A 144179-nucleotide genomic window follows, 5' to 3' on the forward strand; every position below is an offset into this window, starting at 1 on the left:
ATGAAAATTAACACTGAAGAAAATTAGACGACTGGCAAAGATTGGTTAGACCTTATACAGTACAGTGCATTATGCTAACCTGTGTTAGGCCCCTTTCAGATGGAGCGGATCCGTCCAAAGGGAAATCCATCTGCTTAGTGGAGGATCTCTCCACTGAGCAGGTGGATGTGACAGGTCCTTGTCCACTCTGCTATGCAGAGCGGACACGGACAAAGCCTGCATCTCCTCTATGGGGCCGTTGAATGGACAAATGGCAAACGTATCGCCATATGTCTATTTTTAGTGGATTTTATCGGATCGGATGCCCGGCGTGTGTCAGCAGACATGTCCGCTGACATCTGCCGCCTCATGGAGAACAATGGGTGCTACAATTGCGCCTGCCTGAAAAACGGACAGGCGGGCCCGATCTGTTCACTGGTGTGAAAAGGGCCTTACACATCATACTGCTGTGTTGAACTAACCTTTGGCGTCATCTCTAGCAGTTTCACAACAAACCATGTTTTAAAGTGTCAGTGATAAAAATTGTCCTTGTATCCCACCAACAGCCATCAATCAATATCAAATCTGTTCTGGAAAAGGGTAACCGGTGTCTGAAAGTTTTCATAAGATTGCTAGCTATAAGGAGGAAAAGTGCCTTTGGGGGGGAAAAAAAAAAAAGCCTAAGGCCCCTTTCACACATGCTGTCCGTTTTTCATCCATCCGTTGACGGATGAAAAACGGACATCAATGTATCTCTATGTAAAAACAAATGACAACGGATGATCATCAGTTAACATCCATTTTCATTTGCTTCCGTCAATGTCCGTTTTTTGAACAGATGAATGCCCTATTTTTCATCCGTCAAAAAAATGGATCGGACGAAAAACAGATGACAACGGATGAAAAACAGATGACAACAGATGAAAAACAGATGACAACGGATGAAAAACAGTTAACTGACGAAAAACGGATAACAACTGACGAAAAACGGATAACAACTGACGAAAAACAGATAACAACTGACGAAAAACAGATGACAACTGACGAAAAACGGATGAAAACTGATAACAACTGACGAAAAACGGATAACAACTGACGAAAAACGGATAACAACTGACGAAAAACGGATAACAACTGACGAAAAACGGATAACAACTGACGAAAAACGGATAACAACTGACGAAAAACGGATAACAACTGACGAAAAACGGATAACAACTGACGAAAAACGGATGAAAAACTGATACATTTTGACGTGACTGAACTGATGAACTGAACGGACCATATGTGTGAAAGGGGCCCAACAACAAACTTTCCATTTGCTTGTTCATTTTAGCAACATAAAAATACAAGAGACAAGTTAAAAACAGCCTAAGAAATGTTTTTTATTTCAGAAAATATACAAGAGTTCTCAGAAGTGGTTTGAAGCTCAGCATCTGTACATAATTGAATTAGTCCTTCTGTACACAATTCACAAAAGAAGCATTGACTTCACACAGCAGACATGAACAGGGACAGGGCATGAAGCAGGAATACCATCAGTCATTTGCTTCAAAATTGTAACGCTGACAATAGACGGGCAGAAGTCCCACTGAGAATAATGGACAGCCAGACTTCTCCCTGTCCTCAAACTCGCCAAAGCCCCGGGATCAGATGAGATATTTTACCAACTCACCAAAGTTTTTAACTGTACAGATAATGGAAAAAGTCTGGTTGTCTAAAATGGAGTTTCACTTGTACCACTATAAAATTAGAACAACTGAGGCACAAGACATTGTGTGGCTCATGTCCCACAGGAAAATGGTTAATCTTGTCCAAGAATAGAAATGAGTGATCCATAATTAGGAACCAGCTTCATATTTACAGTGACAAGGCATTATGGAGAGGAGAACCAGTGATTCCAAAAGTGAGAGATATCCAACTCTGTTGGTGCACAGCAGAGTTCCATCTTCATGTACAAAAATCCTTCCGTAAGATAGAATTCTAGCTATCCGTTCCAGATTCTAGAGGGAGTGCGTTCATGTAAACATCAGGAGGTGTATTTCTTTGGATTCTGGCTCCAGTGTGGAGAGGGAAGGGAGCCCACAGTTCACTCATTATCTTGAGCTCTGGGAATGAAGAGGTGTCCGTAATGCCAGGGACAATGGAAGCGGAGCAAGTTTATAAAAAAGGAGATCAGAATTGGGATTGTATTGAAGAGAAACAAACATTCCTCCAGGCCCGCATTACCCTTCCCTTAAAACTTCTGCACGAATTGTCACTGAACCATTGTGCAGTAATGCATGCAATTTTTATGCATATAAACCTAGGTACATATAATACAATCCTCAGTCAGTTGTTTGTCTTTTAGACATATTGACCTTTGTGTTAAAATCAACTGTTTTTTTACAGCAATTAGAAACGTTAGATACAGGATATATACACAAAAGGAATGGTTTCATAGCACATCGCTTCTTCAAGCTTATTTCCCATCTGAAGATGACTTTATATCTTTAATGTTGTAATCGTTTGCCACTGACACCGCGTTTTCCAGAGCACGGATAGCTGCAAGCAGCTTTACTATCTGCCGGATCTGGTCCCTGGGATAGGAAACAAAAATAGCCATATGTTAGGGACAAGAGAAAATCTTCTTTGAAAAGACGATCACTTCAGTGTTTTTATATTTTATACACACACACACACACACACACACACACGTCAGCTAGGTAAACTGCTCATTAAAGCAAATGGCCAAAAAGACTCAAGTGATTGCAACTCAATCTATAAATATGATCACCAAGTTCCCACTGTAGTTCAACCATACATTAGTACCGAGAAGATTTATGATCTAAGGGTGCTGGAACTGGTGGATGTACCATCTCAGAAATTGCTGATTCTGCATTAAAGTAAAACTAAAAGGCAACACGGGGGGGGGGATGAGATTTCCCTTCTCATCCTCTCTCATAACCAAAACAGAAAATGAGAGTAAAAAAAAAATAAATAATAAAAACAGCCAGTATTTAACAGTTGTTTGGGTGAAAACATCTAAGGCCCCGTTCACACTGGGGCGATCCGACTTCCCATTGAAGTCTATGACGGTCGCCCCAAAGAAGGTCCGGACCCTTTTTCTAAGTCGGAGCGACTTGTGTCGCTCCTATTAGAACGGGTCCGCAGCTTCCCTATGGAAGGCGACCTACGGCGACCAGGTCGCCCCAGTGTGAACGGGGACTTAAACCACCTCAATACCGCACCATAGCCGAAAGATGGCTACAGCGTGGCTCTCTTGTTCTGGGAGGGCATCCATGGACATCTGAGGTAGGCATTGGGCCCGCTCTGTGACTGCTGTGTCCTTTGACACTTTACCATGTGATCAGCTGTGTCTAATCACAGCTAATCACATGTAAACAAACTTGCCAGCTATCGGCATTCCTTTCCTAAAAGGCTGAGGAAAGGAGCGCCGATAACTAGCCAGGCTGACAGGGCACATTTACACTGATAATCAGGGCACTGATCATCAGTGCAGCCCCAACAGTGACAATCAGTGCAGCCCCAACAGTGACAATCAGTGCAGCCCCAACAGTGACAATCAGTGCAGCCCCAACAGTGACAATCAGTGCAGCCTTTCATTGCCACCCCCATCAACGACAAAGAAAAATTACTTATTTCCAAATTTTTTATAACACAAACTAATAAAAATGTATTTATTTTTTTTGGCAATATTTTAGTCTATTCTCATTTGTAAATAAATACTGCCAAAAGAAGGGGGTAAAAGTGGCCTGTATGGAAGTGGTTAAAGCCCTTTCGCACTATCAGTTTAAATCTGCTAAATGCACACAGCTGCATCATAACAAAAAGTCCCCTGCCAGCAGGTACAGAGTGGGACCCTTGCTCCCTGTGGGGATGCAGTGGTCTCTCTGCAGAAGTCCAACATACCCCCTTACAGGGTTAAACCTTCTTTGTAATCATTAAAGCCCATGCTCCCCACTGATTGAAGCGCACTAGCTCTGACTCAGCAGAGGGTGTGTGTTGGACCACTGCAGAAAGACCACTGCTTACTCAGAGAGAGTAAGGGTCCCACTCTGCAGAATGCTGGGACAGGAACACATTTTTCTACTGGCTGCTTTAGAAAGAAAACGAAGGACTTGCTTACATTTGTGGCAGCCCTTTCTGTCACTTAGAAAAGAAAATCTGTGATGGAGAAATTCATTGAAAAAAAATAAAAAATAATCCGGAAAAAAGTGCTGACTGAAATGCTACCTGTCCCTATCAAGCTTTAATAACCTTGTTATAGTAATAGATATTTACATATAAGTAGAATGAATAGACCAACATAATCACCTGGCATTTCGTTTCTCTACATCCGAGCAGCCCACATTCTGCCTGTAGATGATGCCGGAGAGATGTGTAAGATAGCGGGCAAAGTTCTCCAGCTGTGGAATTGTTTTGCCACCTTTGAGATTTGAAAACCACTGCTTAGGAAAACGAGCAATAACCTGTAAAAAGAAAAGTAAAAAAAACAAAAAACTTTTAAGTGGCTTATGCAGAACGGAATAAAAGCAACAGGGAAGAGCTGAAGACAGAAAGCATATTAATTATGGGGGAGTTATCTGTATAATCTTTCCCAGAAATGTAGGACACATCCCAAGGGGTTTAGAAAAGAGCGGAATGTGGGTTCCTCCATTTATTATGTAATTTGACCTCAGCTCAAAGCAATTTAAAGCAATATGTCAATTTTCCTGCATTACTTTCATGTGTTAGTTAACAGAAAACTCAATGGGTTCCATTTATCAGCATCTGAAAACACAACTCTTGGAGCCCTTAGTAAGCATACCTTGCTCTTATACGTATATTCTAAGAGGTTGTCATGCATATTGATTTTAACCTCCTCTTCACAGTATTATATCTTTCAAAGCATACTTTCAGCAAACAGCTATATATACAGTTGAAATACAAAAGACCTGAACAATTCATTCAGCCATTTCTGTTATCCAGGCAACAATTACTGAGAGCACAGCCAGTGTTAAGCAGCACAGGCTGGTCTAGGATCCAACCGCAGCCAGCAGCAGAGTGAGGAGATCGCCAAGTTCTGCCCGACCTTTTATCAGGAGAATATGAAATACTGCATTTGAACATTTAGCATTTTTAATGTTGTAAAGGCAAACCTTTTTTTTTATATATCTTAATGAATTCTATGCATTAAGATAAAAAGCCTTCTGTGTGTAGCAGCCTCCCTCAGCCCCCCTAATACTTACCTGTGCGCCCCTCTCTGTCCAGCGATGTCCACGAGTCCCTCGGCCATCCGGGACTCTCCCTCTTGATTCGCTGAGATGCTCCCGCTGCTGTCAAAGTCAGTGAGCCAATCAGGGGAGAGAGGGGGCGGTGCCAAATGGCAGCCTTGTGTCTGAATAGACACATGGAGCTGCAGCTCGGCTTGGGTGTCCCCATAGCAAGCTGTTTGCTGTGGGGGCACTCAATAGAAGGGAGGGGCCAGGAGCAGGAATGAGGGACCCAAGGAGGATCCAGGGTGCTCTGTGCAAAACCAACTGCACAGAGGTGGTAAGTATAACATGTTTGCTTTACAACAGACTTTACAATCACTTTAACTCCAGAAAGTAGTGATGCACCCAAATTTCGGCAGTGTGCCAAAAGAAAAAAATTGCCGATGATGTGTAGGTAATGGCTGCCAAAAACATCTGCGATTGTGTGTGCTTAAGAAGTATTTTCAATTGGTCATGTGACTCAAAAGCATCAAAAATGCAACAGGGAATTCTGACTTTACAACTCCTTTAAAACTTTGTTACTTATTTTACTAAAATTCTGATACAGTTCAGTTTCATAGCTTAAACTTTTACAAAGGCTCCCACTCAATCTACAGCCAGTTTATCTGCTGCATGCCTTCCTATCACAGGACAAGGAAAAGCTTTGAAAACTTGTTTATACAGGTTTTTTCCTATTGCTTTTATGAATTCTCATATTTGTAGAGCTGATAATTCTCTATTGTTGAATGAAAAACTAAATAAATGTAAAAACGAAACCAGTACAAAGTAGAAAACATTCTGATATTAAATGGAGACTGTTCAAACTAATTACACTAATATATATATATATATATATATATATATATTTATATATATATATAAATAAATAACAGAAAATAAAGGGTGACCCTGGCAAATCAAGATATAAGTACACTGCAGCCCCTATCTGGTAATGCTCCACTGTAATGTGTTCTGTGAGATTTGTTTGGAGAAGTGACAATCCTTAGAACTGAACCTGAGGCCCTGAGCAAGGCATGCATGTACTCCGGTATCTCACAGTGCATGGATGTCCAGGCACAGCATACAGTCCAATGCTGGGTGCTGAAGATCTGACAAGTTGGATGGCACCACCTATTAAAAGAGTGATATTCCTCACTGCACAACTCCCCTGCATAAAGAGAATCCGTTTCATAAATCAGTGTGATAATCACCACATAGCTGGTATTTTGAGACCACATGGGTTCCCTTAATAAAGGCACAGCTTGAACTCTGAACCACAGGAGATGCTGGATATTTGCATAAGACGCCTGAGATCCAACACACAACGGCCCTCTGCAAGGTACATAGAGCAAGCAGGTATTCGCTTTCAATATCTACTGAATGTTTGGCACTTTAAAGGGACAACTGGGTCACATTACCTGGCCGTGAACGTTTATGTAGGTGACAGATTGTGAGAAATGGATATAAATGCCTCTGTGTGTTCTGTGTACAGCTGCATAAAATGTGCTAACTATATGAATACAGGAAATAAATTTCCCCTATCCACATGTTGACACTGACAAACCTAACATTAGCAACTCATTGCCTTTCAGGAGATGCAGCAACTTTACTCAACATAATTAAAAAACCATTAAAAAGGCAGCAAAAGGTATAAATTAGAAACATTGCAAGTTGACAGTACAAGATATTCCCCTTGGACCAATGCCTTCTGACAGGTAATCCGTCTGCCAGTTTTCCACCCCGGGAATGTGTACGGCAGAGTGGACTGTAACAAACCATTCTGCCCACCTTGGAATGCCAGCTACCACCAGAGCCGCCAATCCCAGTTGACGCCTTGAGGGGAAATGCGTTGGATAGGAGAAGCCGCACCGTTATATCTCGCACACCGCACTGCAGGTGGCCGCAATCACCTGTTCCTAAAAGCGATATTCTTCTTTTACTATGCAAGTGTCCATTTTTAGTTTAATAAATGTTCTATTGGGGTAATGCACTATCGGCTCTTCCTCTCTCCTGTATGGAGTTTACTATTTAGTGCCTGTGAATCTTTCTTTATGGAGCAGCATTTATTGATACGAGAGAGCCTCTGTGAAACCTCCTGTGTTGATAGCAACATTTAACACAGAATCCTCCATCTCTGCAGTTCCATTGTGGTCCTTACTTGGGAATATATTCCAGGCTGTTATTTTGCAGCCATCTGGTAAGAGTCACATTCATTTATCATCACGTGGTGTCACACTGAGTGCTGGGACGACACTGTGGCTCGAGGGCCATCTCTTCAATGATTGGATGCATATTTATATGCCACTTTTTGGTGGATAGTTGGTAAGGAGCCATCTCACTGCAGTGTTTGGGTCACGTTGTGCCACATAAGATGTTATAACTGCTGAAGTCCTTGAAAGGATATCCACAATATCCGGTGTCACTTTCACTAATATTTTTATTGGACTCATTCACGTTATTCTATTTTAATATAACGCATGTCATCACCCTTCACTTTTGAAGTGTTGCACAGTAATTTATGTTTACCTATTTTTCAAAACATTTATTGGATGTGTTTATTTCCAATATTATTTATCATTGAGCGCACTAATTTAATTTTTTCACTCCATGTTTTTTCCAATAAGGTTTTGGAATCCTAGTTGCTGCCACTTTTCATTTAGGCCCCTTTCACACGGGCGCTCCATATGTCCGTATATCACCCCATCCGTTTGCGGGTGATATATGGACATAATGCATGGCAATGGCAATGGGATTGCGGATGTCAGCGGATGATCATCCGCTGACATCCGATTTGCGTCCTTTCAGTTCTGTTGCGTTTTTTGGAACGGAACAGAACCCTATTTTTTTTTCACTTTAAAAAACGGAAAGGATGCAAAATCGGATGTCAGCGGTGTCATCCGCAATCCCCATAGACATGCATTATGTCCGTATATCATCCGCAAACGGATGGGATGATATGCGGACATACGGACCGGATGACACAAGTGTCATCAGTGTCCATGAAAAAAAAAAAAGAAGAAAAGTGCCGGAGCGGATCGCAATACGGTCCGCTCCGTGTGAAAGAGGCCTTAGAGTCAGCGCACCCTTTTACATTATTTATATTCAGTATAAGTTATTCCCCTTGGTCCAACGCCTGCCGACAGGTAATCCGCCTGCCAGTTTTCCACCCCGGGAATGTGTATGGTGGAGAGGGCTGGAATGAACCATTCTGCCCACCTTAGAATGCCAGCTACCAGAACCCACGGCCGTGGCATTGTCCAACTGAATGCGCACTGGATATCCCTGAAAACGATCCATCCAATGTTCCAGGCACAGTCTGAGTTCCAAGACCTTGATCGGTTGTCTGGACACTGGAAGTGTCCAGATCCCCTGAGCGGAAATTTTGCAGAGAACTCCTCCGCAGCCGGACAGGCTGGCATCCGTGGTGACCACTGTCCAATACAAGGGGAGGAAGGATTTGCCCAGCTAGAGTGCCGGAGAACGAAGCCACCATATCAGGGGCGCTTTTGTTCCTTGGCTCAGCCGGATCCGATTGTCCAGAGACTGCGGAGTCCTGTCACATTTGGCCAGAATTTCCCTTTGCAGGGACCTTGTATGGAACTGTGCAAACGGAACCGCCTCAAAGGTAGACACCACCAGGCCAGCACCCTTATGCAAGTCCGGAGGGATGACCATCTGTTGAACAGCAGGAGACGAATTGCAGCCTACAGTTTCTGGAGTTTGTCCAGAGGAAGGAGCACACTGGCTAAGGCCGAGTCCAGAGTCAGATCCAGATAGTCCAGCTTTGTGGACTGAACCAGAGCAGACCTCTGAAAATTCAAAATCCAGCCTAACTTCCTTCTTCGTATGGTAATTTCCACCAGAGCAGTAGGAGACTCCGCTTGCAGATAGAGATCGTCCAAGTAGCCCAGTACTGTGATCCCCCATTGGCTTAACAAAGCTAGCACCGGGGCGAACACTTTTGTGAAGACCTGAGGAGCAGAGACGAGACCAAAGGGTAACGCCACAAACTGATAATACTCCTCTCCCACAGCAGTGCATCGATGGGGGGGGATCAGAAGGAAGATGTGCACCAAAGACTCTGAGTCACCAGGGGGACCCCACAAAAAAGTGTAACACACTGCTAATGGACACACCCACCGCTTCGGGAGCACCACTCGGTCGCCAGTAACCGAGCACCTTATCGATCCTCAGCAGAGAGGGAGAGGACCCCACCAGACTCCCCTCCCTGCAAAAACCAGACACCGCAACCACCAAGAGAATCAGCACTGTATGTGCGGCGATCAGGAAATAAAATGATCCAGGAGTCAGCACCAGGGGATGAGAAGAGGCTCCCACCCATGATATCACCGACAAGAGGGCTCCACTGTCATGGCCCCGCTATTTTCAATGGCAAACCACCGCAAAATGGCCGCCGGACTATACAAACATGGCCGCAGTGCATTGAGCACACAGGCTACAAGAAAATGGTGGCACCATGAGGCTCCCAAGGAGCCAGGAGAGATCCCTAGGCCTCAGAAAACGGCACAGTCAGGAAGAGGGGGCCCTGGCAGGAGCCCCCACCAGGTAAAGTCACCCCCCACCCACAGCTGTGCACCGTCCTGCCCCCATTGCCGGCACAGCACCCTGCCCCCCACCCCAGGAAGTGGACCAGGCCACCCCTGGGGGGGGGGGGGGGTCGATATGGCCGACAGGTACCACAAGACCGATGAGGGGGTGTCTGACGGGAAGGAAGAGAACCCAAGGGTCCGACCGTCCCATGGAGGGGCCCACGTCCACCCTCCACTATAGAACTCCGACTCCCTATGTTACAGAGATGAGGAGGGGGAAGGGTTCTATAATCCTAGTATACTTCCAGTTCTTGTGTGAGAATGCTGCTCCGTCACAGATACAGCAGTGAGGAAAGAAGGAAGCGCCCCCAGGGGAACACAAAGGAAAAAAAAAAGTCTGAAAAATTCTTTAACAGCAACATTTTTTAAAGAGACACCAAGTTTTATAGTACTTACGCTCTGGGCTTTCTTGATGCTGTCTTCTCCACTCTCGGTATTCTGGAATGCCATCAATATGTACCTGTTCAAAAGGCCGTCTATTGCCAGCTCCTGTAAACACCTGTTGGAAAGAACTCCATACCACTTCAGGAAGTTGCCAAGAAGCTGAAATAGCAATTAAGAATCATCAGCACAATAAAGAGATATATATATATATCACACACACACACACGGGGCACGCATTTGTCTGCACCAACACAGGGCACCTCAAGAAATACAAAATTTATGGATACTACATCCATGTGTTACACAATTTTTTTAAGGTTGCTCTCTACCACCAATCTGAAAGAGCACGCAAGCCTGCAGCTAGCTAACCGGTGGCAGGCCCTTGACTAGGGGTAGGAAGGGGGGTCTTACATTGAGCAATAAAGATTGGCTGTGATACACTTTTCCCAGCCTGCACTGCCTCTGGCCACCACTAGAGGGGGGAATCCACTTTAATCCAGCTGGCTGACCACACACAGGCAGATACGAATCTTGCATACATTTTGGTGCACTCTAAGGCTTCTTTCACACGGTCCGCCTCCGCAGGCGGATCCGTGTTGCTCAGCGGGGATCGATCCGCGATCCCCGCTGAGCCGGGCGGATGACAGCTCCGTCTCCGCTTGCAGAGCGGAGAGGGAGGTGTCTCAGCAACCGCTGCCCTCTATGGGGGATCGGAGGAGAGCGGACCGCTTGTCCGCTCTCATCAGATCCGCTCTGCTCCGATTACTGAACGGATGGAAAAATAGGGTTTCCATCCGTCCAGATTTCAGCACAGGATCGGATGCGGATGGCAGCGGGTGTCAGCGGAGGTGACCTCCGCTGACACCCGCTGCCCCATAGAGCTACATGGAGGATCCGATCAGATCCGCCTAAATAACTGACAGGCGGATCTGATCGGACCGCCCGTGTGAAAGAGCCTTAAGGGTTGCGGAGCAGTCTAGCAATTAGCAAATCCTTCTAGGATTCCGCCAGCTGTTCTAAGAGCTAGAACCTTAGTTTTAATCTCTCTTTCCACTGTCCACACACAATAAATGGTAGCTTGCCACCACCTAGCAGTTTGTCTGCTGACTGGTGTGCTAGACAACCACACACTCACAGATCTAGTCTGGCAGATCTGCTAGTTTACAATCTGCCAACACACAGTACAATTGCATACAGACCGACAATGAATTTAGACCGATCGTATAGACACTACAATGCGACAACCTCTCTAGGGATAGCAGTCCTAGCATAGTACACAGAAGTCCCTTATTAAAAGTAATTTGGTTCTGATAACGGCTGCAGAAAAACACCCACGATTTTACCGTGCTTGGTGTGATTTTCATAGGTCATGTGACTCAAAAAATGCATCAAAAACACAACACGAGTGCATTTTTGATGCATTCTTGCGTTTTAAATGCATTTCAATGGGGAGGTGCTGACCAAATACGCACCAAAAATGCAGCAAGTAGGATTTTTACACAACTTCAAAAAGGTGCCGATAATAGCCGGCAAATTCATATTTAAATTCATGATATTAAATTAAAAAGGCTAATACAATACAGTTATTTATAAAACTATATATATATTTTTAAAAACCATCAAATTCGCTTTTGACTAAGTGCATCCTGAATTTTCGGTTCCAGAATTTTATTATTTTTTTAAAATTTTTAACAATATCCCGAAAGTGGTCAGTGAATAAAATATATACAAAGAAAAAGAATTGCAAAAAATACAAAAAGGACATGCACAGCTGGCTGTTCGCTATGAAAATAAGGAATAGAAAAACTGTTTCCTATACCTCTTCATTTTTATATGAATGCTGCCAGACTCCTCTACTTTACCAACCAATCAGTGTCTGCTGCCCCTCTCTGCCAATCCCTACACTGGCTTCCGATTGCCCAGTGAATTAAATTCAAAATACTATTATCATACAAAGCCATTCACAACTCTGCCCGAGGTACATCACCAATCTTGTCTCCAAATATCACCCTAACCATCCTCTCAAGACCTCCTGCTCTCAAGCTCTCGTGTCCCCTCCCTCCCATCCTCTGGAACGCTCTACCTCAGTCTGTTCGACTATCTCCTACACTGGCTGCCTTTAGGAGATTCCTGAAAACTCATCTCTTCAGGGAAGCCCATCACACCTCTAACTGAACTTTTATCACTTACATCAGATCATTCTCTACAGTTATCACTTTTCACCCACTTGCCCCACTCTATTAGATTGCAAGCTCTTATGAGCAGGGCCCTCTTGACCCTCCTGTAATTTATTGCATTGAATTGTACTGTCTGCTTAGATTGTAAAGCGATGCAAAAACTGTATAATAATATTACTACAAAGCTAATTGAAAATTAAATAGTTTCAGCTGGACAGACCCTACAAATTTCTAAAAACCAAGGTGAAAAATGGAAGTATATTTTAATCATATATTTGGGAATTTAATCACAGAAAGAGCATAAAGTGACACTATTCTCAGGTTTAAAAAAAAAAAAGTTTTATTTTAGTATGTATCCGTAAAGTGGTTGTAACACAGAAACAGAGCGGAGGCTGCCAATTACAAACTGTGTGCTGGAGGTCCCTCTCTGGTCATTTTTTTACCTCAAGTCACAAAAATGACAGTCCACTGGATTGAAACAGTTACACACTATAAAGGGATATGCTCTATTCAGATTTCACGTTAGAGGTTTACAAAAACTTTGGGTTAAAAAAAAAAAAAAAACTAACTTTCTATTGCTTTCAGCTACCTCCAAATTTCTTTTTTTTTTAGCTGCTGTGATCGGACTTCCTGTTAGAGGGTGCCTATCTATGTCAGTTCTCTATGGTCTCTCTGTATTTAAGAACCTAGTCATCCTCTCTTCTCTCCCAAGATGAAATATGGACTATAGGATTTGAAGTGTACCTACAGCAGTGCACATGAATGCAACTAACATGCATTGCTCGTTTCAAAAAGAAGGGAGGGGGGGAAAAGGTGCAGGAGCTCACAGTGGAAGTTACAATAAGGTAGAAATACAAATCTAAATTAAAGCAGTTGTGCATGGCAGCCAGTTTCTATTTTTCATTGTGAAACTGAACAAGCTGAAGATAGAAGCTGGTTGTCATGCACAGATGCTCCAGACTACTCCGGTTTTGATAAATCCCCCCCCAGTAAGAAAAGATTTTATGTAAACGATTACAGGTCCATTTAGTAATGGATGTGTATGGATTATTTTTGGAGAAAGTATATCATTTAATGTTACTTTAAAGCACAATTTGACATTTTTGTTCTGCAGAGTTGGGAAGTTACATGTATCAATTTCTCACTACTGCCTGCATACTTTAGATTTTTCGCTAACTTCCTGTGCAGAAAAAAAAAAAATAAGGTTACCAACTGGGAAACATCAGTAAAAACCTTTTATTTATTGTAAAGGGTTATTGGAATGCTGACAGGTTTCTATTGTTGTTTGTATTTCTTCATTTTTGTAACGGTTTGTGTATATCTTTCAGCCTTGATGAAGGAGGAGATGCACATGTCTAATGCTGGCCATACACGTACAGAATTTCGGCCGTTTGCAGACTGAACGATTATTCTTCGGTCGAAAGCGAATTGGCCACTAACTTACAGAATAAACTCTTTTACATAATCGTTTTCATGATCATAATGATCGTTTGATAACATGCACAATAGGAGTCAGAATATTATTTTCGTTTCAATTTTACCATACACATAAAAACTTTCGTAGAAACGATAAAAGTTTTCGCTATGGATCCATTGACATTAGCCGGGCACACGATCTAAATCGTCGGTAAACTTGTGTTCACTAGCGGCCCGATTTTCGAAATTTCCTAAAACGACCATTTTCGGCCGAAATTCTGTGCGTGTATGGCCAGCATAAGACACAAGGTTTATTATTACATTAATAAACAATTAACTTCCTTAGCGTGCACATTTAGTGCCGGTTCACATTTGTGAGATTGCAGAGATCGCATGTAATTCGGAGCGCACTGCTCCAAAATTACATGCGATCTCATGTGCGGTGCGAATTTCAGCCATACAGTTTGTATGGCTGAAATTCGCACCACATCCGCAATAAACACGCACATGAGGCTTTTTTTCATCCGCAGCAGAATCAGATCGCATAGTGGTTCACACTAGTGCGATCCGATTCTGTGCGAACTTTCAGATCGCACTGCGATATGCGATCGCAACTGGGGGTGTTGTTAACTTTTAATTGACACCCCCTGCATATCGCATACGGCAATGTGAACTGCCAGAGGTGCGGATGCGATGCGGGATCAGGCTGCATATTTGCAGCGTTCCCGCATTGCACAAACGTGAACCGGAACTCACTCAAGTATTTGAGCTCTCTCTCAAATATACTCATTATGTCTCAAGTAAATAAGCCCCTTACTGCCGAGTTGAGCAGCCTTAGGTTATACCAAGACCAGTATATACAGGTGCATCTCATTGAATTAGAATAGCATCAAAAAGTTAATTTCAGTAATTCAATTCAAAAAGTGAAACTCCTTTTATAGATTAATTACACACAGAGTGATAGATTTCAAGCATTTTTATCTTTTAATTTTGAAGATTATGGCTTACAGCTAGTAATAACCCAAAAAACAGAGAAGCAAAAAAGCAGAGCTTCACCTTTTGGGAGGAGCTCAAGTTTATTCCAGGTATTGGTACTTTTGGCAGTGTGGGCAGGTGCCAAGTCCTGCTGGAAAATTAAATCGGCATCTCCAAAGCTGGTCAGCAGAGGGGAGCATGAAGTGCTCTAGAATTTCCTGGTAGAGGGCTGTTCTGACTTTGGACTTGATAAAAAACAGTGGACCAACACCAGCAGGTGACATGGCTCCCCAAATCATCACTGACTGTGGAAACTTCACATTGGACCTCATGTAATTCTGTGCCTCTCCACTCTTCCTCCAGACTCTGGAAAAAAAAAAAAAAGGACTTTGGACCACTGAGCAACAGTCCAGTCCTTTTTCTCCTTAGCCCAGGTAAGACGCTTCGGACGTTGTCTCTGGTTCAGAAGTGGCTTGACACAAGGAATGGGACAGTTGTAGGCCATGTCCTAGATAGGTGTGTGTGTGTGGTGGCTCTTGAAGCACTTACACCAGCCATAGTCCACTCCTTGTGAAACTCCCCCAGATTCTTCAATGGCCTTTGCTTCACAATCCTCTCAAGACTGCGGTTATCCCTGTTGCTTGTGCACCTTTTTCTACCACGCTTTTTCCTTCCACTCAACTATTAATTAATATGCTTAGATACAGTGCTCTGCAGAGCCAGCTTCTTTAGCAAAGACCTTTTCTGACTTACCCTCCTTGTGGAGGGAGTCAACGACTGTCTTCTGGACATCTGTCAAGTATTCAGTCTTCCCCATGATTGTTTGACCTACTGAACCTGACTGAGAGACCATTTATAGGCTCAGGAAACCTTTACAGGTGCTTTTACTTAATTAGATAATTTAGAGTGTGACACCATGAGTCTACAATATTGAACTTTTTCACAATATTCTAATTTTCTGAAATACTGAATTTTGGGTTTTCACTAGCTGTTAGCCATAATCATCAAAATTAAAAGAAAGAAATGCTTGAAATATATCTCTCTGTGTGTAATGATTCTATAGAATATGAGTTTCAATTTTTGAATTGGATTACTGAAACAAATGTACTTTTTGATGATATTCTAATTTTTTGAGATGCACACACACACACACGCACACATATAAATAAATAGATAGGTTGGAGTATTACTTAAAATTCACAGACATAATTAAATGTTATTACCTTCACAGATGACCAGAACTGGCGCTGAAAAAACACACATGGGCCCGAATTCTTATTCTCTATAACACTAAGAATAGAAGATTGGACAATGGTGAGAATACTACTTCTGTTGAAACATGAATACATTTGTACATCACAAAGGTAATGGACAGAGAATGGACATAAAGCAGAAAAGGGATGTATTATTTTAAACTTTAGAAAACACACAAAACGTTACATAACATTTAAAAGCAAGATTCATACATTTTAGGCCAAAGCAGCTGGAAAAGAATAAGGTCTTACTTTTTAGGATACAATGGCATAAAGACATCATCATCCAAAGTTCTTCTCATTCGTACTAACAAAGCTTTCAGTAGTGCCTGGAAAGGAACAAAGGATACATCATATACAGATTTGATTCTCAACACCAGCCTGTAACACCTCTGAAAAACTTTACAAATGTTTTTTTTATCAATTTACATAAATATTTCATTCATATCTGCAACAGACCGACCAATGTACCCCTTCAGTTTACGCTTCCCATCCACATAAGGACTGTCTGTGTATTAAAAAGGGTGCTAAAAATTCCTAATGGATAAGCAGTAGACAAGCCACTATTCCTAAACTCAATGGCAGGTAGGACTGTAGATGGAAAAGAGAATCACGTCCCGTGGTCAAAAAAAAAAAAAAAAAAAAAAAAAAAACAGAAAACAGAAAAGGGTCCAATGTAGATAAGAATATTTTAGGGTAACGGGTTAACTAGCCAATTGTATTTAAAGCGGCTCAATTCCCACCTGTTTAACGGAGGCCATCATGCTGACAACTCAGTCTACACTTCCAGAGGAGACAGAGCAGGCAGGTAGTGGCACTTTATTGCAGAAGAGATAGTGTATGTCTATTTTGCAATAAAAGCACCTTTAGACTACACAGGGTGTATGCATGAAGATCCAAAAGTTATACTAATCTGAACGCAGCATTATTGCATTTTTATTGGCTAATCCATACAGCCATGCAAAGCTCGGCAATCTGGAGCTGCATTCAGCTATGTAAAAAACAGAAAAATCTGCATCTGGAGAGTTATTTATGCTGTACTTAAGTACACATTTCTGCTAATGTTTAACCATTTCCCGCCTGCCCATAGTACATTTACTGCAAGTGGGTGGGGCATGGTTAGGCTGGATCACATACTTGCATATCATTCAGCCTGTTCCGGGTTAGGGGCTCGTGTGCAGGAGCCGCCTGTGTCCTATCAACCACCAATAGGGTACATTTGCACTATACGCATTTAAAAAATTAGCACAAACGTTACATACATGTAATCTTTGAACAAGATTTTACATAGGATTTTACTGCCTGAGGATCCTACATGACATCATATGCCCCTGTGCAAAGATCCCAATTCTGCAAAGCCAATATGGAGTAAATGAAGATCTGTCTTTCCTACACTTGCCAAATATATGTTGGGATGAGTAAGTCTTTGGTACAGATATCAGCCAATACTCTATGAAAAGGACTTAATGGAAGGGGCATGTTTCACAATACCATAGACTGCACATTGATGGACAGAAATACAGGCTATTATAAAACTCTTTGGCAAGTAAAACAGCTCCAATATATGCACTTCATATTGTGTAGTTTCTCATTTGCCTGGAGATCCAATTTAATATTTTTTTCACTTTTGTAAATCTGTATACTTTCATTTTTTTCCACTTTTTTTCAACTTTCCAGTCCAAACTTTTAGAAATAGAAAAAATGCTTACAGGTCAAGCAGGGTACAATTTGTCAAAACGAAAAAACAATCATAAATAAAATACTAAACAGCTACGCACAGAATCTAATCATAGTATTTCCATGGTGCAGGCACAGAGAGACTTGAGAACACCATTTGTTGTTTTATTATATCTATTTTACAGGGATCAGAAGCCTAATAAAAAATAATGAAGCTCTGGGTGAGCTCTATCCTACATAACATAGGCTATGTTTTTCCTGTGCTTCAATTCCCAATAGTAAGCTGGGGGAAAATAACGTTCTAGGGCTGCAGATTTATACCTCTGTGTTTTTATTGTCAGAATTTACAACGGTGGGGTATCCACGTATTAGCTTTTGCATCACGGCAGCCAGTCTATTCGTCTGTGTAGCGGAGAAAGGGTCCCACACGCTTTCAGCAATACCTGGGGGACAAATGACAAGACAGGACACAAAATAAGCAATGCTGAATAATTGCTATGTCCATTCATTATCAGTTATCGCTGTTTATTTATGAATGGAAAGAGGTTTCCATCTAGGAAAAGGTGTATATAACTACCATACAATGTTCTGCTGTCTCAATGACAGTGTAAATCAAAGCAACACATAAAATAAATACACCTGTTAGCTTTGGGAGAACAACTTTTTCCACCAAGGATGGCAATAGCGCAACGTCTGCATCCTCCTTGTCTGAGTCTTTCGCATCACAGCCATAGAAGAGTAAACACTCAAACCACATCATGCTTTCAAAGTCACAGCAATTGGGCTAAAAGAAAGGGAAAAGATGCACGTTAAGAAACTCGTCAACAACTTTAAAAGTTGCAAAAAAAATAAAAAAAAAAACACCTAAAAAGATAAAAACTTGCAACATTTTTTTTCTTCCTAGAAGGGTATTATTAATTTGCAATGGCCCAGCTCCTCCACTCCCTGCATAACTATTTATGCAGCTGTGGGGTGGCAGTAAAGAAGATTATAGAGCATAACTAGAGGGACAGTGCCGAATCTGCTTGGACTGCTATCATCACATCCAAGACAGTGACACCTTGCAGCAGTCTCAGGGCTGTTCGAAGTCTACAAAAAAAGAGAGGCTTTTACAAATCCATAACATGCCTAAAATATGTTTTGTTGAAATGGATAGTCTGGTGACTAACATCTTAACCTCCAGAAGATTTACCCCCCTTCATAACCAGGCCATTTTGTGTGATATGGCACTGCGTTACATTGACAATTGTACCCAATTGTGTGACACTGTACCCAAATAAAAATTTTCTTCCCACAAATAGAGCTTTTTTTTGGTGGCATTTGATCACCTCTGCGTTTTTTTTTTTTTTAACGCTATAAACATTTTTTACTACCTGCTATAAAATATATTAAAAATTAGAAAAAGAAAGAAAAACAAAAATTTCTTAATCAATTTAGGCCACTATGTATTCTGCTTCATATATTTGAAAAAAAAAAAAAAATCTTAATAAACGTATATGGATTGGTTTGCGCAAAGGTTTTAACGTTTACAAACTATGTTTTTTTTAATTTATTAGTAATGGCGGCGATTAACGACTTCTAGCGGGATTGCGATACTGTGGCGGACATTCTGACACTGACACTTTTTAGGAACCAGTACCACTAATACAGTGATCAATGCTAAAAATACGTACTGTCACTGTACTAATGACACTAACTGGGAAGCGAGGCGATCAATAAGTTAACTGCGTGCCTAATATGGGTTTTACTAAAATGTGGGAGGTGCTTTTACTAGGCAGAAATAAGAGTCCGTGGTACCCGCTGATCGGCTCCTGCGATGTGTAATCATTAACGCCCCCTACCCGGAAGAGCAGGATCAAGTATATACACGTGATCCTGCGAACAGCTGCCGCTCTTGTAGCAGTAAAGCTGCTATAAGGTGGTCGTTAAGTGGGTAAATAACTGAAGAATGCTAGAGATTTTGTAACAAAAGAAATCCAGGCGAGCAGTTAAAGTGATACTAAAGGTTCTTTTTTTTGTAATCATAAACATGTTATACTTACCTGCCCTGTGCAGTGGATTTGCACAGAGCAGCCCAGATCCTCCTCTTCTCAGGTCCCTCTTGGGTGCTCCTGGCCCCTCCCTAAGCATGGAATAAGGTAATAACCACGCTAATGGAAAGGAGAACAGCAGCAACTTCAAGTGTGACCACACCCTAAGCAAAATCTCTGTAATAAGTCGCGCTAACTTGAATGATGGAAAATAAAATCCAAGTTAGCGCGACTTATTACAGAGAGACCCTCCCTAAGCATGCCTTCTGATTACTCTGTAGCGTCCTACTTTAGCATAACTGCTTTCTCCAATATCTTCACTACTTCCAAGGTCAGCTCACTGTTTCCTGGACACAGCTTATAATGCTGAATCACTGTCCAATGTGAAGGCTGGAGATGGTGAGATAGTATAGCCGTCTTGCCAAACTAGGAAGATAAACAGCCTAATCAACTTCATGTGTCACCTGTCTGGCTGTGCAGTTTGGGACCTTTTATATTATATTAAAATAAAACAGCACTAAATAAAATTGGCTGTTCAGAATTACTTATGTTTGGCAGGTAAAAGAATAGATGTGCATTTTCCATGTGTATTTAGTGGTTTGCCTGGATGCTTCCTTGAAATTGTGCTTAGCTGAGAAAACCCCTCCCCCCGAAGACTCCTGGGATGAATTACATCATCATTTGCACTAGGCAAGAAAGTCCAAGTTATTACCCAATAACTCCCTTTCCAGGAATTCTCCAGGATGGTCACATAAGAGATAGGCTCCTCCTCTGGCAGGAAAAAAAAGGCCACCCACTGGCTGCCCCTCAGTCGTATAAAGAGGACCTGGACAGCAAAGACTAACAGCCTGATATAGCTAGTTAATTTTCCATTAGCAAGGGTGGGGGTCCACAGTCCTGGAGGATTCCTGGAAAGGGAGTTATCAGGTAATAACTTGGACTTTCCCCAAGTCATCCTTCAGGACGGTCACATGAGACCCTAATGACGCATACTTAGGGTGGGACTACCCGTTGCAGGACCTTGCGACCAAAAGGTCAGATCTTGGGCGGAGACCAGATCAATCCTGTAGTGTCTCACGAAAGTGGAGTCACTGGACAAGGTGGCTGCTCGGAAAATTTGCTCGATGGATGCCCCAGCCTTTTCCGCCCATAAAGACGTGAAAGAGCAAGTGGAGTGTGCCTTCCCACCTAGATGACTGGTCTGGATTTGGGTCGAGTAGGCTGTTTATTTCACCATATTGATCCATCTGGCTATAGAACTTTCAGATGCCGGCTTTTCCTTGTGAGTGCCTCTGAACAGTATGAAGAATGGATCGGGACGTGGAGGTAAGCATCCTTCAGGTCGAGGGTTATTAGAAAGGCCACCTCTGGAATTAAGGATCTTACTGAGAAGATGGATTCCATCTTGAATTTCCTGTATTGGCTCGAGGCCTTTCAGGTTTAGGATTAGCTACCGTTCTTCAGAGTCGGAGGAGGTCAGCTGTGGCTGAGGGACAGCTGGAGATCTCAGATTCTTCTCTCGAGTTGCACTCCTCGGTTTAGCGGACGAGGCTGATCTGAACTCTTGATTGTGCTAATGGATGCCTGAAGGGATTTTAGAGTGAATGTTACTTTCTTCTTGAAATCTAGGAGGTCTTTTGACAACGGCTTAGACTCCTCTCTTTGATAATCTTTTTTATGCATATATGGCACACAGCTTGTCGGCATCGGGGGGAATCTTTATGCCGCAAGTGCGGCAGTACTTTTTTTTTGTTTTGTCTGCCGCCTCTGCAGCTTCCTGGGTTTTGGCTGTGAGATAGAAAATCAGAGGGGAGGGTTTCATCTGACTTGTGCCCCCCACCCACCCCACCTGCTGCCCATAAAAGTGATTCCGTGGTGAATCCGCCGCCAGGACCACTTTGATCAGATTCCAGATCAGCTGCTGTGTAAAAAAAAAAAAAAAAAAAAAGCTAGCTGCTACCATAACCCCGGAATTGAACTTCAAAGTAGCGATGTAAATACACGGTGGGCGGGCCAGAAGTGATTAAAGTAGTGGACTACTTTTGGTGTGGTCCGGTGCAATTTCAGCCTATTCATACAAATGTTGATGGCACAGAAATGCAGTGCATTTCTGTGAGATTCATTGTGTGAACTGGCCCGTAAAATTGAGCATGTCCGTGAAATGCCAAAAAATACCCAAAACTGTCCATAGGTGACACATTAAAGCCTTGAGGGATCAACAATATTAATTGAATGCACGTTTTCAATTTACCTCCAAAGGGTTCCAAGTTAAAAGCTGAAGCCGTACAAGAGGAATTAAAAGTTTCGGTAAGCAAAGTCCAATATAAGCATCTTTATAGGAATTCTCATATTTATATCTCCAGGTTTCAAACTGTTCTTTAATACAGTCAATTGAGTAAAAAGTTTCCAGTGTATCTTCAAAAACTTTACTTGAATCTTTAAGAATGCGATCTAGAAAGAAGAAATAAGGGTTTAACAAAGGCTTTCCATTAAAAGGATACACACATAAATAGTGGGCATAGTGCTAGATGTGTCCCAAGATTTTTTAGTTTTCCCGTTTTGTATATCTGTGTAAACTTTGCCAGTTTTAGGCCCCTTTTACACTTATGGGCCCGTTCATTTCATCAGTTCAGTCACGTTTTTTTGTCATTCGTTTTTTCAGTCAGCATCAGTTTTTCATCCGATCAGTTTTTTTTTTTTTTTAACGGATGAAATATAATGCTTTTATCAATTCAAAAAAACGGATATTGACGGAAGCGGATGGCAAACGGATGTAAATGAATGATCATTCATTTACATCCATTTTTCCTTAGGAATGCATTGAGGTCCGTTTTTCATCTGTCAATGGATGGATGAAAAACAGACTAACAGGCAGCATGTGTGAAAGGGGCCTTACTCTGTTGATGTAACTGCTAAACCAAAAGTTGTGAATGATTATCCTGGACTATTTAGAGAGATGTGCGAATTATTATATTATTACTGCCATGATTTAAACAAATACTCTAAAAACTATAACCTTATGATTTATACACATTATTTGAACTTTATTTTCTGTGTATCCAATTGTCATGTACTTTTGCTGTATCCCTTGTATGTATACACTTATAAAAATATAAGCATTTGTTTTCTTAAATATATTGTGTAGGCATGCCACTTACATTAATGTAAATTAAAGTTTTCTATCACAATATGTAAAGATAATATAAACTTTCTTTAATATACCAGTGTCTCCTTCCCTACATTGCCCTACTAACATTGACCATGTAATGCAGGTATTATAAGGACCATCTATATTCCAGATGTTTATATTTCAGAGCATGCATTTATAGAACAGGCTGGAGAGACTACATAAGCAACAATGATTAGACCTTTGCAACAGCCATTTAGAGCAGAGTTCTGTATCAGAACAATCTTCTATTGCCCCTATAAAAGCTATTTGTGAGAACCTGAGATCGCCATATCCTCCTATTCTCTCCACAGTTAATTTACTTTAGTAAGCATGAAAAAGTGACCCTAGACTTGCATCGCCTGAGATTAGCTGACAGTGTAAGAAAGCAAAACTGAGACCAATTGCCTAAACCTAGCCTAGGATTTTTGGAATCGATGGGCCAGTGTTTTGCTTCTCCCAGTATTAATGCAAAGAAAAACAAAGACAAGTACCCTTCTCCATGTTGAAGTTAGTGATGTCAGTGGACGTCTCTTCATCATCACTAGAAAGACCTTCAAGGTGTTCGGCCATCTTGCCAATTACTTCCCGAGCTTGCCTCCGTCGTGCTCTAAAAACAGCAGCAAATGCTGGTTTAGGAACAAAGGCTACAAAAATGCCATGACTCAAAGATGTTCTAGATTTCATCATCTTTCATTTTGGTACTTGGAAGGGCTCAATATTTCTCAGACGTTAAAGTGATTGTAAATTCCCCCTTTTAAAAAAAATAAATAAAAATAAACACGTTATACTTACCTGCTCTGTGCAGTTGGTTTTGCACAGAGTGCCCAGATTCTCCTCTGCGCTCTTTGGCTCTCCTGGCCCATCCCTCTTTGAGTGCCCCCACAGCAAGGAGCTGACTCCTGATGTCAGACGTTACTGACGAAACGCGTAGGGTCACGGGATAACGTGGTACATCACTTCCGCCAGTTGGAACGCAATCGGCGTCCCTGCTTCCCGTCTCGAGCTCCAATCTCCTTACAAGCACTGTAAGTTTTTTAATTACTACTTGTTCAATAAATGCTTCATACTTCACCATGGAAACCTTTTGTTCTTGCTCCCCATAATATTGTGGATGCCCAGATGGAGTTTTCATCTGACCATTGGTTGAGGAGGCCCTCTCACTCGAATTAAGCAATATCTATACTTAAAAGTGGGCATTTTGGTCACTGGTTGTGGACAAGAAGTTTATCACAGCACACCTTTTGTGAAGAAGTTTGGAAGAATGGTTTAAGACCACTTTTGCATGCACAAATCACGTTGGTGATAAAGGACTTTTTCTTGAAAACAGGATCCGTCCAATTTTTTCTCATTCACAGCACTTTATTTTATTTATTCATATAAATATATTGTTAACATTATTATTCCGCTTTTTCAAGTGCTATTTGCACATTGCACTTTATGTCTGAATGTGTTTATCGCAGTCAACGCACAATTTACCTGCCCATGCTAGCGGCTATTTATTGGCACATATGCACGGATTGCACTTTATAGTTTGGTTTATGTTTATTATGGTTTATTAATTTTGTTACTATTAAAACGCGGTTTAAAAGACTCGATCAACTATCAGTTGACCGGTGCTCTTTGAAATTTCATCCATCTAGACCCCGTGGTTTTATAACAAGCAGCTTTATACATATGTTCTTATGCACTGATTATTTTTTTGTTCAAATATTCACTAATCGGTTGCACAGATAGTTGATATACAATTCATATATTTATATTCCATTTTTTAAATTGCTATGGGGGCACCCGAGCCAAATCACAGCTCTGTGTATCCATTCAGACACGGAGATGCAGTTCGGCCGACCCCCTCTCTCTCCTGATTGGCTAGCTGACTGACAGCAGCAGGAGCCAATGGCGCCGCTACTGTGACTTAGCCAATAAGGAGGAGAGTCCCGGACGGCTGAGACAGTTGTAGACATAGCTGGATCGAGATGGGGCTCAGGTAAGCTGAGGGGGGGACTGATGCACACAGAAGGTTTTTATCTTAATGCATAGAATGCATTAAGATAAAAATAAACCTGATTTTACAACCACTTTATCTTTTAAACACATTGTTGCAAGTGATGGAGCAAATCTGGTTTACAGCCTTCTGCTGGGTGGTGATGCATGAGTTATGTAAATTTCTTCTCCATTTACACCAAAAGCACAACCAAACCCAGATGCAACATTGCAGGTTATTAGTCCTTAGCTGTGGTGACTGCACTAGGTTCCATTTTTAGGAATATTTCTCTCATCCCTCGAGACACACTAGAATTCGTAAACATTTTGGGTTATGTTGCTACCCGCAGGAGGATTACACACTGGCTTCAATTTCTTGCTAGTGTTCTAGAACAGTGTTTCTCAACCTTGGTTCAGTCAAGGCACCCTTAAAATTAGACAGACAGTCTCGATGCCCCCCTTTCTTAAATGTAACATCCACACACGTAGGACACCCAATGTTAGAGGCGATTTATTCTTTCAAAGCAAATACACTTTTGCACACTAGTACTGACTAGTATTCCAATGTTTTTCTTCTCCCTCAATTTTTCTACAGTCAGCCAGCTAATGTTACGCCAATGCTGAAGGAGATGGGCAGAGGAGGGTCAAACAATGGTGCCGTGCAGGCGACCAACATCCTCCTTATCAGCCGAGGTCATTGGTTGTTAGGATGATGGTGCCTAGGTCATAATGGTGCATAATGAAAACCTGTGGCTTTGTATAACTAAAATAAATATATAAAAATGCACATTTTTTTTTTTTTTTTTTTTACTAACAAAAGAAATGTGCATTTATAATTTATTTATAAAAAGTGAGCTTATCCTTTAACCTGTTATTTCTTCTAACAACTTTGCTTCTTTAACCACTTCCGGACCGCCCACCGGGTTATGGCAGCAGCTAGCTTTTTTATTACACAGCAGGCTACCTGGAATCTAATAAAAGTAGTCCGCCACGGAATCACTTTTATGGGCAGCGGGAGAGGTGCCCCCCTCCTCCTGCCGCTTTCCGGTCGTTTTCCCTGCTTACCAGCGACATCAGTAGCGACGAAAACGATTTGACTTGGAGGGATGGACAGGAAGTAAAGGCAAGGATTGCCCCACTTTTTTGTCTTTGGTCTTATTGGTACAAGATAACTTTTAAGAGGACCTGTCAAGCTTATTTTTCTAATAAAAAGGGATGTTTACATTCCTTCTAATAGGAATAAAAGTGATCAAAACATTTTTTTTTTTTTTAAAAGGACAGTAAAAAAGGAGAATAAATAAGACAAAAAAAAAAAATTTAAAGTGCCCCATCCCTCCGAGCGCACGCAAACCAAAATATTTGGAGATTCCAAGTAATTTTCTAGCAAAAAATACAGATTTTTATCTTGTGAACAAATGTCAGAAATGGGCTTGGTCCTTAAGTGGGTAATTAAACTCGGGATGCTCATAGGGCGAGCCCTAAAGTGACCTTTGGGCAATGGGTTTGCTTGGGGTGCTTTCCATTCTTCAATCTGGTCTGTGCACCGTGGAGCGCTTTCCAGCCTCTGAAAACTCACTCGTGTTTGTAGTCGGTTCAGGCTGGGCACTTTTGGGAGCCCCCTCCAGCTTATTTACTTGCACATCAAACACTGTTCCCAAGTTCCCACTGTGAAAGGTTGATGCTCCAAGGGGCTGATCTCATTCCACTGGCTGTGGATAAAATGGAAGCCTCCTGATCACCTGGTAAACACTTTGCCTTAGTTTCCCCTGGTGGAGGTTTCAGACTCTCCTGAAACTGTATCGGACGTTGTTAAGGCATTTCTTTGAACTGTAGTCAGTCGCTAGTTCTAGTTGTTGGGCTGGGTAGCCTTTCTTGCTGCTTTGCTCACCCCTTAGCTGGACTGCTTTTGGACAAGTCAAATGTTCAAGAATTCTTGTGACCCCCTCCCCCCCCAAAGGACATGACAGAAAAGAGAATTTTTGTACTCACTATAAAATACTTTTAAGAAAAGTCCACTGAGGGACACAAGTGCCCCATTCTGTGTTTATGGTCATTGCTCTTATTACTGCTTTGCCAAGACACTGAAGCATGTTGGTTGTGGGAGAGGGTATATTCAGAGCTGGACTACATTTGTTTTTTTTGCCAGTGTTTAATCCTTTTGTAGGCAACAGTATACCCAAACATTCAACAATTCCTGTGACCATTAACAGACTCCAAGAAATATTTGTCTAAAAACTAAATTTTACTACCAATTACTGGAAATACCTGTTGATCTTGCAGAAATGCAGTGTCTTTGCTGCTTCCTGTGAGATGAACTGGACAGAAGGATTTAAGGCAGGCTACATCCACAGAAGATCTGATCAGTTAGATCTCCAAGATGTTTGGACCAACCACCTGCCGAGTTCCTTCAAAAACTGTGTGCAAGTGTACCGAGAAGAATTGATGCTGGTTTGAAGTCAAAGGGTGGTCACACCAAATATTGATTAGATTTTTTTTTCTATTCGTTCACTTTGCATTTTGTAAAATGATAAAAATTAACAATTAAAATATATAATTTTAAAAGAATTCTTGCTTTACAGCATTTCTTCACACCTGCCTAAAACTTTTGCCCAGTACTGTACATAAATAAAAAAAACCCACACACACACAGGGTGCGCAGCCTGTTTACCTTCGGGCTTCTCTCTCAGCTATCCTCCTCTGCTTTGCGTGTTCTTGGTAAGATGCTCGATCTCGCCCAAAAGAGTCGAGATTTGGTGCCATGACAGCTTTACCTGTGAATTCGTGTAACAGAAACTGCAAATCAGACAAGTTACTGGACATTTTGATTCATCAAGCACCAAAATTTGTCTAAGAAATATCTAGGTCAGAAAAACAAACCATGCTTAAAAATGTTCACAATTCTTTTTTTGACAGCTCACAGCATTTTACTGTGAAGTCCGGGATTCAAAACAAAGTTGTAAACAGATTTTGATGGTTTATAAATTATATTTTGCAGACATTTAATCAGAAAACATTTACAAATCTTACATGCCTCTCCAAAAGACAAAAATATCAACAGTTTCTACATAAAAAGAACCTGTCCTCAACTTAGAAAATCGAAGGTAGAATCACACAGAATAAAGATTACAAATGCAGTTCTCCTTGTAAGTAATTATATATTCTCCTGCAAGGTGTTGGAAATGAGAATTTATATTCCCATGAAAGGAGTACTAACCCCCCCCCCCCCTCCCTCCTTGCATGCAATAGCCCTCTCCTCTTCTGAGAGTGTCTTATAAGTCTTTGTAATGGTCCAAATCCCTACCCTTTCCCTAAATAACCTTTTATGTAGAAACCAGGGGAGGAGTGAACAGGAATATTATAGTGTCCATTGAGTGACAGCTCTGATTCTGCTGGGGCTGCTGACTTGACATCCAAAATGACGGAGCAGTCTTGTGCTTTTTGGATTTCTAAACGAGGAGGATTTTACAAGTGAATAACATGCCTACAATATGGTAACTCTTACTGAAGAGTGTAGATGGTCTGGTGACGGCTCTCCTAAGTGTAGATGCCAGTCTGCAGTTTAATTGTACGAAGTTAAAGTGGAACTTTACTCAGAACATTTGGATAAAGATAACGTTCTTTAGCAAGAAACATACATTCCACATTAATAATTATGCTACCAAAATAAGTGTAGGTTGTTGATTGCCACCAGTATTGCTCCCGTTTCTTCTTGCTAGAGGCTGCCATTTTTCTGAAGCCCAGAGCCCCTGAACAGCAGTAAATCCTTAGGCTGTCAGCAGATCGGACTCTACAGACTCAGCACAGGGCATAAAAAAAGACCAACTGAGTGTGTATTACTGGAAGGGTTTTAAACAGTATACACACTTATTTTTATTGTTTTACAAATAAAAAAAAAATTAAAAAAGGGGGCCAGCCTGAAGTGATCTAGTAGGACTTAATTTTCTGAGTCAAGTTCCACTGTGATATTGCACTGCACAACTTGGACTGGCTTTTAAATTGCATTACGTAGAACCTGTTCACATTATTGAAAGAAAGCAGAAACACCAACTACTTCCCACACTGAAAATATAAGTTCATCCATGATCTTAAACGGCGAAATATAACCACTGATCTAAATCTGAAGACTGCAATGCAAGCAACAGCATGAGAAAAAGAGAGAGGTGGCAAATGAAGAGGAAGAAGGAAGAGGGAGAAGAGGAAGAGGGAGAAGAGGAAGAAGGAAGAGGGAAGGAGGAAGGAAGAGGGAGAAGAGAAAGGGGGAGAAGAAGGAAGGGGGAGAAGAAGGAAGGGGGAGAAGAAGGAAGGGGGAGAAGAAGGAAGGAAGGGGAAGGGGGAGAAGAGGAAGGAAGGGGAAGGGGGAGAAGAGGAAGGAAGGGGAAGGGGGAGAAGAGGAAGGGGGAGAAGAGGAAGGAAGAGGAAGGGGGAGAAGAGGAAGGAAGAGGAAGGGGGAGAAGAGGAAGGAAGAGGAAGGGGGAGAAGAGGAAGGAAGAGGAAGGGGGAGAAGAGGAAGGAAGAGGAAGGGGGAGAAGAGGAAGGAAGAGGAAGGGGGAGAAGAGGAAGGAAGAGGAAGGGGGAGAAGAGGAAGGGGAAGGAAGAGGAAGGAAGAGGAAGGGGAAGGAAGAGGAAGGGGAAGGAAGAGGAAGGGGAAGGAAGAGGAAGGAAGAGGAAGGAAGAGGAAGGGGAAGAAGGGGAAGGAAGAGGAAGGGGAAGAAGGGGAAGAAAGGGGAAGGAAGAGGAAGGGGAAGGGGAAGAAGAGGAAGGAAGAGGAAGGGGAAGAAGAGGAAGGAAGAGGAAGGGGAAGGAAGAGGAAGGGGAAGAAGAGGAAGGAAGAGGAAGGGAAAGATGGGGAAGGAAGAGGAAGGGGAAGAAGAGGAAGGGGAAGGAGAGGAAGGGGAAGAAGAGGAAGGAGAGGAAGGGGAAGAAGGGGAAGAAGAGGAAGGAAGAGGAAGGGGAAGAAGAGGAAGGAAGAGGAAGGGGAAGAAGAGGAAGGGGAAGAAGAGGAAGGGGAAGAAGGGGAAGAAGAGGAAGGGGAAGAGGAGGAAGGGGAAGAGGAGGAAGGGGAAGAGGAGGAAGGGGAAGAGGAGGAAGGGGAAGAGGAGGAAGGGGAAGAGGGAAGAGGGAGAAGAGGAAGAGGGAAGAGGGAGAAGAGGAAGGGGGAAGAGGGAGAAGAGGAAGGGGGAAGAGGGAGAAGAGGAAGGGGGAAGAGGGAGAAGAGGAAGGGGGAAGAGGGAGAAGAGGAAGGGGGAAGAGGGAGAAGAGGAAGGGGGAAGAGGGAGAAGAGGAAGGGGGAAGAGGGAGAAGAGGAAGGGGGAAGAGGGAGAAGAGGAAGGGGAAGAGGGAGAAGAGGAAGGGGAAGAGGGAGAAGAGGAAGGAAGAAGAAAGAACACTGCAGAGCTCTAAACCACACAAATCATTAATACTCCTGAAAGAAAAGGGATTTTTCTCAACAAATTGAGATGATCTAAATTAGTAAAAACCTTTAAAAGCAAACATATGTAAATAATGGCATACCACTGTGAAGGAGGAATATGGTTTACAACTGCACAGCCTGCATGTGTCCCACTGATTAAAGTGTACAGGTCAAATCCCAATTCCCCAGCTGAAGTTTGTGGTGGTGCTAACACTTAGGCAGGCTAATGATGTCACGATATCCGACTCCGCAAATCGGAGGCAGCTTTGTATTCATTCACAGAATACAAAGCTATCCGTCAATGGCTGAGTATCAGACTGGCACTTTTTGCTCCACACGTGAGACAGGAAGGTCTCGTCATGCACCAGGAACACAGCGCTGTATAGTATAGCCTGAGCTATATAAAGGTTTTACAGCACATTCAGTGGCCAAACAGGTTAGTGAGGGAGTTTGTTTAGGCCAGCTTGGGCGGCACTATTTAAAAATAATACAAAAGCTGGAGATGAGCTTTAAAATGTACAAGTGTTTAGATACATTCAGAGTACATGGATGCAGAGAATTCTATTTTCTCAAAACATAGCGAACCTGAATGCATCTAAATGCAGATAAATGCACAGCATAAATAGCACCGTTTAAAATTACATTCATTTATAGGGTTTTTAAACGTCCTATAAACAAAATGTATGTCATTGCCCACTGTAATAAGTGTTTTTTTACATTTTCTCTATAGAACCTGTGGAACGCTTGCTAGTCATGTCAAGCTTCCATTAGACCACTTTTATCAAGAATAGGTTAATAGAAAATAACAGAAGCAATGTGGGATGTCCTGTATGATAAGGGGAGAAGGAGCTGGAGGTGATCTAATATCTTAATATGCTTTGAGCTTATTTCCAGGGACATCCAAATAAATATTCTGCAAGGGGAAAGAAGTGGGCAATGTTGAAGAGCAAAAAGGATAGAAGACGAGGAACTGGCACACAGAGTCTGGCTAAAAGCACACACATGGCAGACAGGAAAATTTCTCTCCAAGTCAGTAGACACCTCAGGATCCAGAAAGCGAATACTGTATGTCAAAAATATTACAATATAGAAGAAATGGCTGCACTCCAGATATCATCAAAATTCTGGTTTATTAACCGAACATCCCAGTGTGGCAAACAATACAGGTAGACGCGTTTCACACACTAGCAAGTGTGCTTCATCATGAATAAGCATTATGTGTTGTGTTACATTGTGTTATGTGCGTCATTCATATTCTCTGAAAAATGGCCAAGAAATCAAATTCTGCCAGGGTATGTAAACTTATGAGCACAACTGTATAACTTGTCCAGACACCCCCGTGGGTGGTCTTTCCTGACCAAGTAGATTATTCTCTATAAATAAGGCCAGTGCCAGGAATCTAAATAGGGCACACTCCGCTCACTGGTCTCCAGGACACTCAGATTATGGGCATTTTGCTGCTTTCATCAGACACCCCCAGCACAAGCACATCTCCAATGAACAGTGGATACGACCTTATCCTATTAGGTTTGTTACACAAGAACTACTGGCTGGGAATGTCTGCTGAGGTTGAAAATACAGTAAAACCTTGGATTGCGAGCATAATTCGTTCCGGAAACATGCTTGTAATCCAAAGCACTCTTATATCAAAGCAAATTTTCCCATAAGAAATAATGGAAAATCAGATGATTCGTTCCACAACCATTTATTAATAAATCCTTCAGTCTATAGTCCATATAAAAAGATTATAGCAATGTGATAGGTTGTGTAACCATAAAATATCCATCCACAAATAGCCGCTTCCACAAGGGGATTAGAAGCAAAATCCAGCAGGATATACAGAGTATCAAAGAGAAGAGAGGCGCCTCTAAGTGTAGCAATATGGTTCCATTTAATGAAGGTACAACATTTAGCAACTCACATGGTTGATGAATAAAACAGGCACATCTAAGTATGCAGGCATCCGAGGTAAAGCTGTCCACATAGACCATCTTCTGCAGCGCCAGCTGCCAGTCTGTAATCCTGACCGGGAAGACCAACCTGCATTAAAGCGATCTGAAAGCGAGAGGCAGCATGGAAGGGATGACGTAGATGGTGGTGCGGAGGATGGTCTATGTGGACAGCTTTACCCCGGATGCCTGCATACTTAGATGTGTCTGTTCCAATCATCAACCATGTGAGTTGCTAAATGTTGTACCTTCATGAAATGTAACCATATTGCTACACTTAGAGGCGCCTCTCTTCTCTTTTATACTCAGCTGTGACTTGAGGCTACTTGTATATCAAGACATCGCTTGTATATCAAGTCAAAATGTATTTGAAAATTTTGCTTGTCTTGCAAAGCGCTCTTAAACCAAGTTACTCTCAAACCAAGGTTTTACTGTACTTAAAGTATACCTAAAGGCAAAAACTTTTTTTTTTAGTGTTGGATAGAGAAGAGGGATTATAGCACCTGCCAGTTATTGCTTTCTGTGCCTCAGTTAAGGAGATTCACACTCTTTTTTGTCCTTTTTACCATTATAATTGAAAGTGAATGTAAAAGAAAATCCCAAAATGTTGGGTTGCCCCCAGAAAAGGAGTGGACATTTTCCAATGGGAACACTACTTTACTGTGTTACTGAACCCAGGGCCCTGCATTCACTATATCTGGTCTCCCACAGTACAGAGAACATGGAAATGCAATTATTTTAGCAAATACAGGTGCATCTCAAAAAAATTAGAATATCATGAAAAACTTAATTTCAGTGATTCAATTCAAAAATTAAACTCCCATTATATATAGACGCATTACACACAAAGTGATATATTTCAAGAATGTCTTGATTAATTATGGCTTACAGCTAGTGAAAACCCAAAATTCAGGATCTCAGAAAATTAAAATATTACATTAAACCAAAAAACAAAAAAAAAAGCATGTCCATGTACAGTATAGCAGGGCTCGACAAACCCCGGGCGCCAGGTCGCATTTGCGACTAGAATTAGCGACCTGGCGCCTGGGTGCCCTGCAGGAGGTGTCCTGTCCCTTTTGCGCCCCCACCTCCTCCCCGAGTGCACAGACTTCCGCGTCGTCCAAAAATTGAGGCCCCGGCTTTTCTGCCTTCTTCTGTGAGTGAGAGAGGCTTCCAATGGGGAACTGGCGCCCTCTTATGGTGGCCGGGAGTAATGACTTTCCACTGCCTGTTCTCAATGCAATGAGAGGGAAGTTTTTGCAGGCTTCCATCTCCCTATCCAGTTACCTCTGCTTAAAGGTAAGTGGACAGGGAGTGTGGTTATTAATTTATTTTTTAAATTATAATATAAAAAAAAAAATCTCTCTCGGTAGGTCACTAGCTTGTGAGCCAATAGCGGGCGAGCGCGCGCCCGCCCCGGCTCGTTCCCTAACAAGTCAGTGCGTGTGACCCGATGTCCGCTGGTCACTCACGATCGTTCGCAGGGAAGGGAGAAAGGCAGGCGGCTAATGTAAACAAAGCCGCCTGTCATTCTCCCCTGTGTAAAAATGGAGATCAGACGGTTCTACTATGTAGGACCGTTGATCTCTGTTTTTACACTAGTAGCCATGTCCAATCACAGTTAGAAACACGCCCCTAGGGACACACTTAACCCCTCCCTCTCCAATACAGTTAACTCCTTCCCTGCCAGTGTCATTTTGCAGTAACAGTGCATATGTATAGCACTGATTACTGTAGTAATGTCACTGGTAACCCCAAAAGTGTCAAAAATGTCAGTCAAGGGTCCGATCTGTCCGCCGCAATGTCGCAGTCCCGCAAAGAAAAAAAAAAAAAAAAAAATAAAAATCGCAGATCGCCGCCATTACTCGTTAAAAAAAAAAACCACCAAAAATTACAAAAATCTTTCCCTTTGTTAGTAAACGTGATAACTTTTGCGCAAACCAAAATACGCTTTTTGCGATTTTTTTTTACCAAACATATGTAGCATAAAACAAATTGGCCGAAAATGTTAAATTTTGGTTTTTTAATTTTTTTTGGGGGGAATTTCATATAAAAAAAATTTGAAAAATATTGTTATTTTTGCAAAATTGACGCTCTTTTTTTGTTTCTAGCGCATGATCAAAAAAAAAAAAATCGCACAGGTGATCAAATACCACCAAAAGAAAGCTCTGTTTGTGGGGAAAAAAAAGGACGTCAAATTTGTTTGGGTACAGCGTCGCACGACCGTGCAATTGTCCGTTAAAGTCACGCAGTGCCGAATCGCAAAATACCCCCAGGTCAGGAAGGGGGTAAAATCTTCCGGGGCTTAAGTGGTTAAGATGACCTGGGGGTGCCCAATGGATTCTCCTAATGCAGGGATTTCCTCTCACTTTCTGTTTTGGCTCTGAGACAGGAAATTAAGGTAAATCTCCCCAATGGGACACATATGGTAAAAATAAACTGACAGGGGTATAACCTTTCACTATCCAAAATGGGGGAGAAAAAAAAAAGTTTTGCCTATAGTTCTACTTTAAAGACATGAGCTGATGATCATCTCATGTCGAGAGGTAACTTTACTTGACTGCACGATTGACGGTTTAGAAGAAGAATAAACCTGGTACACACTTTACAATTTTCCAAAAATATACCCACTCCTATGTAGTTGTGAAATCTTACCTAAACAATCCATTCAATCTGCAGCCAGAGAGGCAGACCTCTACACTAGAGTATAAAACAAGGCTCAGCAAGAATTGTAGTGGCAGGCCAGCTTAAGGAGGAACTACTTAAGGTATTTAAAATGAACAATCCAATAACACAAAAGGCTTTCATTTAGTAACATAGTGGAGATAACAGTGATCTACACTTGCTGACACCAGTCAATCTGAAATCAAGTATTCTATTGCAATCGGTAAAGAAAACAGATCTGCAATTGCCCTCTAGTGGAAAATGTAGATAAGGGTTAGCTTTTGCAAATTCATTACATATTTCAAAGGCCAAATTTACCCAAACCGGATTTTGCTTGGTTAACAGCCACTTGTATCGCTCTAGAGATTGTATATCTGTACCAAGAATGGCAAATCATGTAGTTGTGCTCCTTTGATTTTTTTAATAATATGGATTAAAATGGCAATTTTACTTTTAGTGAAACTGTCCTTTATGGACCTCCAATGCCCTGCCTATTAATGGATTCTCTGTGGGGAAATATTTTACTGCAACCTAACCTCACACCGCTGGCTGAGATCAGAGTGCCAGATGCGGCCCTTTGCTCGATTTTATGGAGGCACTTGGGGCAAAGTTCCTCCCACTGACGCCAATGATGGGGCAAAATTCTTCCCCCTAATACCAAAGATGGGGCACTATTCTTCCCACTGACACCAATGATGGGACATTATTCCCCCCTCAGAGAGGACACTGTTTACTCCCACTCACACCGGGGCATTTTCTATTCCTGCTTGCCACAGACTAGCCCCCCTAAAGTTTGAAGGGAATTAAGCTAGCCCTTTGTATAGAAAGTTTGGAGACCCCTGCTACAGATGGATCTATACGTGTATGCCTGTACTTTACTTTGAGTATACTGGCCTCTCCACAGGAATGGAAGGGGGAGCACAAGGTACCTGCCTGGTGTACAGTCCCAGGACAGCACAGTGAAGATCACAGGTGCAGGGCAGCAGGTAAATACATACCCAAAAGGAAACCACTAAAGAAAGGGATCTATAAAAGGCTATTTACAGATTATACTCCCTGTTAAGGATTTGTGGCAGGGATAGAGACACCAACTACTGCAAGACAATTTCAACACTGGCATTTCAGAGATATAATTAAATTGGCAGTACTCCTATGCAACATTGACCACAAACCAATGGAATATTGATTTTGGGTGGCGCTGTCCTATAAAGTGTATTGACAGAATAATTATAATCTGACACGTGGACAAACAAGGAAAAGGATTGCACATGTACATTACAGTCCCTCCCACATGTCCACAAGGACACACTGCAACAATGATGAGCACCAATTTCACCACCTAAACCAGCTCTGAAATGGTTAAAGCACAGACATTGCAAGTGATTTACTAACGAGGTTGTTTAATGAATAATAAAAACCTTCAAGATGGACTGACTTGAATGGCTCGAAAACTCCGAAGATTCGTCTTTAATATCATCTTGTCGTCTTTGGACAAGGCGGGCAGCTCGCTGTTTGAACAGCTGGTGCATTGCCGTTTCAAGTTCGATAATCAGAGGCACCTGAAAAAATATAACAACATTCATAATATCCAGTCTTTGTGCATGCATCAGGGACAGGTTATTCCAAGCACTAAGAGGACTTCCCGAGAACAGTCTACTTTTCTCTTTCCAATCAACACGTCAAACACAAGAGAAATGCAGTCTGTAATGACTAAAAACAAAGTAAAATTCAAAATGTTTGATAGTACACAGGGCAATGTACATTAAACCATCCCCATCGCTGGATGTCAAAGAAAGAGAACCTTAACATCTGTTGCCATAAAACCCAGATATACAATCTCCCCTGAGAACAGAACTCTGGCCTTGGAAACCTCATCCTGAGACTTGACTTACCTGGTCTACCAGCAAGATTGTAGAAGTCTTTTATTCATTTTACTATCTCAATGGGCCTGTATCATAAAATAATGAAATATCCAAGACAGTTTTCTGCTGTACTACATGGAGAACATTGTTTCCAACTGCTTACAAAAAAGCATGTTGAAACAAGGTAGAAAGCTGAGCGGTGTCAGCTTTCGATGGAAACTGCAGATTTGCTCCAAATAAACTGAGCCAATACTCAAACCTATAGCGTAGAAAGATTACATATGTACAGCAATGCACTAAAGTAGTGGTCTCCAAACGGTTGCCTGGGGGCCAGATGCAGCCCTTTGTTTGCCTTTATTCAGCCTTTGGGTCACTGTTCCTACCACTGATACAAGAGACTATTTTGCAAACTCACATTAACAACGGGGCACCATTTCTCAGCAGGTTGATCAAAAAAAAAAAAAAAAAAGCAAAGCAATTTCTCCACCCACACAAGTGAAGTGGATAAAAGAATCTCCCCCGCTGAGACCTTTTACTTTGACAGCGGAGACACTTCGTTGTCAGAACACACTGATCAGCGGCTGCAGCTGACTGGTTGCTGACGCTAATCAATGAAAGTTTTAAAATATTCCTGGTCAACTTTTGTTGAACAGGGACAGCCACACATGTCAGCGTGAGGAAAGGAATGCTGATAACCGGCTTGTGTTTACATCGTGATCAACTGTGATTGGACAAAGCTGATCACTCGGTAAAGGGCTGCTGTGATTGGCCCTTTACTCCGATCTGTGATCAGCAATGTCCTAAGAACACAAAGATCACAGAACAAGCGCCATCCCAGGACTGGCTGGCCAAGCTGTAGCAGTCATTCTGCTATAATGTGGTCGGCAAGTGGTTAAAGAAGCTTTGAGTAGTGCTTGACATGTACTATAGCCTGTTAGCAGCTTGCTAAAAGTGAAAACACACCATTAAAGATCTGTGCTTACCATTCCCAAACTGGAGAGGAATGGTACTTTAATGGCTACAAGTTTGCTGAAAGCTTGGGAAATGCTGTGCAAAAGCTTGCTCTACACACAGTTCTCTTGCAAATTAAAACCTATACGTACGAGGCCTAAATATCTATGTATGATTATTGGGACCTGTAAGATTAGTTTGTGCACTTCTCTAAAACCGGAGGACAAGTATATATTATATATATATATATATATATATATATATATATATATATATATATATATATATATATAAATACATAAATTTAAACACCAGCTACCTGATTCTTGGATTTGTTCAGTCCTGACAAAAAAGATTGAATTAAGGCAAACAGTATATTAGGAACCAGATCTGCAGTTTCATTAGGCAGAATTAAATCCAGACTTATTCTGGACCTAATATAATCTATTCGTTGTAGTTACCAGACCAACTCCTATCAAAAGACTACCCCAATATTTAAACAAACAGAACACCATTTACTTTTTACATATCTACCCTACAGTAAGCAGTTATTTAATAATTATAAGACCTAAAAGGCACATGGAAGGTGTACACATGACCACGTGGAATATGTAGAAACCAAGAGATAAACCAGGAATATTTTTAAGGCCAATAAAAGGTCAAAACCCAAGACTAACTGCAGATACCTGGGCATTTAAAGAAAGAACTATATTAAAAATGTATGTGATAATGGGCTTCACAAAAGATAAAATTTTACTGCATCTGCAAAAGGTATGCAAAGTGGCATTTTTGAATAATAAAAAAACATACTTGGACTAAATTGGCATTGGATTCAAATGTGGAAAAAAAATTGGCAAAAAAGCACTGAGAAAACACAAACGCAATAGAAAAATTTTGATATAATGGGAGAAACAAAAAAAAAAAAAAAAAAGGAGGTCTGAAACATTAGAAGACTAAAAATGATTGCATTCTTACCTTTTCACGGAAACACTCAAGCAAGTCTTGGACATACCCTCGCATTTCTTGTAAGAACTGATACTGTTCAGAATTATCCCCAGAACACCCTTCTAATCGGCTAATTGCTTTATTGGAGTCTTGCCGGCTTTGCTCATGCTTCTCATACATTTCCAGATTTGCTTTGTGAGTCTCCTCCATTGCTCTGAGCCTGGTATAAAACATTACACGTGAGCAAATGATTATGGCTGTCCCTGTTTCTGCACAGAAAGTTTTCGTAACAATAGCTCCTAACTTTAAACCACACACCATTCCGGCATAAATTTTTTTTTTTTTTTCAAACCTTACACAACAAAGCACATTCCTGACAAGTAATACGGGTGTACAGAAAAGAGTGGGGTCTCTAAATATTAGCAGCCAGTGAGAATTAAAACCCACAAACACCTATATAAAGCTACAATCTCACTTTAGAACATTAGAGCAGAACGACTACCTAAAATGACATTCTATCAAGATATACCAGTCTTCCAAAAATGATGACACAAAAGCAAAGCTTTAAACCCCATAAAGCAAAATTCACCTTTCACTAAAAAGATAACATAATTGCTACACCAGTTGTTTTGTTTTTGCGCACATGCGCAGTGGGCAGTCGGGTGTGAAGCCGCAAGCAGCACAGCTGGACACCCACATTTAAGATGCTGGTCCGGGGAGCCGAGAGGCTAGAGAAGAACTGGCGAGGATGACGCTGGATTCCCTGGACTGTTAAGTGTCCTGTTATTTAAAGTCAGCAGCTACAGGTTTTGTAGCCTCTAAGTTTATTAGATTTACGTTTCCACCTTTCTATGCAGCTGCATTGATTCTACAAAAAATTGGCAAAAAAAAAAAAATTTAAAAAATGACAACCTAGCCACCTGGAAGTGCTCCATTGTTGGTGTACAGAATGCCTCACATATCTAATTTTATGGTCAGCTCACTATATTAACCTGAAGTTGCAGTGATACAAATCAGGATTTAGAAATGCCCTGTAGATTAATTTGTGGCGATATTCTTGCCAAGGCTCATCAACTTCTAAAAAAGATGCAGACGATAGTTTGTTCTTATAATTTGATTTGCTCAGGTGAATAAAAAAAAAAAAAAAAAAAACAGTGCTTTCCATTCAGAAATCAGGACATAAAACAGTTATTTCTTAACAGAGAATGGCATTAATCTGCAATGTTTGCTAACAATGCACATCGTTAACCTCTTTTTTTTGTTAATGAAAACTGGAGGTATACTTTAACATTTTCCAAAGCAAAGCAAGTCAAAATGTGTGCCCAAGGTTTACCAAATTGTACAGTGATAAAATGAACTGTTGCATGAAGGCTTAACCTTTTATACCTGTGGCCCTCTGTGAAACTCATTGTCATCTCTATTTTTGGTCCACAAGTCCTAGTGACACAGCCCTGGCCCAGAAAGCAACCTCAGTAGGCAAGCCATATGCTCAATTCTTGATTCCATCCGACTTCTTCGGTTCATTGCTGTTACACAAAAGCTTTACGGTTCCTGGTCCCATACAACAAAGGCCAGGGCAACTGAAAGCCTGCGGTAGTCCCCCAAAGGAAAGCTAGTCTGCCCTACCTGTCTTTAAGCTGGTTCTTTACCAAATCAATAGTAACAGGAGTCATCTCATTTTTGGGAGTTTTGAAAGAGACAGAATTATCTGGTTTTAGAGGTTTTGTTTCAGCAGATCCAAAAGCAGAATAGGAGTAAGGGACATTGTAGGATGAGCCATAGGGTATCCCTTGGTAAGTGCTTGGGTAGAATAAATTATTTGTCTCGGCAGGCTGGGGTGCTTGGACCTGAAAGAGAAGAGACAAAATTGGTAAAAATTAAGCAGTCATGGAAGGTCTTTTATTAAAAGTGTATCTAATTATATATTGCAGCTTAACAGTTCCTTCATCCTGGCGATTCTGAAAGTAACATACTTCCTGTTCTAGTTAAAGTAGAATTCCAGCTTTAGTTACTTTAAATAGTTTTTTTGGGCCAAGTTGTTCCGTCTGAGGCAACACCTTCCTGTCTTACACCAAGAACAAAACAGAGTCTGGCTGTGCAGCAATCAGCCATTTATAGGCAGCTTAGTATTCTCTGAATACAAAGCTTCCTCCGATTGGCTAAGGTTGAAAGGCCGGCAGATGACAACACGAGCTCTGCCAGTCAGAGGAAACTTTGCATTGATATAGAAAATATAAAGCTGAAAGAGAATGGCTGAGTGGCACTCAACCCGACTATTTTGTTCCAGGTGTGAGACAAGAAGGTCTCGTCTCACAGCTGGAACACAAGGCTACTGTATGTATCTGATATTTTATACAAAGCACCAAGCAAGGCCACATGTTTGTGTAGGAAATAGTGCATGTGGGCCACCTTGGCTCAAACAAACTATTTAAAGTGACAGTAAAGCTGGAGATCAGCTTTAAAATTGCTTTCTCCCCCCTCCTAACACCCATACTACCACAGCTGAAACAATGATGTCACCCATAGGCTACATGGTGAAACTGTTGTCAAAGATCCCTCCTCTACCCTGCAACCACTGTTGTCTGACACAGGGGAGCCGAGTTATGTGACTGGACCAGAGTGGGCTGAAAATACTGTAGGTAAGTATATACAACTTTTTGCACAGGTCAGTTAGTATAGATGTAAGGAGGGGGAGGAAGTACTTTTTAAGACTATTTTTTTGTGATTTTTGGTGCCTCAGGTCAGGTTTGGGACTTTATGGGCAGGAGTAAGTAGATTTTAAATCATTGGTAAAAAACAATTTATTAAAGACTAGTTAGGCTTCAGCAGAAATTCGACTTTATTGTTCTCTTACTGTATCTTTAGAGGAGCAGTTTAACTAATTTAGATAAAAGACCTTCAAAACATACAGATCAGTGTGGAACTGTTAGAACGATCAGATTTTACAGATTTACCCTCACTTCCTGTAATGTTAACAACCTTTTGCCAGAAAGAAAGTGTGAGGGACTCTTCCACAACAACAATGTTTTTTTATTATTTTTTCTTCCCAATTATAGGATGGGAGAATTAGAACCCCTGTAAGACTTGTCTGTCTGCAATTCTATTGCAGATTTTCCCTTACTTCTCGCCTTGTGAAATCACTGACAGGAAGGGAGAGTAAACTTCTCTAACAGAGCCCTTATCAAGACTGGTAAACCGCAACCACTTTAGCCAAAACTAAATAAACATCACCTTTTAGAACTGTGTAAATCATTTTGGTACAAATGGCAATATAATACCATAAGAAAATGCACACCTGTGGTATACTAATTCCTTTTCGTATCTGTTCCTGTTCCCAGCGACTGATTTCTTCATCTTGCTCCCCTGTTGCCAGAGCTTCATCATCGCTTCCCTCGATTCCTGCCACAGAGAAAACACAATTGTAGAAACTGCATTGTCTGAAATATGGGTCCAAACGGAGAAAAAAAAATGGTGCCAATATGGTGTAGGCTGTAGGGTATGAAGTGAACACCTTAATGAGGACCTCTAGCACTACATAACTTTCTTTAGATATACTGTAGTGGGGGTAGCACCCTGGCAGTAGCATACAAGTGACCAGGAGCACATATCTACAAAGGCTGCTGTAAAATAAATGCAAAACTCACACCTGCTACAAAGCTTCTTTTTATCCTGATACTGCCACACAGTAGTAGTTAGGGAATCAATAGTAAAAAGGGCAACTCCTATTAAAGTTACACTGTCCTTTAACAATCACCCTAAGGGGCTATTCACACCGTTTGGTCCTCCATTGTGCATTAAACACGCTTAATAAAGTGTGTTGCATTAGGGCAGCTCACTCATTTTGTTTTGGTTATCACAACTGACCAAAAATCATGCAAGCAGCATTCTCAGAGCCACATTGTAATGAACATCCGGCCAGAGAAGTGTGTTGGAATTCTATTCTGAATTAATGCAACTGCATTGCACCAACACATGTAACGTGTGTTACCACAACTTGATGGTGTGAGTTGGCCTTAATGCAATACAAGTGTGAATGTTGACAGAGATTTTAAAATAACAAAACTCTCTTTCCCATGCATCCAACAGCTTTCTAATGTCTATGGCTGGATTTACCCAGATAAGTAACACACAGGAACTGCTTGGTAGAAAGCTCCCATCACTTAGCACAACACACAACTTCAACTCTAAAAAGAACATGCTAACAGGGCTCACCAATTTCTTCAGCTATCTTCTGCCTTTGTGATTTTTCTCGTACGGAGAAAACGATCCGCCTCTTTTCATCATCATCTTCATCATCACTGGCATCATTCTCATCCTCACGCACCAACCTTTTACCACCATCCACATCCAAAGATGGAACATCCCCAAGTTCCCGAGCCATCTGTCTCTTCTTGCGAGCAGCATGGATAAAGGCTGCATCTGGGATCTCTCCTATAAAAAAAATCACATCAACGATTTTCCTCATTATGAAAAACTAGGGAGCGAAATAAAAACCTAACCTAAAAGAGTAATTCCAGGTATGGACGTCACCACCCCACCTCTGCCCCTCATCCAATCAGAGAACGCTTTGTATTTATTCAGAAAATGTTAAGCATTCTCTGACTGGTGCCTGTGCTAAGTGACAGTGTATCTCCTGGGTTCAGAATGCAGAACAACCACTCAGCACAGGATCTGGAAGCAAGTGAAGAACATTGGAATAGCAGTGTCTACTTCAGTGATTTCCAGCGGCATCAACCAGGTATGGTATCCAGACAGTTACACTGGTCCAAGATGAAGCAAAGTAACTATGTATAAATTATTCATACTTGGAATTTATCTTTAACAAATAAAAAAAATATTAAAATAAAAATTATCTATAAAATACAAAAATGTACAACAGACCTCATGAATTATATTTAACCACTTAAGGACAGCCCGCTGCAGATTTACTGCGGCAGGCAGCCCCTCCTGCGCAAACCGACGTAGCTGTACATCAGTCGCGCGCCTGCAGCTAGGGGGCGAGTGAGCGCCGCTGGCAGCTGGGACTCCGATGCACGGGGCTAGCGGCTCCGATTGCTGCCGGGCACCCACGATTATTCCCCGCTGAGAGAGGACAGTCAGCTGTTGTAAACACAGCTGACCGTTCTTCTCCCTTGAATGATCATAGAGCCCGTGATCCTTCTATATAGGATCACAGGTCTCTGTGATCATTTCAAAAGCCCAACCCCCATACAATACAGTTAGAAACACTCCCCTAGGCTTACATTTAACCCTTTGATCACCCACTGTTAACCCCTTCCCTGCCAGTGTCATTACAGTAACAGTGCATATTTTTAGCACTGATTACAGTAGTAATGTCACTGGTGCCCCCAAAGGTGTCAAAAATGTCAGTTAGGGGTCCGATCTGTCCACCGCAATGTCGCAGTCATGCTAAAAATTGCAGATCACCATTACTAGTAAAAATAAAAACACAATAAAAATTATATAAATCTTTTCCGTAGTAGACGCGATAACTTTTGCACAAACCAATCAAAATATGCTTATTGCAATTTTTTTTTACCAAAAATGTAGCAGAAAACAAATTGGCCTAAAATCTTAAAAAATTTTGATTTTTTTAGGAATGTTACAGTGCTTTGCGAAAGTATTCGGCCTCCTTGAACTTTGACCTTTTGCCACATTTCAGGCTTCAAAACAAAGATATAAAACTGTAATTTTTTGTGAAGAATCAACAAGTGGGACACAATCATGAAGTGGACCGAAATTTATTGGATATTTCAAACTTTAACAAATAAACTGAAAAATTGGGCGTGCAAAATTATTCAAAATTATTAAGTTAATACTTTGTAGCGCCATCTTTTGTTGCGATTACAGCTGTAAGTCGCTTGGGGTATGTCTCTATCAGTTTTACACATCGAGAGACTGAAATTTTTGCCCATTCCTCCTTGCAAAACAGCTCGAGCTCAGTGAGGTTGGATGGAGATTCTTGATTGGATTCAGGTCTGGACTTTGACTTGGCCATTCTAACACCTGGATATGTTTGTGAACCATTCCATTGTAGATTTTGCTTTATGTTTTGGATCATTGTCTTGTTGGAAGACAAATCTCCGTCCCAGTCTCAGGTCTTTTGCAGACTCCATCAGGTTTTCTTTCAGAATGGTCCTGTATTTGGCTCCATCCATCTTCCCATCAATTTTAACCATCTTCCCTGTCACCTGCTGAAGAAAAGCAGGCCCAAACCATGATGCTGCCACCACCATGTTTGACAGTGGGGATGGTGTGTTCAGGGTGATGAGCTGTGTTGCTTTTACGCCAAACATAACGTTTTGCATTGTTGCCAAAAAGTTCGATTTTGGTTTCATCTGACCAGAGCACCTTCTTCCACATGTTTGGTGTGTCTCCCAGGTGGCTTGTGGCAAACTTTAAATGACACTTTTTATGGATATCTTTAAGAAATGGCTTTCTTCTTGCCACTCTTCCATAAAGGCCAGATTTGTGCAGTATACGACTGATTGTTGTCCTATGGACAGAGTCTCCCACCTCAGCTGTAGATCTCTGCAGTTCATCCAGAGTGATCATGGGCCTCTTGGCTGCATCTCTGATCAGTCTTCTCCTTGTATGAGCTGAAAGTTTAGAGGGACGGCCAGGTCTTCGTAGATTTGCAGTGGTCTGGATACTCCTTCCATTTCAATATTATCGCTTGCACAGTGCTCCTTGGGATGTTTAAAGCGTGGGAAATATTTTTGTGTCCAAATCCGGCTTTAAACTTCTCCACAACAGTATCTCAGGCCTGCCTGGTGTGTTCCTTGTTCTTCATGATGCTCTCTGCGCTTTGAACGGACCTCTGAGACTATCACAGTGCAGGTGCATTTATACAGAGACTTGATTACACACAGGTGGATTCTATTTATCATCATTAGTCATTTAGGTCAACATTGGAACATTCAGAGATCCTCACTGAACTTCTGGACAGAGTTTGCTGCACTGAAAGTAAAGGGGCTGAATAATTTTGCACGCCCAATTTTTCAGTTTTTTTATTTGTTAAATTTTGAAATATCCAATAAATTTTGTTCCACTTCATGGATTGTGTCCCCCTTGTTGATTCTTCACAAAAAATTACAGTTTTATATCTTTATGTTTGAAGCCTGAAATGTGGCAAAAGGTTGCAAAGTTCAAGGGGCCGAATACTTTCGCAAGGCACTGTATATAGCAGAATGTGAAAAATATTGTTTTTTTTCAGAATTGTCGCTCATTTTTTGTTTATAGCGCAAAAAAAAAAAAAAAAAAAAAAAAAAATCGCAGAGGTGATCAAACACCACCAACAGAAAGCTCCATTTGTGGGAAAAAAAGGACATCAATTTTATTTAGGTACAGCATCGTACAATCCCGCAATTATCCGTTAAAATAACGCAATGCCAAATTGCAAAAAATGGCCTGGTCATTAAGGGGGCAAATCCTTCCGGTCCATAACTGGTTAAATATTATGAATTATTAAAAGAGAAAGGAAAAAAAAAAGGTTTTGCATGGTTTGCTTATTTGACAAGATAGAAAGAACAGGCCAAAATGTCAGACTCTGAATTTCCTATTGCCCCAATGTACAGTTGCACTACATTCACCAAACTCAGGATGACACATCAGTTGTCATAATAAGCGTAAGCTTTTTTTTTTATGCTAGTGGGGCACTGAAGAGGAAGACATGAACAAAGTTTTGCTGACTTTAGAACAGGATGAAAGCCTGGGTTGGACACAAGAACCAAATGAAAACACATGAAAATTCTCACTGAAATGGGAGTTGTGTTTTCAATATCAAAGATCATTAATCAAATACATCTGTAAACATATACTGACTTCGTACCTGGGCGCAGAACATTTAAAGATGACAGGGAGTTGGCAAATGAACCGGCTTTGGGTTTCTCCTCCTCTTTTTCACTTTCTACTTCCATTTCTTCCTCACCAAGATCACTACCAGTGTTCATATCTTCCAGGCCACCATCTTTAACAGCAACATTTCTTACAGGTTGATCTAAAAAAAGAAACAAAACTGAAACAATAAATATCTTTGTGCTCTGGCACACAGCTTGCCTCTATTCGCTCTCTTATATAGTCTGGAATTGAGGCTGGTATAATCTACAAAATTCAACACCTTCTGATAGTGCTGACATTGTCCCCGCACATCTCTCACCTTCCTAATGTCTTAGGCCCTTTCACACTGATCAGTATTTGATGCGCTTTTGGTGTTAAAAAAGTAGAACAAAAAAGAACTACAAATGTACCCTTTTAAATCCTATGGAAATCTTCACACCAATGCGCTATATGTGCGGTGCATTTTGAAAAGTCCTGAATGCTGTATGTTTGGTGCATGTTTAACCCTTAGTGCCGGTTCACACTAAGTCGCTCTGACTTAAGGGGCGACCTGTGAAGTCGCGTGCAGCGCGACTTGCACGGACTTCATAAAATGAATGTCTATGCAAGTTGCCTCCAGGTCGCCCCGAAGTAGTACAGGACCCTTTTTCTAAGTCGGAGGGACTTGTGTCGCTCCTATTAAAACAGCTCCTGTACTACACAATGGGATGGTGACGGACCACGACTTGTCACGCTAAAAAGTCGGATCAATGTGAATGCGGTCATATGGTGTCAGGTCTGTACATCCCTGACAGAGGGGGGGGGGTTTCACACACAATCCAGTAGCTGCAACCACTGGGAGTGTGTGTAAAACTAATAGGCAGACTCCTGCCTGTCAGGTGGATGCACTGACGCCCGATTACCTCCACACACCCCACAGTACCGGTGCCCCACCATGTATTCCTGGCTCGGGACCGTCATGGCGGGTGCGGTGGTTGGAGGGAAGGTAGAAAAGCGGACACACGTCCGCTCTCATCTCCTTTTTGGCGGTGACCCAGAAAGAACCGTATACGACTTCACTAGTGGCACTTTTCCACTGCAAGTACCGGCTCGGCTCTACTCGGCCCGGTTTGCTTTTCCACTGCTGGTACCGCATGGTACGGTGTTGGACCGCGTGGTACGGTTCGGTACGGTACGGTTTGCTTTTCCACTAAAGTAGTACTAAAGTTAAGTGGGTGGGATAACAACGATTCTCTGACCAATCAGTGGCTAGTAGTGACTGCATGCAAAGGATTGTGGGATATGGTACCGGGTATGGTACCTCTTGGAACCACAATCGAGGTGGTACTGTTTTTTGAGAGCCGTACCGTTCGGTTCCATGCAGTGGAAAAGCGTCGCTGTACCGAACCGTTCCTACACCGTACCATGCGGTACCATGCAGTGGAAAAGCACAAAAGCGAGCCGAACCGTTCAGTTCCATGCAGTGGAAAAGCGACATAGCTAGTATAGCCGTGAAGTCCCTCACCCCCACATACAAATGAACGCAAGCATACTACGAGTGCGATAGACATGTCAGTTTGCCGTGCACGCCAGAGTGAGAGCAATTATTCTAGCAGAAGACCTCTTCTGTAACGCTAAACGGATGACCTATAAGGGGAGCCTTTCAAGTGTCACCTATAGAAAATATAGGGTATTGAAGTTTGTCACCACGGGCGCACACAAATTTAAGGTTTGACATGTTGGATATCTATTGACTCATGCAGCCTTGCCTTTTATATTTTAAAATTAACTTGTGTATTTTTTACTGAAATTTTGCTTTCCTAGACCCTTGCTGTAATATCACATGACATAAAAAATTGGGACTACCATTATTTTATTTTCTAGGTGTAATCCTAAGGCCTAAAAAGATTTTTTCAACGTGTGCAAAAAATGGCTCTTGCAGCAAAAGGGTTAAAGAGCGCACCAAAAACGCATACTCCAATGAAATAAATGTAGAGGTTCTGCATGGCACATGAGAATGCGAGTACTGACATATATTCTGAAATTAATTGTTTCAAATAAACGATTATCGTGTTCGGCTCGGTTCACATTTATGCGATGCGGGAACGCTGCGAATATGCAGCGTGATCACGCATCGCATCTGCACATCTGGCAGTTCACACTGCCGTATGCGATACGCAGGGGGTGTCAATTAAATGCTAACGACACCCCCAGTTTGATCGCATATCGCAGGGCGATCTGACAGTTCGCACAGGATCGGATCGCACAAGTGTGAACCACTGTGCGATCCGATTCTGAGGCGGCTCAAAAAATGCCTCCTGTGCGAGTTTGCTGCGAATGCAGTGCGAATTCAGCCATACAAAGTGTATGGCTGAACTCGCATCCGCACATGAGATCGCATGTAATGAAGGAGCAGTGCGCTCCGAATTACATGCGATCAGCGCATCCGCAATAATGTGAACTGGCACTTATTGTTCTCATTCTGGGTTTATCCTGCTGGTGGCATTGGATAAGTACAAAGGAAGCGGATGCCAAGCATACGCCAAGCTTAGGATTGAGCATTAAAGTGGTGAGGGTCCTGCTGGCCCCAAGCTATCTGGTGAGTGCCCCCCTCTTATACAAGGTGGTGGAACGCATGACTTAAGTGGGGCACAGTAAAATAAGAAGAGCATGAATCACTAACAACATGTGGTGGAAAAAAGAAGTGGAATAGAAGATTTTTGCCTTTCATACATTTTTATCATCTCCAGGACTTTTATTATTATTATATAGGATTTATATAGCGCCGACAGTTTACGCAGCGCTTTACAACTTGATGGTAGACAGTACAAATACAATACACTTTAATACAATAGGAATCAGAGGACCTTGCTCGTTAGAGCTTACAATCTACTTTTATATTGTTTATTTCTGCAATTGACACTGGTTGCACGGATGTTAGTTTATGGTCATTTTCACTTAGGCTCCATTCACATATAGGCGTCTCAGATCGCGGGCAGAACCGCCGTGATTCTGCATCATTGCCAATTGCGGGATGCCCGTGCGTTTCCTGTAACTTACAATGGCACCCCAAACAAGGCGCGTCTGACGAATTGCGGAAAAATTGCGCAAACAGAATTGTGGGACGCCTGTCGCACAAAAAAAAAAAGTACAAGAACTTCTTTTGGGCGACAGGAGTCCCGCAATTCTAAATGCGCAATTTTACAGCGATTCATCGGGCAACAATTGCGGCAAAATTGCGCAGCGTTTGGGGTGCAATTGCAAGTCATGGGAATCACATGGGCGTCCTGCAATTTGCAATGATTCGGGATCGTGGGCAGATTTGCAGCGATTCTGCCCACCATCCGAGACACCTATATGTGACTGGGGCCCTACGCAATTGCATTTGAGCTAGCGTCAACTTATAAAAAAATATATTTTTTTCACATTTTTTTTTTTTTTTACATACTATTACCGGTGCAGTACAGCGTCATCATAACTGGTGTGGCGGTGATCAGGGAAACCGACAGGTGACAGCATGTATATTAAAAAAATAAATATAGGTTTTTTTTTTTTTTTATTATTTTTTTCATGCTGTGACGAGAGCTGTAGTGTTACCATAGTAACACTTTACTACTCTAGGCAGGTGATTAGAATATTTATTTATTTTAATTTTTTTACACACTAAGGGCTCTTTCACACGGAGCGGACCGCATTGCAATCCGCTCCGGCACTTTTTTTTTTCACGGAGCGGATGACACTTGTGTCATTCGCTCCGTATGTCCGCATATCATCCCATCCGTTTGCGGATGATATACAGACATAATGTAAGTATATGGGCATTGCGGATGTCAGCGGATGACACCGCTGACATCCGATTTTGCATCCGTTCCGTTTTTTTAAACGGAACAAAAATAGGGTTCGGTTCCGTTCCAAAAAACGGAACAGAACTGAAAGGAAGAAAATCGGATGTCAGCGGATGGTCATCTGCTGACATCCACAATCCCATTGACTTACATTATGTCCGCATATCACCCGCAAAAAAATAGGATGATTTGCGGACAAGCGGAACGCCCGTGTGTATAAGCCCTATGACTTTCACTGTCAAAGGCAACAACTTTTTTCTGAATAACACTTATCCTGTGTTTACTATTGTGATTAGCTGTGATTGGCCCTGTCTGTACAATGTGATCACTGTGACCAATTACAGGAGATCAACACAATTGTATACAATGAATGGCATGTATTGAAGCCATCCATTGTGAACAATTTGTACCATGTGATCGCTGTAACCAATCACAGCAGATCCCATGGTACTGGCAGGGGCGGTACACTGATCTGTCAGGTGACACTATGGGGCAGGCGAGGTGTGATCTATGAAACGTTAAAAAACCATACCCCGTGAAGAAACCATACCCCTCGTCACTTCCGGTCTGAAACAGCAGAGCAGCGCAGTAGTGCGCATGCTTAGAGCCCCGGATACGTAATTGAAGGAGAAAGAATTTGACAAGTGCGCATGCTCGGTGGGCATGAAAATATCACGGCACTGTTTCTAATGTTATACTTGCGGCGGGTACATTAAAACACTTCGGGTGCAACATAAATCATGTCCTCTCCTATCGCTGTAACTTCCCTCATCTCCGGTAATAAATATAAAAGCGGCGGCGGGTGTATGAGACGTAAATGTGACGGCGATCGCGGCTCCGTGATCCGCTTTTATATTTATTACCGGAGATGAGGGATGTTACAGCGATAGGAGAGGACACGATTTATGTTGCACCCGAAGTGTTTTAATGTACCCGCCGCAAGTTTAACTACCGTGAGAAATCCATACCCTCCGTAGCTGAACCGGAAGTGACGAGGGTATGGTTTTCTCACGGGTATGGTTTTTTCACGGAACAATCTAGGAAGGAAGTCCTATGACGTCCACTCAGAACAATGAATGTCCCGCCAGCCATCAAGGTGTTGAACTCTAATGGACAGTGTGTGAGATATATATATATATATTATATATAGTACGTGTATTGGGACACTCAGATACCACTTCTGAAAACAGAGGATCACACATGTGTATGAATTTCTTACCATCCAGTCCTGGGACATCTGACTTGGGCTTCGTTTTCTCCTGATCCTCTTTAAATTCCTTTTTAAGGAGTTTTACTATCTTCTTGCTGTGATTTGATTTTTTAATTTTAAAAACTTCTTCCTCTGTATAGTAAAAGATAACAAAAAAACAGAAAGGATCAGGAAGTACATTGGTATGGAAATAAGAACACATTACCCCATTTCCCTCCCCGACCCCAGTTCAAACCCCAATATACCGCATGTGTCACTCAAACACTTCGCCCACGGCACACCTGGGACTTGTAGTGCCTCGTGGGGGGGGGGGGGGGGGGGTGTCGACAACACTGGGACTTGTGCCTCATTGAGGGAAGGGGGAGAGCCTGGGACATGTAGCGCTTCATTGGGGGGAGGGGGAAGCCACACTGGGACTAGTCGTGCCTCATCTGGGGGGAGGAGTCAGCCACGCTGGGACGTGCAGTGCCTCATCAGGGGGAGGGGCCAGCCATGCTGGGATGTGTGGTGCCTCATCAGGGGGAGGGGCTAGCCATGCTGGGATGTGTAGTGCCTCATCAGGGGGGGAGGGGGGCAGCCATGCTGGGATGTGTAGTGCCTCATCGGGGGAGGGGGGCGGACATGCTGGGATGTGTAGTGCCTCTTCAGGGGGAGGGGCCAGCCATGCTGGGATGTGTAGTGCCTCTTCAGGGGGAGGGGCCAGCCATGCTGGGATGTGTAGTGCCTCATCAGGGGGGGAGGGGGGCAGCCATGCTGGGATGTGTAGTGCCTCATCAGGGGGAGGGGGGCAGCCATGCTGGGATGTGTGGTGCCTCATCAGGGGGGAGGGGCTAGCCGTGCTGGGATGTGTGGTGCCTCATCAGGGGGAAGGGGGCAGCCATGCTGGGATGTGTAGTGCCTCATCAGGGGGAGGGGCCATCCATGCTGGGATGTGTAGTGCCTCATCAGGGGGAGGGGCTAGCCGTGCTGGGATGTTTGGTGCCTCATCAGGGGGGGGAGGGGGGCAGCCATGCTGGGATGTGTAGTGTCTCATCAGGGGGAGGGGGGCAGCCATGCTGGGATGTGTAGTGCCTCTTCAGGGGGAGGGGCCATCCATGCTGGGATGTGTGGTGCCTCATCAGGGGGAGGGGCCATCCATGCTGGGATGTGTGGTGCCTCATCAGGGGGAGGGGCTAGCCGTGCTGGGATGTGTGGTGCCTCATCAGGGGGGGAGGGGGGCAGCCATGCTGGGATGTGTAGTGCCTCATCAGGGGGAGGGGGGCAGCCATGCTGGGATGTGTAGTGCCTCATCAGGGGGAGGGGTCAGGATTTGTATTGTCTCATTGGGGGGAGGGGCCAGCCATGCTGGGAATTGTAGTGCCTCTGCACTCATGCCCCGCCCATTGTATGTCAGTGATGGGGGAGGGGGGATCTCTGTCACCAGTGGTACTCCCAGTTGTGCAGTTCCCATAGCCGCCCATCCCCCACACTCACCCTCCTCTTCATCCTGGAAGCTGAGTAGTTTAGATTTGGGTCCTCTGGGCCTGGTGACCCCCTGCACGGCAGCGCCGCTGTCTGTCTGAGGGAGGATGGGGGGAGGAGGAGCGGCGGCGGGCGGCTCGCTGTGCTCCGAGGCCTCATGTTCCCTCTCCTCTTCCTCCGAGTCATTCCTCTTCCTCACATTCACCCTCCGAACCTTGCGAAACATGGCCGACCCGCCACACCAGACACCGCACCGAGCAACGCCGCGCCGAGCTCCGCACCACACACAGCGCGCTCACTGCACCGCTAACACCCACAGCGACCCCTACCGGGCGGCGGCCTCCAATGCACCGCGCTAACTACAACAGCGACCCCTACCGCACGGCGGCCTCCAATGCACCGCGCTCACTACACCACAGCGACGCCTATCATACCGCACTCATTAAACCACAGCAACCTCTAATACACAGAGCGCACTAAACCACTGCTGCTCACTGTGACCCCCTTCTGCACGGCGGCCTCCCATACACCGCGCTCTCTACACGACTGCTGCCCACAGCGACCCCTACTGTACGGCGGCCTTCAATGCAACATCTGTGTATGTGTGCTAATGAATGTGCTAGAGCGACACCTAGCGGCAAAGCCTGTTCATGACCGCCCTGAAATGAGGTATGGAATGATAGCGGCACCTAGCGGCTGCCAATGACCACGTTCACTCCGGTGTTACAGTAGATGCTCTGTAGGTATGGGACACTCGCAAATTGCGCATGCGCGTGAGACATACACTCTATCAGTATGCGTTTAATTTTCGTTCGTTTGCGACAGGGTGTTATGTTGTTATGGGACGCTCGCTCTCCAATAGCTTTTGCGCATTTAAAGAAAAACCACTTGCTCTTGAATAGCGAGTTTAAAGAATATATATACTAGCGATCGACCGATATCATTTTCATAATGCCAATACCGATATTTTGGTCATTGCATATCGGTATTGGCCGATATCTGCTGATACTTTCACACATGTAAAAAAACATTTTTTTTTTATTCTTTTTTTTTTTCTACAGGAACTCCTTGTGGAGGGATCTGGTGGTCTAAAAGACCCCAAACCCCTCCTCTGCACCGAAAAGCATTCAAAACGCCAGTTAGTTTTTTTAATTCGGCGCAGAGTACCCGGAAGTGATGTCATAACATCACTTCCGGAGACCCGGGTCTTCTCTTGGGCGGCAGCGGTGGAGGTAGGATGCCCGAGTCTTCCGGTGGGACGGGAGATCCAGGCGAGCCGCGGAAGGCGGCGGGAGGGGGGGGCGTCCCCCCTCCCGCTCCTTGTAATGACAGCTGAGCGGCTTCTCAGTCGCATCGGTTGTCATTACAAGACAGCCGACCGTCGGCTATGGATGCCGGTCCCGGGGTGATGCTTCTAGCTGCAGGCATCACTCTGGTACAGCACTTTCCCGAAATATCGGCAAATCAAAAGGCCGATTCCGATATATCGGGGAAAGTGCATATCGGCTCCCGATATATCGGTGTTGCCGATAATCAGTCGATCTCTAATATATACGTTGATATAGACCACTTACGAGTGGGCTTTATCGACAAAGCAGCGGATTTTCTTTAAATTCTGCTCCTAGCTGTGCATGCGCTATTAAAGAGGTTGTAAACCCATTAACATTTTTTTTTTTCAACCTGAAAGAGAAACACATAATGAGCTATTATGCTCATTATGAAATACTTACCGTGCCGCCCACTTACCTGTATGACGGGCGACATGTGCAGTCGCCCGTCTTCCAGGATCGCGGCATCCGGCCATCTGATTGGCCGGAGCCGTGGTGACGTCACTCCCGTGCACGCGCGCGGGAACCGACGGTCACGGCACTGGGCTCTGAAGGAAAGGCACCAGTGGCCGTTCCTTCAGAGCGCATGCGCCAGTGATGTCACTGGCTGCATGTAAGGTAAATATCTCCTAAACGGTACATGTTTAGGAGATTTTACAGTACCTATAGGTAAGCCTTATCATAGGCTTACCTATAGGTACAAGTTTCAGAGGAGGGTTTACTTCCTCTTTAACAGCGTTCACTATGGACAGAACGGGTATGGGATGCATACCGGAAGATTGTATGTCTCACGCGCATGCACAGTTTGCGAGCGTCCCATACCTGCAGAGCGACACTTATCTACATAACACCGGCGTTAAATTTTAACAGGCCTATAGCGTTAAAACGCGTTCACAACACACCACAAACGCTCTTGCCATTTAAAAAAAAAAAAGGAAGTGATGTAGAGGAAGCGGCCATCTCTGAGGCGTGCTGTGAGGTCAGGCCTTCTCTCTGTGGTACTTGTGGTGCCTCTAACATCAGAGCATGGATTCCTATACTATGGTTTGGCTGACGCTAGGCTTGCTGCAGGCAGTGCTGATTGTGGAGTGAATGGCCCAGCAGGAACGGAGGAGGGTGTTGCGTCAATACCAGAGGCGTCCAAGGGTCTCTTGGAGATCTACCATGGGGCAGTTTCCCACCTTGTACCAGGAATTGCGCACCCACCCTCCAAAGTTTTATATTTATGTCCGTATTTAGATCTCAACATTCCATGTCTTGCTGGAGATCCTCAGACCGTGGCTGGCGCACCCAAATCCAGTATGAGGGGGCGGAGTCTGCAGAGGAATGCCCCCTCCTCACACTGCGCTAAGTCCTCTTCCAATGGATTCTATAACCACTTCCAGTTCCAGAGGCCGTATATACTGTATACAGCAAGCAGTCATACCAGGATGATTTTTAAATCCTCCTTCTGGCCCTAGGGCCTCAAGCACACAGGACATTATAAAAACAGTAACGTTAGCTGTAGAAAGCTGTAGCTATAGAATAAGTTTTGCAGTAGTGTTTTTTTAGCGTTTGTATTTTTTAGCCTTTTTGTAGCAAAAACTCTACTCCCACAAACGCTTATGGCTCAAATAAGCTCTTAGACGCCAAATAGCCGCATTCTTCAGCTTTTGTTTTAGAGTTTTTTTCAGAGTTAGAGTGTTTTTATAGCTAAAAAATGACTCTTCAAATGCACTAGTTCTGGGTTTTTTTCCAGCCAAAAAACCTCCTACCAAAAAACGCAGATTTTTACGGGCTGCAGAAAAAAAATACCTGAAGCCAAAAACAGCAGCTGTAAAAAAATGTTATAACAAACTATGAAAACTGTTTTTTTTTTTTCAAAATTTTCAGTCTTTTTTTGTTTGTATAACAAAAATAAAAACCCCTGTAGTGATTAAGTACCACCAAAAGAAAGCTCTATTTGTGTGAAAAAGTTATAAAAATTAGGGATAGACCGATTATCAGCAAGGCCGATAGCACTTTCCCTGATATATTGGTATCGGTTCTGGAACTGGCCGATATTGCCAAGGTTTTTTTTTATGTCATTCTGCCTTCATTAGGCTGCCTCCCTCGCCTTGGACAGCCTTGTCTGGAGTCGGGACTAGTCTCGCGGGAGTGTATCACAGCCATACACCCACCCACAGCAGCCCAGTGCCAGCCAACCACCCACATCCACAGGCCCTGTACCAGCCAGCCACAGGCACTATACTAGCGAGCCAGCTAGCCACCCACAGGCCCTGTACCAGCCAGCCACCCACAGCCCCTGTGCCAGCCAGCCACCCACCACAGGGTGCCAGACAGCCAGCCACCCACCACAGGGTGCCAGACAGCCAGCCACCCACCACAGGGTGCCAGCCATTAAACATTAAACAAAAATTAACATGTTCAGTACCAGATTTGTCAAAAATTGTCTTAATTTTTCAAAACTTTAAATGTACAAAATATCGGCCCATATCGGCCGATACCGATACGTTGTGACAAAAATATCGGTATCGGTCCTGAAAAAACATATCGGTGTATCCCTAATAAAAATGTCATGTGGGTACAGCATTACATGACCGAGCAATTGTCATTCAAAGTGCGACAGCGCTGAAAATTAGCCTGGGCAGAAAGGGGGTTTAAGAGCCCATCTTTGGCTTTACAAAAACAGCATTATTCCGAAATGGTACACTAATAACACACACAGTCTTTGATTTCAACCAAATGTTTACAGTTCAAATTCGATGTAAAATTTGAGTTGAATTTCACTTCGAATTTTGACAGAGACAATTGAGTACTGTCCGTGATACTTTTTTTATTTGCACTAACATAATTACTTCGAATTTTGAAAATTTGAACTTATTTTGTTTCATTATTCGGAGAATTTGGAAACATTCATCTGTACTGTAATTCAGGGATTGGGATCCGAATCTCTGAATACCAAAAAATGTGTCCAGATATTTATTCGGAACAAAACAAACCTCACATGTCTAGAATGAAGGAAGAAGTGTACCCTGTCCGACAAAATGTGGGACCCTTGGATTAAATACCTTTCAGATGCCTTATGAGATGTACGTACTATAGTATATATAGGAGGGGCTATCCTATCTCCGTGGAAGCCCAATAGGGAGGATATGCGTCAGAGCGAAGGAGGAGTCGCGCCCTCAATCACAACAGCCGCGGCTTGCACTGCAGGTAGTCGCCGCTCTCCAGACAGAACTTGTATCTTCGTTTTTTCCTGGAAGTGCAATCTTTACTTTTCTAATAAATGTGATAAAAGGTAATGCACTATTAGTCTCTTCCCTCATTTTCATGGTGCACCTTATATGAGTGTCAGTCCGAGAGAAGAACCAGGAAACACCAGGAGTCCCTCATTTACGTATCCAGAGAGAGTCTACACTCATTACATGTTTGGAAACAGTGGGATCTGGTAAGCAGCTCCCCTCCCCCCCCCCCCCTCCCCTGTCACACACGAGGGTGGATTCCAACATAGCACTCCCTTTGGTTATCTACAGAGGTCCCTTTGGATTCATATTCTGTCTATCTGCCCTAAATCTACTTAAAGCTGGTAAGCGGTGAATTCACCAGGTGATGGGATTTTCACGTCACATTCGTTGATTTGTAGCAGCACTTGGTTTTCTCACGGCCACCAGTGATTATTTTTGGAATTTGCATGAACACTGGACTTCATTTGCACATTCATCTATTTAGCTTTTTTTCTGGTGGAGTTGTTCACGGAAAACACATTACTGTATATTGATTTGCAAGAGAAACCAGAGACTTTGTTCACTCACATTTTCAAATTGTTTGTACACTATTTTGTATGCATGATTGACATTGTTAATTTTATTGCAATTTAGTAGCGCACCAGACTTTTTTACACTATGTCACAGTACATGTTGGCATTCATGGTTCCCTCAATGAACTGTAGCTCCCCAGTGCCGGCAGCACTCATGCAGCCCCAGACCATGACACTCCCATCACCATGCTTTACTGTGGCAAGACACTTGTCTTTGTACTCCTCACCTGGTTGCCGCCACACGCCTGACACCATCTGAACCAAATAAGTTTGTCTTGATCTCATCAGACCACAGGACATGGCTCCAGTAATCCATGTCCTTAGTCTTCTTGTCTTCAGCAAACTGTTTGCGGGCTTTCTTGTGCATCATCTTTAGAAGAGGCTTCCTTCTGGGACGACAGCCATGCAGACCAATGTGATGCAGTGTGCGGCGTATGGTCTGAGCACTGACAGGCTAACCCCCCACCCCTTCAACCTCTGCAGCAATGCTGGCAGCACTCATATGTCTATTTCCCAAAGACAACCTCTGGATATGATGCTGAGCACGTGCACTCAACTGCTTTGGTCAACCATAATGAGGCCTGTTCTGAGGGGAACCTGGCCTGTTAAACCGCTGTGTGGTCTTGGCCACCGTGCTGCAGCTCAGTTTCAGGGTCTTGGCAATCTTCTTATAGCCTAGGCCATCTTTTTGTAGAGCAACAATTCTTTTTTTCAGATCCTCAGAGATTTCTTTGCCATTAGGTGCCATGTTGAACTTCCAGTGACCAGTATGAGAGAGTGAGAGCGATAACACCAAATTTAACACACCTGCTCCCCATTTAAACCTGAGACATTGTAACACAAGTCAGTAGAGATGGCCTTGTGGTTCGCCCAGTGGTCGGTTCGTGGCAAATGTTGCTTGTTCACTACCCGCCAAATTTGCGAACACATGGCGTCGTTCGCGGCGGCCATATTAGTTTACATTGGGGAGAACTTTGACCCATGACACAGCCGTCAGGTGGAACGGGACAGCCAATTGAAACATTCCAGCACATGGACAGTCCCCCTACCCTATAAATAGACCTGAGCTGTCAGCCATTTCACATTCCGCTTTCTGCCAGTGTAGGGAGAGGTCTGCTGTGCTCATGAGGGAGAGTTTGCTAGACACAAATAGCGCTGTGAATATCCACAAAAGTCCTTTTTAGGGCTGGTATTTCAGTATAGGTCTACTAGTATCTTTTGAGTTTAGGGATAGTTATCCAGTGGTTGCTTTAGGGGCAGTTAGTGATCGGCTGCAGTGACACAAATCGCTCTGTTAATGTCCACAAAGGTCCTTTTCAGGGCTGGTATTTCGGTATAGGTCCAGTCTCTCTTCAGTATAGGGACAGGTTATCCAGTCTGTGCTGTAGGGGCAGTTAGAGATCGTCATCTGAAGTGACGCAAATCGCTCTGTTAATGTTCACAAAAGTCATTTAAAGTGCTGCAATGTCGGTATAGGGTCTATTACAGTCTCTTTAGTATAGGGGCAGGTATCCAGTCGTTGCTGTAGGGGCAGTTAGAGATCGTCAGCAGTGACACAAATCGCTCTGTTAATGTCCACAAAAGTAATTTAAAGGGCTGCAAATTTTTGGTATTGCTGTGCAGTGCACTAAAAAGGGGGGGGGGGGTAATCCACAGTATAATATACTTTGTAGAAAGCATAGTATAGGGGATTAATAGTATGATTGTGCACTGTGCAGCATTGTGACAGGTGTGGTGGTGAGACTGAGCGTTTCTGCAGCAACACTACACACAGTGACAAAAGCACTTATAATGTATTATAACTGGTGTGAGAGACCAGTGGGGTGTTATTTAACAGTATCTTTTTCTAAGAGTGTATTTTAGTCCTGCAAAAATTTGGCCTCTTGCTGTGTAAACAGTGCTACACACAGTGACAACAGTTACTGGCCAATTATTTGTAGAACTGGTGTAATAAACCTGTGGCCCCCCAATACCACAGATTGAAGTGGGGTGTTATTTAACAGTATAATTTTATAAGAGTGTATTTTAATCCTGCAAAAATTTGGCCTCTTGCTGTGTAAACAGTGCTACACACAGTGACAACAGTTACTGGCCAATTATTTGTATAACTGGTGTGATAAACCTGTGGCCCCCCAATACCACAGATTGAAGTGAGGTGTTATTTAACAGTATACTTTTCTAAGATTGTATTTTAGTCCTGCAAAAATTTGGCCTTTTTCTGTGTAAACAGTGCTACACACAGTGACAACAGTTACTGGCCAATTATTTGTAGAACTGGCGGACTGACGGACCGGCAGATAGGGAGGAGAGGCAGGCAGAACTTGCATTGCACAAAAGGTACAAAGCAGACGGCAAATGTATCAGGAGCGAGCCATAAACCATGTACAGTCACATCTGGCGCTCCCAGGACGCCGCCACATGGCTCCGCAGTGTGGGCTTTTTTTAATGTGTCCGTTGCGGACACCAGTGTTGCCATCTGCAACCTTTGCAGTCAACGCATAAGTTGCGGTAAGCCCAACACTCACCTAGGGGCAACCGCCTTAAGAAGGCACCAGAAATCCCATCACCAAGCCCGGTGGGAGCAACACCGTCAGAACCCAAAAAGCCACACTCCATGCTCTCACTGTCCAGCCTCTTCTGTCTCCTCACAGTTGTCCAACACTCCACCTTCCATGATGCCGTCGTCATGTTGTTCTGGAAAAAGGCAGGCTTCTGTGGCTCAAATGTTGGAGCGTAAAAAAAAAAAGGTGTCCGACTACATAGGGTTAACGGCCGATGTGGACGCTCTGAGGAGTGATGAACCCCTGGACTACTGGGTGGGCAGGCTTGACCTCTGGCCAGAGCTTGCACAATTTGCAATGGAACTGTTGGCTTTACCCCCGTCCAGTGTCCTGTCCGAAAGGACGTTCAGCGCAGCAGGGGGGATTGTGACCAATAAGCGCACTCGCCTAGCTCATGACAGTGTAGATTACCTCACATTTATAAAAATGAATGAGGCATGGATCTCTGAGGAATTCAACACATGTGACCACCAGTAGACCATGTTTCATTGAAATTCCTCACCACAGGCCACAAATATCTGCCAGACCGCCATCCACCCACAACAATTCCTGGTCCTTGTCGTCGCTATATACAGCGGCATAAAAGGCATTTCATGTCCATTGAATGGCTAATTTTTGGGCCTATACAGGCCACCACTTACTGTTCTGTGTATTGTGAATGCCTACCTTACCTCTAGCCATCAAATACTACGTTCTTTGCTGTCAGTTCAACCCATGTGAGCTAATTTTTGGAGCCTATACAGGCCGGCACTTACTTCTGTATACTGTGTGAATGCCTAATGTACCTCTAGCCATCAAATACTACGTTCTTTGCTGTCAGTTCAACCCATGTGAGCTAATTTTTGGAGCCTATACAGGCCGGCACTTACTTCTGTATACTGTGTGAATGCCTAATGTACCTCTAGCCATCATATACTACGTTCTTTGCTGTCAATTCAACCCATGTGAGCTAATTTTTGCAGCCTATACAGTCTGACACTTACTTCTGTATACTGTGTGAATGCCTAATGTACCTCTAGCCATCAAATACTAAGTTCTTTGCTGTCAGTTAAACCCATGGAAGCTAATTTTTGCAGCCTATACAGGCTGACACTTACTTCTGTATACTGTGTGAATGCCTAATGTACCTCTAGCCATCATATACTACGTTCTTTGCTGTCAGTTAAACCCATGTGAGCTAATTTTTGGAGCCTATACAGGCCGACACTTACTTCTGTATACTGTGAACGCCTACTGTACCTCTAGCCATCAAAAACTAAGTTCTTTGCTGTCAAGTTAAACCCATGTGAGCTAATTTTCAAAGCCTACCCATATGTAAGAAAAATGTATTTCCAATATATTTAGAGAAAAAATATTTTGAAATATATTGAATATGGCCAAAATTGTAGCATTTCATAAATATTTCCAATATATTTGGGATAAAAATTTTATAAATATATTGAATATGGCCAAAATTGTAACATTTCAAATATATTTCCAATATATTTGGGAAAAATAAAAAATGTTTTTTTAAAATATATTTTTAATATATTTTTCTTCCATGTGGGTATACAGGCCCACACTTACTTCTGTATACTGTGAATGCCTAATGTACCTCTAGCCATCATATACTACGTTCTTTGCTGTCAGTTCAAACCATGTGAGCTAATTTTTGGGCCTATACAGGCCGACACTTACTTCTGTATACTGTGAACGCCTACTGTACCTCTTGCCTTTAAAAACTAAGTTCTTTGCTGTCAGTTAAACCCATGTGAGCTAATTTTTGGAGCCTATACAGGCCGACTCTTACTTCTGTATACTGTGAATGCCTACTGTACCTCTAGCCATCATATACTACGTTCTTTGCTGTCAGTTAAACCCATGTGAGCTAATTTTCGGAGCCTATACAGGCCGACACTTACTTCTATATACTGTGAACGCCTACTGTACCTCTAGCTATCATATACTACGTTCTTTGCTGTCAGTTCAAACCATGTGAGCTAATTTTTGGAGCCTATACAGGCCGACACTTACTTCTGTATACTGTGAACGCCTACTGTACCTCTAGCCATCAAAAACTAAGTTCTTTGCTGTCAGTTAAACCCATGGAAGCTAATTTTTGCAGCCTATACAGGCCGACACTTACTTCTGTATACTGTGTGAATGCCTAATGTACCTCTAGCCATCATATACTACGTTCTTTGCTGTCAGTTAAACCCATGTGAGCTCATTTTTGGAGCCTATACAGGCCGACACTTACTTCTGTATACTGTGAACGCCTACTGAACCTCTAGCCATCAAAAACTAAGTTCTTTGCTGTCAGTTCATACCATGTGAGCTAATTTTTGGAGCCTATACAGGCCGACACTTACTTCTGTATACTGTGTGAATGCCTATTGTACCTCTAGTCATCGAATACTAAGTTCTTTGCTGTCAGTTCCACCCATGAAAGCTAATTTTTGCAGCCTATACAGGCCAACACTTACTTCTGTATACTGTGTGAATGCCTAATGTACCTCTAGCCATCAAATACTAAGTTCTTTGCTGTCAGGTAAACCCATGTGGGCTAATTTTTGGGGCCTTTTATGGCCGAAACTTACTTCTGTATCATGTGAATGCCTAATGTACTTTCAGCCACAGAATACTACGTTTGTAGCTGTCAGTTAAATCCATGTGGGCTAATTTTTGGGGCCAGTACTGGCCGACACTTACTTCTGTTACCTGTGAATGCCTAATGTACCTTCAAACACAGAATACTACGTTCTTACCTGTCAGGTAAACGCATGTGGGCTAATTTTTGGGGCCTGGAATGGCCGACACTTCTTCTTTATCCTGTGAATGCCTAATTTTTCCGACTGGAAATTAAAAACAATGGGTCTATAAACGTTCCGCCAAATTGTGGAATGGATGCAGACCCATTTTACAGATGTGTGAATGGACTCTATATGTATTAGACATGTATTTACTGGCTGCTGTCAGTTCTGGCTGATTTATGAAAAAAAAAAAAATATATATTTTTTTGCTGTAAAAAAAATAAATAAAAAGTTAGGGCAACTTTTTCAATTGCAATACTTCTGTTATGACATTGTCCATGTGCTGGGACTATTTGTGCACAGCTAGTACGTCTTTTGTGGCTGCAAATATGAACTAAAGGTTTTTAAAGTTCGCCTCCCATTAAAGTCAATGGGGCCCGCTGCGAACTCGCGGTTCGCGGACTTTTGAGAAAATTTACGGCTGACGTTCGCGAACCACCCTGGCCGACGTTCGTCCATCACTACAAGTCGCATGACATCGGGGAGGGAGAATGGCTAATTGGGCTCAAGTGGTCTCTAAACTGCAGTCCTTTGCTTGCCCTTACTCGCCCCTTGGGGCACTATTCCTTCCTCTGACATTATCAATGGGGCACTATTCCTCTCACTGACACCAATGATGGATCATTATTCCTCCCACTGACAACAGTGACGGGGCACTATTCCTCTCACTGACACCAATGATGGGGCACTATTCCTCCCACTGATACCAGTGACAGGGCACTTTTCCTCCTATTGATATCAGTGATGGGCACTATTCCTCTCACTGACACCATTGATGGGGCACTATTCCTCTCACTGACACCATTGATGGGGCACAATTCCTCCCACTGATACCAGTAATGGGACACTATTCCTCTCACTGACACCATTGATGGGGCACTATTCCTCTCACTGACACCAATGATGGGGCACTATTCCTCCCACTGATACCAGTGATGGGGCACTATTCCTCTCACTGGCACCAGTGATGGGGCGCTATTCCTCCCACTGATACCAGTGAGGGGCACTATTTCTCCCACTGATACCAGTGAGGTGGCACAATTCCTCTCACTGACACCAATGATGGGGCACTATTCCTCCCACTGATTCCAGTGACGGGGCACTATTCCTCCCACTGATACCAGTGACAGGACACTATTCCTCTCACTGACACCAATGATGGGGCACTATTCCTCCCACTGATACCAATGACAGGACACTATTCCTCCCACTGACACCAATGACGGGGCACTATTCCTCCCACTGATACCAGTGATGGGGCAATATTACTTTCACTGATACCAGTGACGGGGCACTATTCCTCTCACTGACACCAATGATGGGGCACTATTCCTCTAACTGACACCAGTATCGAGGCACTATTACCCTCACTGATACCAGTGATGGGGCACTATTACTCTCACTGATACCAATGATGGGGTACTATTACTCCCACTGATACCAATCATGGGGCACTATTCCTCGCACTGATACCAGTGATGGGGCACTATTACTCTCACTGATACCAATGATAGGGCACTATTACTCCCACTGATACCAATCATGGGGCACTATTCCTCGCACTGATACCAGTGATGGGGCACTATTCCTCTCACTGACACCAGTGATGGGGCACTATTACTCTCACTGATACCAGTGACGGGGAACTATTCCTCTCACTGACACCAATGATGGGGCACTATTCCTCTCACTGACACCAAAGATGGGGCACTTTTCCTCCCACTGATACCAATGACGGGGCACTATTACTCTCACTGATACCAATGATGGGGCACTATTCCTCTCACTGACACCAATGATGGGGCACTTTTCCTCCCACTGATACCAGTGATGGGGCACTATTACTCTCACTGATACCAGTGATGGGGCACTATTCCTCTCACTGACACCAATGATGGGACACTATTCCTCTCACTGACACCAATGATGGGGCACTTTTCCTCCCACTGATACCAGTGATGGGGCACTTTTCCTCCCACTGATACCAGTGATGGGGCACTATTACTCTCACTGATACCAGTGATGGGGCACTATTCCTCTCACTGACACCAATGATGGGACACTATTCCTCTCACTGACACCAATGATGGGGCACTATTCCTCTCACTGACACCAATGATGGGGCACTTTTCCTCCCACTGATACCAGTGATGGGGCACTTTTCCTCCCACTGATACCAGTGATGGGGCACTATTACTCTCACTGATACCAGTGATGGGGCACTATTCCTCTCACTGACACCAATGATGGGACACTATTCCTCTCACTGACACCAATGATGGGGCACTATTACTCTCACTGATACCAGTGATGGGGCACTATTCCTCTTACTGACACCAGTAATGGGGCACTATTACTTTCACTGATACCAGTGATGGGGCACTATTCCTCTCACTGACACCTGTGATGGAGCACTATTCCTCTCACTGACACCAATGATGGGGCACTATTCCTCTCACTGATAAAAGCAAATGGACACTATTCCTCCCACTAACACCAGTGATGGGGCATTATTCCTCCCACTGATACCAATTATGGGGCACAATTCCTTCCACTGACACCAATGATGGGATAATGTTTCTGATGTCAGGACATTTTCTACTCCTATTTGCCACAGTCCGGCCCCTCTAAAGTCTGAAGGATAACAAGCTAGCCCTTTGTTTGGAAAGTTTGGAGACCCCTGCTGTAAACCATATGCTGTAATCAGTCCAATAAAGTGCTTCTCCAAATGTCTGTGCTTGCTGTTCTTTATTGTCTCCACAGCTGTGACCCACAACAACCAGAAAGTGCAGATCACACCACGCATGTGAGGTATCGCTGCCAACATCAGAGTCAGAGCAATAATTCTAGTGCCAGGGCTCACATTTTCCTCTAAACCTGTAACTTGTAAAGGCTTTCAAAATATTGCCTATGGACAATTTTAGGAGCCACCATTTTATTCCCCAGGGTCTCTGCTTTCAGAAAATGTATAATGTTTGGGGATTCTAAGTAAGGTTGCACTGATACCCTTTTTTTATCGGTGCGTACGAGTACCAATACTTTCAGTCAAGTACTCACCCAGTACTGATACTTTGCAGTGCAGTTTGCGTCCATACAAAATGAATGGGCTCAAATCGCACTGCAAAGAATTGCATACAGTTTCCCCACCGCTCCTGTGTAAACTCAGGCTTGTCATAGTGATTTAATCCTGGGATCACACAGGAGAGGTGCCAGAAACCAAATGTACTTCCGACAGGAATCGCACCGTGTTGCTGTTCGAATTGCATACAATTCTTTGCAGTGCGATTTGTACCTATTCATTTTGTATGGACACAAATCACACCGCAAAGTATTGGGTTTGGGTATCAGGAGCATTTTCATGAGTACTCGTGTAATACTCGTTATCTGTATTGGCGCATCCCTAGTTCTAAGTAATTTTCTCGTAAAAAAAAATGCTGAGTTTAACATTAAAGCACTGTTTCCAGTAGTGTGACTTGTCATGCGACTTTGGACACATAAATTTGCATGACAAGTTGCAGCCCATTAATCTCAATGGCACCCATTCCAATCTATGCGACTTAAAGTCACAGCAACTTTGAAAAGGTTCCTGCACCACTTTGATGCGATTTGAGTACCAGAGAGTGAGAACGGAGCTGTATGTTCAAAATTGCCCAGTAGGGATGTTGTTAACTAATTATATTTTTAGGTCTCATTTATATGTGTGCCTGTCATTGTTGATACTCTGAAAAGTGATCTGTGGTGAATCGCTTTTCAGAGACATTAGATAGGCATCTCAGAGGTGGTGTGTCACCTGCTAGACGCTTGTGTTAACAATTGAAAGCCTGCAGTACGTACATTATACACAGCTGCAGAGCAATTGTGATCCCATTCCCTTAATTAGGCTGTGGTAGCCAGCAATACTGTCTGCCAAATGCAATCTGTAGTATAAATTGTACTATGTGAAACAAAAGGAGTCAGTGCTCAATATAATCTGTGCACTCCTGATAGACTCGGGAGTGTCTCCACTGTGTAAGAAGGGCCGGTGTGGGTTCCTCTAGATGCTTCACTCAGGCAATATTCGATCAAGCCATAAAGAAATAGAGGAGCTTCATGGTGTAGTATGTATGTACCATATTTTAATAAGAAATGTAGCCACTTACATTCAGGTTATCACAGAACAGCATTCAGCAACGTCGCAGCCAGTTTACGTTCCGGCTGCGTTCCAAGGAACTGGAAGTGACGTAGGGCGTAGCACGGGTCCGACGCGTTTCGTCAGCGTATGACGTCATCAGGGAGCTCCTGAATATTGCCTGAGTGAAGCATCTAGAGGAACCCACACCGGTCCTTCTCACACAGTGAAGACACTCCCGAGTCTATCAGGAGAGCGGGGAGACGAGAGTCTGGTTGAATACCGGGACCTTCTTGAAAGCTACCACTTACCTATGCTAGACCCCAAGGGATCATCTGGTAAGTGAGTGGGGCATCTGGTGGTGGATTCCTCTTTTTTTTCCCTTATTTTGCATGGAGGATGCAATTTTTTCTGAACACTTAGCACTGCAATCACTTTGGTTTGTTTGCTGCACAGCACATGTGCACTTTCACGTTTAAGGACTATATTTTAGATTTAGACTCATTTATAGTTGCACAGTCACTTTATATTTATATTTGTCACTTGGGGCAACCCATAATTTATTAGTACTGTGGTGGTTTATATATTGAATTGCACAGATTATTTTGAGCGCCGTCTCCTTTTGTTTCACGTTTCACAAAACACGTTGTTTTTTGACTAGCAGCTCAATCTTTTAAATTTAATCTTTTCAGAAATAAATTTATTAATTGACACTTCACAGTCCTAGGCCCAATCACGTGAGTGACAACAGTCACCACACCCCCTTTTTGTCCATTAAATTGTACTATGCAGCACCACAGCCATGGCAATGTAAACTTACATGTATGCTGGTTATAACTTGCAGCTTTGGGGGTGTATAAAACCATGGTTCAACCACTGGATGTTACTGCCTACTGAAGGCAATGCTAAGGGTAATATTTACAACGTCACGATGCACAACATCAGAGCCAAGGCATATGTACACCCCTGTCCATTGCCTTTGCAGCTGAAGGGAGAGTGGTTTGGGGGGGGGGGGGGGGTGAAACGTGGCTCAGCCATGTTATTTTACCCTCTGCCCACTGCAAGTGTAGGCATGACAGAAGAAAGTTAGACATGCTAGGTTTTAGCTCATTTTACTATGGAGGAGATTTCCCTTCACTTCGCTTGCTCATCCATGTCTTTATTGACCTTGCTTTCTGCACTGGTGCGCAGTCATGCTGGGACAGCAAGGGGCCATCCCCAAATTGTTCCCACAAACCTGCGAGTATGAAATTGTCCAAAATGTCTTGGTATGCTGACGCCTTAAGAGTTCCCTTCACTGGAACTAAGGGGCCAAGCCCAACCCCTGAAAAACAACCCCACACCATAATCCCCCCTCCACCAAATGATTTGGACCAGTGCACAAAGCAAGGTCCATAAAGACATGGATGGGTGGAGGAACTTGACTGGTCTGCACAGAGTCCTGACCTCAACACAATAGAACACCTTTGGGATGAATTCGCGCAGACTGCGAGCCAGGCCTTCTCATCCAACATCAGTGCCTGACCTCAACAATGTGCTTCTGGAAGAATGGTTAAACATTCCCATAGACACACTCCTAAACCTTGTGGACAGCCTTCCCAGAAGAGTTGAAGCTGTTATAGCTGCAAAGGGTGGGCCAACCCAATATTGAACCCTACGGACTAAGACTGAGATGCCATTAAAGTTCATGTGTGTGTAAAGGCAGGCGTCCCAATACTTTTGGTAATATAGTTTTCATGTGCACCAAAAATACAGTATACAGGCATGTTAAATATGTGGGCCAAATTAGGAGTACACATTAAGGTTAATTTACAAAAGCTGGAGAGTGCAAAATCTGGTGCAGCTGTGCATGGTAGCCAATCGGCTTCTAACTTCAGCTTGTTCAGTGAAACTTTGACAATAAAACCTGGAAGCTGATTGGTTTCTATGCAGAGCCACACCAGATTTTGCACTCTTTAGTTTTAGTAGATCTACCCCATTATGTTTTCTGTGGGTCTCACCCTACTTAATTCTGAACAAAAAAAAAAAAGATGATGGCCCTTTAGAACAAGATTATAGTAAAAATTAGCAATTTGCAATATTCACTCCCAAGTAAAAGGGTCCATAACACATTTCCTGAAGTATTCAGCTGCTTAATTATGTAAGGAAGTGTAACAATTCAATAACAACCAGGGGCACAGTTATTTTTTTTATTCCTGAACCACTAAAGGGCACAGTAAGAGGCAGTGCTGTATTTTGGCCTAGGCCAACAAGGCCCAGGCCTAGGGCGGCACTTTGCAGGGGGGCAGCAAAGAAACTGCCCCCCTTCACCTGAGTCTCTATTGGCCACTGGTTGGTAGAGCCACCTCTCTCATTCCCCCCTCTCTCTCAACCCCCTCTCTCGCACTCTCATCCCCCCTCTCTCAACCCTCTTCTCTCTCTCTCTCTCATCCCCCCTCTCTCAACCCTCTTCTCTCTCTCTCTCATCCCCCCTCTCTCAACCCTCTTCTCTCTCTCTCTCTCATCCCCCCTCTCGCGCTCTCTCTCTCTCTCATCCCCCTCTCACTGTCTCTCTATCTCATCCCCCCTTTCTTGCTCTCTCATCCCCCCCTCTCTCTCAACCCCCCCCTCACCCACCCCCTCTCTCGTGAGATCTCAGGGGTTCATGCTGGGACTTGTAGTCCTTCAATTTTGGAGGGAGCCACAACCATTAAAAAATGAGTGGGGAAAAGTTACATAGGTGGGGGAGGGGGGGCGCCCAATTTTAGTCTTGCCTAGGGCAGCACAAAACCAAAATACACCACTGGTAAGAGGGCAATGCGTGGCCCACTTTGGCATGCCTTTAAGCGGAGTTCCGGCCTCAAAACATTTTTTTCTATAAAAATACCCCCGGGACAGTCAGGGCTAGTGCATTTCAGCAATGATAGCCTCTGAACTGTCCCCGGGTTCACTTACCTTTTAGAAGAAATATTCACCTTGAAAATGTCTTGTCCAGCACTGCCATCTCAGGTGTGGGCAGCTGAAGCCGGAGCGTCCTCTTCGGTGTCCTCTTCGGTGACGTCGGAGTCCCAGAATGCCCTGCACCGGCCCCGCTCGTCACTTCCGGTGCAGGGCAGCATCCCTGCACAGCTTCTGGCCATTCCCAAAAGCTGTTCAGCAGGGAATAACGCTACTGAACCGGAAGTGACGAGCAGAGCCAGTGCAAGCGCATTGACTCTTGGGAGCGATGACGTTCGGCTTCCAGGAGTCAATGCAAGCAGGAAGAGACGGCGTGGGCCGCGGCCGAAGAGGGAGGAAGAGGAAGGAAGGCAAGTATATTTTCTTTAATAACAAGGTAATTAAATAAAATAAAAAAAAATTGAAATTAGCCAATTCTTTTTCAGCGGCAGTACAGCAAGCGGATCGTGTAAAGTCGATTTTGAGGCCAGAACTCCGCTTTCAGAATAATCTCCCTTTCATTGACTTTTTCCTAAACTGGCCACTAGATGGCGTATGTATGAAAACTGTTATAGAATATGTTATCCTTATAGGCTCAATTCATAAAGCTAACACACCAGGATAAGAAACATTATTTTCGAAATGGCAGGATTTTTTTCCCAATGAGATTTCACAAATTACTCTGAAAAATAAGCTCCTTATCCATGTGTTAAAGCTTTGTAAATTCAACCAATTGTAAAGTAAAGCAAAATCTACAGAATCTAAGTGCCGGTTCACACATATGCGATGTTAGACATTGCATGTGATTCACACCGCACTGCTATGCAAATTACATACGATGTCTGTGCGTTGCAAATTCAGCCATACAGATTGTATGGCTGAATTTGCATCACATTTGAACCAAAGTCACACAGGACCCTTTTTTGGTCCGCACCAATGCGATCTGATTCATGTGTGAATTGACAGTTCGCACTGTGATATGCAAACTGATCTGGGGGTGTCGTTAACCTTGTATTGACACCCCCAGCGTTTCGCATATGCAAGTATGAACTGCCTGCGAGTTGAGTGCGATGCGGTGGATTCACGGGGTTCCCGCATCACATGTGTGTGAACCAGCACTAACATTTATTTAGCACTTTTCACATTTAGTGCCGGTTCACACTGGGGCGACCTGTGAGGCGACCTGGTCGCCTCACAGGTCGCCGCAGGTCGCCTCCCATAGGGAAGCTGCGGACCCGTTCTAATAGGAGCGACACAAGTCGCTCCGACCTAGAAAAAGGGTCCGGAGCTTCTTTGGGGCGACCAGGAGGCGACCGCCATAGACTTCAATGTTATGAAGTCCGTGGCGGCCGCTCCGAGGTCGCGGCGTGCTGCTCGCACCGCGATCTCGGAGGTCGCCCCTGCAAGTAGCGTCGCGGTAATGTGAACCGGCGCTTAGAGGACTATTACAATAACACAAGATAAATACAAAAAAAAATTATACTTTTATTTACAGTGAAATGCATTCATCCCTGTCCATCAGTAGATTAACGTCACAATGTAAATTGTGTCTGCTGTGGTGATCATATTAGACAAAGGCAAGTTTGGGAAGTGTTCGAAAACACTGGAGATGTTCTCCACGCTGTATGACTTTACCAGTGGAAGACCATTGAAGACAGATGTGTCCAGGTAAGAAATATGTAATTGTGACTGCTTGTCTCTGGAAGTGGGACAAGGTCCATCCTTGACCTTCTCATCAATGCAACTATAAATGATCACACTTTGCTCCGGCATAGCTTCTGTTTGCACCCTTAGGTGCCGGAGTCCCAGAATGGCCAGGTATTCAGTTGGCAGGACTGTAGTGCCGCAAAGTGAAAGTTTTAGGTTTTGCACAAAAGTGAAGTTCACCAGCTTGCCTAAAGTGGACGTATCGGAGAACCAGATGGTCAGGTTCCCACTGTAGCTCAGCCTAGATCCGGTCTTGTTCTTGGGGTGGACAGTCTTACAGCTGCACTCCAGGTTGGCCAGGTTGTAATCGCAGTTATGGATGTTGGAGGAGCAGCTGCAATTCCTGATGTTGTTATCTTTGGAAAATATCAGCGTGTGGTTCTGACTGAGCACGAGGCTTGAAATACTGCAGAGAGCCATAAAGCCTAGTAAAAAGAGGTGCTGAGTGTAGAAGGACATTGATATCCTAATACCAAATCTTCCAGACTTCAAGAAGCACAGCTTCATCCATCAGAGGCTGCACAAGACAAGAATTTATATCAGTTAGTGCAATGTAAAATATAGGGACATAGTCCTAAAAAACTCACAAATCCAGGCAGTCGTGTGCCTACACTAAAGTAATAGAGTAAGAAAGATTTACAGTCTACGCAGTGTATTTTACACCCATTTAAATTGTAACCAAAACTGAAAAATAAAAAAAAATTAATTTATTGTAGCTTACCAATCATCGGATGGGGTGATTGAATTTGTTTTCTTTTTTCAACCTTAACCTGGCGATCGGCAAGTAACCTTGTTTTAGAGTGGCTGTGTTCACTCCTCCACTAGATCCAGCAGTGGAGTAGAAATCTAGTCACCCTTTTGACAGCAGCATTTTAACCACTTAAGCCCCGGAAGATTTTACCCCCTTCCTGACCAGGGCCTATTTTGCGATTCGGCACTGCGTGAGTTTAACAGACAATTGCACAGTCGTGCGACACTGTACCCAAACGAAATTGACGTCCTTTTTTTTCCCCACAAACAGAGCTTTCTTTTGGCGGTATTTGATCACCTGTGCGATTTTGTGATCATGCGCTATAAACAAAAAAAGAGCATCAATTTTGCAAAAATAACAATATTTTTCACATTTTTTTTATATGAAATTCCCCCCAAAAAAAAGTAAAAATCAATATTTTTTAACATTTCTGGCCAATTTGTTTTATGCTACATATGTTTGGTAAAAAAAAATTGCAAAAAGCGTATTTTCATTGGTTTGCGCAAAAGTTATCGCGTTTACTAACAAAGGGAAAGATTTTTGTCATTTTTGTTGTTTTTTTTTTAACGAGTAATGGCGGCGATCTGCGATTTTTTATGCGGGACTGCGACATTGCGGCGGACAGATCGGACCCTTGACTGACATTTTTGACACTTTTGGGGTTACCAGTGACATTACTACAGTAATGATCAGTGCTATACATATGCACTGTTACTGTAAAAATTACACTGGCAGGGAAGGGGTTAACTTTATTGGGGAAGGAGGGGTTAAGTGTGTCCCTAGGGGCGTGTTTCTAACTGTGATTGGATGTGGCTTTACATGTAACAGCACAGATCAACGGTCCTACATAGCAGGACCGTATGATCTGTGCTTTTACACAGGGGAGAATGACAGACGGCTTTGTTTACATTAGCCGCCTGCCTTTCTCCCTTCACAGCGGACAATCGCGAGTGACCGGCGGACATCAAGTCCGTCGGTCACACGCACGGCGGTGTCCGTGAATGTGCCGGGCCGGGAGCGCGCCTCAGGGGGCGCGTGCTTGCCCCCTATTAGCTTACAGGCTAGTGATGTACCCATACGTTACTTTGCCTGGCCGGGGCTGACCGCCGCAGTATATGTGCTTGCGGCGGTCGGCAACTAGTTAAAGGAACAGGATCATTTTTTTTTTTTTTTTACAGTTACAACCACTGTAAGGGTAATTGTTAGGAACCAGTTAGCTGTTCAATGTTAGATTATTACAAAAATTCCAGCGCTGACACTGCAGTAATCACACTTGGTGAAAGTCCAAACTAACCAGTGGTGTTGCTGCTTGAAAAATGCTGATTCCAGCCTGAAAGTTTGCCAAAAGAGAGATGAGCAGCGCTATCAAAAAGTTAGTATTGTAGATGCTATAAGGAGAGCCCATAGGAAAAAGTCATGTTTATTATAGAGAACATTGATGAAGTAAAAGTTGTATATATATCTCAATCAATAAAAAAAACTATTCAAACCGGTATCCATCCGGATAAGGGGAGCCCCAGCCGAGCTGGGCATCCAGATGGTAGAGCCTGGGAGCAACGCCGGACCAGCCGGTTGATCAGTATGGAGCGCCTCCCTCCATGCAGAGCTGAGCGGAACAGAATTGACAAAACCCGAGATGACAAAACCGGAAGTGGAACCAGCTTGAACCGCATGAAGAAACAGGTTGCCGTGACGAAATGTTTCGCATGCGCTTTACGAATGCGCTTTGTCAAGCCCTTGCTATAAATTCTAGATGAACCTTCTGCACACTGCTTTACACCCTTTCCAACAAACTATGCAAAACAGAGATTTTTAGTTCACGCACATTGCAATACATGTTTAAAGCGGAGTTCCACCCTAAAATGATACTTACCTCCATCTTCTCGCTCCGGGTCACCTGAAAAACAAATGGATAATCGCAATTTTTTTTTTTTTTTTTTACTTACCTGGTTTAGAAGAAAATATACTCACCTTACTTATTCTTCCTCCCCTCGGCGGCCACGGCGATTCGTCACTTCCTGGCTTTGCAATGATTCCTGGGAGCTGAACGTCATCGCTCCCAGGAATCAATGCGCCTGCACCGGCCCCGACGTCAGTTCCGGTGCAGGCACCGTCATACCCTGCTAAACAGCTTCTGGGCATGCCCAGAAGCTGTGCAGTGATGACGCTGCGCCACCGGAAGTGACGGCGGGGCCGGCGCAGTGCATCATGGGACTGAAGAAGACGGAAGAGGACACAGAAGAGGATCGCGCTGGCTTCAAGCTGCCCACAGCTGAGATGGCAGCGCTGGACAATACATTTTCAAGGTAAGCATTTCTTCTTGCAGGTAAGTGCAACCCGGGACAGATCAGAGGCTATCCATTGTGGAATGCACTAGCCCTGACTGTCCCGGGGGTATTTTTATTAAAAGGGTGGAACTCCGCTTTAAGCTGGCCAACTGGGTCACCCTTTTTGGGTATGGGTGAGAGCAGGGCTGCATTTTCAATTTTGGCACCAGTAGGCTGGTCAGCACAGCAAACTTTTTTTTATAATTTTTCTTTCTTCCAACCCCACTCTATTTCCCTCAGACATGGGGTATGTACATAAATCCAGTGGTAGAATTGTGTGTATGCAATGTCCTTATAGCATGCTGTTGTCTTCTAAACTGCCCCGCTGCCAGGTGCTGGAAGGAGTGTTTCAGCATCTGGCAGTAGGACAGCTTGATGGTCAGAGGGTGTGAAGTTCACTTTCATTTTAGGCTTGCTTTCAATGCCAATATCCTGTACCAACAATTGGAAACAAGGCAGAAAAAGGCAGAATTACAATTGTCTTCCAGCTTTTCTATTTGACGTCAACTCCAAGTTCCCACAGGGCATGTGTTCTATAAACAACTTGTGCCGACATCCTAATTTATAACTTTGGAATTACACAACACACATCTGCAGATTACCAGGAACATTGCATACACTCCAGTGCTTCTCACAGTACATGAACGTGATTCTGTAGAACCTTAGTAGATCACACATGTAGCCCCCTTCTATACTATCCAACTTTCTGAGATGAGAAAAAAGGAGACCTATAGGCACAAAGTATTTAGACTAAGCACACCCCAAGTATGTGGACCAAGAGGAATTCATATGCAAAAAATGATTGGTTAAAGCGGTAGTATCCCGCTTTTTGACACTTTTACCTACAGGTAAGCCTATAATAAGGCTTACCTGTAGGTACAAATAATATCTCCTAAACCGGCATGGTTTAGGAGATATTTACAGTGCATGCAGCCGCTCGCGCGAGCGGCGCATGCGCTCTGAAGGTCCGGGGGACCTTCAATTAAGTTGCTGGGAGCTTGCCGGAAAAACCACTCCTGCGCGCATGCGCGGGAGTGACGTCATCGCGGCTCAGGCCAATCATCGCGCCGGAGCCGTCTCTTCCGGCCAATCAGCGTGCCGGAGCCGCCGAACCCGGAAGAGACGACGAGGGACCATGGCAGCGCCCGCAGCGATGTCCGGGGGTCCGTGTCGGGGCTTCGTTTTCAGGTAAGTTACACATAATGGGCTAGTATGCGTTGCATACTAGCTCATTATGCCTTTGTCTTGCAGGTTTTTTTTTTTTTTATTTTTTTTTTTATTGAGTTTACAACCGCTTTAAACTCACAGGTCCTTTTTTTAACACTACTTTTCCTTTATATTGAGTTTTCAGCATGCAACAATTTAAAGCTTAAATTAAAAGTTTATTGTGTAGTATAACATTTTTGTTGTCAAATATTTTTTAGAGCTGTATATGAAAGACCAAAATGAACAACAACTGAGGAGGAAAAAGGGACAATGGTATTAGGTTTCAAAAAAGGGCCAGCTGGGAGCCATGCTCACCCCTAGGACCTCTAGTTGGCAGTAAGCAGGAACCAAAAATGATCATGCTTTTGTCAACTGGTACTGCTGAACCTGACCTTTCTGTCTGAAAATACTAGCTGCCTGGCTGTCCTGCTGAATCGGTGGCTTTAGTGAAGTCTGGGACATTGACCAGAACTAGTCAATTGTTCTTACTCCTATTTAATCTGCATGCTAGACCTAGGTCATTGACTCAGAAAGCCCTGATAGGCTGATATTAATAAGGCAGTAACCTGTAGTGCACCCCTAAGGAGCCACAAATAAAGTTTGATCCCCCACTTCTGCATAGTCAGGCATACTGAATCTTCACAAGCACCCCAGAGTCAGAGAACAGTCCGTGACTGTTATGTACCTAGAGATGGAACCTGACATGAAGAGGAAGGCGATCTCTTACACCTCCAGCCTGGTAACCTTGATAAGGTAAACAGGAGGCACAGAAGCCTGGAGTGGCATGAACGCCCAGAAGTTCAGATGGTGAAGACTGCAGATGTGAGGTTTGTGCGTACTTGGATGCAGACTGGATCATGACACAGGGCAGCAGGTACTTGGCAGGCTGGCAGGTGGCAGACAACAGGTACTTGGCAGACTGGCAGGTCACAGGCAGCAGATACTTAGCAGGCTGGCAGGTCACAGGCAGCAGGCACTTGGCAGGAAGCTGTAGGAAAAGCTCAGCTGGACCCAAAGAGGCAACAATATCTCTCCTGCGCTCAAGTGGTATGTGGGAAGGTGAATCTTCTAGGCGGTTTTATGACACAAAAGAAGTGGTCTTGCTGCCCCCCTCAGGACCAAGGGTATCCAAAAGGCACTACAAGAAAACAACAAGAGAAGGGCGCACCGACCTTGTGCATTACCACTTAAAAGTTTATTAAAATCAAAGAAGGGTGGCATACAATATACTCACAAACATAGCATATGAACAAGCATATAGGAAATGGGCACCGCTCGCTTCCAGGACACTTCTCTATTGCTGGATAGCGTGATGGCGTCCTCAAAACCTGATGTGGCTTACGCGTTTCGAGGGAGGACCCTCTTCCTCAGAGCCAAAATCGCGATTTTTGGCTCTGAGGAAGAGGGTCCTCCCTCGAAACGCGTAAGCTACATCAGGTTTTGAGGACGCCATCACGCTATCCAGCAATAGAGAAGTGTCCTGGAAGCGAGCGGTGCCCATTTCCTATATGCTTGTTCATATGCTACGTTTGTGAGTATATTGTACGCCACCCTTCTTTGATTTTAATAAACTTTTAAGTGGTAATGCACAAGGTCGGTGCCCCCTTCTCTTGTTGTTTTCTTGTAGGACCCAAAGAGGCGTTGGCGCGCATGCGCAGGCACATTAGCGTGTGCACAAAGTGCGTGTGTGCATGCGTGCACGCATTGGCGTCAAACGGCCTATTTAAACTGAGCAATGACAGGAGCACATTGCTGAGTGGTCTTTAAGCTTGTTCCTGTTCACCTGTGCCCTGACCTGCTTCCTGTTTATCTGCGTTTGACTCGGCTTGTCCTCAACTCACATCTAGATTCCTGGCTGCCTACCTGTGACCACGGCCTGTGTTTTGACCCTGCTCCTGTCTCATGCCTTTGTACCTCGCTGCCCGACTGCGAACCGACTTTGGCTAGTAACCTGACACCGCTTCTGTCTCACGTTCCTGTACCTGCACCGCCCGGCTGTTGATGACCCCTTGGCTTGTGTTCCGGCTATGCTCCTGCCTTCTCATCCAGGATCACGGAGTTCCAGTTCCAGGTGACGGTACGGTGATCCACGGCCATCGGTTTTCTGTCAGTAACCTGACACCGCTTCTGTCTCACGTTCCTGTACCTGCACTGCCCGGCTGTTGATGACCCCTTGGCTTGTGTTCCGGCTATGCTCCTGCCTTCTCATCCAGGATCACGGAGTTCCAGTTCCAGGTGCCGGTACGGTGATCCACGGCCATCGGTTTTCTGTCAAGGCTCAGCTGGTGCCACCTGCTATACCGCCCCTCATGCCACTCTGTGCCCCACACCATCTGTCATCTCTACCAGGGGTGTTGGACAGGAGGTGCAAGAGAAGCCCCCTCTACAGCTCGATTTCCACCAGGTACTTGATAGAAGCAGACAGCAGATGTAAGGATGGCTGGACACACAGAAGGGTCAGGCAAGCAAGGTTGGTAACTAGAAGGCACATCAGGAACAGAGCAGTAGGCAGCAGAGGAGTCAGGTTCAGGCTGGAGTTGGCAACGGCAAACAGGCAGTAAAGAGGGATCAGGGTTGGTTCAGGCAGAGTGCAAGCGTAGTCAGATGGATCAGGACGGCAACAGAGTTTAAACACCAGGAACAGGTAGCAGGTAGCAGAATGCTGTGTAGACCATAATGCTAGGTCCTAGTGCAGCAGAGGTGTTAATATAGCCAACTTGGCGCCACTTGGTTTCGGGTGTGATGCACACACAGTGAACAGGATTTCTCTGTCCATGGGTTTGGCTAATATGTTTTCTCCGCCTGTGGATTTGGCTAACAGACATTCTCCGTTACATAGTTACATAGTAGTTGAGGTTGAATAAAGACAATAGTCCATCCAGTTCAACTCGTGTAGGTGCGTGTGGCCGTATTCATTTCCCATACCCCTGAATGTTTTGATCTTTGAGATGTATGCCCAAGAGTCTTTTAAAAGTAACCATACTCCCCACAGTTACTACCATTTGTGGTAGAGAGTTCCACAATCTTATAGCCCTTACTGTAAAAAAAAAAACCCTGCGTAGCCTTAAGTTAAATCACTTTCCTTCGTATCGCATTGTATGGCCTCGTGTCCTCTTACATTCCTTGCGACTGAATAGGTTTTTTTTCTATGCTGAGATCACCGTTGAGGTATTTGTAAATTGCTATCATGTCACCTCTCAGGCGTCTCTTCTCCAGGGAGAATAAATCAAGCACTTGTAAGCGCTCTTTATAATTAAGGTTTTCCAATCCCCTAATTAGTTTAGTTGCCCTTCTCTAGACTTTCTCAAGCTCCAACACATCCTTTCTGAGGACTGGCCAGTGTTTTATAAAGTGGTAGGATTATAGTTTTATCTCTGGAATATATCCCCTTCCTTATGCATGCTAATATTCTGACGGCTTTGGCAGCTGCAGCTTGACATTGCATGCTATTGCATAGTCTATCTTCTACTAAGACTCCCAGATCTTTCTCCATTTTTGATTACCCCAGAGGTTCCCCCCCTAAAGCGTATTTTGCGTTTATGTTTTTAGTCCCCAAATGCAATACCTTACACTTCTCCACATTAAACCTCATTTGCCTTGTAGTTGCCCACTCTGTTACTTTGTTTAGGTCATTCTGTAAGATTTCTACATCATAATCTGAAGTTATTGCCCTGCTTAACTATGTGCCTGGGCTTATTTCTTCTTGCCTGACAGTGAATTTGTTTATGTTATTTATTGATGGCTAATAACATGGATAGGGATGGGAGGTCATGGGATGCCCACTTGACTTCAGCAAAACTTCAACTTCAGGTACATCTACCTATATAAAGTCTATATACAGTGTCCTTCTCTTTCCTCCTGCACACACTTACTGCTTGCACCAGCTGAATCACTTTATGGTAGGGTTGGGCCAAACACCCCCCTGTTCGGTTTGCAGCAGAACTCCTGAACAGGGGAAATGTTCTAACCTGAACCGCGAACCCAAATGAAGTCTATGGGAGCCGAACAGGAAAAAATCAAAAGTTCTCTGAAGGCTTATATGCAAGTAATTGGCCATTAAAGGGATATGGGGGTCTGGGTACCTGGGGGGACACGCATCAATACATTATTGCCAGGTGTGCCAGAGGGGCTGAAACTGTTCTTGGGGTTGAGAGGCAGAGTACAGAACCAAATATACTCAAGCGGCTCCTTCAGGGGTAGCACTACAACTATTTATATGGTAAGCTCTGCCCCTTGCAACCCACTATTGGGCATTGGCCGAGGCCTCATAATATTCCAGGAAGCTCCTCCTAACTTCCACCCACTAGCTCTAGAACATTCTCCAATGTCCCTTAAACAGGGGGAGGCAGCAGCTGTCAGGATGAGTCATCCAGCCCTGACTCACTGAACCCTGACCCAGATTCCACAGCTCAGGCTTAGCCCTGAGCCTAACTAGATTTTCCTGCTCTAACACGTCCTACTCTACTTCTAGCACACTACTAGAGGGTGCTTTACACCTAACTAGTATTTATACATGGCACGGTCAACAATGGCAGCCTCTATACTCTCTTGGTGCAGGTTTTCCTTAACTGAAAGAAGAGCACAGGGGATTATGAGGCAGGATTCCAGGCCTACTGTGGGCTCCTTGTATACATACCCACCTAGGGCCTACCCTTTCAAAGACATAGCATTTCCTAATTTGGCAATGACATAACAGGGGCAGGGGATCCAACCATATACTCCCCTGTGCTGACTGACAGGAAATAAAAGTTGGACCCCTTTTTGCTCAAGACCAGTGAGGGATGCAGAGCCTGCTCTCTAGGATAGAGCTAGGCCTTTTCACAACTGGTAGCTGTGAAGTGAACAGGCCTTTGGGTCCCAAGACTTCTTCACCAGTTCATAAAAGACTGGATTGGTTTGCCTTGGATAAGCAGTGATCCATGGTGGTGACTATACTTCTCAATTTTCGTTAACTATAAAGAGGGACACTTTTTGGCACACAATATATAGGCAAAGGAAGTGCTCCTGCCATGGCCCCAGTTACATGAACAAAAAAGATCTAATATGGAGATAATAATTGGCTAAATTGTACAAGTGTTTTTTTTTTTTTAACCTCTATTTTTTCTTTACATTGGCTTCTCAAAATATAAAATGCAGTAATATTGAGGCTGGATAAAGAAGTTTAGTACAGCATAACACTTTTGGTAGTAAAATTTTACATTTTATATAGGGATGTACAAATCAGACCAAAAAAAGAGATAACTGGGGCTGCATGAGGGGCAGAGGGATTTGGTCTTAAAAGAGGGACAGTCCTTCCATATGTAGCAATATTTCCAGGCATTAGGCCTGAGGTGGGTCTGCCATTGTTACCGGAAACACTTCCAACACATTTAAGTTGAAAACCCAAGTGTGAGAACTGAGACAATGACTATTCCCGGCATCTTTGGTTTGTATTGTTTATTTTATAATGGGAATGGGAGAAGGGAATGAGTGGGATACTCCTCTGGCTCAACTAGGTTCAACTGGGACACTTTGTAGAAAAATGCCCATTAGCGCTGTCCTGACGCCAGCTGAATGCCAACCAACGCTTCCTGGCGCTTTAAATATTGTTCTGCTGAAAGTGCTGAAACTTCGATTTTAACTCCTTGGTTAACTCAGAAGATCCAGGACTGTAATGATCCTTGACTCTTGACACTCTATATAGTTCAAAAAGTCCTGTGTATGACTCCCTTCAGCCCTTCACTGAGGTAGCTCCTTGTAACTGCTTGTACTGCTGCAACTCTTAACACTGCACACTTAACTCTTCAGGGCCCCAACGCTGGTGCCCCCTCTACACTTCCAGGGTCCTTTCACTAGGCAACCCCCTTGACACTCCAGGGTCCTTTCACTAGGCAACCCCTTTTACACTTGCAGGCTCTAGGGTCCCTGGAACCTTCACTGGAGTGGTCCCCTCTACACTAGGCAGACCCCAGGGGCAGTTCACAGTACTCACGACCTTGGAAGGCTTTCCTAAAACGGAACCCCTCTTTCTCCACTGGTCCTCGGCACACCAGATCCTCTCTGAAGCTCAGCTCTCCCTTCTGGATTCTCAGGCAGCCACCCAAGACACCCGATCCTTCTGACAGGAGGAGAGACAGCCGTACTCTCCCTCCTGGGACTCTGCTTCCCGCCAAAGACGCTGCGTCATGCGTTCCCCTCAAACTTATACCCACTCCCAGAAACCTCTGCCGCAGAATCTGCCTTCTGGGGTAGATACAAGCCCGAATGGGCCACTGATTGGATTTCCTTCACTGCCCAATGAGAATCCACTCACAGAGCCAGTGGGAAGACTCCCCTCTCAGTAACCACACCTGGGAGACATGACAGTCCAGCTGAAATCATGGCCCTGTTGTTAGGCAGCCAAGGCCCATTATACCTTTACCTAGCACCAACCCGTAGGGTGCTACACATATGAGGGGCAGTTGGGAGTTATGATGATGATCACATTTCAACCAATCCATTCAGTGGCAGAACTATCAGGGTCGCAAAGGTCGCACTTGCGACTGAGGCCTGGTGTTCTGTCACTGCCGGGGGGCCCCAGCAAGTTTGCTGGCTGCCGGGCTATGAGCTGAGAGTGTCTCTCTCATACAGCCCAGAGCCTGTATTGAAAGTCCCCCCTCCCTGTGTGTGCACCACGGGAAGTGTGAAGCTAAGCAGCTGAATTTGATCATTCCGCTACTAGGCTTCACACTTCTCATGGTGTACACACAGCAGTGGGAGGGAGGAAGGAGGGGAAACTGTCAGTGCAGGCTCATGGCTGTATGAGAGAGACGCTCTCAGCTCAGAGTCCTGCTGACGAAGCACTGATAGGCGGCAGTGATAGGCGGCACTGATGTCACTGATAGGCGGCATTAATGAGCACTGATAGGCTGCTCTGATGGGCCCTGATAGGCTGCTCTGATGGGCCCTGATAGGCTGCTCTGATGGGCCCTGATAGGGCTGCACTGATCATCAGGGCACTGAGGATCAGTGCCCTAATTATCAGTGTAATCAATGTACTGACAGTTTTGCCGGTTAACGGCTCTCCTTTCCTCACACGGACACAGTGTGGGAGGAAAGGCCCGATCAGCTGATCACATGATAAAGGGCTGCTGTGATTGGCCCTTTACCATGATCTGTGATCAGCTGTGTCCAAAGGACTCAGCAGTCACAAAGCGCGTTGGGTGCATGCCCTAGGGAGCACACGGGAGGCAGGGTTCTGGGAGGATGTCCATGGAGCAGCCTATTAGCTGATCACATGGTAAAGGGCCACTGTGATTGGCCCTTTACCGTGATCTGTTATCAGCTGTGTCTGTGCAGCGTCCCACTCATGACACGTGGGAACTGCAAATGTATTATTTCTTTGTCATCGCTGTATTGCATGTCATTTTGCATTTGACACCTGTTTAATCCCTGTTCATAGGCTGGTCAAGTGTGCTTCATACTTCCCACCACAAGATGGGGTTAGCACCACTTTGGGATATCTATCCCAGCTCAGGTTTATCTGTGGTCAAGTGTTCAGTTCAGGAAGTGAGTGTACAGAGGAGAATGTGAAGGTGACAGAAGGTCAGTCCAGAGAAGGGACAAATTGGAACTACTTAAATCAAAGGGTAAAAGCCACCAAACGGCAGCAAAGACCTTTGAGAATAAAGGTGAAGGATTTCTTAGCCACTGGCAATCTCACCAAATTTTCACTGGATTCAAAAGGTACCAGAAGCCAAATCACTTACAAGTAAGCATTATACTGAACCACAGCCTGAGTAAAGACCTACCAAAACCTATTAACAGTGGATCAGCAGAATTCCTCTATTTACCCAGAGACTGTATTCTATCTGGATGTTTATGCTGCAATCAAAACCAGTCACAGTAAAAGTTGTGAGTTGTATCCTACCACTGTCTACCTCATTCTTCACTATTGCTATTACAACTGGTTGTACCACCATTAACGGTACTGGCGTCACGACAAATACCACCAAGGGACCCAGCCACCACAAGCACTCTAAACACCCCTGTCATCACGGGCACCTCAACCACCATCTTGGCTGGCGATTCCCTATCACAGAGCGTGCCCCGGAGGATTTCGTGCTGTCTTCCTCTTCACTGTGCGACCAGCCCAGGGAGGCTTTCTGCTAACCGTGAGTAAACCAATGAACTGTATTATTGCTGTCTCTCATCGGCCCACCGTGCACCTCACGTGTCGCCCCTGCGGTTCTGGCTCGTCGCATAAAAATTTGGCGTCACGAACAGGATATTAACCCCTGCGCCTTATCTAAAAGACTGTCGCATCAGAATAAGCCCCTTTGCTTAATTGAGAGACTGTTTACTTATTGCACACTGTGTGGGGCCACAGAACTGTTTAAACTGTTTCAAAGTCGCATGGAAGTGTTATCCCAGTTATCAGCATAAAAATCGCAGCATCCAAAGAGAGGAAATCAGACATTTGTGTGTCAACAAAACTGCTTGCTGTATTTGAATTGACTGTTTCTATTCACTTAAAATGGCTGCCGGAGGCCTTCATGTTTAAAAATTTCTGCGCCATCATTGTGGATAAGTTAGTGACACCCCCTGAAGAGCGGGAAAGTTTGGTGCCACCCATTTATGCAAAATTGTCCGGCCAGCCCGCCTTACCTTTTGCTGTGTCAATCCTGGGAGGTGAGTGTGACAAGTGCACGCCCCAGAAGTCGCCAGACTTCGCATGCGAGCAAAAGAAGAGAAAATAATCGCATTGCTTGCCGTCCGAGCAGTAATCGCAACCTGTCAGCTGCCTCTACTAACTATAAGGAGCACTAATAGCAGGAACTTTGCCAGAGACCCAAAATCAACTTTGTTGCAGCATTGTATTCAGCTGGAATAAAATTCTTAAAGGGCCATACACCCGCAAGGCAGCGGTCGCCCATAGCAACGCCGTACAAAAAGTGTCTAAAAACGCATTTGACTTACCTAACTATAATTCACCTGCTGTCACCATGTCTGTGCAGGGAGATGACGTGCAGCCTGACCTCAGCGGACCCCCTGCATCAGCCACAGTCGGTCCCAGCGCAATACCAACCGCTGCAGCACCAAGCTTAATGCCTTTAACCATGCCTTATTATTTTGGGGCCCCCTGGTTCCCACGATATTCTGGAGAAATTCATACTTTAAGGGACTTTAAAGAAAAAATTCTTGCTGTGTTCAGATTGTACCCTGTATCCTCAGAGCAACAGATGGAGATTCTTCTTGCGCAATTGGAAGGAGCTGCGCTCAGAGAAGTGAAATCTTGGCCGAGCTCAGAGAGAAAGACCATGGAGCAGATTTTTGAACGTCTCTACACCACCTTTGAACCCAGAACCGTGTCAGAGGTCAAGATGAGGTTCTTCAGCAAGAAACAGCAATCTGGTGAGTCACTCAGAGACTTTGCATTATCTTTGCAGGAAGCCCTTAGAGCTGTTGTCCAAGTAGACCCCCGTGAGGCAGAGAATCAGGACAAAACCCTGAAAGAACAATTTATTGAAGGCGTCAATACAGACAATCTAAAGAGCCAACTAAGAATGTTAGCCGCCCAACATCCAAGAGCTACCTTCTTAGATTTCAAAGAACTAGCTATCAGCATACTGGGAAAAAGCCCACCAACAGAACCTGTTAGATCTTTTGAAGTGCCTGTATCACAGCTGGTTACCCCTGTAAAGTCTTTACCTATAGTCAGTCAGGCAACCCAAGCTCCAGTTCCTGACGCAGTTGCTGCCTTGACCGAGCAAGTCCATTTCCTGACTAAAAGTCTGGAGAAAGTCCACCAAAAGTTGGAACAATGGGAGAAACCATTAATGCTAGAGGATGAGAAACCTGTGTCCAGAAGACTCTTCCCCTCTAATTATAGAGAGACTTATTCCAGAAATTCTGGCGGACGCCCCCCTGACCGCACTAGTACCCCTAAGCGGCCAATCTGCACGTACTGTCACAAACCAGGCCATACAGAAGCAACCTGCTGGCAGTTAAACAGGGAAACCCCCGAGGCCAAGGACCACCCCTCGGGAGGTAAACCAATAGGTCCAGAAGATCCCCACTGGTTGCCAAGATACGTTGGATCCCGTCCAGAAGTGGCACTTCAAATAAATGGAGTTCCTTTTATTGCCCTAGTTGACACCGGATCCCAAGTCACCACTATCCAACAAGCAGCCTTTGAAAAATACTGGGATCAAAATCAGCTTACCCAGCCTCCAGAATCCTGGCTGAGTCTCATAGCCAGTAATGGCAAACCCGTACTAGTCCATGGTTATTGGGAACCTACCATTCAAGTAGGAGGAACTACACTACCTCGACAAGGCCTTATTGTGGTACGAGTCAGAGACAATAACAACAACCCACCAATTGTCCTAGGAATGAATGTCCTCAGGAACTGTTATGTTGAGATGCTAGAAGCCTTGCACCAGTTAGTGCCTACTGCCTCTCCTGATTCTAAGAAGGTGATCCAACAAACCATCCGTGTACTAAATGTGCAACAGAGATTCACCAACGAAAAAGGAGAAATTTGCTGTGCCCGCATCCGGGATAAGCAACCTGTGATCCTCAAACCCAACACCGAAACTCTCTTGTGGTGCCGAGCCGTAGTCGGAATTCAAGGTCAAGACTACCAAGCCCTGGTAGAGCCAGTTGTTTTGGAAGACTATCCTCTAGTTAGAGCTGCAAGAAGCCTAGTAACCGTCTCTGAAGGTAAAGTGCCTATACGACTCCTAAACTTGAGTGATAGCAGTGTAACACTAACAAAACACCGTCCTATTGCACAGCTAATCCAAGTCACTTTTCAAGATGTCATCAGTGTGGCTACAGCTACCACAGAGCAAATTACCAAGAGCCAGAACCCACAGGACCAAAATGTAAACACATCCTGGTGGAAAGAACTTCATGTGGGAGATGCTTCCACACCAGCAAACCAAATTGAGGGAGTACCAAAAATTGTGAAGGAGCTTCACTGTGCCTTCAGTAAGCATTCCACAGACTATGGAGAAGTGGATATCATCAAGCACTCCATCCCTACAGGTTCACACCCACCGATCAAGGAAAGATATCGGCCTATACCACCAACTATGTACCAATCCGTAAAGCAAATGATCCAAGAGATGAAGGACTCCAATGTCATTAGAGACAGCCATAGTCCATGGGCTGCACCTCTAGTCCTTGTCCGTAAAAAGGATGGTAACATCAGATTCTGTGTGGATTACAGAAAAATTAACCAAATCACCCACAAGGATGCTTACCCTTTACCACGCATAGAGGAATCTTTGACAGCTTTAGGATCTTCAGCCTACTTCTCTACCCTTGATTTAACCAGTGGATACTGGCAAGTACCAATGGCACCTGAAGATCGTGAGAAGACTGCATTTACCACTCCTATGGGCCTATTTGAGTTCAACTGCATGCCTTTTGGACTTTGCAATGCGCCCGGAACTTTTCAAAGATTAATGGAACGTTGTTTAGGACACAAAAATTTTGAAACCGTCCTGTTGTACTTAGACGATGTCATCATCTACTCCAAATCTTATGAAGATCACTTGAAACATTTGGCCGAAGTTTTTCAAGTCCTCATTAAACATGGACTCAAAGTCAAACCATCTAAGTGCTATCTACTGAAGTCAGAAGTCAAATACTTAGGGCATATTGTAAGCTCTGAAGGTGTTAAACCGGATCCAGAGAAGATAGCCGCAGTTCGAAATTGGCCTACTCCTACTACAGTGAAAGAAGTGAGGAGTTTTCTCAGTTTCGCAGGATACTACAGACGCTTTATTCCTCATTTTGCCCAAATTGCGGGGCCAATACTAGAACTTCTGAGAGGACATCCTAAGAGGTACCAAAAGTCTCCAATACCAGTTGAATGGAACACAGAAAGAGAAATTGCCTTCCAGCTCCTGAAGAAGAAGTTAACAGAACCACCAATCCTAGGCTATCCAGATTACCAGCAGCCATTTCATCTTTACACAGATGCTAGTAAGAAAGGTCTGGGAGCTGTCCTGTCGCAAGTACAAGAAGGTAAAGAAAGAGTTATTTCCTACGCTAGTAGATCTCTTAGAGGTACTGAAAGAAACGACCAAAACTATAGTTCTTTCAAATTGGAATTCCTCGCACTCGTGTGGGCTGTTACAGAAAAATTTAAAGATTACCTTGCCGCAACACCATTTGTGGCCTTCACAGATAACAACCCGCTAGCACATCTTAATACCGCTAAGTTGGGAGCATTGGAACAAAGATGGGCCTCACGCCTAGCTAACTACGATTTCACCATAAAATACAGAACAGGAAAAGCAAATGAAAATGCGGATGCATTATCCCGTCTGCCTACCCAAGAAGACCCTACTACACAGGAAGATGTTTGGGAAGAGGTAGAAATGCCAGCTTTTTACAAAAATTTTGCCCAACAAGACATTATCACCATCAAAGGAAGAAAAGTTCTTAACCTTCAACAACAAGTGGATCCAAGATCCCAAGTGGACAAAGAAAGGTGGATCAAGCTGCAAAATGAAAGCAGAGTGTTGGGAGAACTGCAAGATTTCTTCACCAGCGGAAGAACACCTGAAAGAATTCGCAGAAGAAATGCTGATCCAGAATTGTCAAAACTTTGGAGACACAGAAAACATCTCTTCCTACAGAAGGGCCTACTATTAAGAAGAACTTTAGACCCAATTTCCTGGGATCGTCTATACCAAATCTTAATACCACGCCGAGATGCAAGAATCATTCTTGAAATGTACCATGACCAATCGGGACACTTTGGCGTGCAGAAGACAGAAGCCACCATCCGTAGAAGATTCTACTGGATTGGGATGAGAGGAGACATTGAACAGTGGTGTCGAGAATGTTCCACCTGTGCTGTTGGAAGAAATGAAAAACATGACCAAAAAGCACCCTTACATCCCATTGTAAGCCGAACACCGCTAGAAATAGTTGCAATTGACCATGTGAAGCTGGAACCAAGTCGCTCAGGTTACACATACGCCATGACCATCATTGATCATTATACCAAATTTGTTGTAGCCGTACCTGTCAAGGACTTGACCGCTAAGACAACTGCAGATGCCTTCTGGAAACATTTCCTATTGCCATATGGATGCCCAGAAAAAATCCTTACAGATCAGGGATCTGCCTTTGAGTCGCAACTCTTCAAAGAACTGTGTACACTTCACAATTGCCAGAAAATCAGGACCACAGCCTACCACCCCCAAGGGAATGGACTTTGTGAGAAAATGAACCAAACTTTAATTGAGATGTTAAGAGCAGTACCACCTGCTACAAGAAGTGATTGGCCTACTCTATTGCCTCAATTGATGTACACCTACAATAACACCATTCACTGTTCTACAGGGTATACACCTTACTATCTCATGTTTGGCCGACAAGGTAAACTACCTGCTGACCATACTTTGGGCGTACAAGTGCCTGATGCAATCAACCCTCTACCAAAGACTGATTGGGTGAGTGAGCACCAAAGACGTCTAATTGATGCACAAGAAATTGTTCAACATCGCATGGAACATGCTCATGAAAAGCAACAAAGAGATTATAACCAATCTGCCAAAGCCGAACCTCTCAAAATTGCTGACCATGTGTGGTTAAAAAACGACCATCGCACCAGCAAGTTAGATAGCAAATGGGAGAGAGAACCGTACACCATTACAGCTATTCTCAATCCAGAGACTCATACTTATGAGATCACCAAAGAAAACAAATCACGTGTAGTACATCGCAATCGCCTTAAGTTATGTCTCAAGGAAAGTACTCAAGAAGAAACTCTTCAAGAAGAAACTGTCCAAGAGGAAACTCAATCCATGGAACCAGAGCCTACAAAATCATCTGATTCAGAGAATCCACTACAGTCTTTTGGAAAAGCATTATTAGACTCTGATCCTTTACAATGGTTCCTTACACCATGGCTCAATATCTTCGTGCCTGCCAAGACCAATACAACCGCACTTCAACCAGAAGAGCTATCTCAAGAAGTGTCTATGACAGCTCAAGAGACACCAAGTTCCCTTGAAACAAGGCCTGTAGAAACTCAGCCGCTACGAAGATCTGGCAGGACTACAAGAGGACAACCACCTGTCCGTTTTAAGGATTTCCTACACCAGCAGCCATGAAGACAACTACCAACCCTGCTATCTCATCGTTAAATGCATCCTTACATCGTCTGAAGTTCCAGAGTGAGAAGAAGACGTACTTGTGATGTCATGTTCATTTCCTTTAAAGGACTTTTTAAAAGGACTACTTACCTACTGTTTTGCAACGTTCAAGCCTGCACCCGGAGATAGACTTTCACGTACCTGAGCCTCCGTGATATTCTTCTGTTGACGTTTTCCTGTGCCCAAGGAACGGACTCATACCCTGTGAGCCTCCTGAGATGTTATTTTTGTTTTGTTTTTCCTTTTTCATCTCATCATGGACTATTCTGGTTTTGCCATACATCACCAGTCTTCAGAGGAAAAACTACACCCCTTTTTGTCACCTTTTGACACATTTCGTTGTTGCCTGAGATATGTTTGCCTAACCCATTTTACTTGCAGATACAAGAAATACAAGATTTGGGTTATGTTGTTATTTCCTATGCATGCATGCTTTTCCCTTTCTCTTATATCTTACAGGAAGACACAACATCGAGTCAAAAATGTGTCGAGGTCGACACACGTTTTACCATGGGGGTATGCAGCGTCCCACTCATGACACGTGGGAACTGCAAATGTATTATTTCTTTGTCATCGCTGTATTGCATGTCATTTTGCATTTGACACCTGTTTAATCCCTGTTCATAGGCTGGTCAAGTGTGCTTCATACTTCCCACCACAAGATGGGGTTAGCACCACTTTGGGATATCTATCCCAGCTCAGGTTTATCTGTGGTCAAGTGTTCAGTTCAGGAAGTGAGTGTACAGAGGAGAATGTGAAGGTGACAGAAGGTCAGTCCAGAGAAGGGACAAATTGGAACTACTTAAATCAAAGGGTAAAAGCCACCAAACGGCAGCAAAGACCTTTGAGAATAAAGGTGAAGGATTTCTTAGCCACTGGCAATCTCACCAAATTTTCACTGGATTCAAAAGGTACCAGAAGCCAAATCACTTACAAGTAAGCATTATACTGAACCACAGCCTGAGTAAAGACCTACCAAAACCTATTAACAGTGGATCAGCAGAATTCCTCTATTTACCCAGAGACTGTATTCTATCTGGATGTTTATGCTGCAATCAAAACCAGTCACAGTAAAAGTTGTGAGTTGTATCCTACCACTGTCTACCTCATTCTTCACTATTGCTATTACAACTGGTTGTACCACCATTAACGGTACTGGCGTCACGACAAATACCACCAAGGGACCCAGCCACCACAAGCACTCTAAACACCCCTGTCATCACGGGCACCTCAACCACCATCTTGGCTGGCGATTCCCTATCACAGAGCGTGCCCCGGAGGATTTCGTGCTGTCTTCCTCTTCACTGTGCGACCAGCCCAGGGAGGCTTTCTGCTAACCGTGAGTAAACCAATGAACTGTATTATTGCTGTCTCTCATCGGCCCACCGTGCACCTCACGTGTCGCCCCTGCGGTTCTGGCTCGTCGCATCTGAAGGACTCAGCAGTCACAGAGCATGCTGGACACATGCCCCAGGGGGGCACACGGGAGGCAGGGTTCTTGGAGGATTTCCATGAACACCCACTCAGGAGGTAGCCTAGGGCTCAGATGGAAAGGGGTGGGGTCAGGGGGGCCCTTCATAGTTTCTTGCACTGGGCCCTGAAGGTTCTAACTACACCTCTGAATACACTCATCCCTAAAAGGTCCTTTAGCACCCATGTCAAAAAGGCCAAGGTGTGCTTCCCCATAAGCTCTGAACCACTTAATTGACACAGGTTGCAAGCCCTGTCAGGTTGCAAGCCTCTACCACCTACCCCTTGATCTGGCCGGCCTATCCTTAACATTACACTTATATTAGCACAATGCACCATAATGCAGTGAAAAATGTAAACACTAATGGGGAGTAGTGACTTCTAGATTACATTGATGTCTAATTCCTAGCTAGGTTTGGAATCCTTTAAATGAGGACCCTGCAAAAGGCTTGATTTCCTGTTACAGGTCAGACATTTATAGAACATTTTTTCTTTCAAATAGTGTGTTCTAAAACAAAAAAATGGGTTCTGTTAAATGGCACTCGCATTATTTGTTTAGGACTGAATTTTAGGTTTTTCCTGGAATTTTCCTTTCATGAGAAAAGGAAAGAAGCTTGTATAAAATATTTGCTGCCAGTATAAGATTTCGGCTGGGTCCACAGCTGATGTTTTTCATTATACACAGAATGCAGAGTGTGGAGAAGTGAAACTGGACATAATCCTCTCTAATCAAGATTCAAGGGATATACAATGCATGGTTATAAGAGAGGAAGGAGCCATCATAGGGGGACTACAATCCCCAGCAAGTCCTTCCAACTCTTACAGGGAGCCTTGAGTCTTCAGCTTGGCTGCCCACATCTGGAAGGGTAGCTTGGCAAAGCTTTCTACACTGTATTAGCTGGATGGCATTAGCGGCAGTGCATAACAGTGTTAAATCAGTGGTGTAAACACTTACCAGCTCTGGACATTTCTCATCAGTTCAGGTTACACTGCGGACGTACGCATTCCGCACACTCGAATCGCATTCTGTTTCTGAGCGCTTCCTCATTTTTGCTCTCTGTTTTATTTCGGCAATATAGTTTTTTTTTCTGATCTATCTTTGGTTCGTCTGCCACGCAGCAACACCAGTAGCAGGAAATGGATCGCAGACGTTTTTGGCTAACTGTCTTGAGTTAGTTAAAGGAGCAATGACATTCTACTAATTTAATATGTCTGTGCAAATACCTAAAAGAGATCTGGGGAAGGAGATTCCAGGGTTTGGAATATATACAAAGAGATAATCCTAAAGTGGAGCCCCAGCCAAGTAGCTACCATGCTAAAATACATGTATGCCTGCCAAAGTATTTGGCAGGCATTCTTGTTATTTGCACACTTCTTCTGCATAACCAGCAGGGTGACACCATTTTTATCTACGGCAGCTTTACAGCTTCCTGTGTCACCTGCCTGCTCATTTAACTATGATTGTGCCTTCACATATCAGTCCATAACAATATATGGGAGCCCCTTGCCATAATAAAAGCCAGCCAGTGCGTTCATTGAAATATCCAAAGCGTAATTACACCATCATGAAGTTTCAAAGCTTGAACGCGTTTCACATCATGGGTGGAGCTTAGTGCACTTGGGATTGGAGGATACTAGGGATATTGATCCTGCTGTGGAACTTGTCAGCTTTTAACACAGCTATGATTGAGCCTTGTTGCCCTACCGAGGTCAGAAGCAGAGCCTTATGGGAATTATATGTCAACAATGGTCAAAACTGAACTTGAGGCAAATATTAAAAAAATCCAGGATTACAATTATGTAAATGGTAAAAAAATTAAATATAAGGCCTTGTGTACACTGGATGTTTTCTACGGCTGATTCTAGGGGCGTCTGACATTTTTCTTTCCTGCCTCTAAACGCCCCTCTATGTTAGTCTATGTGTCCATGCACGCATAGGGGTTGATTTACTAAAGGCAAATAAACTGTGCGCTTTGCAAAATGCCGCTGCACTCTGCAAGAGCGGTTGGTCCAGAGCTCAGTAAATGAGCAGAAGCTCATCCAATCATGTGCAAGCAAAAATGTTGTTTTTTTTTTTTATATTCCTTGCACCTGATTGGGTATTCTTTGCAAAGGGAATATTTACCTTATTTACTAAGCTCTGGAGCAACTGCTTTTGCAGAGTGCATCATCACTTTACAAAGTGCACAGTCTTTTTGCCTTAAAGCGGAGTTCCACCTAAAAAAAAAAAAGACATAAAAATACCCCCGGGACAGTCAGGACTAGTACATTCCACAATGGCTAGCCTCTGATCTGTCCCGGGTTGCACTTACCTGCAAGAAGAAATACTTACCTTGAAAATGTATTGTCCAGCGCTGCCATCTCAGGTGTGGGCAGCTGAAGCCAGCGCGATCCTCTTCTGCGTCCTCTTCCGTCTTCTTCAGTCCCACGATGCACTGCACCGGCCCCGCCGTCACTTCCGGGGCTGCAGCGTCATCCCTGCACAGCTTCTGGGCATGCCCAGAATCTGTTTAGCAGGGTATGACTGCGCCTGCACCGGAACTGACGTCGGGGCCGGTGCATTGATTCCTGGGAGCGATGGCGTTCAGCTCCCAGGAATCATTGCAAGCCAGGAAATGACAACTCACCGTGGCCGCCGAGGGGAGGAAGAGGAAGTAAGGTAAGTATATTTTCTTCTAATCCAAGGTAAGTAAAAATAAAAAAAAAATGCGATTATCCATTTCTTTTTAAGGTGACCCGGAGCGAGAAGATGGACAAAAGTGTAATCTTAGGGTGGAACTCCACTTTAACCACTTTACCACTAGAGCATTTTGCTGTCTTACGTCTGGGCCACTTTTTGCGATTCGGCGCTGTTAGAGTTTAACTGACAATTGCGCGGTCATGCGACGCCGTACCCAAACGAAATTTATGTCCTTTTTTTCCCACAAACAGAGCTTTCTTGTGGTGGTATTTGATCACCTGTGCGATTTTTACTTTTTGCGCTATAAACAAAAAAAGAGCATTTATTTTGAAAAAATTCCCCCGAAAAAAGATGTAAAAACCAATTTTTTTTAAATTTTTGGCCAATTTGTTTTCTGCTACCTATGTTTGGTAAAAAAAAAATCGCAATAAGGGTATTTTGATTAGTTTGCGCAAAAGTTATTGCATTTACTAACTAAGGGAAAGATTTCTGTCATTTTTGGTGTTTTTTTTTAACAAGTAATGGCGGCGATCTGCGATTTTTTTTGTGGGACTGCGACATTCTGGCAGACAGATCGGACCCTTGACTGACATTTTTTACACTTTTGGGGGTACCAGTGACATTACTGCAGTAATCAGTGCTATATATATGCACTGTTACTGTAAAAATGACACTGGCAGGGAAGGGGTTAATTTTATTGGAGAGGGAGGGGTTAATGTATGCCTGGTGCTTACTAACGTGTGGGGGGGAAGGGGGTTGTGTGAGCCAGGGACAGATCGGATGTTCAGCTATGCTGAACAGTCCGATCTGTCACTCCCTGTCACTTAGGAGATCCGCCCGCTCTGTTTACACAGGCGCGCGGATCTCCAAACTGGATTCCCAGACGATCGGGGCAGAGCAGCGGCGATCGCCGCCGCTCCTCCCCTGGCCCGACTCCCGCTGTGAATAAAAACAGCGGGAGCGCGCCTCCGGCGGCGCGCGAGCGCCGCCTACAGGGGAGGAGTCTAGCGACGTAGGTCTACGTCGCTAGACGATAACGAGCCACTGTGCCGCAGTAGCAGCACAGTGGCTAGTGGGAAAGAGGTTAAGTAAATAAACCCCTATGTGTGCATGCATCGGGGCACTTCAAGTGCATTTGCTCTAGATCTGAGGGGAAACTCTGACGATTTCTGTCATCCAATCATGTGCAAGCAAAAGTGCTGTTTTTTATTTTCCCTGCACAAGATTGGGTATTCTTTGCAAAGTGAAGCTTTACCTCATTTACTAAGCTCTGGAGCAACTGCACTTGCACTGCACAGTATAATTCCCTTTAGTAAATCAACTACATAAGCAGCGTTTAGTGGCAGAAAAAAAAACCCTCAGCCAGTGCGTCCAGGAGCAGCAAAAGCTGCTAAATGTGCCTAAACGCTGGTGCTTGAGCAATAATTCAATTCAATGGGCAGAAAAAAATGATTTATTCTGCCCATTGAAATGAATTACTGCCCAAGAGCTTGATGCCTGTAAAAGCTCCTAAAAGCTTGTAAAAGCTATAGACACTTTTACAAGTCTCAGGCATTTTTTTCTGAAAAAACACTGCTGGATTCTAGGAGAGTTAAAAATGTCCTGTGTGCATGAGGCCTAATTTATATAAAAATCCCTATTAGACTTGATTTTGTGAGTACTATATGGAGGATCTAAGACTGGGAAATGGAGGGGCACTACTTGGGAACAACCAGGTGCCCTGCATTCACTGCTCTATGAATATGCTGACAAGAGAGATGCGCTTATCAGTCTTTTGCTCAGTGGCGGCTCCATGGGCTGGGGGGAACGGCAGACGGACCACACCAGTTCGCACACCATACCCCCCCCCCCCCCCCCGGGTCGCCGGCTCACTCACCATGTGGAGGGCGGGCAGGAAGGCAGCAGCGGTGGCGGTGGCCACTGTGGCTTCTCATCAGTCTCCTGCGTTTCCTCCCTCCTCCTTGGCCAATGGCATGGCTTCTTCTTTCGGCCAATCGGGAAACGGGTCTCAGGACCGCTTCCTGATTGGCCAGAAGGAGGATCTGTGTGACAATAGTGAATATTCATTTGCTATTGTCACGCAACTGGGTGGGCTCGGGGCGCAGAACTCTGCGCCCCGAGCCCACCCTTTTTTGAATCCTATTAGAACCTCTGGCTCTAATCATGTGTTTAAAAAAAACCCCCATTGGAATCCATGCGTCCGGTGCCCTGCATGTAGATTAGGGGGCTGGATGCATGGATAGGGTGATGGCACCCCTGCGCCCCCAATGGACAGGCCACCACTGCTTTTGCTGCTCCCTTGCTGTCCAATCACAGGCTGGGGTTGGGAAGCTTGTAGGTGGAGCCTATTTTAGGTACCTTGTATTGGGAGCAAATACTTGAACACAGTATATAGTGAACAGATGGCTCTACATATATCGGCACAGTCTGTTGGCAGTACAGATAAACTGGCCTTTAGCACTAGTATAAACAACCCAGAGAATATACAGACTCAGTATTTTACAGGAAATATTACCAGTGGATGCCTCCTGTTATCTGGGGTAGTGTTCCTTCTTGGCAAAGGCCGTAGAGGTTTATGCAGTCTGTATTGGCTCCATGCCTCCATACTGTTTATCAGAGAGTACAAAGTGAAGAAGGAGCCTTCCCTGAGCTATTCCTACTCATCTGGTACCTTACATTGTGCAAAGCACTGTCCACCATAAGCATCTTCCTCTCCCTCCAACACACTCACCAGAAGCACGCCAAAATGATATGGGATCCCTTATTTAAAAGGTTCCTTTACCCAAGATGTCTGCCAAAGTCTCTTAAATGTTCAGTACCCTATCAAGCTTTTTTCCTCCAGCAAGACTCTGTACAGGAATCACTAAGAGATCAAGTCCCTTAGACTCCCATTGCCGTGCAAAAATGGCATGAAGCTACCTACAGGGGCGGAAAGGCTAATTGCACCTGCCTACAAGCTGACCTAGCCACGTGGCCTAACTGCAGTAGAGAAAAGTCTACACTGGGTGTACAGGAATGCAAATTCTTTTGCAAGTAAAAGCGATCCCATATACACTATAATACCAAAAGTATTGGGACGCCTGCCTTTACACGCACATGAACATTAATGCCATCCCAATCTTAGTCCATAGGGTTCAATATTGAGTTGGTCCACCCTTTGCATCTATAACAGCTTCAACTCTTCTGGGAAGGCTGTCCACAAGGTTTAGGAATGTATCTATGGGAATGTTTGACCATTTTTCCAGAAGCGCATATGTGAGGTCAGGCACTGATGTTGCAGAGAAGGTCTGGCTCATAGTCTCCACTCTAATACATCCCAAAGGTGTTCTATCGGGTTGAGGTCAGGACTCTGTACAGACCAGTCAAGTTCCTCCACCCTAAACTCGCTCACCTATGTCTTTATGGACCTTGCTTCGTGCACTGATGTGCAGTCATGTTGGAACAGGAAGGGGTCACCCCCAAACTGTTCCCACAAAGTTGGGAGCATGAAATTGTCCAAAATGTCTTGGTATGCTGACGCATTAAACCGGAGCTCCAGCCCCCCCTCCCCCACCAAAAAAATTAAAAGTTAGCAGCTACAAATACTGTAGCTGCTGACTTTTAATATTAGGACACTTACCTGTCCAGGGATCCCACGATGTACACACCCCAGCCGATTTTTCAATCGACTCTCAGTGCTGCCACCGCCATTCCTTGCTGCGCTTTGTGAAAGGCCCGGCAGCGGGGGAAGGAGAAGGGGGGACAAACTGTCAAAAACAGGTATCCCCTCACCACTTCCCCCTGAAAGGTGCAAAATGTGGCAGCAGTAGGGGGGGGGGGGAGCAAACAAGCAGAGCTTTTTCTTTTTGGTGGAGCTCCACTTTAAGAGTTCCCTTCACTGGGACTAAGGGACCAGGCCCAATCCCTGAAAAACAACCCCACACCAAAACCCCCCTTCAACAAATGATTTGTACCAGTGCCACAAAGCAAGGTCCATAAAGACATGGATGAGGGTGTCAAAGTCCTGACCTCAATCCGATAAAACACCTTTGGGATGAATTAGTCCAACATCTCGTCCAACATTAGTGACTGACCTCACAAATGCGCTTTTGAAAGAATAGTCAAATATTCCCATAGACACACTCCTAAACCTTGTGGACAGCCTTCCCAGAAGAGTTGAAGCTGTTATAGCTGCAAAGGGTGGGCCAACCCAATATTAAACCCTACAGACTAATGCCTCATACACACGCAACGATTATCGGCCGACTTTTGTCCAGTGTTGTTGTGTTGTTTAAAAAGTGCTCTAGACTGCACACAAATTTTCTCAGCCAACAAAAACCAACTTCAGAAGTTGCTGGCTTACTTTCCGTGTGTTTTTTCTTCTCTGAGCATGCCCAGTCTTGCTCATCAGATTTTTGTCTGCCGAAATCTGTACTGACTGACGGAAAATCGGCCGTTGTGTTGACGGCCAACAAAAATTTTATAGCCTGCACACCAGATTTTATTCGGCCGAAAAGTCGGTGTCGGTTGTCGAAAGCATCATACTAACAAGCCGAAAATCGGCCGATCAGACGTTGGCCGAAAATTCACGGCCAACTAACGATGCGTGTGTACGAGGCATAAGACTGGGATGCCATTAAAGATCATGTGTGTGTAAAGGCAGGTGTCCCCATACTTTTGGTAATATAGTGTATGTATTTAGTTGTTTGACTGGATTTCAGCTTTGGGGCTCTAGAGAGAACATAAACTTGTACTATAGAACATCTTCGAACCCCTTTTGTTTTTGACAGGACGCCCATTTATTTTGCCCCTTTTCCCTGCCTTCTGAGTGACATTTGCAGCTTGTGTTGATTTCCTTTCTGGCCTCAGAAAACAGCAATAGAGAAAGTCGTCTTTATAGCTGAGCCATAAGAAGGATTTAAAGATTAATCTCCTTAGTTACTCGGAGGGAAACCTCAGCGGGGAATCCAAACATAAAGGTAATTAACAACTTAATTCAGTGGCGGGAGGACAATCCCCCCTGTGTTGGGCCGTTTGTTCCGCTCATTCTCCTGAAACAGATATTGCAATGTAAATAGAGATGTATCGGCGTGAACAGCAGCAAGATAAAAAAAAAAAAAACTGTGGAAATGGGAAATATTCCAATAAAGCATTTAAGCCAAGGTATATAATCTAGTCTATAAATTCTAAAAGCTACTGCATGATGAAGCAATAACTGTTCTGTGTTTAAAGTATGTACACATTTTTGTGCATGTTGAAAAAAAAAAAAAAAATGAGTCTTGGTACATTTGTTAGTTCTACTGCGTTCAGTGGTAAACCAGAGTGAAGTACATTTAATGCCGGTTCACACATGCGATGCGAGAACCCTGCGAATCCACTTCGGGTTCCCGCATCGCACTCAACTCGCAGGCAGTTCACACTGCCATATGCGAATCGCTGGGGGTGTCAATACAAGGTTAACGACACCCCCAGATCAGTTTGCATATCGCAGTGTGAACTGTCAGTTCAGGCAGGAATCGGATCGCATAGGTGTGAAAACCCAAGCGATCAGATTCTGGTGCGGACCAAAAAAAAGGGTCCTTCGCGATTTTGGACCGAATGCGATGCAAATTCAGCCATACAATCTGTATGGCTGAATTTGCAACGCACAGACATCGCATGTGATTTGCAGAGCAGTGTGTTGCGAATCACATGCAATGTCTGACTTCGCATATGTGTGAACCGGGACTTAAAGCAGACCTTCACAATACATTTGCACCTGGCACCATCCCCTACCCTCTCCCAAAATTATGTTTTATGTGCTGCAGCGCCCCCTAGTATTCTTGCGTAGATGAGGATGAGGTTGTTCTCTGCGCATGCAATAAGATGCTGAAGGAATGCAGTCTCTGGATCTTGGCTTGTCCATATATGGCATGTCTATGCATGTGCGAGAAATCCCCTGCGCATGCGCATATGTGCTGCAAGTCTCTGCTGGATCCCAAAGGCCAGGCAGTATCCTTCAGCACATCTGCACATTTGCTGTTTAAAGCGGAGCTTTACCCAAAAGTGGAAGCTTCGCCTTATCTTTTTGACCCCCCCCCCTCCAGTGCCACACTTGGCACCTTTCAGGAGGGGGGGGGGGTGGGTGCCTGTTTTTGACAGGTACCTGTCCCCACTTCCGGGAGACCTTCCCGCAGCGAGATCACTTGGATGTTTGGCCCCCCCTCCATCCCCCCGTTACCGGACCATTCAGAAAAAGCATGCGCAGTAGAGACCAGCTGTGAGGCTGCAAGGCTTCGCTGCCAGTTTCCCTTAGAAGCAATGGCGGCGGCAGCACCCGAGAGCCAATGTAAAAATTGTCTAGGGTGCTGACATCACAGGCTCCCTGGACAGGTAAGTGTCCTAATATTAAAAGTCAGCAGCTACAGTATTTTTTAGCTGCTGACTTTTAATTTTTCTGAAGGAGGCTGGACTTCCTTTTCAAAGATTGCAACCCTGGAGAGGGGGAATGGGACCATCCGATGAAGGTGACCGAAGTTCCTTTTAAAGCCCAACTCAATTTAAAGTGGTTGTAAAGGCTGAAGTTTTTTTTTACCTTTGTGTATTTTATAGATGAAGGTAAAAAACCTTCTGTTTGCTGCTCCCCCCACAGCCCCCCCGATCCTGATACAGCAATTTGCACAAGAGCCTCGGCTATCCCAGGACTTCCTCTTCTCATTCGCTGAGACACCAGCAGGAGCCTTCGGCCTCAAACACAGCCAGTGAGCCAATGATGGAATAGCAGAGGGCAGGGCCTTTGTGTCTTATAGATGGATAGAGCAGAGCTCCGGAGCGAGCATGCACCAGTGCTCCCAGAGCAATTGGCTTGCTAATGGGGCACTGACTAAGGGGAGGAGCCAGGAGCGCCGAGAAGATCTGGACTGCTCTTTCCAAAACCACTGCACAAAACAGGTAAGTATAACATGTTTTTTTTTTTTTTTTTTTTTTTAAAGACGAACCCGTAATACTATTTTAATCACCTAACTATGTTCCAGATAAATCAAAACAAAAGGTTCAATGTCTTGAAAGGTTCAAAGCAGCCACAGCAAAAAAAGCCTTTCCCCTGCCAGCAGCTGCAGAGAAGGCCCCCTGGCCTCCATGTCAGGCCTAAAGCTCTGCAATCAGCAAAGTTCATGCTCCTGATTGGAGAGCTCACTGTGCAGGGGGCATGTCATACTCCTGCAAAAAAAGTCTGCTTCCACACAGCTGTAGCACCTTCCTAGTTAGGATGCTAAGTACATTTAGATTTTGGTTCCTTCCGTAGTCATTGTAGTGATTGTTTGCTCTGGTCTGTTCAGGGTTTCACAAGCTGGGAGTTTGATGACTTCCCCCTGCCTTTAGAAGAAGTCTCTAGAGTCTAAGGAGCGAAAATTCAAATAACCAGCCTGACTATTGGTCAGGGCTTAGTCAATCCCTTGGGAGGTGTGCCCAGTTAGTGGCTGGGGAAGTTAATAAATAGTCTGAAGACCAGCAAGAAAAGTATCCCCCATGGAATTTATATATGTACATTTTATTAATTTGTATAATAATCATTTACCTTTTATGAATATACTTTATTTTGTTTGGCTGCAACAAAGCCCCATGGGAGATACTTTTATTTCTAGGTACTATTTAGGAAAGAGCAGCCCTCAACTCATATATCACTCACTGCCAGTGGCGGGTGGTCATAGGGGACGCCTCCCCCCCTATCCATGCGTCTGGCCCCCTAATCTACATGTGGGGCGCCGGACGCATGGAGTTCAATGGTGCTTTTTTTTTTTTTAGCCATGTGATTAGAGCCAGAGGCTCTCGCAGGCTAAAAAAAAGGGTGGGCTCGGGGCGCAGAGCAGTGCACCCCGAGCCCACCCAATTGTGTGACAATAGCGAATAAAAATTCGATATTGTCACACGGATCTTCCTCCTTTCCAATCAAGAAGCAGGTTTTGAGACCCGTTTCCCGATTGGCTGAAAGGAGAAGCCATGCCATTGGGCATGGAGGAGAAGGGAGGAGACGCAGAAGACAGGGAAGAAGCCGAAACTGCCTCCGTCTGCTGCTGCATCCAGGCACGGTGAGTGAGCGGGAGGGGGGGGGGGGTGGGGGGGTGTTCCTGCCTGTCCTCTCCTCTCTCGCTGTGGTCTGGGAGGGGGGATGATGTGTGACCTGTTGTGGTCCGGGGGGGGGGGGTATGGTGTGGTCGGTCTGCCGCCCCCCCCCGGCCCATGGAACACCAGCCGCCACTGCTCACTGCATACAATAGTCGGAAGCCCTGGAGAGATTGTCTTCCCAAGCAAGGAGAGGTTTCCGGCCTTAGAGGAGACTGTTGACCCTTTAAAGGCAAGCCTTGGATTGTGAAAAGGAAAAATATAACTGCGCTTAATGACACTAAAGAAAATAAATTAATAAATAAAAGCTGCAACTATACAGTGAGATAACACCCAAGCAAACAGAAATACCAAAAATAGTTGCGCTATAAAACGCACTGAAAAATTGTGTAAAGTGATAAACACAAAACTTGTAAAAAAGTGATATATAAACAACAACGGTAAACCTGCTATTTAGGAACACAGGTCACTGTGTTGATATTACAAGCCCACTTCCCCCCCCCCACAGTTAGAAAACGCCCCCTAGACTCACACTTAATCCTTTAATCGCCTCTGGGTTAACCCCTTCCCTGCCAGTGTCATTATTACAGTAACAGTGCATATTTTTAGCACTGATTACTGTAGTAATGTCACTGGTCCCCCCAAAAGTGTAAAAAATGTCAGTTAGGTGTCCGATCTGTCCACCGCAATGTTGCACTCCCGCTAAAAATTGCTGATCGCCGCCATTACTAGTAATAAATAAATAAATAAAAATGACATAAATCTTTCCCCTAGTTTGTAAATGCGATAACTTTTGCGCAAACCAATCAAAATACGCTTATTGGGATTTTTTTTTACCAAAAATATGTAGCAGAATACAAATTTGCCTAGAATGATGAAAACATTTGATTTTTTCATTTTTTTTTTTGGGGAATGTTATATAGCAGAAAGGGAAAAATATATATATATTTTTTTTTTCAGAATTGTTGCTCTTTTTTTGTTTTTAGCACAAAAAAATAAAAATCGCAAAGGTGATCAAATACCACCAAAAGAAAGCTCTATTAGTGGAAAAAAAGGATATCAATCTTATTTGGGTTCAGTGTCGCACAACCGCGCAACTGTCAGTTAAAGTAACGCAGTGCCGAATCGCAAATGGCCTGGTCATTAAGGGGGTAAAATCTTCCGGTCCAGAAGTGGTTAATTATTACATATAATCTCTGTGGAACACCATCTTGAACATCTCTCCATCCTTCCAGCCCTCAGAGTAACCTTAATTCACCCCTCCAATCTCTCAGGACACTGGCAGGCTCCCATGTTATTTTAAACATTAGATAATCCAGGCAACCCTTTCCAGACCACCCAAAAAAAAAAAAAAAAAAAATAAAAAGTCAGCAAATTAATCTGTAAATCTACAGATTATATAATTTTACTCAGGATCAAAGCTAAAACTGATTCTGTGGCCTACAAAGCAAATAGCGCAATACCGGTTTGGACCATGGATGAATGATGTCTGATTGGTGAACAGTAAAACAGAGGTTAATGCTCTGAGCAGGAGGTGAAAAAAGATTCCAGTACGTCTCTCCCATTTATCATTAATGGTTTCGTGTCAACACACAGACACACACAGGCATTAATGGGAGTGCATAGCATTAGATATTGTAAATGTCAGTTTGGTTACATTTTCTAGGTAATCTGTGTTTATTTTGTGAATATTGTTCGCACTCTGGCCCCGAGTGTGCTGAAAGATCCACCTGTGAAGATCAGTAAATTCTTTGAAAATTCTGCACTCAGCTGTTTTGATATTGGCCAGGTCTTATCAGAACACAAGCTGTTGGCTAATTTGTTCCTCCAGAGATATTTTGATGGGCAGCCAGTTCAAAAACCAACATTACATAATTGGTTTGTATATTTATTTTTGTAAACTTATTTGCTTTTTATCCTGGTAATACTGCAAACTGGGAATAGCACGATGAAACATTTTGTATATGTGTGAAAAACATTTTTTTTTTTTTGCTAGAAAATTACTTGGAACCCCCAAATAATATATATATATATATATATATATATATATATATATATATATATATATATATATATATATATATATATAATTTTTTTTTCTTTTTTAAAGTAGACGCCCTAGAGAATAAATTGGTGGGTTTTGCAATTTCTTATGTCACATGATATTTGTGCAGTGGTTTTGCAAAGGCAATTTTTTGGGAAAAAAATACACTTTATAAAAAGTTTTTTAATGCACTAAAACACAATACATGACCCAATTTTTTTTGTAAACTATCAAAGATGATGTCACATTGAGTAAATAGATACCAAGCATGTCATGCTTTAAAATTCTCCACGCCGCGCAACAGGGAAAAACTACGTACATTTTAATATCCATAGGCGACGTTTTAAAAGCCTTTGCACAGGTGTCAAACACAAGGCCCGCGGGCCGAATGCGGCCCCCCTCAGGCAATTTCATGTGGCCCTCGCACCTCTCCTGCAGGTGCTGCACCCCCCTTGTCTCTGCCCCACCTTGTCTCAGTAGTCAGCAGAAGAGAGGACAGAACTCCTTTGCCAGATCCTGCACTCCTCTGTGCAGCTTCAGAAAGGCTTGTCTTTGCCCCCCCCCCTTTTTCCAGGCAGTCCACAGCAGAGAGGAGGGTAGAACTCCTACAGATCCTGCACCTCTCTGTGCAGCCGCAACAGCGCCTTGCCCCGGCCTCCTCAGGTCTAAGCATTTAGCAGACTCTGAAAGCTGACTCCAGCCCTCCTCTGGTTCATCTCCAGATCCTGCACTTTTTTCCCAGATCCACCCGCATCTTCTTCCTGGCAGCAGTACAAGGTAAGGGGGTGCATTGTGATGTAAGGAAGGGTGGGTGACTCTTGGCTTCTGATGGTGGGGGGGGCCCTTGACATCTCATGTCAGGGTGTAAGGGGGCGTGGGTTGCTCTGGACATCTAATCTTACAGATATAATCATGTTGTAAAGCACTGCGCAAACTGTTGGCGCTATATAAATTCTGTATAATAATAATAATAACCGGCCCTTTGAGGGCAACCATAATGCTGATGTGGCCCGCGATGAAATTGAGTTTGACACCCCTGCCAGGTTACCACTTTATATCTACAGAAGAGGTCTAGTGCTAGAATTCCTGCCCACAATCTGACGTTTGCGGTAAAACCTCACATGTGTGGGGCAATCACTGTTTTCGTGTGTGTGAGACCGATGCTCGCATTCGCCTTGGCGTGCTATCATGGGGGGGACATTACTTTTTTTTTTAATAAATTTATTTTGTTTTTTTATTTTTACACTGTTGCTTTCATTTTTTTTTTTTTTTGTAATTTTTCTTGCTGTCACAAGGCATGTGACAAGCACTCTTTATGGAGGGATCTGGGGTCAATAAGACCCCATATCCCTCCTTTGCACTTGAAAGCATTCAAAACGGCATTTTGAATACTTTCGATTTTCAAAAAATGGCGCCGTGGACAGCCAGGTAAAGCGGAATCACTTCTGGGTTACCATAGTGGATACCAGATTAAAGCCGATTCCAGTTTTGTGTGGGTCTCTGGCCAGCTGGTGTATGTGCCAACTGGTAGCTTGGGTCTCCCAGTGAGACAGTCCCTTCCCCGTTTTTCTCTTGGTGTCAGGAAAACTTGTAGAAGTGACTCGTGCTGATAGCAGAGAAACAAAGCAGCAGACAGAAACTACACTTAGTGCTCCTAAAGGGATTCTAAAGGTAGAAGGTTTTTTATCTTAATGCATTCTAAGATAAAAAAAAACCTTCTACGTGCAGCAGCCCCCCTCAGCCCCCCTAATACTTACCTAAGCCCCATCTTGATCCAGCGATGTTGCACAAGTGCCTCAGCTGTCCGGGACTCTCCATCCTCATTGGATGAGACTCAGCGGCGGCCGCTATTGGCTCCTGCTCATGTCAATCAAAGTCAGTGAGCCAATGAGGAGAGAGAGAGAGGGGAGGCGGGGCCGAGTCACGGCTTCATGTCTGAATGGACACAGGGAGCTGTGACTCAGCTCGGTTGCCCCCATAGCAAGCTGCTTGCTGTGGGGGCACCCGGCAGGAGGGAGAGGCCAGGAGCACAGAAGAGGGAACCCGAGAAGAGGATCTGGGATTCTCTGTGCAAAACCAACTGCACTGAGGAAGTAAGTAAAAAAAATAGACTTTACAATCATTTTAATTGAGACACACGCAGATTTACTGCTATAGGTGGTTTTGCACAGAGCAGCCCAGATCCTCCTCTTCTCGGGTCCCTCGCCGGCACTCCTGGCCCCTCCTCCCCGCCAAGTGCCCCCACTGCAAGCAGCTTGCTTTAGGGGCACGCGAGCCGAGTCACTGCTCTGTGTGTCCATTCAGACATGGAGCCGTGACCCAGCCTCGCCCCCCTCTCTCTCCTCATTGGCTTGCTAACTTTGATTGACAGCAGCGGGAGCCAATGACGCCACACTGCCATCTCAGCCAATGAGGAGGGAGAGTCCTGGACAGCAGAAACAGTAGTCAGCGTTGATAGAGGATACCCCACCGGCAGCTATTTTATTCAGCTGTCACTTTTTTGCCCCCTGGCTGCCCTTGTAAACCAGCCCTTAAGCTGGCCATGGACGATTTGAAACTCTGGTGGTTCAGCAGGAATGGGCTGAATTTAAGTGGGCCAGTTCACACCACATGCAGTCCAGTGCATTTTTTTCTGCATCAAAAGCGCATGGAAAGTAGGTTATATGGTTTCCAATGGCATAGGTCACACCAGAGCGGTCAGTTCCATAAAAAAAAAAAAAAATAGAACATTCTGCATTTCCTGCACTGGTCTGTCCTGGAATACGGCAAAATACATAAAAAATGCACTGGAATGCACCGGAAAGCATAAAAAATGGGCAGGACCCCAGTATAGCGAAAAAATAAAAACCAGGAAAAAAGAAGAAAAAAGCATCCAGAGACGCATCAAAAACACAAAAAAAAACACGCATGTTGAACTGCATCCAGAATTGACCTGTAGTGCGTTTTTGTGATGTGAACAAGCCCTCAATCCATCAATGGAAATACTGGTTGTACTGGTATCAATTGACTTCAGTACAACCAGCATGTCGGGTTTTTTTTCATATGATCACTGCTGCTGGCTATAGCCGCCAACAGTGATCATTGCATTCTGATGGCGGGGAAACCTCCTGCTGTCAGAACACAATAGCATTGCAGGGGCATTTTCCCCATCAGCACTGACTGTATTAATGGGGGAATCAAGTGATTGTTCTTATCCTTTAGCCTGGAAAGAAAATTGCATAATGTACGGCCAGCCTCACTCTTCCCCACTCTATCAAAAAATAAATACATGTACAAATATTGTCTTTACATACACTTTCATGTACAACAGATATCAAATACAGGCTTATCAGTAAATAAAAAAAAATAAATAAAAAAAAAATAAACTATTTGTAAGGTAAGTGCCTAGTTGATCAATCACCCACACATATATTGATCTTTTTACAAAACCAGAAAGTTATAGAGGCACTCACAATCCTTGGAGCAGAGATAAATCAAAGCAACAGCATTTTATTAGGTATATATAAATATTATGTGTGTTTGTATACACACACACACACACATATACATATATATATATATATATATATATATATATATATATATATATATATACATACTATAACCCCCCCAAAAAAAAAATAATAATAATACTACTAATATATATATGTATGTATGTATCTATCTATCTATCTATATATACACACATGTATATATCTATATATATATATATATATATATATATATATATATATATATGTATATATATATATATATATATATATAGATATACTTTATATCTACATCTATCTATCTATATATATATATATATATATATTTTTTTTTTTTTTTTTTAGTGCATATTATGTTTGTGTTTATATACACACACACATACATAATATAAACAAACAAACAAAAAAAGATTATGTATGTGTATAAGTTTTCTTGTGAGCATTCTCTTTGGTAGTCTATGGCATAATACATTTCTCTAATTTTTGTATTCTTCCTGCATATATGATACAGATAGGTAGAGCCATGTACCAGGGACTGTGGGGGAGGGTTGCAGTTCTCAGATAAGTCTGTGGTCAGGATATATATATATATATATATATATATATATATATATATATATATATATATATATATAAATAAATATGTATATATATATATATGTATACCTAATAAAATGCTGTTGCTTTGATTTACCTCTGCTCCAAGTTTTGGGTATATATATATATATTTATTTATTTATTTTGTTTATATTATGTGTGTCTATATACACACACATACATAATATAAAAAAAAATATATATATATATATATATATATATATATATATATATATATATATATATGTATATATAATATATGTGTGTGTGTAGACATACACACACACACACACACATATATATATAATATAAACGGAAAAAAATATAAATAAATAAATAAATATATAATGTATACATATATTTCAAAAGGCAATGGTCCAGTTTTCTTGTGAGAATTCTATTTGGCAGTCTGTGGCATACTGAAATTTCTCTAATCTTTCTATTTTTCCTGCATATATGATATAGATAGGTATAGCCATGTACTAGTATACATACCCTGTGCAGGGACTGTGGGGTGGGTTGCAGTCCTCAGATAAGTCTGTGGTCAGGTTATCAGGAGCTGTGTGAAGAGCTGGCTCTCTGCATTCATCTGGCCCCACATCCCAGACTGTGCCAGCTTAATGAGCCCACAGTTCATGGGGAATGGGCTGTGCTGCTGATTAGCCAGGCGTACCTTCCAATGCTCTCTTTGATAAATGCCTGTGTTTAGATTTCATATGTACTTTGCATTCCAGTGAATCACTCCCTTTCGGGAAAGTTTACCAATCTCAGAAATGCCTTTCTGACAAATTACCTTGGGAGTTTAATTATTACTAGAGCTTCACGCAGGGCTGTCTCGTCCAGCAAAAATCACAGCCATGGTGCTTCCAACAAAAAAACTTTTTAATATAATTTTATTACAATCTATGAACTGGTACGCTGCAATATAATAAATATTTGCTTTTGGGTTTAATAATATTGCTTTAAGCTAGGTTCACACTTATGCGATGCAGGAAATGCAGCGAATCCTGTGTGTTGCCCACATCGCATTGCAATTGCATGGCGTCCATGCATGCGATCTGGGGCAGATGTTATCTTAACAACACCCTGAAACAAATTGCAAAACGCAGAATCTATACAGATGTTGGGGGTGGGGGTTTTGCACCATTTTGGTGCGAATGCGATGTGATTTGTATGGCTGAAATCGCAACACACAGACATCGCATGTGATGTGAACAGGAATGCGGTGCGATTCCTGTGCAAATCACATGCGATGTCTGCATCACACCAGTGTGAACCTCGCCTGAAGCTGCTTACTGTTTAAAGTTTCTAATTGTCCAAGCTTGTAAATGGCCTTCAAGGTCACACTCTGACCGACAGATCTGAGCTTACAGCCAAATACTACTCTGTAAATAATCAACTATTATTCCTTGGACCTTCTCATTTCATGTGTGTAGCGCTTTCCTCTAAGGAGCCGCTGGAATTTTGGGCCCCCTATTCTTGCACAGCCAGGCAACATTCATATTCCAACTTTCACACTGAGCCTGTGTTCACACTGCTGTGATGCAGACACCACATGTAATTCGCACAGGAATCGCAGCACATCACATGTGATGTCTCTGGGGTGTGATTTGAGCTATGGATTTGTATGACTCAAATTGCACCGCATTCGCACCAAGCTGGTGCAGGACCCTTTTTTCTGTCCGCACCAAAATCAGAACGCATGGGTGTTCACCTACCCATTTTTTTTCAAACTGATTACGAGGTGACGTTAACTTAACATACACTCCACAATCGGTACGCATGGACGGGTTGCGATTTAGATGTGGTGCTGAACCTGCAAAGAATTTGCTGTGAATTTGCACCTCATTTAGTGTGAACCTAGGCTGGGTCAGGTATCAGTCCATGGGCTTGTTTTTGTGGTTTTATTGAGGGAATACAACTTGGATGGGCATGAGGGAAAATTAGATTTCCAACTTGACTTGTTAGAACAACTTGAGGACAAACTTTCTTCCCTATGTGCAAAAAAATGCAGATCCTGGACTGTACTCCCTTTGGAGTGAGGACAGTCTCCCATGAATCAGTAGCAAAAGTTCCTCTTTTAGGAGCTCTATGTCCCTTTGGTGAACTTAGCACAGTCCCAAACTTACAGGAGCTCTATGTCCCCTGGATCAAGTCCATCCTACCGAATGGGCATGCTGGGAAGTTGCCCAGGGGCCCCACTTTTCCCGGGGGGCCCAACCTGCCCAGTGACCCAGCCCCAGCCAAGCATTAGTCCCAATTCCCGTGTGCTTCCCGCCGGCGAACTTAGCAGTTGGCAATCGCCTGTCGGCCCTGTGCTGCTGTCAGGCCACTTGGGCAGTGGAGGGGGAGACCACAACTGCAGGAATGCCTGTCTGCCTCCACGGGAAAGGGGAACAAACAGGACAGTCAAGTCTGACTCCTGTCCATGTGTGTGTTCACTGAACCCAGCTGCCGAACTTGGAAGCTGTCATTAGCCTGGCACTGCTGTACCAATAAATATTGCCTTATCGATAATTTTCATTTTTATTTTCGTTGGTGATTGTGTAGGCAGGGCCCCAGTGCACTGCATTGCCCGGTGCCCTATAATGCTCTTAAGATGGCGCTGCCCTGAATGCAACTCTCAAAGTCCCAACACTTGAAAATACCAGCCCTCCTGGTCGGCTTGAAAAGTGTCCCAGAGCAAGGGATTTAAGTTAGCTTTGACACTGTCCCTGTGAAAGTATGCTTGATATTAAATCTGGCAGCCTTCTCCCTTGTAGGCCCTTGGGGTGTAGAGGTACTCGCACTGTCCCTTGAATTCTGCAGCCTTGGATAAGACTGCTGTTTAGGCCTCCTGCTAGACAGATCTTCCCATGCTAGACTGAATGAAAATGAAGGGTAGTGGAGATCCCTCTCTTTAGCTTCCTCTAGATCTTTAGTTCCAGCCTGGAGGCAGAGCCCCCCCAGCCCCAGGGTCCCCTCCCAGGCCTTACGATATCTAGCCTCAGCATTCCATCTTCCACCTGACGAAACAACCACCCCAACTGGCCAGGCTCTTTAATATTTATGGGCTTGTCTGACCACCCTCTGCGTGGCTTCCTGCCTAGGAATTGGTCAAACTCCCATAAATATTTAGATCCTTGCCTCTGCACCTCCGCCCACTAGCTTCTAGAAGTTTATATGGACCTCCAGAACCAGCAAAAAGATGTGCATTTATTCTTTTTTTTTAATTGTGAACGTATCCTTTAAAGGGTTTGTAGAGGCAGAAGGTTTTTTTTTATCTTAATGCATTCTATGCATTAAAATAAAAAAATAAAAAACCTTCTGTGTGCAGCAGCCACCCTCAGCCTCCACCTAATACTTACCTGAGCTCATCTTTATCCAGAAATGTTGCAGGAGTCTCTGAGCTGCCCTGGACTCCCTTCCTCATTGACTGAGACAGCAGCATGGCGCGAATGGCTCCCGCTGCTGTCAATCAAATCAGTCAGCCAATCAGGAGAGAGGGGGAGGGACCGAGTCACAGTGAACTGGTTTCCATAAAGCGTATTTCCACTTCTGCAGTCAGCTTTGTTGTTCTCATTTTAACAGGAAAAAAAATGTTTTTAATATTTCTTACCATTAAGATGTTTCTCTGAAGGAGGTGTCATGGCTGACTGCAAAGTTTTTTGAACAATGTTAAGCCTGTCCCAGGTCTGTCCTTACAATGAAAGAAGCCCAGCCTCTACACATTTTAAACCTTTGTTAGGACGGCAGAGGTTTATTTTACTAAAGCTGAAGACTGCAAACTCTGGTGTGCTCTGCATAGAAAACAATCAGCTTTTTTTTTTTTGGTCAAAGTGGTATTAAACTCATTTTTTCACTTGTATCCACAGGAAAGCCTATAATAGGGCTTACCTGTAGGAACAGTGAATATCTCCTAAACATGCACCGTTTAGGGGATGTTTATACTGCATGCAGCCAGTGATGTCACAGCGCATTTGTTCTAAAGGTCCGGCCGTTACTGTGCCAGAACTTCAGATTGAATTTACACTTGTAAGGGCGAGGATTGGGATACATTGTGGAAAGGGATGGATTATTCTGGGCAGGGATGGGGATACATTGTGGAAAGGGATGGATTATTCTGGGCAGGGATGGGGATACATTGTGGAAAGGGATGGATAATTCTGGGCAGGGATGGGGATACATTGTGGAAAGGGATGGATTATTCTGGGCAGGGATGGGGATATGTAGTATGGTAAGCAACGGGTTAAGTTGCTGTCTGCAAAATGTTACAATTATGTATATGTCTGGGAGCTGGGTGTGGCTGAAGTTAGTTGCATGCTGATGTGCAGTGAATAAAGAAGCAACCTGTACAAGCCTGTCTGTGTTAATACACTACATTTTGGCGACGAGGATGGCTAGCTTTCTGGATTTACCGGCTATCGGACCGTTTGATGTGTCTGGAGACCACACTAGTCTCTCACAGCGCTGGGACAAGTGGAAGAAGGGATTTCAGCTCTATGTTATAGCCACAGGAGTGACTGCACCTGCTCAGAAGAGAGCCATGCTGCTGCATCTAGCTGGACCTCAAGTTCAGGACATTTTTGAAACCCTGGGAGCAACAGGGGAAGATTCAGACTATGAGACAGCCATGAATAGACTGAGTGAGTACTTTGAGCCAAAGAAAAATATTCCCTATGAAAGATATAAGTTTAGACAGGCTGTGCAAGAACTGGGAGAAACCACAGACAGTTATGTGACTAGGCTGAAATATCTGGCAAAGTCTTGTGATTTTGGGACTGTAACTGAGGAGATAATCAGAGATCAGGTCATAGAGAAATGCACATCTGTGCACCTCAGGAGGAGATTATTGAGAGAACCTAGTCTCACACTTACTAGTCTGCAGGAGATTGCAAGAGCCATTGAACTGTCTGAGCTCCAGGCTCTGCATATTGAAACCAAGAACACTGCATCTGTCAATACAGTCTCCAAACCTACCTATAATAATAGGAATATCTAGAGTAGGAAAGAGAGTTTTCCAAAGAGGACTTTACATATCACCTGCAATAAATGTGGCAGGGCGGGACACACAAGTCAGGACTGCACTGTGGTACAGAATAAAATGTGCTATGCTTGTGGAAAGACAGGTCATTTTGCAGCTGTGTGTAGAAGTACAACCAGAGATAACAAAACCAAAGGACAATCTGCACAAGTAAATGTTATAGCTGAGGATAAAGAGAGTGCTCCTGACTGTGAATTTATATTCTCCCTGTGTTCTCTGCAAGCCGGGACATTAACCATTAAGATTGGAAATACAGATGTGTCAGTGTTGATTGACTCTGGAGCTACATGCAATGTTATGGACTTGGCTTCTTGGCACAGTCTTAATGGCAGAGAAAATCACCTTAAATTGTGTAACACCACTAAACAGATTTATACTTATGGCTCCAGTACACCACTGCAACTTAAAGGCAAATTTTATACCTCTGTTCAAACACATGAGACTGGTCCTCCTTTGCAGACCGAATTCTATGTTGTAGATGGCACAGGGTCGCCTCTGCTTGGTCGTCAAACTGCAATGGCACTAGGGGTGTTACAGATTGGCCGTGATGTAGGCAGCGCAAGAGTGAATATGGTGTCTCCTGCTATTTCTGCATTGAAAGAGGAATTTAAAGATTGCTTCTCTGGGTTTGGAAAATTAAAGGATTTTCAGTTGGAGCTTCACATTGATCCACATGTAAAGCCTATTGCACAGCCAGTACGCAGACTTCCTTATAGCCTGAGATCACCTGTTGAGCACAAACTGGCAGAGCTGCTAGACCTTGACATTATTGAACCTGTGGAAGGGCCCACTCCGTGGGTATCGCCGTTAGTTGTTGTACCAAAGGGCACAGATATTCGGATTTGTGTGGACATGAGATGTGCTAACCAAGCTGTGCAGAGAGAGAGACATCCAATTCCCACTATTGAAGATGTTCTACATGCAATGAATGGGGCAAGTGTCTTCAGTAAACTGGATTTGAAATGGGGTTATCATCAGATTGAATTGACCCCAGCATCTAGAGTCATCACTACATTTGCAAGCCATAAAGGTCTTTTTAGATACAAGAGGTTGATGTTTGGCGTATCGTCCGCACCGGAGGCCTATCAACATGTGATTCAGCAAGTGCTACATGGTTGTGAAGGCACGCATAACATTTCTGATGATATAATTGTGTGGGGAACAAACACACAGGAGCACGATGAACGTCTCCGTGCAGTGCTAAATCGCTTGAAGGAGAAAGGGTTAACATTAAATGAGAAGAAATGCACATTTCAAATGAATAAAATGACTTTTATGGGCTATGTGCTGTCTGACAGGGGCATTGGTCCGGAGGACTGTAAAATTAAAGCTGTGTCTGATGCCAGAAATCCTGAAAACCCTGCAGAAGTATGCAGTTTTCTTGGGCTAGTGAATTACTGTGCCAAGTTTATTCCAGATATGGCGACTGTCAGTGAACCTTTGAGAGTGTTGACTCGCAAAGCAGTCCCTTGGAAGTGGGGCTTTTTGGAACAAGGTGCATTTGATGAACTTAAGAGACGGCTGACTTGCGCCACAACTTTGACTTATTTCAATCCTACTGCACACACCCAAGTTATTGTCGATGCTAGCCCTGTGGGGTTAGGCGCCATCTTGGTTCAGAGACAATGCACAGGCGATTACAGGCCTATTCAGTATGCAAGCAGATCCCTCACTGATGTAGAGAGACGTTATTCTCAGACCGAGAAAGAAGCTTTGGCTGTTGTTTGGGGATGTGAAAGGTTTCACACCTATCTCTACGGCCTTGATTTTGAAATCATCACAGACCACAAGCCTCTGGAAGTGATATATTCGCCACGCTCAAAACCATCCGCCAGAATTGAGAGATGGGTTCTCAGATTGTTACCATATCTCTTTACAGTGCGGTACAGACCTGGACCGACTAATGTGGCAGATGCACTTTCCAGATTGCCTCAGTCTTCTGCACCTGTTCATAACCTGGCAGAAGAGTACATTCGTTTTGTGGCTACTAACGCCATGCCTCAGGCATTGACACTGCGGGAGGTTAAAGAATTGTCATCTATGGATCCGGAAATTGCTCGGTTGAGAAAATGTGTAAGACAAGGGGTTTGGGTGGATTGTGACCCAAGCTATCACAGAATCAAACAAGAGCTGAGTATTGCAGGACAACTAGTTCTACGTGGCAATCGTATTGTGATGCCTAAAGACTTACGGAAACGTACATTACATTTAGCCCATGAGGGCCATCAAGGCATTGTACGCACCAAACAAAGATTACGTGAGAAAGTCTGGTGGCCAGGAATTGACAAGGATGTGGAACGTTTGGTTTCTTCATGTCGAGCATGTCAGTTGGTGGGCAGCAAACCTAAATCAGAACCAGAAACTCACACTGTTCTACCTGAGGGACCATGGGAAGATTTAGCCATTGATCTGTGCGACATTCCATCTGGACACCATCTTTTAGTTGTTGTGGACTATTATTCAAGGTGGCAAGAGGTGGTAGTTCTCACTAAAGCTACATCATCAACTGTAATTGAGGGGTTGGAGAGCATTTTTGCATCTCATAGGTTGCCTAAACGGATTGTGAGTGATAATGGTGCCCAATTTACTTCTCAGGAATTTCAGGATTATCTGAAATCAAATGCTATTGAACATCATCGTACAACTCCATACTGGCCACAGGCTAACGGGGAAGTGGAACGCCAGAATCGAACCTTGCTGAAAGCTTTGCGGATTGCTCATTTAGAGAGAAGAGACTGGAAAAAGGAACTGTGGCGTTTTCTTTTGGCTTATCGCACAACTCCGCATACTGTCACTGGCGTTAGTCCTGCGGAACTTCTTTGTGGTCGCAAATTCAGGACAAAATTGCCAGACATTGGGGGTCCTCCTACAAGTCAGAAACCTTTTCGGCATATTGATGAGGAAAGGAAGATCCGGGCTGAACAGTATGCAAACCACCGCCGCCATTGTCAACCTAGTGGCCTTCAACAGGGTGATAAGGTGTTGCTTCAAAGTGATCGGTTTAACAAACTGGCTCCGTCCTTTGAACCTGAGCCTTATGTTGTAAAGGAGAAAAGAGGTACTCAAGTGGTTTTAGAGGATTTAGATGGACACACAAAAGTGCGTAATTCCTCATTTGTGAAGAAATTTATTGAGCCAGAAGGTCAAGTATCGGAAGATGGCGAACAGGCAAAGAGTAGTGATGATACTGCCAGTGATCCAGACTTCAATCCACAACCATCCACATCGGAATGGCCAAGAGAAAAACGAGCAACAAATCCACCGGCCTACTTTAAGGACTATGTGTATAGTCAGGAGTTTATAGTTTAAATTTTTAGTTGTTCATCCATGCATTTTGTTAATCTTATTAATACGTTGTGCATGTTATGTTTTATTCAAAGAGAGGAGGGAATGTAGTATGGTAAGCAACGGGTTAAGTTGCTGTCTGCAAAATGTTACAATTATGTATATGTCTGGGAGCTGGGTGTGGCTGAAGTTAGTTGCATGCTGATGTGCAGTGAATAAAGAAGCAACCTGTACAAGCCTGTCTGTGTTAATACACTACAGGATACATTGTGGAAAGGGATGGATAATTCTGGGCAGGGATGGGGATACATTGTGGAAAGGGATGGATTATTCTGGGCAGGGATGGGGATACATTGTGGAAAGGGATGGATAATTCTGGGCAGGGATGGGGATACATTGTGGAAAGGGATGGATAATTCTGTGCAGGGATGGGGATTCATTGTGGAAAGGGATGGATTATTCTGGGCAGGGATGGGGATACATTGTGGGAAGGGATGGATAATTCTGGGCAGGGATGGGGATACATTGTGGAAAGGGATGGATTATTCTGTGCAGGGATGGGGATACATTGTGGAAAGGGATGGATAATTCTGGGCAGGGATGGGGATACATTGTGGGAAGGGATGGATAATTCTGGGCAGGGATGGGGATACATTGTGGAAAGGGATGGATTATTCTGGGCAGGGATGGGGATACATCGTGGAAAGGGATGGATAATTCTGGGCAGGGATGGGGATACATTGTGGAAAGGGATGGATTATTCTGGGCAGGGATGGGGATACATCGTGGAAAGGGATGGATTATTCTGGGCAGGGATGGGGATACATTGTGGAAAGGGATGGATAATTCTGTGCAGGGATGGGGATACATTGTGGAAAGGGATGGATTATTCTGGGCAGGGATGGGGATACATTGTGGGAAGGGATGGATAATTCTGTGCAGGGATGGGGATACATTGTGGGAAGGGATGGATAATTCTGTGCAGGGATGGGGATACATCGTGGAAAGGGATGGATTATTCTGTGCAGGGATGGGGATACATTGTGGAAAGGGATGGATAATTCTGGGCAGGGATGGGGATACATTGTGGAAAGGGATGGATTATTCTGGGCAGGGATGGGGATACATTGTGGAGAGGGATGGATAATTCTGTGCAGGGATGGGGATACATTGTGGAAAGGGATGGATTATTCTGTGCAGGGATGGGGATACATTGTGGAAAGGGATGGATAATTCTGGGCAGGGATGGGGATACATTGTGGGAAGGGATGGATAATTCTGGGCAGGGATGGGGATACATTGTGGAAAGGGATGGATTATTCTGGGCAGGGATGGGGATACATTGTGGAAAGGGATGGATTATTCTGGGCAGGGATGGGGATACATTGTGGAAAGGGATGGATTATTCTGGGCAGGGATGGGGATACATTGTGGAAAGGGATGGATAATTCTGGGCAGGGATGGGGATACATTGTGGAAAGGGATGGATAATTCTGGGCAGGGATGGGGATACATTGTGGAAAGGGATGGATTATTCTGGGCAGGGATGGGGATACATTGTGGAAAGGGATGGATTATTCTGGGCAGGGATGGGGATACATTGTGGAAAGGGATGGATAATTCTGGGCAGGGATGGGGATACATTGTGGAAAGGGATGGATTATTCTGTGCAGGGATGGGGATACATTGTGGAAAGGGATGGATTATTCTGTGCAGGGATGGGGATACATTGTGGAAAGGGATGGATAATTCTGTGCAGGGATGGGGATACATTGTGGAAAGGGATGGATAATTCTAGGCAGGGATGGGGATACATTGTGGAATGGGATGGATTATTCTGGGCAGGGATGGGGATACATTGTGGAAAGGGATGGATTATTCTGGGCAGGGATGGGGATACATTGTGGAAAGGGATGGATTATTCTGGGCAGGGATGGGGATACATTGTGGAAAGGGATGGATAATTCTGGGCAGGGATGGGGATACATTGTGGAAAGGGATGGATTATTCTGGGCAGGGATGGGGATACATTGTGGAAAGGGATGGATTATTCTGGGCAGGGATGGGGATACATTGTGGAAAGGGATGGATTATTCTGGGCAGGGATGGGGATACATTGTGGAAAGGGATGGATTATTCTGGGCAGGGATGGGGATACATCGTGGAAAGGGATGGATAATTCTGTGCAGTGATGGGGAATAATACTCTTTTCATTTTCATATATTAGGGTTTAAGAGTGTTAAAATAAAAGTGGGTGCACCAAAGGACTCGGTGGGCAGATTTGGTGGGAGGGCCAATGGGCGGGCCATGGGGAATGTTGGTGGTCAGGCCCCGGGTGGCCCAGGCCTAAAGATTTGTAAGAGGCCCCAAGATTTCTGATGGCTGCCCTGCTGGTGGCCGGGTTTAAACCTTCGACGTTCTCCCCCCCCCCCCCCTCCGTACACCGGCAGTGATAATCTTCCAGTACTGCTGGGGTTAACACAGCCACTGGGCCTGTCATAGACACTTGTCAAGAGTGCCAATTATGCCGCCCTCCCTCTTCCATTCATGAAAGCGGTATTACAGCTTTAATCAATGAAAAGCACTTGATTAGGGTATGACCGATGCCCACTCCTGATCTTAGCATAAACCACCCCTTTTCTAATCCTTCTAAACAAATGATACTGACAACGACTTTGGATAAAATTGTGGCCTGTTAGGCCATTTTATTAACAACCAATTTAAAACATTGTAAACAGTAAACCATAAATACTCCAGTACACATAAGAGAATCAGGGGTTGTTGGTCTTGGGAGGCACCAAAATCCAATTCAAAAATGGTATCAGTATCCAAAAAACCCAACGGTCCCCAGCCGCGAGACACCAGCTCAGGAACAAACACATTTTCCACTGATACCTTTTGTTAACACATCCCGGTTAAACCCCTCTTAACCGGGATACCCTATAGGGCTCCATACCGTAGATGGGTCACCCTATGCACTGACCAAAAAACCTGTTACCGCCTCCAAAGACCCCCAACCGCCACAGACAACAACAGTACCCCAAGAACCCCAACTCCAAATCCGAATCGACATCCACCACGGACACCTTCCGAAATCCCAAACTCAAAGGGCGGGAGGGCGGGGATTCCTCCTTCTTCCTCTGCTGCTCCAACGATTCTGCTTGACCTGGAAAGAGCCCCACCCCATGCAGCCACACTGAGCCCCCACCCCTACCTGGCCTAATCCAATCCTCTTCCTGCACCACCAGCCACAGCCCACCATTTAACCCTATCTTACCTCCTTGTCCTGTGTCCCCTATCAACCCTATCATGAGGCCCTGCGCCTATTTTTTTTTTTTTTGCTCCGGGCCTATCTTGATTAGGGTATGACCGATGCCCACTCCTGATCTTAGCATAAACCACCCCTTTTCTAATCCTTCTAAACAAATGATACTGACAACGACTTTGGATAAAATTGTGGCCTGTTAGGCCATTTTATTAACAACCAATTTAAAACATTGTAAACAGTAAACCATAAATACTCCAGTACACATAAGAGAATCAGGGGTTGTTGGTCTTGGGAGGCACCAAAATCCAATTCAAAAATGGTATCAGTATCCAAAAAACCCAACGGTCCCCAGCCGCGAGACACCAGCTCAGGAACAAACACATTTTCCACTGATACCTTTTGTTAACACATCCCGGTTAAACCCCTCTTAACCGGGATACCCTATAGGGCTCCATACCGTAGATGGGTCACCCTATGCACTGACCAAAAAACCTGTTACCGCCTCCAAAGACCCCCAACCGCCACAGCTCGCAGGTGTGACCCCTTACACCTGTGAGCCCCGCCACACTCGCAGAGCCCGTTGAACTCCGTCCTGAATCCCAAGAGTCCACAAGTCGGTACCCACCGCATTCAGGTGCACACCGTCACTCCGCAGGTAACGCCACGTGTCCACTTCCAGCTCCTCATGCCTGACCACCACTCCCCCATTACGGCAAACAAAACGACCAACAGCCTTGTTCACCTTAATGCGGGCCTTGTTCAGACTCGCAGCGGACCTGGCAAAACGCCAAGAGGACCGCCCCACAATGTCCGACCAAACTATAACCAAGTCGGGAAAGGAGGTGCGCAGCCTGAGAAAATCAAACTTGATATCTCGAATGAGCAGGCGCATGGAACGGACCCCCAGATCGTTGCCCCCCGCGTGCAGAACCAGGACGCCCGGGGCTCGGTCCAGCCGCGCAAAACGATGCACTTCCGGAAGGACCTTGCACCAGAGCAAACCCGGCACGCCAATCCAGCGGACAACAGCCTCCTCCCGAGAAAAACCCAATTGGCGCCCGTTGGGCCGCACCTCAGCCCTCCTGGCCCCCCAGAACACATAAGAATGCCCCACGATCCAGATCAGGCATGCAGCTCCCTCTGTAATGAAACAGCAAGAAAACATGACAAAACCAGACACACAACAGAGCCCCCTGACGTACCACAAATCACAACAAATGAGGACGAACGTACAACTTGAAACGGTTAGACTCCCATCGACCAATACGCCTCAACACAGAATCGTCCACACCCCACCTGGCAGCCTCCGTAGCCGCCCCGATGCGGAAGGAGTGCGAAGAATAATCCCCGGGCCGGTAGCCCAACCCAGCCAAACATTTAGTCAAAACCGCCCTGAACTGGAACCTAGACAACGACGACCCGTCCAGGTGTACTAGGAAAGACCCCCCAACCGGGGGGCGTGCCCCCAGAAACTCCCGAACCACCGCCACCGGGCAGAGGGGAGAACCCCCCACCCCGTACAAACGAACATACGTACCTCTGCCTGCCTGGTCGGTCTTGGACCTCCGAAGGAAAATCACCACCGCATCAGCGGAGCAACTCACCTCTCCCACCAAAAGGCCCCCAGGAGACTTCCTATTAGCGCTCACCAGTTCCCCAATGCGGAACGCCCCAAAAAAGGCCAAAACAAAGGCCGTCCTGAACAACAATGCCTCGTACGGAGAGGAGCAGGCGCAGCCCACCTGTCGCGCCAAGTCCCCCAGCATCCCGAACGATATCGGGCGACGGCCATCCGGCCGACGCGAACCCCGCCTATAACCCCGCAAAGCCTGGCGGACCACAAAGTCCTTCGTAACATCCGGAAGGCCCCAAACCTTAAACAGGAAGGCCAAACCCGCCAGCTTACGGCCGATGGCCGACGCCGACACCCCCCGCTCGAAATTCAAGCACAGAAAATACAGCACAAGAGACGGAGAAGACATACTCACCGCATCCGCCCCGACCCAATCCAGCAGGACCGACCACTCCCTCCATACCTTGGAATACGCCACCCACGTGACATCACTCAGCGACCTCCGGAGCAAACCAGCGGCGATCCCGACACAATGTGCCACAGCTCCGGCGGGCAAGGTTCCCCCTGGCGGTCCGCCTCCGGCGCCAATTCCCGAAAACGGACCTGCTGAAACCGAGACAAAGCATCAGCCACCGAATTCTCCACCCCGGGCAAGTGAACAGCATACAAGAAAACATTAAACTGCAGACAACGCAAGACCAAGTGGCGCAACAACCTGATTACCGGCGCAGACGAACCGGAAAGCCGATTGATAACCTGCACCACGCCCAAGTTATCACAATGCAGCCGGACCTTCTTGTCCCTGAACTCCGCCCCCCACAGTTCCACCGCCACCACCACCGGAAAAAGTTCCAACAGAACCAAATTCCGCAACAACCCAGCCTCGCTCCACGCCGCCGGCCACCGCTCCGCACACCACCGACCACCGAGGAAGGCGCCAAAACCCGTAGAGCCAGCCGATTCCGTGTACAACTCGAGATCGCAGCTGCTGACCGGGCCTTGTTGCCAAAGTGACCGCCCATTGAATGATGTCAGGAAGACATGCCAAACTCGCAGATCATCCACATGATCTGCCGACAACGTCACAAAGTGATGTGGCGACCGCACTCCCGCCGTGGCCGCCGACAGACGTCGGCTGAAAACCCGGCCCATCGGCATAATCCTACACGCGAAGGCCAGCTTCCCAAGGAGAGACTGCAGCCGCCTAAGCTGCACCTTCCGCTTCCCCACCAGCAGGCAAATATCCGCCTTAAGATCCAGCAGCTTGTCCTCGGGCAAGCGACATTCCATGTTCTCGGAATCAATCACGATCCCCAAAAAACTAATCACCGTCTTAGGGCCCTCCGTTGTATCCGCCGCCAGCGGAATGCCAAAGCGCTCCGCCACGTGTTGCACTGTGGCCAGCAGAACCCCGCACAATGAAGACGAAGGAGGGCCCACACACAGGAAGTCATCCAGATAGTGGATGACAGAATTTACCCCCGCCACCTCACGCACAACCCATTCCACAAACGAGCTGAACTGTTCAAAGAAAGCACACGAGATCGAACAGCCCATGGGCAAGCACAAGTCCACGTAGAAGGAACCCAGCCACCGGCAGCCCAACAGACGAAAGCTTTGGGGATGGACGGGAAGCAGCCGAAAAGCGGCCTCGATGTCCGTCTTTGCCATCAGCGCACCCCGCCCATACTGACGCACCCAAAATATGGCCGCATCGAAAGAGGTGTAAGACACCGCACAGGCTTCAGGATCAATGCCGTCATTGACCGACCCCCCTTTGGGAAAGGACAGGTGATGAATCAAGCGGAACTTGCCAGGTTCCTTCTTGGGCACCAACCCCAAAGGGGAGACCACCAATTCGGCCAAAGGGGGCCGAGGAAAAGGCCCCGCCATGCGGCCCAACGCAACCTCCCTAGCCAGTTTGTCCGACACCACCCCGGGGTTAAGCCGGGTCGATCGCAAATTGTCCGCCACCGGGGGAACGGCGGACATGGCGCAAGGAATAACAAAACCCCCCGAAAACCCAGCCTCCAGCAAGCGAGCAGCCGCCCGATCCGGATACCTACCTAGAAAAGGACGCATCCTTTCCACCATCACCGGCGTCATCCCTCTTCTGCTGAGCATCTCCGGAGCGCGACTTACCCTGCTTGAAACAACGGGAGAGGGGGTGCGCACCCCCACAGCCGGAGCACTCGTGCTTAAAGCGGCACGAGGACCCGAACTTGCAAGTCCCCTCGTTAAATTGCCAACAAAACCCACGACGTTTTGCGGCCGGCTGTCCCGGGGCACTCTGACTTCCGGCCGTCCCTGGAAAAAAGGAAGACGACGCCCGCGCAGACGTCATGAGGCGCATCCACAGGCTAATGTCCTTATGGTCCCAACGCAGAGCAGGGCGGACCGCCTTGCGCTGGCGGAATTGCTCGTCATACCGAAGCCAAGCAACCCCGCCATAAACCCGGTACGCCTCGCCAATGGCGTCCAAATAACAGAACAAGGCGGAGCAATGCTCCGGCCTCTTCTCCCCCACCACACTCGCAAAGATGGCGAAAGCCTGCAGCCAATTGCTAAACGTGCGCGGAATCAACCTGTAGCGCCGCCGCTCCTCATCCTCCTTCTTGGATTCCTCCGGTTTCACCCGATCCAGGTTGAACTTCTCCAATGGAAGCAGCGTGAAGATCTCCACGTATTCGTCCTTCCAGATCTTCTCCCTAACCTCGGGCTTGAGGTGAGCCCCTAATGGCCCCTCAAAGCAGACATAAACCTCACACTTCGCCGCATCCGCGAGCCGAACCGCATCAGCATCCTTACCTGTGGACTTGGGATCCGCAGCCTTGTCCCCCCCCACCTGCGCGGGCGGCGCCACAACCGGCGCCGAGACAGGCACCTCCGGGGCGGCAGCCGCAGCCGCCGCCCCCAGCACACCCGCGCCCGTCGGAGCCGGGCGAGGGGCCGTCCCCCAACCCCAAGCCGCGGTCGGGGAACCGCCGGCCGACGCCCCGTCAAAGCGCTGCACCAGAGACCGCAGCCCCTCCAGCAAACCCTCCAGCCCGACCTCGGCGCCCGCCACCGCGGGCGCACCCCCCGGGGCAGATGGGACCCCCGGCCCCAGAGGCGTCCCCCCGACCCCCCCCCGACCAGGCCCAGTCCCCAACCCCCCAGACAAAGCCTGCAACACAGACAACAAGGAAGACTGAACATTAAAGGACTCACCAGGCCGGGCAGGGCTAGGCCCCGCCGCCGCAGATCCGGCATCCCCCGCTGGAACAGGAACCGGCACCTCCCCGACATCCGAGCCCGACAGCTCCCCTTCTGAACGCTCCTCCCGATCGTCCCGATCCTCCACAGGTGCAGGAGCAGCCAGCACAGAGGGGCCAGGCCGACCGCCAGTCCCCCCCAGCCGCAGACCTGACGACCGTCCAGCCTCGTCGCGCCTGGGCCTCTTCCCGCTAGGCCCCGATCCTCCGCCATCCACGTCCGCCACTCCCGCCTCCACCCCCGACCGGGGTGACCGCAGACTGGAGCCACCAGCCGCTCGGCCCGACTGGCTGATGGCCGCCGACGTCCTCCTCCCACGCTGAGCCGCCCCCACCGATCGGTCCTCACCAGTCGGGGCGGCCGCCGATCCTGCAGCATTCCGGCGAACGGGCGGGGCCGGCGAGGAAGAACGGGCAGGGCCCCGCCCGGACGTGCTCCGCCGACGAGGGGGATTCCTCCCAGCCGCTCCGCCGGTCCTGGCAGGAGAGCGCCTGGCCGGCGGGCCTGGAGGGTCCACAGGGGGGCTCCCGGAAAGGCGCTCAGCACGTGGGGACACCGGCGGGCTGTAACGCTCCGGAGGCCGTGACCTCCGAGCGCGGGAACGCCCATCCCCGGCCGCCGCAGGCTCCCCGCCAAGCATGGAGGAGACCTGCGCTTGCAGCCAGGAGGAGCCGCGCGAAGCGGCAGCCTCCCGCAGCCTCCCAAACAAAGAGTCCAAGTCCGACATGGGAAAGTGAACACAGGGCAGCACAGCAGACTCCACGGATTCCTCCTTCTTCCTCTGCTGCTCCAACGATTCTGCTTGACCTGGAAAGAGCCCCACCCCATGCAGCCACACTGAGCCCCCACCCCTACCTGGCCTAATCCAATCCTCTTCCTGCACCACCAGCCACAGCCCACCATTTAACCCTATCTTACCTCCTTGTCCTGTGTCCCCTATCAACCCTATCATGAGGCCCTGCGCCTATTTTTTTTTTTTTTTTGCTCCGGGCCTATCTTTATGAATAGAGGAGGTGGACCTTTTTTTTTAAATCAGGAAAATGTATATTGTATAAACAGGCAACATAATAGTCCAAAACAAGGCAGTACAATAAAGTTTCCATCCACTTACATTACATTAATTACAGAGACATTGTCAGATACAGGTGTCTGTGCCCACACACTTACATCAAAGGCTATGCCAGCACAGTGCAACCATGACTCCATCCCACCCAAAATAAAGTCGCATGTAGTCATCTAATTGAAATAAACCTCAAACCCTTATGGTCTATCCAGACACAGAAACAATCTCTGGTATACAAGTTCCCGTGGGCTGAGATCAGGGGAATCCAACCACAACTTTTCAAATTGTTTGGGGCACCCCCGTCATGTAAAAATATGGTATTCTGAGAGTAAAGGATTTGGCTGTGGACCTTTAATTCATCCTCCAGCTGCTGTCAGGTGCCTACCCGAGAGCGCATCCTCGCTGTACAGACCAACCATCTAAAGGAAAACGGACTGCACACTGATGATGTCACCAATGTTAAACGATTTTAATCCAGGAACAAAGGTTAAATGCACGTCATCCTGTCTGCCTTCTTTCCGCTCCAATGTGTTTCACTCAAAAAATTGTCCAGCCCATTTATTTCATTTTGATGATTTTGCCTTAGATGGGAACAAATACTATTTGTATTATGGAGAAGTTGGACACATGCATTTTAGTTTGATCATGCAATGTGTTATAATGCAATAGTGTGAATGAGCCCTAAAGGATCCTCTGTATCTGAAGAGATTTCCACCCTCTCTTTTAGAGTTTATAGGTTGTGACATCTTTATTGGTATTTTCACCTTGCCAACTCTTGGGTTTTAGGGCTACTGTTCATTCCAAGTGTAAGTTCACCTCCTCGGAGATAAATGAAGCCTGATGACAAATTTCCCCACTATTCGCTACCGCTCAGTTCTTCAAGTAACTACGTTTCGCTGTCGCTGTTATCCAGTTTGTCTGAAAGCGCTTTTGCGCAAAAAGAACGCTTTTTGGACGCCGTGGTCGTTCTCAATTTTCCAGGCACAAAGAACTGGAAAAGCACAGGCAGGACACTGGAAAAGTCACCAGGTGAAATCCTATGGTGAAATGGCATGATACAGTGTAATCCGTTAGGATCACAGCTTTGTATCATGTCATTTAGTGTACTTACATTTTTTAAATTGCCACCGGTTCCACCCCCCCTGCGTCGCAACGCTCGCAGGGAAGGGAACCGGAAGACAGGTGCAGGCATCGGCCGAGCACACAGCGGGAGGACGGCGGGAGGAAGGCGGGGGGAGGACGGCGGGGGGATCGCAGGGGAAGGTGAGTTTTAAAATGTAAAACAACAGATTTCCATGCAAAACATGTGTAACAGCACAGATCATACGGTCCTGCTGTGTAGGACCGTAGATCTCTGCTGTTACACACACAGCCACATCCAATCACAGTTAGAATCACACCCCTAGGGACACACTTAACCCCTCCCTCTCCAATAAAGTTAACCCCTTCCCTGCCAGTGTCATTTTTACAGTAACAGTGCATATGTATAGCACTGATTACTGTAGTAATGTCACTGGTACCCCCAAAAGTGTCAAAAATGTCAGTCAAGGGTCCGATCTGTCCGCGGCAATGTCGCAGTCCCGCAAAAAAATCGCAGATCGCCGCTATTACTCGTTAAAAAAACAACAATAAAAATGACAAAAATCTTTCCCTTAGTTAGTAAACGCAATAACTTTTGCGCAAACCAATCAAAATAGGCTTTTTGCGATTTTTTTTACCAAACATATGTAGCACAAAACAAATTGGTCTAAAATGTTAAAAAATTTTGATTTTTACATTTTTTTGGGGGGGAATTTCATATAAAAAAAATGTGATTTTGCAAAATTGTCGCTCTTTTTTTGTTTATAGCGCATGATCAAAAAATCGCACAGGTGATCAAATACCACCAAAAGAAAGCTCTATTTGTGGGGAACAAAAGGACGTCAATTTCATTTGGGTACAGCGTCGCACGACCGCGCAATTGTCCGTTAAATTCACGCAGTGTCGAATCGCAAAATAGGCCCTGGTCAGGAAGGGGGTAAAATCTTCCGGGGCTTAAGTGGTTAAAGCAGAACTAAACCCATCAAAAACAGATACATTCCTGGCATGCCAGGATTGCTAACTGTCACATTTGCTTGTTTCCTCAACCAAACTGTCAAACCGTAAAATGCAGCGTCATGGCAGTTACAGATCAAAAAGTGGCTGAGAATGCAACTTCCTTGGCTGAAAAGGATAGGAGGGTTTAATTCTGCTTTAATTTGGTTTTCCGTTATATTCAAACACCTACCTGGCACTCATGTAGTAGAATCCTTCCATTTCAAGTGGAACTAAACCTGTCAACTTAACAGTTTCCAGAAATGTTACATTCAAGGAATGCAGGGAATGATAACTGTCAAGAGTTGTCTTTGCTCTTAACCACTTCAGCTCCAGAAGGTTTACTCCCCTTCATGACGTGGCCATTTTTTGCAAAACGGCACTGCATTACTTTTTTTTTTTTTTAATCAAAGAAGTTGTTTAATGAACTAAAACACAAGGTATTACAATGTACAGATAATTAGGCATTCAGCCCTTGAGAGCAGGGAATTAACAAATCAATGCAAAGTAGTTCCTTAACAACTGTATAGCCATTCAGGTGCATTATAATAAGTATATGCAATGTGTAATGCCATAAGGAGAAAAATAAAACAAAACAACAAAAAGCAAATAAAAAAAAAAAAAAACGACTTGTACCAAACATTTGAACAACCTGGAATAAGGTACTTCAGTATAGCCCGACACAAAAAAAAAAAAAGTAGGGCTAGCATGACAGGGTAATCAGGAAAAGGGAGGGTTCTTATGCAAAGAAAAGAAAAGATTTGAGTTCCTTGCTGGATTGGTGGGTTTCAGGGAGGGGGATGGACTGCTGAGGGTCTGGTAGGAGGGGTAGTGAACTTACTGATTTCTTTTGCAGAGGACACGTTGAGGAAGAAAGTTCCCGCCTGCCCCTGTATTGGAGCAGTTCTTCTTTGAGTGGTCATCTTGACCTGGCGATTGGGGTCTTTTGAGGCGTTTAAAATCTTCTGTGATTATCATATATGGGGACCCATCTGAGGTATGGAGTCCCCTGTGGAAGGCCAGGCAATGGTGGGTTAACTGGAAAGCTAAACTGAGAGGTATCTGCAGAAGGTTGAGGTTGTCCCCGAGCCAGCGCGGGGGAAAGTGGGGACTAGAGGGCTGCATTGGATTTGGGCTTCCGCGGGACCCAATGCAAATCTTGCGGGAGAGGGCAGTTTTACCTCTGCTGCGGGCGGGAGTCGGCGGTCCAAACATTTTTCGGAGACCCGCGGGGAACGGTGCAATTTGGTATAACGTATTTTCCAGCGAATAAGACGACATTTTTTATAGTAAAAAAGATACCCCAAAAATCGGGGGTTGTTTTATACGCCAGGTACTGTAGCTTCAGCTAGAAACAGAACATCCCTATTAAAAATGTTAGCCCGCTGGATGTGTATACAGTACCTTTGGCAACTTACAGAACGTCCCTGTGCTGTAATACTCTATGTACTGTGCTGAGCCAATCACGGAAAGCTGTGTATTCTATTAATGCATACAAAGCCTGCTGGGATTGGCAAAGGTTGTATATTAACTATAACTATTAATAATAGAGAAGTTCTGTATATAGCAGAAGTTACAGTACATATTAGGGCACATCCAGCGGGCTAAAATATTTAATAGGGACGTGATGGCTCCACTGATGTTATGAAATGGTATTGCCTCAGAAGAGGGGGTAGTCTTATACGGCGAGTATAGGGCAAAACCGCAGGAGTGGACACAAACATTGCGGGCGGGAGTGGAACACAAACATTGTGGGCGCGGGCGGTCCTGGTCATACATTCAGCCGGCGCGGGCGGGTACGGGTTTAATAAAACAGTCCCGCGCAGGGCTCTAGTGGGGACCCCGTAAGTAGTTATGCAGATACCAAAGATATTGGGGCTTCCAAAGATCAGCAACCTTATGTTTATTGTTATGTTTATTGTTATTGTATTATTTAGGCTTGGTTCACATTAGGGCGGCTTCAAAGTCATCCGACTCTGAAGCCGCCCTGTGCAGCACGACTTCCGCGTGGTATGCAAATTACTTCTCTAATAGAAGTCAATGCAAGCAGCTCCAAAGTCGCCCCCAGGTAGTGCAGGCACCTTTTTCTAAGTCGGAGCGACTTGAGTGGCTCAGATTAGAACGGTTCCATTGCACTGAATGGAGCGTGATTTATCAGGTGGCTAAGTCGCCTGACAAGTTGTACCAGTGTGAACTGGGAATTAATGTTGTTCCTGTTTTAAGGAATGTTTGTTCTATTTGTTTTTTTGGTTAATAAATTGCCGTTGCGGCCTTATTTGACTCCATAATGGTGCAATGGTGGTTATTTAGTTTAGCCGGGGTAATAAGGTCGAGGTAGGTCAGCGTTCTTTATCTATGTGGGTGTTTATTGCACCTTTGGTGTCTTAGTCATGATATTTCTAATTTGTAGTTTGACAGCCCTTGACGGTTAACTTTTTATCTTCTTTGTAATGGGTCTCATGAGATTGCAGAACTAAGTCTGAGCTGTTTATCCAACTACCCCTGCAACAGTCTATCAAGGACCAATTGTGTGGGTACTACTCCTGGGGTATTTAACCAATATTGCCTAATAACTTTACACCCAAGCGCTCACTCCGGTGGGAATAACAGGCGTGCTGCTCTCCTTAGGCCGGGAACTCTAATCCGAAGTGCATATAAAAGAAAGAAAAGGAGGCGCAAACACCTGGTGCATTACCCTTGGACACCTTAAAACTTTTATTAAAAAGCCAAAAACACGGAGCTGCCATTTTGCCCTGCCCCCTCTCTCTCCTGATTGGCTAAATTACTTTGATTAACAGCCGCAGGAGGCAATGGTGCCATGGCTGTGTTTCAGCCAATCAGGAGGGAGAGTCCTGGATGACCGAGGGATTTGTGGACAACACTGGACAGAGATTGGGCTCAGGTAAGTATTAGGGGGTGCTGGGGGGGGGCTGCTACCACCCAGAAGGATTTTTTATTTTAATGCATAGAATGCATTAAGATAAAAAACCTTCTTACTTTACAACTCCTTTAACATCAGGGGCTATCAAAGGGTTAAATGTGCTCCTAGGGAATGCTTTCTAACTGTGGGGGAGGTGCTTTGACTGGGGAAGACAGAGATCCGTGTTCCTGCTTAGCAGAAACACAGGATCTCCATCTTCCCCTCTCACAGTACGGCGATCTGCATTGTAATCACCGTTCTGCCTCTCTCTGGAACATCGGGTCCTCCGAACCTGCTAATTGGCTCCCCGTCTAATCACAGCGGGAGCAGGTCACTGGCGGCACGCATGCTCTCCAGACCCCCGAAATAAAGATGAGGTACAGATATGTGATTTCACACTGAAGGGCCGCCCTGCCACGGTACATGGAAATGGAAGGTCCAGAAGCGGTTAACCAAACTGTCAAGCCATCTAAAAGCTTACGTCATAACTGCGGACATGTGCAGCATCATGGCAACTGCAGATCAAACAGAGGCTAAGATGGCAGCTTCCTTGGCTGAAAACAATAGGAGGGTTTAGTTCCACTTTACCCTACCAATTGAGGAAGATTTTCATTATCATTGATTTTCCTCAATGACCATCATTTTATCAAATCTGGTAAACAGTTTTCACTCTCTCTACCTCCTCATCCTAATTATTCCACCTATGCTGCTGTTGATTTCCAATTTCGTATTTCTGGGGTGGACCTCGTCCCCTCTGGGTTGTCAGTGCCGCAGTCAGTATTGTGTCTGCTGTGGAACCTTCTAGCAACGAGACAAGTCTGTGGGAAAATTCAGCAAGACAATGAGATAATCCCGTCTAGTGCATTTCAATCTTCCTAAACAAAGGAAAGCTAATTACAAATCTTCTCACCCATTCAGACTAGAGAACAGAAGTAGGAAAGGGGGAAAGGGGGGCTCTACTTCATTTTATACTCAATGAAAGTCACATTTTATTAGAAGTGATGAAAAAAAGGGGAAATGCTTTTAGGCCTTACACAGCCCGAGAATTGGTTGGATTAATAGAGTCCACAATTGGGCTACACATGATTAAAGTTATACCATCACTTTGTAGTGTATATATTTTTAAAGTAAACCTTTCTTTATGCAGGCCATAAAAAACACACCCAGAAAAATATTGAAACAGCAACACTCGTCTAGTGAGATTTGCAGAAGCTGTACCAGGAGCAGGATTCTAAATGACCTTGGCGGCTCTCCGTCCTTGCCGCTATGGCCCATGAACTATGGCCCTATGCTTATCATTGAAGTGTAAGGCCCCTTTAACAAGGGGCGGATCTGTTTTGATGGACTCCACTTGCTCAGCGGGGATTGCTCAGCTGATCCCCGCTGAGCAGGCGGATGACAGGTCTGTCTCCGCTCACTGTGCAGAGACGGACCTGTCAGAGTCCGGCTTTCCTCTATGGATGAAAATGGAAAGTCTGTCCGTTATTATCCGATCTGACCCACTGGACAGATGACAAACATATCGCTATACGTCTGTTTTCAGCGGATCTTGTCAGAAAAAATGTTTTTTTAATGCTTCTTGCATGTGATTGGATATTCTTTGCAAAGTAAAGCGTTACCTTATTATCTAATCTGTGGAGCAAATTCCCTTGGCAGTTGCAAAGTGCACAGTCTATTTGTTTTTAGTAAATTAAACCCATTGCTTTCACTGAGAAATGTCACAGTTCTTAATGGCAACCTGCTGAGCAAGCGATCTCCTGTGTTCACAATGCACAAGACGTGAAAGCTTTCAGCATTCACTTAGCAGTGGTGCCTACTACAGTAAGTTCCAGCTTCTACAGGTATGCAAATTCAGGACATTTATTGCACCCAATGATACTTGGGGATACATTTTTCTCTATAGCCTAGTAATATTTAGTTTAGCAACCAGTAAAAGTGAATAATAACCAATAATAACTGTTAAATTCTGTGACGTGAGTCACTTTGGCTGGGGGGCTTGATTCTGGTTTCACTCCAAAACTTGTATTGTCGAGTTCTTGGGGTAACTATAGCCAGATTCACGGATCTCGGGTTCCAGAGCTTAGGAAGCAGGTTCTTGGCGGAGATACCCAGTCAGGGTGATCGGATTCCGTCACAAATTCCTTTGTGTAAAATAATGCATTCAGGTGTGGGAAATACAGGTGTCAAGGTGAGTATGGATATTAGGCAGAATATGTGGTTCCAGTAGGACTGTAATGCTTCACAATACCAAAGTATATGGAGTAGTGATCCAGTGGATCTGCCTTGTTGGCCTAGTCTCCTGAGGTTCCTGTTTATGAAACTATAGGTAAAATCAGGGTTCCATATGACAGGTGTCATAGGTGAGGGCAATGGGATAGGTCTGTGGTGCGAAAGACCTACCTAGCAATGTGGAGTGAGATACTGATCAGGGGGTGTGTCTGCAGTTTTCTAGGGAGCTGGGAGATGAGCCATGGTGACATCAGGAGAGGAATGGGGGGATCCTCAATCTCAATAGCAAACCATTGTTTGGAGCCAGCATTACAGTGCCAATCTACGACCCTCAAGAGGTGTACAGCTCTGTAATACCTAAAAATGTCGGGAAGGCCATATTTGTACATATTGAAAAAAATCTGTACCAATTATAATAAATTATTTTTACTGTAGTAAGGACTAAAACATTTTGAGGGAAGGTTGGACAAATAGACATTGTCTTGTGATACAATTTTTTTCCAGATTTTTTTCCAATTTTTTTTTAGGTTCAAGTTCGGGATGAGTTTTTGTAGGACAGCTAAACGGCGCACAATTTTCTAGTTAGTGTTTGTGTTGGGAGAATAAATAGAGGTCATTTTCCAGACCAGATGCTTGTAAAAGTGGATATTCAAATGTGGGGGTACCATTAGTAGTAAATGTGAGTTGTTGGCTGGAAGAATTGATGTTTTCATGAGTGATCAGAGTTTGTCTGGTTCGGGTATCCACCAATGTTTTATTTGGTTGAGTGATGTGGCCATGTAGTAGCGGTAAATATTTGGGAGGCCAATGTCCTCCACATGCTTGCATCTTGCCATTATGGAAAGAGAGCGCACCTAGGCTGTTTACTGCTCCATGTGTACTGTTTTGTATGGAAATTAGAAATTAGACTGCCAATGAAATTGCAACTGTTCTAATAGGCAAAACAACTTCGAGAGTGTTAGCATAGTAAAGTCTGCCATTTTACCTTGAATAGATGAAATTATTTTAAATTAAATAAAAGAGGTATGACATAAGGGGGTTGTGTTAGGGAACTAACTTTTCTTGAAGTAGTTAAAATTAAAGCAAGTTCAGACACACCTTGCAAAATAAAAAAAACAATTGTTTATAGAAAGGAAAGGTGCTGCAGGTAGACATTTGAAATATGTGATTTTGCTGAAGGCCAACAAGCTTCCCACACTCTCTCCAGCACAACTAGAGCTCCCATTCCATCCCTGGCAGTGTTAAATGGTGTGTCTCAACCCTCTAACTATTACTTCTGCAGGGCAGTTTGTTCTTTTTGAAAAACAGCAGATGTACTGGCTGGATCCCCAGATGAAAATAAAGGAAATTTACAAGTTGAGGGCATGTTTATACCCAATAGGAAGTTGAGGAGCCACAGAGCTTCAAAATATCTCCAATATCTATTTTAGGGAACATGTCATCAAACCAAAGACAAATAATTATCATATAGTAAGGTCTGCGACGTAAGACACTGAGATTTTTTTTTTTTTTCTGAAACCCCAAATGGAACAGTTCTCTAAGATACAATAGATCAAACTCCTATGGCTCCAACTGCCAAATGCGGTCTCTTACTGTTGGTGGTGCTTGACATGTCTTTTAAGGGCCTCTTTGGGGGCATTGCTATGGTATTTGTGCCTCTTTGAGGTTAGTCCCGTGTGGGTGCCCCCCCGGGGAGGCACTGGTGAGTAATTATTCCTCAGCATCATGATGTCTTTAGACTCAAATATAATGGTATTGACCTGGAATGTTCAGGGCTTGGCGGACAAGAGAAGAGCTATTTTAAGTTAGTTTAAAAACTATGGCCTGCCCTGATTTGTCTTCAGGAGACCCATTTGCTTAGCACCACTACACACTTGTTAAGGTCCAGAGCCTATCCTTTGCAGTATCATTCTGTCTGCTCCTCTTATTCAAGAGGATTAAGTGTCCTGGTGTCTAGGGAAGTGACGTTCTCGTGCGCGCAACAGTGGCTGGATGAGCATGGGAGATTTGTGTTTCTGCTATGCAAAATTAATGGCTTTTTGTGTATACTGGTTTCTGTGTATATCCCTCCACCCTTCTCGCATAAGATCCTAAGGTCGTTGGCACAATTTGTAGCCCCCCACTCCGCTACCCCGGTTCTGGCCATGGGAGATTATAACAACTATCTTGATCAATTAATCCTTCCTACAGGGGACCCCCCAATCTCTTACTGGAGCTGGGCCTTATAGATGTTTGGAGGGATAGCAACGCAGCTGCTAAATGCTATTCTTGTTACTCAGCCACTAATAGTGGTCTGTCCCGTATAGATCTTGCCCTGGGTAAGGAGAATCTGCGACCATATGTGGCGGATTTGGCATATGAACCCTGTTTGGGGTCCGATCAAGCCCCACTCTGGGTAAGGATATCCATTGCTGGAATGAAGGTGCGCCCATTGTGGAGGGTGAACCCGTTTTGGTTGACCCTTTTCCCTGACCCAGGTCCTATTTTGGCTGACTTGGCAGATTTTCTTTGTTTCAATCTGGCTACGGCTTCGGTGTCCACTGTGTGGGAGACCCTGAAGGCTTTTTTGCGGGGCCTCTTCATACGGGGGATAACTAGTGTTAAACGTAGATTGGCGGAGTGGGAGGACACCGTTCGGGGCGAAATGCAATGCAGGAAGGAGGCTATGATAAACGACCCGGCCCCTTCTACTCATAAGGCTTGGTTGGAGGCTCAGGCACTTTACAATTCAGTTGTAATATCTGCTGCCGAGAAGAAACACTATTTTTTGCCATAAACTTAAATTGAGGAGGGGTAGAATACGGGCCACATGTTGGCCCTGGTAGCGAGGGCCCAACAAGACCAGGGGTCAGTGGCGGCAATTACTGCCGAATCGGGAGAGGTAGTGACCTCTACGGAGGAGGTTGTTGAGGTCTTTCGTCACTTCTACGCAGACTTGTATCAATCGAAATGTGCGGGTGAGGCATCTGCCATATCGTCCTTGTTGGATAGATGCTCTCTTCCTCACTTGAACAGCCAAGATAGGATGTCCCTTAATGCTCCTCTCATGATGGACAAACTAACTGATGCTTTGGCACAAGCTCCCAATGGTAATGCCCCAGTGCCCCAGGGGTGGACGGTCTTCCGGCTGAGGTATATGTAAAATATGGTAAGGTTGTCTTGTTACTCTCCTGTCCACCATGCAGGACATTATGCACGCTGGCATTATGCCGGATTTCATGAGGGAAGCCATTGTTGTGGTATTACTTAAGCCGGGGAAGGATCCACTCCTTCCTGACTCATACAGACCTATTTCTCTATTGACACCTGACATTAAACTTTTATCACGTATTCTTGCGAATAGGTTGTCCAAGGTTATAACCAAGCTAGTTCACCCAGACCAGTCAGGGTTTATTCCTCGGAGATCCACTGCTCTTAATATTCGGAGACTCTTCCTTAACTTGCAAATTGCCATTGATAATCCAGGTAATAGGGCTATTTTGTCATTGGAAGCGGCAAAAGTGTTTGACAGTGTGGAGTGGCCCTATATGTGGGAGGCACTGCCTCGCTTTGGACTGAGGGATGAATTTATTGGCTGCATCCGGGCCCTGCACTCGGTGCCCCGTGCGAGAATTAGGGTGAAAGGGAAATTGTTCTCCCCGTTCCCTCTGTTTCGGGGCATCTGACAGGGGTGTTCCCTTTCTGCCCTATTATTTGCTCTGGCAATTGAGCCGCTTGTGGCTCTTATTAGATGCAGCCTGGGAGTGGTGTTTCCGCAGGGGGGAGATCTAGGAAAAGGTGTCCATGTATGCGGGCGATATGTTATTGTACCTGGGGGATACAGCTGGGTCCTTAGATGCTCTTATACAAATGATAGAGGAATTTGGGTCTTTTTCTGGATTTACAATTAATTGGGATAAGTCTATTTTGATGCCCCTAGATCCTATTCTTGCTATATCATCACCCATGCTGTGCCATCTTTGTGTACATGATTCCTTTCATTATTTGGGGGTAATGGTCTCCCCAACTCCTTCTCAATACTTGAGCCTGAACTTGTTGCCTCTTGATAAACAGCGTGCCAAGTGCCGCTGTTGGTGCAAACTCCCCCTGTCCGTTGTGGGCAGGGTGAATTTGATAAAAATGATCTGGATGCCCCAACTATTGTATGTATTCCACAATTCCCCAGTGTGGATCCCACAACTTTGGTTTCGGCGGGTGGAGTCCCAATTTTGGGACCTTATCTGGAAGAGACAACAACCCAGGAATAAACTGTCCACTCCCCAATTCCCCAAGGATAAAGGGGGTCTGGCGGTTCCTCATCCTAAATTGTACTTCTTAGCGGCACAGTTCCAACATTTGGCGGGATGGGGGTCGGCAGACCTAGCGAACCCCTCGGCCACATTACTGACCCTTGCGGATCCCTCACTGTCGGCGGCATCTCATTTAGAAATGAATCTCCCTACGCTTCCGGGATCGGCACCCACTGCCTTCCTGCTGCGGCAGGTATGCAAGGAATTTAAAACTTTTTCCAACACAGAGGGCTATCTCGATTATACCCCACTGTGGGATAATCCGTTGTATCTGGAGATAGCCAAGTTGCAGGACTCCCTGGGGTGGAAGGACTTAGGCATAATGTATATGGCACAACTATTTTTAGGTAGCACCTTTAAATAATTTGAGCAGATGGGATCGGATTTCCAGCTCCCACACCAGCATTTTTACAGATACCTGCAGTTGCGGCATGCGGTGCAGGCTCAACGGCAGGCGTCTCCACTTTGTAGGGCTGACTCAACATTGACGGATTCTGTGATTAAAGTGACAGAGAAAAGAGGGATGATTTCTTGCAAATATCAGTGGCTTCTCTCGTGTATACAGGATCTGGCATCCCTGAGATGTAGGGCGGCATGGGTGGAGGACCTGGGGACTATAGATGGGGATCAATGGGATCAGGCTCTGGAAGTGCTTCCTACGGTGTCCTTATCTGCTTCACAGAAATGTTCCCAATTGTTTATTCTACATAGAACATACCGTATGCCGGTACATTTGTTCAAGTGGGGTCGGCATGACTCACCTCTTTGTCCAAAATGTGGCCAACATAGGGGCGGTTTTATTCATCTGATATGGAGGTGCCCGAAACTGACCAGATATTGGATACAGATTATGCAATGTGTTTTGCGGGTGTCCCATGTTTTGCCGTCTGCTGATCCTCTAGTGTGCCTATTGGGCATAATAGACCCGGAGCCCTATCAACCAGGCACATACACTATGGCTCAACGCTTATTATACCTGGCCAGAAAAGTGTTAGCCAGTTATTGGATGAGCCCCACGGTCCCCACAGTAGCACAGTGGATAACTAGAGTGAACCCGATTCTGGTACCAGAACAATTGGCATACCGCCATAGAAATGCGCTCAGGAAGTTTCATGCAGTTTGGCAGGACTGGTTAGATTGTCCGGGCTTAGCCCCGGCTCAACTGTTGATGGATAGGATCATGCAGGTCTAGTTCAGAGTATTCTTTCTATTTGACTTCTGGGAGACTCTCACCTGTCTTCTTTTCTTTCTCTTCTTCTTGATAGCCTTTTTTGCTCTTTTGCTTTTCTTCCCCCCCCCTTTTTTTTTTTTTTTTACTTATCCTTTATACTTTTTTTCTTTTTTCGGTTTTCCTTCTCTTTTTTTTATCCTGTTTTGTGTGATCAAACATCTGCTCTATTTTATCATGGGAGGTCATAGGTTTGCATATGTTGCCTGATAGTGGGGTTTGTTCTATGGTAGTCTTGGGAAAGGCCTAGCGGCCAGGTGATTGAACCCCCGGGGACCTCTGTACTTATTTGCTGGTGTGTGATTCAAAAATATTTCAAAGTGGGTTCTAATGCATAAATAGTTACCCCACAGTCTGCATGTCAACTTTGCACTGTATCTGTTGTTAAGAGATGATGCAGTATTATATCTCCTACGATTCTTGTATTTACTGGAATGTTTGTTCTGTTTGTTATTTAACAAATTTTGGATTTAAAAAAAAAAAGGTACAATAGATAAAGGGGATATCAATAAATAACTGAACTTTAGCTTTGCATATCCATATTGGAAAGATTGACCTCTACCTTGGAAAATGAGAAAGAACATTTTCTCAGTTTCTTGCTCAGGATCCTTTTTGGTCTTCAAACTATTAATTAGTTAAATAAAAGGACTGTACCGAAAGAAATACAAAAGTGGACATAACTCTTTTGTTAACTTATATTGATCATTCAAATTTTACATGTTGGTTGATTAACTCTATAGTAATTTTCTTTCTTTTTCATTGCAGGGAAATAATAAATTCCACGCAGAAGCAACATGTCATCCTTGAGTTCTACTTGCTAACATTTTGTGTCAGTGGTTGGTATTCTCCCACTGTGTGGTTTGTCTTTAATGTATGTGATTGAGCATATGTCAGTGTATGTGAGCCGCTTAACCTGCTAGGATATGTAGTCCTGTGCCTGCTGCATCAAGTGCTGGCTGGGAAGGAGCCCACCCATGCTCCAAACAATGACAGATAAGAGCAGAAGATCCCGGGAGCCGCACATCCGAACAAGACCTGCTGTGTGTAGACAAGTGGCAGTCTCAGCCTGGACTCCGGCCAGGCCCTGCCACCAATGTGTTTCACACTGCTCATTGGAGCTTGCTAATGAGTCACCATCCCCATGAGCAAGCTCCAGTGGGCGGTGTGAAACACATTGGGGGCGTGGCCTGGTGGGGGTCCAGGCTAAGACTACCACTTGTCTACTCACAGCAGGTCTTGTTTTGATGTGCGGCTCCTGGGATCTTCTGCTCTTTTCTGTCATTCTCCTGTAAACTTCTTCATCCACCCGTGCACCTCTTGTCAATGGTGACATCTCCATAAACATTCTGTAGCCTGTGGATGTTGGACAGCCTACACCCCATCAGGGCCAGATTAACATAGGGCCTTTGGAGCTGCAGCTCCAGGCCCCTACCTTAATATAGGCCCCGGGTTGGCCATATTCACTGTGACCGCTCTTCTGTCACTTGTAAACACAGAAGTCTGGCTTCTATGCTCGCTTCCCCAGGCAGCTCCCTCAGAACCTCCCCACACAGCATGAAGGCCGGACAAGGAGGGACAGTTGCCAATGCATGGATGTGTTTATGGGCTTCAGAGACAGCATCCCATGTTGAATTAGGCATGCATGGCTGCACCCTTCCTCCTCTGGGTGCATGCCAAGGCACGGCCCTTAAGGCCCTTCAAAATCCTCAGCACCAAGCCCATGATGCTCTTAATCCGGCCCTGCACCCCATCCATCAATAACTGCAATGAGTTACTATAGAAGAAGAATTATTCTACCAACCAGGGCTGGCCCAAGACATTGTGCTACCTGGGTCCAAGAATGAAATGCTGCCCCCCCCCCCCCCCCAACAAAAAAAATCACACCCACCAAAAGGTCCCCCATCTATTATTTTATATAAATAGAAAATTTAGAAAATATTATATATACAGTAAACCCCCCTCCATCGCGTGGGTTACGTTCCGGACCCACCCGCGAAAAGTGAAAATCCGCGAAAAACCCTATTAAAATACACTGTAGGCATGTTTTTTTTTTTACTGTCACTGTACTTTTAAAAGCATTTTAAGGTCTTTAAACACACTTTTAAAACAATAGAAACACATTTAAACACATAAAAGATACTGAGAGACTGAGCTAGAGCTATGGAAAACACAAAAATATTTAATTTTCAAGGATTTATATAGTAAAATAACATTACAGAAAAAAACGCAATATACTGGGACTGCAAAAACTGAATCGCGATGGAGTGGGGGTTTACTGTACTGTTATTTTCTTCCAAAACTCACCTCCGGACCGGTCCACCAAACACCCACTATCTGTCCTTAGTCCTTCTGTCACTCCTGTGTCTGCCATGCTCACCACCCTAGAAGATCCAGCCTGCCCTGCGTGAGATTGAGTGCACTGATGTCTGACATCATTGTGCACACCACGATCATTCCCCGGAAGAGACGCTCCACCTCCTCATACTCATCAGTTTGCACTATGGGCAGCATTATAAGATTGGGAAATGCTGCCCATAACTCAAACTGATGACAAACAAAACTGCTGGAAAAAAAAATATTGAGAGTCAATTTGCTGCCCCTCTCCAAGTTCTGCCTGGGTCCAATGGACCCAGCAGGACCCATGGTAGGGCCGGCCCTGCTACCAACATATGAAATGTAAACGACCTACTGTATATAAGTTGTAAAAAAAAAAAAAAAAATGATGCCCACTTTTGCATTACTTTTGGTACAGCCCCCATACTTTAGGGTGCCATTTTTAAATGAGGTTTATCATGTATGAATGGATAGTGAAACACAAATCTGCACCCAAAGAACCTTTTTATGTAGGCTGATAGTATGCTACATTTCTAAAATAAAAAAGCAAAATAGATGTCTAAAGGCTTGATGAGACATCATCTCCTGATGTAAATTGTGTAATAAGCAAGTTGTGGTTATCTACAGTTTTAATAATTAGTGTCTGATATGAGCAGGAGCCGATGATTCCTCTGTAGCTCTGGCTCCTGTCCCAGGCGGAGTGATACCAAGTGTACTTTGCCTGGGATCCTAGCAGCCTGGAGAGCGATGCCAGCAGAAGCTGGGAGAGGAAAAGGTCAGTGTGCTAAACATCACATACACTGCACATTTCCAATGGGCATATTAACACTTCTAAAAAAAGGTTATTAGGCTGCTTTCACACTGATCCACAGGTGCACTACAGTGCACTACAGTGCATCTGCGGCTTTCCTGCGGGTAGGCGCACTGAGCCATAGACTTCCATTATATCCTGCAGGTTTGGTGCGCTTTCTGAAAGTATACCAGAACTTCTGAGTTTTGGTGAGCTTTCAGAAAGTGCAACACACCCACAAGGTATAATAGGAGACTATGGCTCAGTGCAGCTAACCCGCAGGAAAGACGCAAGTGCACTGCGTTGCACCCACAGTGAGGGAAAACTACAGAACAGTGTGAAAGCATCCTTATAAGGGGCTCAGGACAGTAAGGGCTCATTTACATTTGCTGTTTGGGGGTGGTAAAACCCCATAGTTCATTGTGGCCTGGGAGTCACTTTGGCTGGGGGGCCCGTGGAATCCAGCTTACCTTAGAGAGGTTGGCAAACCCTTGTCTCAGCTCCCCAGGTCCCTCTTATGTGTAAGTCACCCCGTGATCATCGTCATTACTAGTAAATAAAAAAATAAAAATGCCATAAATCTATCCCCTCTTTAGTAGACGTGATAACTTTTGCACAAACCAATTAATATACGCTTATTGGGATTTTTTTTTACCAAAAACAGCAGAATACATATTGGCCTAAATTGATGAAGAAATTTTGATTTTTTTTACATTTTTTCATTGGATATGTTTTATATCAGAAAGTAAAAAATATTGTTTTTTTTTTTCAACATTGTCGGTCTTTTTTTGTTTATAGCGCAAAAAATAAAAACTGCAGAGGTGTTAAATACCACCAAAAGAAAGCTCATCGATTGTATTTGGGTACAGCATCAAAAGGCCTCGCAGTTGTCAGTTAAAGTAATGCAGTGTCGTATCGCAAAAATGGCCTGGTCATTAAGGGGGTAAAACCTTCCAGGGCTGAAGTGGTTAACAGAAGTCGCTCTGAAGTCACCCCAAGTAGTGCAGGAACCTTTCTCTAAGTTGAAATGACTTGAGTTGCTCCAATAAGAACAGTTCCATTGTACTGAATGGGCTAGACTTGCCAGGGAACTAAGTTGCCTGACAGGTCACCCCAGTGTGAACCGAGCCTAAAGGATACTTAGAAAATAACTTTGTATGTGAAAAAAACCTTACAAAGATAGAGCTTGCTACATGAAAGTCTTTAACAACTTGCCGACCTCCCGCCGCAGATAAACTGTGGCAGGCTGGCTCGGCTACGCAAACCGCCGTACCTGTACCATGGTTCACAGGAGCGATCATGGGGGCACGCACATACCGCCGGAGGCGCACTTGCGCCCCCATTAGCCAGCGGGAAAGCTGATTTACGAGGGCCAGCGGCCGCGATTGCCGCCAGGCACCCACGATCACTCCCCGTGAAGAGAGAGAACAGCGGTCTGCTGTTGTAAACACAGCAGACCGTTGTTCTCTCAGGAATCAGCACAGACCGCCTGTGTTCCTCCTATTTAGGTTCACAGGTCTCTGAGTTGATTCCACAAGCCCATCCCCCTCACGGTTAGAAAACACTCCCCTAGGCTCACACTTAACCCTTTGATCGCCCCTGCATTAACCCCTTTCCTGCCAGTGTCCTTATTACACTAACAATGCATATTTTTAGCACTGATTACTGTAGTAATGTCACTGGTCCTCCCAAAAGTGTCAAAAATGTCAGTTAGGGATCCGCAATGTCGCAGTCCCGCTAAAAATCGCTGATCGCCGCCATTACTAGTAAAAAAATAAAATAAATAAAAATGAATTAAATCTTTCCCCTAGTTTGTAGACGCAATAACTTTTGCGCAAACCAATCAAAGT

General features: G+C 44.7%; 2 protein-coding genes across 2 annotated transcripts; both read right to left on the bottom strand.

The window, feature by feature from the left end:
- Nucleotides 1-2176: 2176 nt before the first annotated feature.
- PAXBP1 (PAX3 and PAX7 binding protein 1) lies at nt 2177-53358 on the bottom strand. Its single transcript, XM_082247666.1, has 18 exons — nt 53015-53358; nt 51530-51673; nt 46500-46667; nt 42881-43099; nt 41964-42067; nt 40295-40515; nt 38699-38888; nt 36346-36469; nt 27556-27658; nt 23399-23514; nt 21990-22189; nt 18348-18492; nt 18030-18151; nt 16284-16360; nt 16002-16068; nt 10223-10369; nt 4297-4451; nt 2177-2558 (listed from the first exon to the last, which is right to left on the bottom strand). Exons 1-18 carry the CDS (start codon nt 53226-53228, stop codon nt 2441-2443), a joined length of 2634 nt encoding a protein of 877 aa, XP_082103792.1. The 5' UTR covers nt 53229-53358; the 3' UTR covers nt 2177-2440.
- An 18613-nt stretch (nt 53359-71971) lies between these two features.
- Nucleotides 71972-72743, bottom strand: EPCIP (exosomal polycystin 1 interacting protein). Its single transcript, XM_082244747.1, has one exon. It carries the CDS (start codon nt 72718-72720, stop codon nt 72025-72027), a length of 696 nt encoding a protein of 231 aa, XP_082100873.1. The 5' UTR covers nt 72721-72743; the 3' UTR covers nt 71972-72024.
- Nucleotides 72744-144179: the final 71436 nt, after the last annotated feature.

The sequence above is a fragment of the Pelophylax lessonae genome (genome assembly GCF_965119305.1).
Source record: "Pelophylax lessonae genome assembly, chromosome: 2".
Taxonomy (NCBI): Eukaryota; Metazoa; Chordata; class Amphibia; order Anura; family Ranidae; genus Pelophylax; species Pelophylax lessonae.

What these genes read in the sequence shown, in the direction of transcription:
- EPCIP (XM_082244747.1), bottom strand. Translation starts at nt 72,720, where the DNA reads ATGAAGCTGTGCTTCTTGAAGTCTGGAAGATTTGGTATTAGGATATCA.
- PAXBP1 (XM_082247666.1), bottom strand. Translation starts at nt 53,228, where the DNA reads ATGTTTCGCAAGGTTCGGAGGGTGAATGTGAGGAAGAGGAATGACTCG. An exon ending in GAAGATAGCTGAAGAAATTG is followed by an intron (nt 42,068 to 42,880) that starts GTGAGCCCTGTT and finishes TCTCTGTGGCAG; the next exon opens with GAATCGAGGGAAGCGATGAT. An exon ending in AAGAACCAGCTTAAAGACAG is followed by an intron (nt 38,889 to 40,294) that starts GTAGGGCAGACT and finishes GTTTTATACCAG; the next exon opens with GCTCAGAGCAATGGAGGAGA.